The 144,179-nt window shown below is 42.7% G+C and overlaps 1 protein-coding gene across 2 annotated transcripts; it reads right to left on the bottom strand.

The window, feature by feature from the left end:
* Window positions 1-45,753: 45,753 nt before the first annotated feature.
* On the bottom strand, window positions 45,754-138,150 carry LOC147454982 (Transport protein particle (TRAPP) component). Of its 2 annotated transcripts, XR_015188722.1 has the most exons (9): window positions 137,909-138,150; window positions 50,358-50,446; window positions 49,719-49,782; window positions 49,558-49,635; window positions 49,406-49,482; window positions 48,632-48,698; window positions 48,434-48,541; window positions 46,588-47,046; window positions 45,754-46,490 (listed from the first exon to the last, which is right to left on the bottom strand). XR_015188722.1 is itself a non-coding variant. In XM_086516829.1 (8 exons), exons 1-8 carry the CDS (start codon window positions 137,972-137,974, stop codon window positions 46,461-46,463), a joined length of 579 nt encoding a protein of 192 aa, XP_086372955.1. In that variant the 5' UTR covers window positions 137,975-138,137; the 3' UTR covers window positions 45,754-46,460. The 2 variants fall into 2 exon arrangements, 1 of the variants encoding a protein (XP_086372955.1); XM_086516829.1 differs by lacking the exon at window positions 46,588-47,046 and having other exon boundaries at window positions 137,909-138,137.
* Between the last annotated feature and the right edge of the window lie 6,029 nt (window positions 138,151-144,179).

Raw genomic sequence — 144,179 nt, 5'->3', positions numbered from 1 at the left:
TTGTGTACAAGGGGTGATTTTGAGACCAAACCATAAGTTGACATCATATGCATGTTCTAAATGTTGTATTGAGTGTATGTGACAAGTTTCATCTTTGTTGGATGAGTAAAATTGAAGATTAAGCGGATTTTAGCATTTTGTACCAGACAAAGGCAAGAATAGCCAGCTTTGGGAGCTTTTGGCATCCAAACCCAAATCTGAGCATACCATTGGGTTGTTGGACACAAGGAGAGTCTTTGGTTCAAATTTGGGCCAATTCTGAGCAAAAAGACATCCTACCCGTAGGATGTCTCATGCATGATTTTGGACCCTAGACCAACATTTGACAATACCAAAGTGTTTCATAGCATCTTATAAGCCTGCCAGTCAATTTTGGTCCAATTTGAAGCTCATTTGACTTGAAAAATCATCTGATAGAGTCTAAACTGCATTTCACTATTTTGGCCATGACTTTCACAAACGGTATTGGATTGGAAAAGTTTTTATATCCAAACGTAGCCAGAGAGCGACACTACAGATCTTAGAGCAAAACTTGAACTAAATGTATGACTTTGGCAACCATTTAGGTCAACTTTGAAAAAAACGTCATTTAAGGCCTCAAAATGCATCCGGAAGTTAGGTGTGTCTAAAATCGACAGTTCGAAGGAATTGTGAGAAAACGGTCACGGTTTTCAACATAGTTTTGACTTTTCCCTAGGAGAGGGGCTAGTGAGCCATAAGCGAAGTCATCGGCTAGAGTCAACCCAGGCTCTGGAAAAGACCGCTCAAATCGACCTAGAGCGAACATGAGTACAGGCGGCCTTTGTATCATCAGGAGGTCAGAAATTTGAAACCAGATTTGGTCTCTAGGCCTTCTAATTGACCATTAAAGACTACTAAGTTAGCAGATTGAAATTATCTTTTGGGAAAACCATTGGTCACCCGCGGGAAGGTGTAAAAGTTAACTACGGCCTAGTGTAAAATTTGAGCGTCCGTACACAAATCTGGTAGCAGTAAGACCATACACAAGGACTCTTGATTTTGCAACAACAGTTGCAAGTTTTGGAGAACTTTAACATAAGATTTTTGCTAGCAAATCACTGCAACTTGTGCATAATTCTATTGTGCTGGCTTAAGTTTAGTTAAGCTAAAAGCAAACTTGAAAGTCACTTCCGAGCCCACGGAACAAGTGTGGCCATCAAAGGCACATCAAGAATTTTTTCATTCATTGTGAAAAAGTTTGCCAGCTAAATAGAATTTTGCAGATTGTGTGCTAAAGTGAACACAGGTTAGCTCGACTCAAGAATCGCTACGAAGGGAGCAGTCGTTGCAGTATAGTGGTAAGTTGCATAACGTATCACAGTGCTTCCAATAGATCGAGGCCTGCTAAAAAGCTCTAGTCAAAGTCACCAGCCAAACAAGTCAGTATCAACCTTGGAATTTTTTCATTCATTGTGAAAAAGTTTGCCAGCTAAATAGAATTTTGCAGATTGTGTGCTAAAGTGAACACAGGTTAGCTCGACTCAAGAATCGCTACGAAGGGAGCAGTCGTTGCAGTATAGTGGTAAGTTGCATAACTTATCACAGTGCTTCCAATAGATCGAGGCCTGCTAAAAAGCTCTAGTCAAAGTCACCAGCCAAACAAGTCAGTATCAACCTTGGCAATCAAGGGAGCTAAGAAGTTCAAGCAGTGCAAGCAAAGCCCAGTTCAGAAAACTCAGAGATTAAGGAATCCACAAAAGCTGAAGGACCTCAAGCGAAAAAGACCGACACAAGGGTGCTAATAATTTTTATTAGCATTGAGGCAAGCAATTAGAGCTAGCACTAAACAGGTATAACAAGGGAGTCAAGACAAAAGCAATGCCGTCTCAAAAGGAATCAGACCAGCCGAGACGAAGCTTCAAGTACATCCACAGAAATTACAAGAGAGCAAATTTGGATATATCTGATTGGCCACTACAAAGGACTGCCATGCTATGAGGATGTCAATCGGAATTTGTACATCAAGACAAAGAAAGATATAGAGGAAACTCAGACATCTCAATATGTGGAAGTTGAAACAGCGAAGAATGTACTACACCCACATCCAGATTTCATGGAAGACTGTCTGGGATCAATTTACATGAGGCACGGAAAATACATCAACAATGAGATAGAAATGTTGTACAAGGATCAACTTCCAGAACTCTGCGTATATCCTCCAGGTATTTTTCTGTACAAAGCTCAAGATGGGAAACGACAAATTGATACCCTCTATGTAGATGAGGACGGTCACTACTACAAAGCTGCCACAAATCATGAAGTTCCTCCAGAGAGTAACCAATATTTTGTAGCTAAAATATTTGGATCAAGAAGGGAAGACTACAAATCTGAAGATGGTAATGTTTATCATCTAGTCATGGCTTTACCTCTTGCTACGCAGCTAGAAGAGTTAACAACTACAACTGTCACTGCAGAAATGAGTGGCACAACACAAGGCACAACATGGAAAGACACGGCACAAGTCTCGTGCGCCGCACCAGCACAAGACAAAGCACAAAAACACCAAATTGCACAAACAGGGAATATGCCAGAAGTACCAGCTATGAAGATAGCACAACTTCAAAAAGACCTAGCTCGGTCTCAAGAGCTACTTAACAAAGCACAAGAAGTCATATCATCAGGCATTAAACAGATGCCAACATCAGATATGGAAACCTCTTGAATGGGGGGAGTTCAAACTCAACAAAGAGACCCTAACTCTTCAAGAGTGGGATTAAGAAGTCCAGTTTTACAAGAAGCAGTGTCCTTTTCAGGAGCCGAAGTGGAATTTCAAGAAGCATTGGAAGATGCTGAGCCGGAGGAGAGACCACTGGAAATTCACAATGCCAAATGTAGAAGGTCAGGTGAGCTATACATGGTTGACTTAGATCAAAAGGATGTGGGATTATACAAATTTTGGAATTCTGAGACTAAGTCTACCACATACTACATATGCTTAGATCCCAAACCTGGAGAATTAAGTAAAATGAAAAAGTTAAATTGGTTTAAATCTGTGAATCCAACAGGTCAAGATGTCATTGTGGTCGACAAATACGATAGGCACTATGAAATAGCCGATGTGAAAAATATGGATGAGTTTAGCATTTTTGGGCAACCTGTAAGTCACATACTTGGACCCTATCCAAAAGCACCATCCAGAGAAATGGAAAACAAAGATTCGGTTCGATCTTCACCCTCGGTACAAACCTCGCCAAAATCAACTCGGAAACATATCCCTAAGGCTATGCAGAAGGCCCACATCAAAGACCAGATGCTGATGGAAGAATTAGCATTACGACTGCTAGAAATCATGGATAGTGATTTGATCTTGTATGCAAGCAATAATGGAAGCTATTTTCAGCTTCTCAAGGACAAGACGATGGAGGATAAAGAGACGAAGCTAGTGGATACACCTAAGTCAGCCGTAATCTACAGGTTCATGCATGCAAAGAAGAGGTCATATATGTATCTAGATAGCACAAGAAACCATTATCAGCAGTATTATGGAGAGTTGCCTCGTCCAAAGGGTGCACATGTTGAGATAGCGACATATTGCAACCAATGTGCCATTGGTCATTTAGTGAAGGACTACCCAACAAAGCTCTACATGGAAAAGAAGAAGCAACAAGCCAAAAGCAAAGTTCAGGCAGTGACAACAAGGGAACAGAAGCAAGAATCCCCAACGAGATCTCCGGAAAAGAAGCAAATCTTGTCAAAGAGCACAAAAGATAGGCTCAAGACACAGTTGCTTGAAGTCAAGGGTGTCAATGACATTATCATAGAGAATCAGGATTTCAGAAAAGATCAATTGAAGCAGCTGATTCAAGATCGCTTAAAGAACCTCAGTGAGGACAAGTCAAATCATCCACAAGGTGATGAAGATGAAGCTCGTAGTTCAAGGTTTGAGAGCAAAAGAATCCAAGATTCTAAAGATGGTAAGCAAACCCAACAAGAGTTGGCAGAGGTAACAACAAAACTTAGTGTCACCTCACGAGACAAAGACATGCAAGTTGAATCAATGGATGAAGCTGAAATTCTACAAGAGAATTCCTCTACTGTAGACTCTACAAGGATGATTTAAAAAATCAAAGAGCAAAAGAAGCTAAAAGAAGATGTGGCTAAAGTTTTAGAACCCACAAAAGAAAGGGAAATGACCGACTCCAAAATTGACTACCAAGGACATATGAATGAATATTTTTGAGAAGAGACTCTACAAAAACCCATGGAACAATGGGAACCAAAGGCCACGGCGACCATTGCATCAGAAGAAGAGAGTCAACCTCAACATCCTGCTACACAAGCTTCAAAAGATTTCCAAGAAGAAAAGTCACCATTGAATGACCTTCAAGTGCTAGAAGAAGTAAATAGTGTCAGAGAGCTTTTGAAATCAAGAGTCAAGGCGTCACAGTCAGAAACTAGCAATGAAGACCAACAAGCAGCTCAGGCTATAGACCTTCCCCAAAGCTATAGATCAGAAGACAGTAAGCACTTGGTACATGCTACAACCAGTCAAATGACAAAGAAGTTCAACATACAAGAGGATGACAAAGCTTCCAAGGCTATAGACCTTCCCCAAAGCTATAGATCAAAAGATAGTAAGCACTTGGGACATGCTACAACCAGTCAAATGACAAAGAAGTTCAACATACAAGAGGATGACAAAGCTTCCAAGGCACAAAAGTCCAAGACAAGTACCAAAAGCAAAGAGGAAATCAGTTACTTGGCAGCCAACAAGAAGATTAAATTCTCGTTGGATGTGCATGAGAAGTTGAAATTCAATTTTACAGCAGAGATAGATTGCACTGCCATGACTAATGTCATGTCTTATGGTTTGTGGTTACTTCTAGATAAGCCAGAACTGTATGAAATTCAGGTACAGGTATCCCTATCAAATGGAGTTAACACTAGAATGGTAACGGGACACTTTTATGTCCTTGGACGCTTTTGTGTCCTGTTAAGTGACCATTTTGCTTGAATTATTTGAAGAGTATGAGAATGGATTTCTAGGTGCTATATATCCACAAAGTTGCCTTATGAGCTGAAAAAAACTTAGCTTTTTTTTTTGGAGTATCGATGTCACCATTAACCTTACTCTTGCACAACATTTTTGAACCTAAACTGTGTGAAAAAATGGGTCCTGATTTGGCTTTTTTTCAAATTTTGGTAACTATACCACTCTAAACTTCATGTTTGTGAGGTTTAGATGGCTAGAGGTTAGGCCTTCATAGTTCTCAACATGTTTTGATGCTTGTAGGGAGAGCTAAGTGTTAAAATTGAAAGTTATGACCAATTTACAAGAATTGCATAATCCTGTTTTTTGGCCAAAATTAGCTCTTTTGTGATTTTTTTGGGGGCTTTCTTGATATCCAAATTCAATTTGGATTGTGTAAGTGTAATATATAACATAAAGCTAATCTTCCTTGAGTTTTGGGGGACCTAATATGCTATATAGCATAGTATATGATGATGGTTGAGTTTTTTGATTGCTGAAGAATACAATACATTTTAGAGAAGCAAGTATAACTTTCTCAATATTGCTAGTTTCTTAGGCCAATTGTGTGTATTTTGTAGGTAGTAACCATATCTATTTATAGACTACATACAAACTTGGCTAGATATTGAGTAGTTTCTACGGGTTTCTAGAGGTCATAATGCTAAACCCAGTTTTTTCATGTTTGCTGTAGTTAGCACTTTATCATTGCCCCCAAGGTTCCAATTGTAAGAGATCCATTATCCTTTTGACATGCTCCATGGCTCCTTTTGAATCTGAAGGCCCAAAGGGAACTAAGAAAACATGTATATAGTATCTGTATTGAGCGTGACTATAGAAACTTTGATGATAGGTCCGCAGAATGGCAAAAATGCAACTTTTTTGTACCTATTTTTTTTGCCCAAATAAAAATTAGTGAGGTAAAAGCAACCATATGTTTTGATCACCAACCCATTGAAGTTAACGGGGCATTTTATCTCATGTCCTACAAAAATCCCCACTCTTATTTATATGCAATCAACCGTAAGAAATTGTTGTTTTGGGCAAAATGCACTGGTGCATCAACTTTGGAGGCTTGTAGTGACCAAGGGATGAGAAAAATTACAAGTTTCTCATTTTTTCCATATGTAGTAGTTATTGAACTATAAGCTCATGAAAGGATTTTTCAAAATGAGTGGATCTAATATGGTTTTGGAATTTTTTCCCAAAACCCTGAAAGGACACTTTTATGTCCTGTTAGGTTACCATTCTAGTGTTAAGGTCACACGTTTGGGGATTGCAGAAGCTACCCTTAAACTACGGTCAAAGATAGTTAAAGACAAATTCCTAGTAGTGGATTCTTCCAAAATGAATACACATTTGATTTTGTCCAAGCTATGGGCAAAAACACTTGAAGAAGAATCCGAATCTTCAATGATGGTCATCATGACTAGCTCTCAAGAAAGCCAGCCTACTACCACTCCAAGATTATCGGCTACTGACAAAGGCAAAGCCAAAATGAGCCCACAAATGTCCTACCAACAAAAGCAGCCCCTTAAATCAGAGTTTTCAATCCAACCCAAAAAAGTTCAAGATAGAGCTTCTATATCAACTGACCACATGCTTCCACATGAAAGGCAGACTCCAAAGAAAATCTTTCAACCAAAATACCCTACACTGCAAGATCACCGATGCCAAAGGTTTTCAAAGGTCTACATTAAAGCTGAAGAAATAAAGGTCAAGGACCCAATATGGGTAAATGATCCTAGCCAATTGACGAAAGGTAAACACATGGGATGGATAGCCTCCCACTACAGCTTAGCAGAGCAAGGCTATTATGAGGGTCAAAAGAACTTTGGTTACCGAAACCACAGACCTCGGTTTATGTGGTGGATAAAGGTTTCAAAAAGCATCCCCAAAAGCAACAAAGCTCATATTTATATCGCCAAAGGAGACCAACCAACAAGGCTCACCAAAGGTACGCAGGAAATTTCAAATCCAGCTGGCCTTCATACCAACATAGGACTTCATCGATAAAGAATCCCAAAAATGGCACTCTTGTACATCTCAATACGACATCAAAAACATCATGGGAAGTGCCAACTACAATTCTTCAAGCACAAGGTTACTATCAAGGAAATCGGAGAATCTGGCTACCAAAGATGCCAGGTAAACATTCTTCAATCAAACGACTTCAGCTTGAAAATAATCGCAATTTCACGGAAGGCAAAATCAAGGACAATGTCACAGTAAAGGCAAAGGATATCTACAAAGACAGGCTAATCACACGATGCAGATACAAATGGATGCCAAAAGAACAACACATACCAAAGAAGATTGAAGTCATCTCTAGCTCTCAATAAATGTCAAGACATGATAGACAAAGTGTTACAGAGAATGGAGCGAGCCAATCTTCTCAACCAAGGGACCAAAAACAACCAAAAGAAATTTTAACAACCAAGGTCACCCACGTATGGCAAAAGAAACCAATATCGCCAGTATGGTCCTTTACAAATCCTCTCTTTGAGGATGGGAGTTTTGAATTTCAAAACCTATTCTTGGTCGAAAGATCCCGAGAGTAAGTCAAGTCGCCATAAAAATCATGGCATAAGAGTCAAGAGTCAGGCAGCTGAGCCACTAAATGAGCAAGCGTCAGCCAAGCTTCATGTCTTAATATTTTTTGTGGTCTATGAGTCTAGATATTTAGATTATAGCTCAAGCTGGAAGAGTTGAGCATATTGTAAATTGAGTCGCTCATGTTGGATAGGTGAGCAGAAGAGTCAAAGTATAACAATTTTATTTTGGTGGAGAGGCGGAGTAATCCACAAAACACTCATGCACATGTACACAGTGAGGAGAGTAAAAAAACCTCGAGCATCAACAGCCCTTCTTGTGAGTAATGGCAGCTCTTGAAGTCAAATATATTTGTGCTTCTATAGCTACATTCACTCCTGGAAGCACCCATTCAAACTCTTCTCGCACAACATATTGTTTCCCATGCATCTATCTGTGCAAGCATATATAATGTTCCATCATTGGACATTTGCATTTGACACGATTTGTGTTCCACCCATGCACTTACACAACAAAATGACGATGATGAAGCGGTAACAGGTTTCATAAGCATTTTCTCAACAACCACGACTCTGACTTCAAGCTACTAACACTTATCCAATGTATATCCAATCAATAATAGTAGCCATTCAGCCATAAGTACTTTAACTCAACAAAACTCGGTTACATCAAAACATTAGTACATATAGCCTTACATTTAATTGTGACTAAAGGCATTTTTTCCCCACTAGGTTTTTCCCTTTAGTCCTATCCAGGTATCCAAGACCTTCATTTTGTAATATACGCCACATTTTATTATATTTTATTTTCTATATAAACACAAAAAAGCAGACCAACGACATCCCCAAACAACTACATGCCCATCAACTAGAAAATCAAAGGTGAGCGGCCCATAAAAAATTCAAAAAGGCTTCAAGTTTACAGGTACACATGCAGGATGACACCCAAAGAACAAACAATTCAGAGCTGCCAAGATAAAGACTTGTTGCAACAATAAACCTCACTCAACCTATTCACGATACAACAACCAATCGGAGGGGGAGAGCTATGGCTTCAACTACACTACACGTACAAGAAAAAGGTAACTCTACAACATACAAAGCATCTAGTAGAAGCAACTACAACAACAAAAGCTTCAACCAACACCAAAACATGAAGCACTCGTCAAGGCCATTGCAGACATAGGGTCTTGTCATGGACGACAAGAATTCGGAGGGGGAGAGTGTTGACAGGTCAACCTTTCAACAACGCTTCCACAAAGATTCCATGAAGATTGCTCAAAGATTCTCTAAAGATTCCATATGAAGATGTTGATGAAATGATGAAGATGAAGATGGATGCTGTAATGTGAAGATACAAGCTCATGGACATAATCGAATATCCCATTATTATTATTTTGAGCCATTATGGCCACTTTTGTAATGTTTACAGGAACTTCATATTTTAACTCGGCAATTGTATTTTGGCCCGCAGATGCTTGTTGGATGAGCAAAGCCAGCTCACGGTGTTGTAATTAAGCTCTATAGAAGCCTAGGGAAAAATCAGGTCATTTTGGCTGGACATTAGGTTTTCTAAGGCTTAGTATATAAACCAAAACCTAAAGCGTTGTAAAGGGGCTTCTAATAATGTTATCTTCTGTGTCAACTGGGAGACTACGAGAGAGTGAGAGAGTGTGTGTGTGTGCTACAAGAGCTACGGTGGTCAGAATCGCAAAGAGAGAGCAGTAGTGTGTTGCCCACGAGGAGAGCTACGCGTTGATGCTTACATCACGCGTGTTCGTCTATGTTTTGGCAGATTCACCCGCGAGCTACTTTTGGAGTTTCGGTGAGTAAACGTTGTTCATTTTTGCATTTCAGCATATCCACGCGATCAGAGCGAGTAGAGCTATGCATTAGGCATCTAATTTTTTGGAAATGTCTACCTGCAAAAACCTATCAGACATCCTACGTGATTCTGCACCGGGTGTTTTTGGGTCACGGACCTTCGGGAGAGTGGCCTATTGATGTTGATAGGATATCCCTCAAGTTTTGTAACGTTTTGAGAACGTCTAATGGGCTTTTGTCTTGTGGTAGCATCATAGGAGACTCTCACATTCACTGAACCGATGGCATGTAGATTTGATATCTCTGTAGGAAGTAGTCATTAGTCGGTCGAGTAGAGGTTGACACCCTTTGCTTGCTTCCACGCGCCTGCGGATTGAGCTCCATTCTCAGTTGACATTATATGTTAGGTGAGTTCTTGCTATGCTAACGTCCGTCACGAGGTATCCGACAACATGTATGGACTTTGTGGGTCCAATACAACCACCGGCATACAAAACTCAGGCACAATATATTATTGTGGCCACAAATTACTTGACCAAATGGGTGAAGGCACATGCCACTAGGAAGACTGACACTAGAACTACCATTGCATTCCTGTACGAATGCATATTTACAAGATACGGAGTTCCTAGTGAACTTGTAAGTGATCGTGGACTACATTTCCTCGATGAGGTGATAGAACACCTACTAGATGAGTTTATGGTAATCCATAATGCACCCTATCATCCTAACGCAAATGGTCAAGCAGAACATACAAACAAAATTATGAGCTCTGTACTAACCAAAATTGTTAGTTTACGTAGAACGGATTGGGAAATGCATCTTCATTTAGTGTTATGGGCTTGTCGAGTTTCATTTAAAATGGCCTTGAACACAACTCCTTTTTAGAATGGAAAGAAGCTCTTGGTGATTTCCAATCAAAGAGGCATGAGTCATCAGCCACAAAGACAACTACATCTTCACTAAGGACTTCTTTAAAAAAACCTATCATATAGGGAACCAAACAAATTTGGATACCCAAAAGTCAGCTCATCAACCAACATCATCAAATTTGGGTGCCTAAAACATTGTTATACACGGCCAACAAAACTAAGGTAAACCCATCGTATCTACATTCTCAAAGGAAATTGCCGTTACCAAAGATGAAATGGGTATGGCAACCAAAGAAGGAATATACAGCTAAGATCAGAAGGCCAAATGCCCAAAAGCAGATAAGTCAAAGTACGAGTACCAAAGACTCCACCACAACTAAAGTCAGCCTCAATGAAATACAAATGGGTACCAAAAGTCAAACCATCTGCCACAATTGTGATTACGGCTTTCAATCATCATACAACGGATAGTGCATATTGCACTATAAAAGAATGAGCTCAATTGCTACAGGATTACTCTTCAAGAGAGTTCAATCATAGAATACCTCACCATCTGAAACCCTTGAGTGCAATACTCAAGACCCACCTCTTGCAAAGCATAGTGTGTTTACATGCATTGACCTCAATAGCATTATAGGGTCAATCAGGGCCATGTATAGACATGACTTTCTAACCCATGCACTGTACAACCGAGATGGTACTTTTTTATCTCAGAGGACTTGAGCAAGGAGGGGGCCATGTATAGACACGACTTTCTAACCCATGCACTGTACAACCGAGATGGTACTTTTTTATCTCGGAGGACTTGAGCAAGGAGGGGGGAGACATTTTGAATGTGGAACCAAGCGTATAAGTCTAGAAGAGAAAAAGGGTAATGTTTTGAATTAATTGTGTGTTAACACATGAATTTTTTTGAAAAAATTAGATGATATGCCCTAATAACTAGATGAATGGGGAATGCAATATGATAGCCCCTAGGTGTTGGAATTAGGACTACAGGAAAATGCATACAGCTTGGAGAAGACGAAGGAAGCTCAAGGCACACAACAAAGAGCATATTACTTAGTGTGCAATGGAAAGATAGATAGCCCTAGAGTGATGGGCGTATATACAATGCACAGGGGAAAAAACCTCCTAAAGAGGGAAAAAATGCCATGGCGGTCCTAGTGTGTTCACACATATCACTACCACATGTATATGGTAACAAATACCCTCTAGGAGTGATGCAATGAACAAGGGATGGCACGAAGAGAAAAGGGAAGTGCCATGCCCTGAGGACAGGATCAGTCCACAAAGGGGAGAAAGCCCAAAGCTTTGTAGAAAGCTTCAAAATCTCCTAAGACAATGCCTTTGTGAAAAGGTATGCAAGGTTATCCTGTATTGGCACATAAGCCAAGCTAATCTCTCATGTTGAGATCCTCTCCCTAACATAGTGGTAATGCACCTCAATGTACTTTGTGCGAGCATGAAAAATAAGGTTCCTCGGAACTACCAATGCGCTCTGATTGTCAATATAGATGATGTTGGCAATGTCTTGTCCAACACCCAAATCATCCATAAGGTGTCTTAGCCACTCAATTGTAGCTATGAAGACTGCTTTGTACTCAGCCTCACAACTGGATGTAACATTTAATGGCCAAGTAACTTGTGTGTAGTGGAAAATAGCATGAACATAGTGAGCATTTCATTAGAATAGATTCCTATTGAGAATAACAAGAGTGCTTGGGTGGAGAGAGAAACAAAAAGTATAACACCTAGTTAGATAGCATGAACAATACTTCAAAAGAGAGAGAAATTAAGCAATTGACAACAGTTGAGGAGCGGATTTACATGGAGCCGGTCCCCCCTCCAAAAGGCTTTGTATTATGGTTTCTCCCATCAAGAGATACATTTTACAATACTATTCTTTGTGTTCCTTCAATACTAGCTAGTGCAATGAAGATGGAAACTTCAAGCACTAAGCAAGACACTTATCAAACACAACATCAATACCCTCACGGTCTCAGACCCAAGACCTCACACACCTTCGAAGATGGTGAGAGCTAGCGGGGTATGAGAGTAGATTGACATGAAGAAGGAGTAGTCTTATGAGAAAGATGTACATCTCCTCACATAATCACTCATATTAGCATAGCTTAGCTTAGTAATTAGCATGGTAGAGGAGATGAGCATGCATTGAAGCTTGGCTCTTGGTTGGATTTGCATCACAAAGCCAAGAGTTGTTGGTGTAGGCCCTCCTTCTCACAAGCTTGGAGTAGGTGATAAGCTTTCCATTAAAGCTTGAGAAGAGAGAGAGAGAGAGAGAGAGAGAGAGAGAGAGAGAGAGAGAGAGAGAGAGAGAGAGACTTATTACTCTACATATGAGCTTTTGTGTGTGTGTGTGTGTGTGTGTGTGTGGATAATTGCCTTTGAAAAATCAGCCCCCTCTCTCTCTTGGTCGACCCCTCTTGCTATTTTCTCTTGCTAGCACATCATTGGACCTCTCCCAGCTTAACCAATAGGATTTCAGGAGCATAAGTGATAGCCTTCTGACATGTGTCCCTCTTTCCCCTTTTGTGAGAGATTTAGGTAATTAATAAATGCAATTAAACTCTCATTGGACCCCTTTGCCTCTTGGCCAATAGGAATCAGGCAAGCCATTGGGCTGTTGAATGCTCATTGGACCCCTTGGGAGACTGTCCAATAGTCTCCTAGAGATCTTAATTCTTATTGGCTTTTTTATTAAGTGTTTTTAAATTAGTTAAACTAGATTTACTCTAGCCTAATTCTCATTGGTCCACCTCCAAGGCCATCCAATAGGATTTGAGTACACCTTGTGGGCATCTGGCCTAGGGAGCTGACATGTGTCCCCCTTTCCTCTTGTGTCCAAAGGAATCTTGTGAGTGAGTGTGTGTGTGTTTCTCTCTCATCCCCTACTTCTTGGGCTCGCCCCCTCCTATGTAGGAGTGTGTGAAGACTTTTTGGGACACACACAAAGCATCCAATTTCCTAAGCCTTTGACCATTGGACACAACCTTTGAATTTTGGAACCTTAGCATTTTGGAAGTCTTAATGGGCTGAACCCTAAGGTCTTTGGAGCCCATTGTTGCACATAGCTCTTTTGCAGATGCCCCCCTCTTTGGATCCCTATTTTCCTTCCTTTGGATTCCTACTGTGGCCGGCCTGTTAGCTTAACCAATATTCTATCTTTTTCTCCCCTGGCATTTTCCCATATTAAATGATCAGTTTAACATGAGAAAATCATTTAGGAGAATTAGATATAGTTATTATGACATTACCTCTCTCTTGAAATCATAGTCGTCCTCGACTATGGGGTAGAGAAGATAAAGCATATTCATTAGTCCTTTTTCTAGCGGGTAGAGGATCCCTATGTTATCCTATGACATCGTTCTAGAATGGATGACTAGTCCATTTGGCGCTTCAGAGCCTAAGAGGCATGCCACAAGCATGTCTGCACATTAGTCCTATCAATCTTCCATAGTGGAGTGACAAGCTCTACTTGGTGTTTGAGAGACGTCGTCTTCGCAAACTTGATCTAAGCATGAATACTACTTCACATTTGTGCACAATAAAGAAAAAGAGAGTCTTATAAGACAAAAAATTAAGCATTGTAAGCATTGACAAGGTTTAGGTTATCCTTTAATTCTATGCCCTGCATCCATCTAGCATCTTTGAAAAGATAATTCTTAAACTTAATAAGATATCATCGGATAGTCTTACCACCTCTTAGTACCTTGTCTTCATGTCGGAGGATGGACTCGGGCTGCAGCACCTCTTCTTGGTCCTCAATCTCCGATGGGTCTTCAATAGTTGGTTCTTGAGGTGGCTCTCCTTTGTAAGGCTTTAGTAGGCTCACATGAAAAGCATTGTGTATGAGCCAATGGCTGGGCAACTTGAGTTGATAGGCCATCTCATTGATTGGCCTAAGAATCTGGAAGGGACCATAGTACCTTTTTGCTAACTTGGCATAGTACTTTTGGTGTCCCGTAGGATTCTTCCCGTCGTGTGCCTTAATCGAGCCTTGGGAAATTTGAGTAAGACCCAATCGTTTTCTTTAAAGGCTTGGACTCTTCTGTGCTTGTCAGCATTAGCCTTTTGCCTTTGCTGTGAGATAGAGATAGCATCCTTAATCTTTTGGAAATATTCTTGTAGGTCTCGGCTATACTCATCTGCAGCAAAGATCTTCCAGTGTACCTTAAGTAGCAGGGGACTTTTTTAGCTTCCCTCAATTATCTCAAAAGGTTCTTTTCTCATGGAGCTATGTACAGTGTTATTGTAGGCATACTCCACTAAGGGTAAGTACTTCTCCCATTGGGATCTTTGATCTACTTCAATTATATAGGCTTTTAGTAGATCGAGAATTTTTAGGTTAGCTATTTCACTTTGGCCATCCGTTTGCGGGTGATAGGGTGAAGAGAAGTTCAGCCTTGTTCCTAAATTCTCAAAGAGACCCTTCTAGAAATTACTTGTCATTGTAGGATCTCTATCCGACGCTATGGACATTGGCAAGCCATGGTACTTAAAGATTTGTGAAATGAAGAGGGTTGCCATTTGATGGGCTTTGATAGTCTTTTTGACAGGTATACAATGAGCTTGTTTACTAAACCTGTCTACTATCGTCCATATTCCCGTATTCCCATGTATAGACTTAGGCAATCCAAAGATAAGATCCATGGATATGCTCTCCCATGGTGAATTAGGGATTGGCAAAGGTTGAAGCAATCCAGGTTGCTTCCCTCTATCAAACTTCATCTTTCGGCATACCACACATTTAGAAACATACTCTGGTGTGTTTTCTTTCATGGTAGGCCAATAGAAATATGTTTTAATACCCTTTAGGGTAGACTGAATCCCTCTATGCCCCGCATAAGGAGGAGCATGAGATTCATACATTACTTTATCTCGTAGTGGGCTAGTAACGCATAGTCTATTTCCAAAGAGAAGATAACCATCTTGTAAAGTAAATGGTTCCTCTTTCTTCCCTAATGCAAGGGCATCTCTAAAATCGGAATCAATAGCATACTCATCTATCATAGAAGATAGATCATTGTGAGTTGCTATGGAAACTGCATTCACTCTCGACCGTCTTGAGAGTGCATTGGCTACTTGATTATGCTTGCCAGCAATGTGAGCAATATGAAAATGAAATTGCCAAGATGCAAGCCAAGATGCCAAGATGCAAAGTGCCACTCAAGTAGTGAAAAATCATCTTGACTTCCTGCCAATGTTTAGACCCTGGGCTATGCATAAATCTGCTGACCTATGAGATTGAAAACCGAATATCCGACCTCGTGTTGCATACATAAATGAGGCAGCCAACCTGTTTCCATGGGAGTGGCAATAGGTTTGCAATCCTCAAGTCTAAACTTACATAGCAATGTCTATATGTAACTTTTCTGAAACAAGGCAATACCACCATCACACTGTTTAAATTGTATGCCCAAGTAATGGTGCAACAGCCCCAAACATTTCATCTTGAAGGAAGCATTCAAATCAGCCTTAAATTCAGCAATATGTGCCTCATTGGGACCAGTGATCAGCAAATCATCCACATAAAGAAAAACAATGAGTAGTACATCGCCCTCACACTTGACATACAATGTGCTTTCTGTTGGACTATTACAAAAGCCTCGTTTGACCAAATGAGTGTCATCTTTCTCATACCAAGCACAAGGAGATTGCTCCAACCCATACAAAGCCTTCTTACATCTGCACACTTTGTCCTCTTGTCCTTTCTTGACAAAACCGCGAGGCTGCGTTACATAGACTTACTAAAAAATGTCACCATTTAAGAAAGCAGTAACAATATCGCATTGATGTACATCCCAACAAAAATGAGTTGCCAATGCACATAGAAAATGAACAGTGGTCATATGACAAGTGGGAGTAAAAGTTTATTCATAATCTATGCCTTTCTGCTGTGCATAGCCTTTTGCAACAAGTCAAGCCTTATGGCGATCAACCTCACCATCTAGCTTGCATTTCAACTTGTAAACCCACTTTGTACCAATGGCCTTTTTTCCAGGAGGTAAATCACATAAATTCCATGTGTCATTTTCTATAAGTACATCATATTATGATTGCATGGCAACCATCCAATTTTTTGAATTTTGTGCTTCATCAAAAGATAGAGGTTCCTCTATATCACATAAGCTATACACAGCCAAATCATAACAATCTGATGCATAAGAGGCAGGGTGAGAACCTGAACGAGTACAAGTAGACAAAGGTGCATCCAATTTACTGTCACACAAAGTGTGCACTAGCCATTTTGGCATACCTCTAGCCTGCTCATTTTCAGCCCTTTCCTCATCCAAGTACATCATGTACGTCTGCATCAGTAATAGGCTGATTTGTAAAAATTTTAGAAACCCCAATAGGTTTTACATTTGCCTCATTTGAATTTAAATTTGAACTTCCACCACTAAAAAGAGGCAACAAAGTGTCATAAATGTTTTGTGAGCTTACGTTACTATCTCTATCACATGATAGCAAAGGCTGAACAAAATCTTCCACAAACACAACATCACGTGAGACCAAAATACGCTTTTTTTGCATATGGTACAACCTGTAACCTTTTCTTTCAGGAGTATAACCAAAAAAAATACATTTGACAGCCTTATCATCCAATTTTTTGTGTTGCGCTTGTGACACAGAACCATAAGCCAAACAGCCAAAAACACGCATGTGCTCAATAGATGGCTTTCTATCATGCCATGCTTCATATGGATTCATAGACTGCAACACTTTCATAAGACACCTATTAAGTACATAAGTGGCACACATGACAGCCTCAAGCCAAAACAAATGTGGTAAAGCTTGACTCTTGACCATACATTGTGCCATTTCCATAAGAGACCTGTTTTTCCTCTCAACGGCAATACTATTTTGTTGAGGCGTATACGACATTGTACATTGGTGTTTTATCCCACAACTAGCCAAAAATGCATTAAATTCATGAGACATATACTCTCCCCCTCGATTAGAACGGAGGGTGCCCATAGTACATTTCGAGACATTTTCAGCCATAGCAAGAAATTGCTTTAAGCACATAAACACTTCGGACTTAGCTTTCAATGGATATACCCATGCATTCCTGGAGTAGTCATCAATGAAAGTCACAAAGTACAAGTAATTTACCAAGGATGGAGTTTGCATAGGCCCACAAACATCACTATGCACAAGTTGCAATCTGCATGTAGCACTAACTGACCTATCCTTTGGAAACTTAGCACGCTGCATTTTACCCAAAATACAGCCTTCACAAACATGTTTGACAGGTGCTTCAAGAGGTGACAAAGAAGAAACCATATCAAATTTCTGCAAACGCAGTAAATTGGCAAAATTCAGATGCCAAAACGTGCATGCCACAGTTTTGCATCTGAAACAGCCCTTGAATCTGCAACTGCATTTGCAAAAAAAAATCCACACTTGTCATACAAAGTGAGCTTATATAGCCCACGTCACAAAAGGCCAGATGCAACAATTTCATCACCAAAATTGAGATCATGAACTGTACATCTGTCATCCATAAATTTGACTACAAGACCAAGTCTAGCAAATGCAGATATAGACAAAAGGTTCTTTTTTATCCCAAGTATATACAATGCATCAACAAGTGTGAAAGAACTGTCATTTGCAACAGTAAGCGCAATCTTTCCAACCCCTTGAATAGAATAAGAGGCATTGTCAGCACAAGTCCCCTCCTACTCCTGCCACATGCTCCTTATTAGGATCCAGATAAATTGGATCCCCATGCTTGTTGGTCTTGTAGAAGTTCAATATGTGTTTGAACTTGAGAGAGGTCTCGATATCTGAGCGAGTAGAGAACAAAGACGTCTCTGAACTAGAGTTGATGTAAGTGTGAGACACTTCTTCCACTATGGTTTCTAACCATCTCCCTTCGTTTATGCTCTCCTCAATAGATAATCTACACTTAGTAGCCCTATTATATCCCTACTTTTCTATGACACGACCTGATCTAGGGTACATAAAGACCCAAAATATTCAATGAAATTGAATACGTAGCCTTTAGAACCAATACCAACCTATTTCAAATGTTGCAATTCCACACTAGCTATTGACTCAAGCTTGATCTCCTCAATCACTCATATACAATCAATAGTATACAAGTCAGTCTAGTAACCTCCAAGTAAATGCAAGGACTCTTGGTCAAAATTTTCAACTTCAAATTTGCCAACATAGCCAAAGGACGAACTTAAAACCTCCAATTCTTAAAAACTCAATTTCTGGTAGCCAGCAGTGTCCAAATGACTTCAAATTTTTCAAGCTATCTCTATTATAGGTCTACTAACCTTGGCACTCAAAAATATAAAACAATGAGCTCTCTGGCTAGCAAGAGACAATGCGTGATTATTATCTACTCAATCAAAAAAGAAATATTTTTCACTTTTGTTGATCCCCACTAGTTGAGTTTATGTTCAATAAGCTCTAAAGGAGGGTTTTCAATTTTTGGGCAAGTATAGCTCATTCTCCCAACAATTCCTAAGTTTGCCAATTTCACATGTAATTCAAGTGGCTATGCAAACCAAAACTTTTCCAAATTACTTGAAATTTCACATGAGTACTCTATCACTAAGCTATATCCCTTTGAAAATTTTTCAACAAGCTGAAATTTTAGGGCAAGAGATAATAAGTGCACTTATTATATCTCAGGTCAAAATAAAGGGTGTTTTTCACTTTTTTAGCTTGCACAAGATGTTCACACTATAAATAAGTCATTCATCAAGTTTCATGGAGCTTGATTTAGTTTCTGAGTTTCTAGGCCAAATTTTCTGACTGCAATTAGATCAAGCAAAATCTAGGCCTAACTTTGACAACTTATAGCTCCAAATGATACCAAATTTGAATACACTATGTTCTAACCTATGGTGTTGTCAAATGGTGAAAATTTTGCATTTCCAAGTTCTAAGATAATAAGCGTGCTTTTTATTTAGGTGCCCAAATTTGCAACTTTTTTACTTTTTCAACTCACTTGGTTAAAATGAGGTATTTTAACATGTCAAGAGGTCTCAAGTTCTATTTTGTTTTGAGTATGCTTATGTGCAATTACTTGCTCGTCAAAGGTAGAAGTCGTTTCGACTTCTATTTTGTTTTGAGTATGCTTATGTGCAATTACTTGCTCGTCAAAGATAGAAGTCGTTTCGACTCAAATGAAATCAAAACTTTTAGAGCCTTCACAAAAGTGTTCACACTTCACCTAGACAAGATGTACTTGAGAAAAAAGTTCAATTTCACGCCAAAAAAATAAAGCATTTATTATCTACAGGCCAAAAATATATAGTTTTTTTTTATTTCTTTCACATCTTATATGGCCTATTGTCAGTACTTTAGGCAAGGAAATTTACATTTGTATGCATCTAACAAAAAAGAGATAATAATCTCTTTTTTAGCCAACTCTTGAAATTTTTCTCAAAAGCTGGTTTTTGACTTACCAATGCATTTCCACATATTTTCCAAGATCAATGTTGACTAGAAGTACTGTTTTTGGTCTCTCAACCTCAGCTCAGAGTCATGTACCTCAGCTCATGAGTCTTGTACTTGAAAACTCTAAATATTTGTAAAGCACTTCACTGATGACAATTCAGAGTGTGAGATAGTTTAGAAGTCCATCTCAAAATCTACTTATCCTACTTCTAGTCAAATCAATAAATGGTAGTGGAAAGTGTCCACTAACACAAGTTTTTCTTTTCTTTTAAAGTGAGTTCTTATTCTGAGACTTTGACATTGCCTAAGCCATCAACCACTCAATAACAATCTAATCTAATCCTAAAGATCCTTGGTGAGTACCACTACTCCCAAGACACCTCTACATAGCTGAAGCCGACACAATTCTAAATAGTTGAAGTCGACAAACCTCAATCGTGCGGTTTCTAAAAGATGCTTTTTGACTCTAGGTAAACCTAGAGGAAGTTTTAAACAAAATTAAATAAGCACTAAGGTTTTCTCTAGTATAGGTCACCTCGTCCCCATCAACGGCACCAAAATGTAACCCCCTTGGTTGCCACGCCTTACTATTTTATTGTGGAGATAGTGAGAACCACGTATATAAATGTCATACCATGAAACAAAGTTGACTCACCTAGTGCATGGAGGCTACAAGAGGTTGTCGAGCTCTTGGAAAATACACTCAATTTTTATCTACCCAAAGCTACATTTAACTGCATGTCAGGTACCAAAAACTCGAGACACCCGCAAGAAAATCTCATCCATTCACCAAGAAAACAAAGTCCAATTGCAACCATATTTGTAGGATGGATAGGATGTGACTAAAGACACATGCCTATGGCCTCAAATCCCCCTTCTAACCACTTACCAAAAACATACTTATTATCTATAGAGTAGATTTGACCTAACTATTTTCCATCCCAAATGCACTCTATAGCTTAGCAATGCTATCTTAATACCCTCCTTTTCTAAAATGCAATTTAGATGTGTAAAACTTGAGTGATCGGCAGATTTTAAAGAGGATTAGCTACAACAAAACCACAAATTTATCGCATGAAACTTACAATGCTAAGTAGAGCTTTCACTTGCGAATGCAATGGAACAAGCAGTGCTCCAAACAGACCATTCGTAGAGAGTTACAAGCTTAAGAAGCAAGAAGGAAAGTACACAGTGATCTGTACTCGCGCAGAATGCTTATTATCCAAAACAACTCCCCAATGTTTTACAAAAAATTGCTTTTATACCTTAGCCATAAGGTTTTAAGAACGTAAAATTGGCTCAATTTGGGTAAGTAGGGAGTACAGATGACATGGGAATAAGTACACTTTGGAAGCTCTTTGCCTCAACTACCAAAATCGTAATTAAAATTATATATTGAACATGATGGGTTTTTTATATAAAAAATGACAAAAATTACAAAAGTTGCCTCAAACATGTATTGTCGGGTTTACTTTCTTTTTCTAATAGCCGTCCCATGAAAACGTGTATGCATTTGAGCCCAACATCTTTCTATAGTCCCTGCTAATTGTACCTTTTTTCTATTAGTGAACTGATTAAATTATTTTATTTTTCTAATAGCTTCAGGAATTAACCAATACACCTTGCCAATTACAAATTCGTTGGTGTTGAAAATCCTTAGAAGCTCCACATAAGGCTTGCTAATACCACATATTTTCTTTGTATTATTCCAAAAAATTGGTTATAAGATCCCTGATTTTTGGGTCTCTTTTAAAATACAAAAAATACTCTCCTTCATGAAATTTTGGTTCAAAATGATTTCTTGAATGTGGATGCAATTTACAAACTTGTTGATTATGGTAGCTCATTGCCTTCCAATCCAACACCATCCTCTTGGCTCCCATATATACCATTTGAAATCCCTTCAGATTAGAGTACATAGTCTCATCATGCAAGAAATCGTGTATTTAGATTGCTTTTTGCTTTCTCAAGCCTTTATTGAGTGTTAGTAGATCAATGGAGTGTGTACGATCAGAATGAGAATCAACGTCAATGAAAATACGCATACCCTTGACATCTATCTAAGAACATTGAGCAATTTGTTGTCCAACAGCCTACTGTTGGTTGGTTGGGGATTTTGTTGTTGGGAGTCAACACCTTCAGATGGCTACTGATTCCCATTATTTCCATCTTTTTCATGATCTGAACTTTGGCCTCCAGTGGAAACTGAGCCTCCTGCAATTGAGCCTGGAGATGGAGAGCAAGTATCATCATCATCATCATCATTGTCTCCCTAGTGGTGATGGCCCATTGCTTCATCCTCTTACTCGTCCTTATTTTTATCATAATCTTCATCATCTTGTTTTTTAATATTGAGGTACTAAAAAGTAACCTCGTTCATTAGGGCAATAGTATAATACTTGGTTTTATCTTGTAGATCTGGTTGGATAGATTCAATGACAATTTCTAAATCATTCAAATTGAGAGTTAACATCCCATTTTCATTCACTATCTAGAACAAAGAGTGGTAAATGTACTTTTCAATGATGGCCTTTTTTAGCAAGTCATGGTGTTGATGAAGGCTCTGTAGTGAGGCCTTTTTGCGTTCAACATGGACTTAAGTGCTCAGGTGCCTCTTGAGAAATGTTCTTTTCTTCCTACATCACCTTATTTTCAGCCGTGAATTTGTCAATTTTCTTCTCTAGAGTTGATATTGTCCTTGCACTCTACTATTGTTCAACTGGTACCGAAGAATTTGTTTCACTCATTCAACTCTCTCTTTTCTTAGTTATTCTAAATGTGCTTGAGTATCGTATAGTTCCTCTTTCAAAGTGTCCAGTTTTGTGATGGAGACAGATGCCTGGGCCTCCATTATTTTCCCTATGGAGTTAATATTGTATTCTAGCCAGACTAAATGGTTGATGCACATCCTTGTGTGATGGTATTGGGGCATGTGTGTTTAATCTCATCTATGATCATTGAAATGCATAATGTAGTAGAGCTCTATCTCGCTTTTCATTACCAACCTCCCCTTTAGAGTTTGTCATTGGAGGTGTTGTAACCTATCCAATTTGACTAAGGATAGTTGTGTTTGGTCTATGTCTTGAGTTTGCTCTGTAGTTCTACTCAATGCCTAGTTTTTTCCATCATCTTGTTTGTCACTGGTCTGGGTAGGAACAACACTCGTTGTTTGATGTTTATCCATACCAGCTGCCTCCCTTGGGATCTACAAGTGTACTGGTTGGCAATGTCTATTGGAGAAGTAGATGTACTGGCTGGTTTCTATATACATGCCTGAAAATTTTCCAATAGAGTTGAGGTTTTTGACTTCTTAGCCACATAACCAGTATCTATTGTGGGTATTGATCTTTTGGTACTAGTTATGGCCTTTCCCTTCCCTTTACCTATTTCCTCTTTTTTTGTATCTTCAAAAGTTGATGATAAAGTTATCTTGTGTTGTTGATGACCCGTTACTTTAACCCAAGCAATGTGAACATTGGAGTGAGGTGGTGACAAGTATGCCCAATAAAGAAATTCCCATACATACCAAGTCTTGAACAAATTCTGAGATTTGGCCTTGGTCGTCTGCTGCATGACATTCACGTAGAGAACCTGATTGATAATGATGCTAGCCTCTGGGTCCAAAATCTTGGCTAACAACCTAGCAAAACAATTTTAAGAAATATACGATGGATTGTTTTTGATATTGATTGCCTCAATAATAAATCTATACATTGGTGTACATTCTAGTGCTGCTATGGATATTCCCTGTGCTCCAGTCTTCCTATTTTTTTGGCATGTGCATCTTCATTCAGATATCAGCAGTGGCTTGTGCAGGTTTGCTTGCATATGGTAACTTGACAGCATAAGCCAGCTCCCCTGTGGTAATTTCCAATGATACACCATTCACATGTGCCATCCCTTTATCTACATTGAAGGTGTTGAGACAAACAATCTTTTCCAAGCAGTTAGATTGTACAGGGTCTCTACCCTTACATGTCTACCATAAATCATCCAAATCACTTCATGATCTAATCCCAAAACCATAAACCATAATCCAATCACATCACACGGGTGAGAACTCCACCCAACTCGGGTGAGGCACAACCAATCTTGCATAACCACTTTAGAACATAATATGGTTGTAAAAATTTCGACAGTATAACCCTATCCAAAAAAAGAACCAAGAGCCACCCCGGCTTCCACCATTAAATCACAACCATAATCTATGAAAGATCTTAGCCTTTATCCACAAATTAGATTCTCATTGAACCAACTCCCGCACTTGGAGTTTGTCATATCCACTACAGTCAATCGGACATATCAATCGGAGTCCACGCACATGGCTCTTAAGATAGGAGCTTTTCATGCATAAAATAAGTCCGACCAACAACTAAACATGATATAAAAATCCAACAATGTCTAACCATGCAAAGTTAATGCATCATATCTACACTTCACCTCTCTAGCACATAGAGCTAGTAATGACCTAGAAAGGTGGAAAGCAATCATACCCATGCACATGAGGCATCCACATCTATCCATAAGGTTCCATACATCATATGATATCATTCCATCAGCATAAACATGATGCAAAACATCTCCAACCCTTAGGTCGACCATAAACCATAACTTCACACATATGCAAAAAACAACTTTTTTCCATTTTTGGGAGCATACATAACATGCAAATGAAAGTGTTTAACCTCAAACCAATGCATCAAGATCAGATCCATAATGTAGACTAAACACTCTATCACATCACTTTGCCCATTGATACTCACACAACAAACGGTAACGCAAAAAGAAAGCCACTTTATTCATATTTGCCTATGCCATTCGGGTTGAGTAATCAAAACCTCACATGAGTTTATGGACATCTAATACTTGAAATCAACTCACCAAAATAAACTATAAGTCATACATAAACGGCTTGGTTAACTCACGAGGTCATATGGTACTCCCCCTTGGTAGCACCCCTACACGCGTAGGTAAACCCGGTTATGGAAGGTTTGACAACTCGCATATCCAAGGTGATAAAGGAGACCGAAGTACATTTATCATCAAGTTTAATCAATATTTTCAATTGGCTAAGTGGGTTTTCCCATCCGGTGAATCTATATAGTGGTTCTCCAAAGAGCCAAGGTCCAAAATTTTAACTTGTACAGTGGGCAAAAAGTTGTTTTTTTGACCATATCTCTTAACTCATGCATGATTTTCACATGGAACCCAAGAGATAAAATGTTCTAAATGATGTGTTTTATCTCGGGGTTAAAGGGTTTGGACTGATTCATGACGGTTTGTGAGTTATGACCAAAACAGTGTTCCTACCGCTTCTATGACGTGAAACAAAAAGCGCTTTTCATGCGCGCACGTATCATAAACACATTGTGTGAATAAATAAGCATGTTAAACATGATAAAATAATCATGAGGCAGCTTCATACGTACTCTGAAAATCCATACATACACTCGTATATGAAAAATCAATCACTGAGAGGGTGTCGAGCTACTCAGAAAAACGACAAAGAGAGAGATGATGATGGCTATGGAGTTTAGAGCTTCTCACTGTGCTTTAGAATTGATTAGGGAATTTCAAAAGGCTTCTTGTTTTGCTACAACAGAGCGGTGATGAGAGCTACGTAGAGGTTTTCACCACGAGAGCTTTCGGAGAGCGCATACACCGTGAAACAAGAGAGGAGATAGTAAGCAAGTAGAGAGAGAGTATCCTTCTTCTTCTCGTAAACGAGAGAGAGGAGCTTATGGAGATAGTAAGCAAGTAGAGAGAGAGTATCCTTCTTCTTCTCGCAAACGAGAGAGAAGAGCTTATGGAGATGGTGATGAAGAGCTTGCACCACTTCGTATAACAGGTATGTATTGCCTTGCAGTAGTAGATGCAACAGACGGCACTGAAAACTGAGCACTGCAGATGAGTTTATAGGCACTGGGCAAGGCTGGAGTGAGCCCCAAGGCAAAAACTAGCGCTACCTTCCCAGCTAGGAATAGGTGCACAGCTTTTGGGACTTTTCTAAAAACAAGGCTTGCCTTTTGGTGGTCAACTCTCCCACTTACCATTCAATTTTTACAGTAAAACTGACCAATTGAACAGTATCCGGCCAACTAATGGAACCTTGACTAGACTATGCCGCATCGTGATGTCCCAACATAATTATGACTTTCTCTTCTTGCCTCGATGTATTTACGATACTGCTTTTTATAAAAATAATTCCCGTAAAAATCTCGTTTAATCCCATTTTTTCTTTCAGTGGTCATTTTTAAATGTGACGGAGACTAAAATTAATATTGTTATGCTTAGGTCATCCTTAAAAGCACATTGCTTTTTAAAAAGGCCGAAAGTACGAAGAGTTAAAAATAGCGTTTTTTTTTTTAAATCTAAAATTGAACCACAGGTTCCCCTTGTTCACTGGAAGAAGAGAACGGGCTCGCTTTTCACTAAAAAGCACTAAAAATCATGAAAAGCTAAAAATAACATTAAAAACACTCAGAAAGCATATTTTTACAAAATTGAGCCATAGCTTCTCGAAAACACGTAGGTTAAAGATCCGACCCTGCTTTTTGAAACCTAAAAGCATGAAAAAGCTAAAAATAGCAGATTTTATCAAAACTGAACCAAACGTCCGTCTGACATAACATGGAAACGACCTTGCTTTTTACTTTAGAACCTTACAATACTCTCAAGCAAGCATTCCAAACCGAAATTTGACGAAATAGATATTGAAAGCTAATTTTCTTATTTTTAAAAGAGAACCAAATTTGGGGATCTTACAGTTGTACTTGGGATAAGAAGGCATAGATTTTGTATACTTAATTGAAAAGATCTCAGTCACTATTTGAATGGTTTCATTGATGAAGTGTGTTCCTTGATCTGTGACAATCTTGATTGGACATCCATATTGCATATGATGTTCTCAGACAAGAATATAGTTGTTGATCTGGCAGTGTTGTCTGGTAAGGCTTCGGCTTCAACTCACTTGCTGACATAACATGTGGCCATAATAATATACTCATTCTTTCTGGGAGTGACCTTCTTGATTAGCCCCATATAATCCAAACCCTATTTCATGAATATTCCTAATGGATGTACTAGAATTAGTGGTGTCATACTAGCTGTTGTTGGCCTTTTCATTCTCTGAAAAATATCACAAGTTTTGTAGAATTCTGTGACATTTGACATTATTGTTTTCCACTAAAGGCCTACTTGGAGTATCATCTTATATGTAATATCAGTCAAGAAGTGTCCTCCTGCATCTCCATTGTGAGCTTCAGTAATGATTTGCATTCGTCCTTTCATTGGCACACACCTTTGAAGTACACCATCAATGCCTAATCTATACAAGGCTCCCCCAATGATGGTAAACTTCAAACTTTTTATGAGAAGTGTCTTTTTCTTGTTCTGGTACTAGTCCTCTGAAAATCCCCCCATCTAAAATAAATCGTAGACATCTTGCCATTTTGGATCCGGTCCATCATCCGTTTTGTTCTGGAAAATTTTAGCATCTACTGGCTCATCCCTTAGTGATGCTTCAAAATGACCTTCAATACTTCTGGAAAGGAAATCAGCACCACAATGTGTTTTGCTTGGTTTGTGAAAGATTTTGAATTCAAACTCCATCAACAACATCATCCATCTAATGAGCCTTTCATGAATGATCACTTTCTTAATTAGAGAGTTGCATCACTTTGCATCAAATTGTGAGGGGGGGGGGGGGGGGGGGGGGGGGAGGGGGGGGGGAGCAAACCACCTGAAAGAGACAGTCACGTGGTAAAGTGGAAACTTTGTACATGTCCTTTACATATGATTGTGGTTTGTGAGTGCACTTGGTTATCAGTTTGGTGTGGCAACTCTTAAGTATTGTACATATGCTTTTGTTTGAACATAAATGTGCAACAAGGGAGCTGGACAATGAGGATGCAACCAAAGTTTGTTAAGCCTAGAAGTGGTGCCAAGCAGTGCTGAGGCTGTAGATAGGTGCATGGCAAAGTGTTTAAGTGGGTACAAAGGTCTTGGACAAGCCAGTGACAACGGGAATGTATGCTTAAAGTCGTTTTTTAGGCCAAGGAGGCTCCAAAAGAGACCAATTGGGATGGGAAGTCAAGGTGCCCAAAGTGTTGTTGTTGTGCTTTTGAATGTAGTGGTTAAGATTCTCTAAAAGTTGGCCCAAAAAGCTCCTCAAACAGAGTCCTGGTGTGAAAGTTATGATTTTTTAAAGATGGAATGCTTTGCACATTCCCGACGGACAGGGCAAGTGGGGACAGGCAACCAAAGCTAGTGTAAGGGGATAGATGCAAAGTGCTCAAGTTGGGAGCATGCCGATATTTTGGATCATCAATTGGAGTCCGAAATTGAAACATATAGCCAGTTGAAAGTCTGTTGGGGGCCAGTTGTGTGCTCACTAGGTTGCATTGGTAGGCATGCTAACAAGGGGCTTTTTGAGCTTTCCAAGGTTATCAAAGGTTGCATGCAATGTGTGAAGTTGGTTGCAATTTATGGCTCGTCGATCGAAGTCATGGGCACTGAGATCCTCCCAATTTAAGCTAGCAGGTGAGAACGACAAAAAGGGACCGTCGGGTGCTTTCTCATTTTCTAGACATGTTGTTCAAGGCCATGGTGACGTTGGATGGTGGAGAAGTGTGGGGGGTTTAGAGTCAACAAAGCAAGGCTCCCATGTGGCGAGAAATTTATTTGGCAAGCCCGAGCACGTGGGAGCACCGATGGGGTCGTGGGGCATGTGCTAAAAAGCTCCTTGGTTGTAAATTCAAAAGGCAAAGGTTGGCTGGAGCTGGAAAAAAAATTAAAAAAAGGGAAGGGGGTGAACTTCAAAAGCAAAAGGAAAAAAGGTTTGAATGAGAGCTCAAAGGGTACTAGCGTCGGGCGCTATTGCTCAAGAAAGCTGAAAGAAGTGGAAAAGGAAGAAGGCAGCATTTTCAAGAGAGGATATATTTTTTCCTTGCAAAGGAGGAAAAGAATTGAAAAAAAAAAGGAAAGCTTTGTGCGCTTGGTGGTTGAAGTCGCACAAGGGAAGCTGCACAAGATGATGGAGTGCCATGTAGAAGGAAGAGGTAGGGCAAGACTGTTGCTAGGAAGGTGCTATAACTGTGATGAAGAGGGTCACTATGCTCCAGATTTCCCCCAACCACCGAGGGAAAGAGGAGGTATTTACCCACTATTTGGTAGAGGGAGAGGTCAAGGGAAATTCAATGGAAAAAGGGAGCATGCAGTCAAGAATCTAGTGCAGCCAACCCCACCTAATGTGATGAAGTCCCTAGGGTGAATATCATCAAGGTGGATAAGCAAGAAGTGGATGTTTTGGCCAATAAGAGGGTGTAAGCCAAAAAGGAGACAAAAATCGAGCAAGAAACAACAGCTCACAAGGGTAAAAGATAAGGTAGAGAACAGCCTGAAACTAGCAAGAGAAGGAAGCATCACAAGATCAAGAAGGCGGACTTTCAACTTGGGTGCGGGCATCCAGAATATGACTTGGTAAGTGACGTTCAAAGTCAAAAAGCCAATACCACCTTTGGAATTGTTGCCACTAAATCCATATCTAAGGCGATAATGGTCTACTAGCATTAGCACGAGGCTACCAAGGGCCAAAGTAAATGACATGCGGTGCGAACATGGCCTTGAGAGTGATAAGTCCTACGAATGTTCTTCTCTTGTGGAGGCAGTCATTGAAAAGAGAAGATATAGATGGAGGAGCCCAGGTTTGTGTTATGACAGAAGCCGCTATGAGAGAGGTAGATGTTAAAGTGGTGGCTAAGTCAAACGTGTGTATGAGGATGGCCAACCATGGCAAGGCAAGGTGTTTAGGTGTCGCTCATGACGTAAGGGTGAAGGTAATGGAGATAGAGTGTTTGATTGACTTTTTTATGATGAGGTAGGCAACAATGCTTGCCCTATCATCTTGAGGAGGCCATCGCTGTTGGCAATAGGGGCTAAGCAAGATTGGGAGAGCAGGGTATTTACCTTGCTCGATAAAGAGAAGAGGAGGCAGGTGGTGCTAGACCTAGATACTAAAGAAGGTTGGTGCCATTGTATGGCAACAAAAGATGAAGGGGATTTGATTAGTCTAGCAGAGGAGGAAGCATTGGCATGATAGTAAGATTAATGTTAGAGAGTTCAAGAAGGGTGATTTGGTACTACTTTACCCAGTCCAATTTGGAACCAAAGTAACCAAATTTGAAGATATCTTGGTCAGGACCCTATGAAGTATGTTGGGTATTCTCCAATGGTACAATAAGGCTCAGAGAATTGTCGGGATTACTATTGCCAAGATACAATGGGGCCAAGATCAAGCTATACTACACTAAGACATAACAAATTCAAGTAGAACCAATGCTAGAGGTACACCTTGAATCAAAAGATGAATCCTTGGACTTGTTTCATATCAGACCATTGGAGCCAATTAAGAACAAGTGCATATCCAACCTATAACCAATCAAAGAAAACACTCGGACCACATTTAGATCTGTGCCAAACCAGACAAGCTAGTTCGAAAACATTGGAAAAAATCAATCACATCACATAACGGTCATCATCAAAAAATAAATTCCACAATCATAAAAAGGATTTTGTCAGTAATAATATTACAATGTACCACTGTATGAGTGACACATTACAAATGGTACGCATAATTTTGAGACAACCAAGGAGTGGTGCATTCATGGCATGTGTGCATATAACTATGCAAGGGTGCACCCATCCACACTTTACTTGCAACCTCCTGTGCCACTTGCATCACAACCTGCAAAATATCCTCAAGCTTGCAACAGAATTCTTCTTTGCTACACACACCACTCCTTTGACAGTCGCAACAACTCTACCCAAAACCCCTCGGTGCTCTCTTTATGAGTCCGTTACTACTACAAGTGAATATTCTTCTTCTACACAAACTAGTTCACTTGAGTCGAGTATAGGTAGATAGAAAACGTTGGAAAGAATGCAAGCGACACTATATACCATGTCTGTGCAAACAAAGAATTCGAAGGCTTCAGTACCTAAAGCACTCAAAGTGGTTCAACATAGTAAGATAGCTAAGTATGTATTTCAAGAGAAGGAACAAGCTATGTTACAACAATGGTGATTAGAAGTTGTGGTGGAATCATCCATGATACCTTTTGATGCAGGTATCACATAGCAGGTATTATCTACATACCATGCAGATAAAGCAACAACAATAGTTAATTGCGAAACATTGGAAATAAGATTTGATGAATTGGCCTACATTCTTAAGATCCCAGATGTAGCAAAATCCACACCTGCTACTCCTGAGCATGTCATTAAATTTATGAAGGAAGATGAACATGCCAAAAAGAATTGTAAGGATGGAGCCCAAGGAATTCCAATAGTAGCACTAGAATGTACCATGGTATATAGGTTCCTTGCAAGAAACCATCATCTTAAAGAACAATCCGACTTATTATCTGAGAAGATATCTGCCATATTACTGGTGGCCAAAATTAAGGTTCCGGAGGCCAATATTAATATCATCAAATTTTTGTATACCAATGTATCGTACAAGATGGCCAAGGATAAATTTAGAAGTCTCTTTGATGCCTGGTATGTCTGTAAATTTTTGTATTGGGAAATTTGGCCCCAGTCCATGTCAATGTTAAGAATTCTTATTAGGATAAGGTGGAAAAGGAGAGGGTTCCCAAAAACACAGTATCCTCCTCTGAAGACACTCAAACTAGGGAGAATGGTAAGAACAGAGGAGAATAGACAAAGGACACTGCAACAAAGCAACCTGTTGAAGGCAAAGGAAAAGAGGTAATGCAAACTGAGATAAAGTGACCATCAACCTAGGTAGAGACCGGGCTATCTAGCAAAAGCAAAAAATAGTAGATCTATTGAAAGGATTTTAGGCTAGAACACAAAATCCAGTGAGCACAGTTGAGCCACCAGTGGACACAATGCAAGGATAGACCAATGGGCAGCAAGATCTGAATAATACTAACGATGAAGATATCAACACTCAATAGCCTCAAACTAGTTCTAGGTCTAAGAAACAAAGGAACCAAAAATCGGGCAGTGGCTCAAAACCCGCCCCAAACCATATGCTAATTATAAATTTGGGCAGGCTTTAGTGCCTTCCAAAACAATCTCTCAAAGGGAGACTGGTCAAGAAAAAAACCAAATCAAGATGCGCTACCTTATGCTTTTTCCATGAAGTATATGAGACGAATGAGATAGATCCAGAGGTCATTACAAAAGGGTGTGTTGCAGCTATCTCGTCTGCCTGGAATACAATTGTAAATTCAATAGGCAAAATGATGGAGGTGTAGATATCCATTTCTAGATCAGAAGTGGACATCTTGAAAGAAGATCTCTACGTGACTAAACATGAGCTATAAAGGACAAAGAAAGGACAAGCTGAGTGGACACAGCATGTTTTGTAATGGAAATGGCCTATGAACATTGAGAATAGCGGAATTAAGAAAACTATAATGAGCATTTTTATGAGACTACTTTGAGAAAATAGAGGGTGAACTTGATTAAAGTTAGCAACATAACCATTATACTTAATTAACTTGGCATGAACAATACTTTGCAAGAGAGAGAATTAGAGAACTTGACAACAATTGAGGACCGGATTTATGTGAAGCCAATCCCCCCTCCAAAAGGCTTTTGGATTATAGTTTCTTCCATAAAAAGAGATTTGGTACAATACAAGCTTTGTGTTCCTTGAAACCTTGATGGTGCAATGAAGACAGAGAACTTCATGCAAACAATTATGCCCGTAACTTAGCTAAATAAAAGCATTAACTTGTCCTCGACGTCAATCCCAAGACCTCAAACACCTTTGAAGGTGGAGAGAGCTAGCAGGGATTGAGGTTAGGGAAGAGGAAGAAGAAGCATTCTTACAAGAAAGAAATAGTTCCTCACTTATCATCACTGTGAACAATAGAAAAGCATACCTGTTGAATCTGGTGGGGTGTGGTAGCTCTGAGTGTCCACAACAGGTAGAAATACAGCAGTGCAGCTCTAGGTTTAAAAAGCTCTCTCTCTCTCTCTCTCTCTCTCTCTCTCTCTCTCTCTCTCTCTCTCTCTCTCTCTCTCTCTCTCTCTCTCTCTCTCTCTCTCTCTCTCTCTCTCTCTCTTTGACAACTGAAAATGAGCCTACTTTGCCCCATTTCGCCCAAATGTGTCCGAACTACCTGGAGTGACAAGTGCATACTTGCCTTGCTCGTCCCGATTTCTCATGGTATATCATATGTGGCTTAGAAGGCTCATCATTTGGATACTTGGTTGCTAATTTCCCTTGATTTTGCAATTTTGGTATGTCATAGGTTGGCCCAAAATTTGACTTGTGCCAAATTCTTCCAAGCTTGACATGCTTGAGGTTCTTGCTTTGTTGATCTAATGTTTGCTTTTAGAACTTGATTATGACTTTGTTGGATCACTTTATTAAATTTTTATCCTTTTTAGCTTAAAAGTTTAAAAAATTTACTCGCAATTGTTATTAATTGGCCAAAAATTAGCCAAACTTATTTCGTACACTCATACATATCTAGACATCTTGCTTATCAAAAAATTAGCAAAATGGCTCATTATTATGCCTGGTAAGAGATAATTCTTGATAAAAAGAAACTAAAAAGGAAAAATCAAAACAAAAAAGAATTTTTTGTACACTATATACATAATAAATTCTCAACATCTTGTATCTGAAGATCTTGCAATAGGCTGCCTGGGCTATTGTTACTCCCCCCTTCACATTCTAAGTCATCTCGGACGAAGTTTTGTGAAATGTTCCTGGGGGCGCAAACAATGTGTCTATACAAAGTCTTGGCCCTATAATGTGAATGGAAGATGTACATGGGGTAACAATATTTTGTGCAACATGCGGGTTCTGAAAAGGTTGTTCAGTGATTTTTGATGGCAATGCTCCATTTAGACTATGTTGTTTGAATGAAAGTGTTTGAAGATGTTGCACTCGTTCTTTGATTGGGGTGAGTACCGTTGGCTTGATGTCGTTGGTTGTGTGTTACTTTGGTACCCACTTGTACTTTGGCTGGGGAGATAGATGAATTGTTTGTTGTATCTTTGGCTTGGGTCTCCATTGCCAATGTGGTTTGTTGGCTTGCGGCTTGTTCTCTGGTTTGTGTTATGGAATCCATTCTTATTCACGTTGGCATGTTAAAGTTGGTGGTCCGAGGTTTGGGCTGTCATTTCCAAGTATAACTTGTTTGAGGGGTGTGAGATGTTTTCGATTTTTGTTTCTTTGTGATGGAAGGCACCTGTGGAGCTTTTGACTTTGGTAACCATATCTGGTTTGTCTTGTCCACCATGATTGACTTCTTTATCCATACTTTCCTGATTGGTTTTTTATTGGGTTGGTAATCTGATTTGGGCTGCAATTCAGGCTGTTGTTTGGTTTTAATGGGTTGTACATCCCAAATATGATCAGTTTGTGTCAAGGGAGTGACAAAGGTACCATTAAGATGAAACTTTAAGGTTTCCTCCTGTCAATGTGGAACTGCTTTGTATGTGTGCATCTATGAGACACCCAAGATGATTGTATCATTGACATCAGTATCCACCATTACATGGAACTAGTGGGCATTGATTTCTATCTATGTTTATTGACAAATTGGCTTGACCTAAGCTAACCATTGTCCCTTTGTTTGTTGCTTTGAGCTCGATCTAAATGGGTGTCAATTGTACATCTAAAATCTTTAGGTATATTAAATACTTTATGACATTTACTTGTGCACCAATATCAACAAGTGCTTGCTCATGAAATCCATTTGCCAACTATACAAATCCATACCTCCAAGACAATTTGGCTATGTTTGAATCGCTTCGATAGGAGGAGATGGCATTTCTTGTTGTTGAATTTGGTCTATAGTTTGTCGTTCCTTGCGCTTTAAAATTTGCAACTTTGCTTCCTCCTGAGCCTATGCTTGAATGGCTTGAGCATGTTGCTTCCATTCTGCTGTTTTATGAATCTTCTCCATCATTTTAGTGGTTAGTGGTAGATGATATTTCTTCTACCTGCAACCACTAATATAGTTGGACATTTGTCCTCCCTCTAATGTTGCAAGTTTGATGGCTCCATTGAATGATATTTCACTAATCACATATTTGGTGTCTTGTTGTTGATGAATCTGTCCACTAACATGCCAGAAAGTTTTTCAGAGAAATATATCAAATTATTATTGAGGTGTCCTCCCAACTTCCTCTTCTTTCTAGATTCAGGGGTTTCATTCAAAACTTTATCAATGGTGTTGGCACTACAAGGTTGAACCTTCTGGTCAAATGGTAATTTGAAAATGTGTGAAATTACAACAATAGTTAACTATAACATATTTTGACCATTAACCACTATTGTAGTTGTTTCAACATCAAAAGTCTCTACTACTTAATTGATGATAGTGACATTGATGGATAGTTTTGTTGCTTCCAGAATGACTACAATGTCCTAGTCCTAAAGCAACTCTCTCTCTCTCTCTCTCTCTCTCTCTCTCTCTCTCTCTCTCTCTCTCTCTCTCTCTCTCTCTCTCTCTCTCTCTCTCTCTCTTAATTGATGATAGTGACATTGATGGATAGTTTTGTTGCTTCCAGAATGACTACAATGTCCTAGTCCTAAAGCAACTCTCTCTCTCTCTCTCTCTCTCTCTCTCTCTCTCTATATATATATATATATATATATATATATATATATATATATATATCTATCTATCTATCTATCTATCTCTATCTACGCATTTACCTATGGATTGGTAAGAAATTGATATTTGTGGTTGTTCTTCTATTAATCTTTCAATTTTTTGGAGTGTTGTTTTAAGATGTAGACAAATACATATTCACCCTTTTTTAAACTCTTTGTTCATCACATGTTGATCATGTAATTCCTTCATGAGCCGTTTTTGCACGTAAATGATAGCGACCGCTTGTACACGTAGTTCGTCTAACTTTTCTAGCTCATTTATCATGTCTGACAGCTCATGTTTGGTTCACTCTAAGTTCTTGGCTACTCAAAGTAGGAATCAAGAAGTCCATGGGTAGTATGGCATTAAGCCCAAACACCATATTGAAAGGCGTAGTTCCTATTGCTATTTGGTAAGCAACTCGATATGCCCAAAGAGCCAAATGTAACTTTTGTTCCCAATCTACTCTTGATTCGTTCCACTATTTTTTTGAGCATTGTGCATAGAATTTTGTTTGTGCTCTCTGCTCGTCCATTTGCTTGAGAATGATACGGCAGTGATTTATGATGAATTACCATGAACTCTTTCAACAAAATTCATTTCATTTATGAAGTGAGTCCCTCTGTCACTCACGATTTTGATTCGTAGTCCATATCTTGTTTGTACAAGAACTATGTTGTTGTTCTCACATTATCTTTTTGCATCCCTTTGCTTAGATAATCTGTGGCCACAATGATATATTGAGTTTGTGTTCGATATGCAAGAGGTGTGATAGGTCCAACAAAGTCGATTCCCCATTCGGCAAAAGCCATTGCTCCCATCATAGGTCGTAACGGCATTTTGTTTCGCCTTATAGGTGCTTTGGTACGTTGATGTTCTTCACAACTCTTCACATATAGTTCCATATCCACGAACAAGGTTGATCAACAAATTCTTGCAACAAGGATTGCTTTCATAGTTTTTTATGTAGAAAATTATCCGCTTGCCTGTTCGGCATGAGGTTGCTCAAGAATTATATTCACTTTTCATGGCACACGTTCACAAATGGTTATCCTTTCCTTGCTTGTAGAGGTGGTCCTTGATTATCACATGGCTTTCTACTTTGGTCTAAATGTATTTCTTCATGAATTTACTAATCACCTCTTGCAAGACACCTTTGGTCAAGTAATCCACAATGTACGAACTCCACTTGGGTGCAACTGCTACTCGAAAAGTCTTGCATGTTCTACAAGTTCCTGATTTGCACAAGTTTTACATGAATTAATATAGTCATGTCATGAAATAATTTGCTGCATGTTAGGCCAATACACACCAAGTCGCATCACGCTTTGAAATTTTTGTGCTTTTCCATTATGAATTCCTATTGTTTGCACGTGAGCTTGGCTCCAGTACACATTTTTTTCTGTTGGCTCTATACATAGCCTCAATAGCCCATCGTTCCCTTTCTTATATAGCCTTCCAGCTATTAGCACAAGTGTTCGTATCTACTCAATAACTGATAGCTGTCTCTCAATCTACAACGAAGTAATGGTGAGCAAGGTATCACATGTTCACTCCACCTCAGGACCAGTTCAATATTGAATAGTCAGGCAAGTCATCATCAACTCCCTTTGATGCTTTTCCATGAGCTAATCTAGACAAATGGTCAGCTCTTTGATGTGTAGTCCCTTTTTTTACTACGACAATAAAAACCATGCGCCCTATATTGCATGGTTTTTTCACCAAGTATAATTGTGCTTGATGATCCACAAAGAACACAAATTAATTTGTGAGAAGGTAGTCTCTAAGTATTTTCACTACATAGACCATTATGAACCCTTCTCTTTCTGTGGTCGTGTAATTTTTTTTGCACTCTTAAGCCATCTACTCAAGTAACAGATGGAAAAATCCATGTTGTTCTCTCTAGGTTGTGCTAGGATGCATCCGATTGCATATGCTGCATCGAGATGGCCATAAAATATGTTAGTCCAATCATGAGCCTTCAAAATTAGCCAATAATTGCAGTCTATATTAGAATTCTGGGCATTGCCAAGAACTAGCCAGCTAGCCTTTGTCTACATTAGATTTGGCATCCCATTACACATTCCATAGATTTTTGGCATCACATCTTGGGGTTATTACTTGGTTGATGGCCCCATGATAAAGAAAAAGGCACAACTTTGTAAAAGTTTTTATTTTTAAGTGGGCATTAGCACTCTTGGGTTCTAGCAATTACTAGAATATGTAGCCAAATTTGTGATACTTTAGAAGTTGATCGTTTTCAATTTTACTCTAAGACATTCAAGAATAGGACATAGCCAAAAGAAATCATCATTCAAAATCGAGTATCAACAAGATTCAAATCACACTATCATGGAAAAGTTAGTAACAACTATGCACTACATCACTCTATTTTGATGTTATGTATGCCAATATTCTTGGCTTGGAAAATTTATATCACATTACACCGTTTGTGCACCAAAATAAAGGTATGAACCATTTTGTGATGTTTCTTTGTGTGTTACTTGTGAGAACATTAGACACTACCATCTATAAGACAGCAAGAACTTCCTCATTGACAATATCAATATGCACTCACATTATTATGTATGCCATTCCTATCATCAAGGCATCCACCCATTATGGTATGCCGCCATTAACTAGATATACAAAGACACCAACAAGAAACCAACAACAATTGAACAAAAACATGGAGAAAACAAGAACAAATTTAAAAAAACCTTGTGACGGAGAAATGCCTTCATTCTATAGCCAATAATAAACCATGTTTATGTAATCACTTTTTTTTACCACCCTCTTTGTTTGTAGGGGAGGATTTTGAGTCCCAGCACCTACTTGTCTGTTAGGGGAGGCTTGTGGCCTACACCGTTTGTGGTAGGGGATATTTGTGTGCACCTCATTCTTGTGTGTTTTGAGGGGAGTATCATGTAGCTCTTGGAGATTTTCCCAAGGATTTTCCTTCAAACTCTTAATCAACAACTCATGTTCCAACTTCTAATTTTCCATCTCCAATTCTTTGATCCTCTGCACCAACTCTACACTAGCTTCTATTTTGAATGTGACCTACATGTTTTCATATGGTTAAGAAAGTCAATCATTCATCCTATTAATCAAGCCATGCCACAACGGCTCATCATGCTTTCCCAAATTTTACTTCCTTACAACAATGTCCTCTTTAGAAACTACTACTCTTTGCATGTCCATTTTTTTTTCAAGCAATTGTTTCCCCATGACATTTAAATTCCACACCCTAATCTATATAGAACCATTTGTCATTTTTACTTCTCTAATCTGCATTGCTAGCATCTTCAATTTGTGGATTGTGATAGATAGACGTCATAATATTCTAGGATGTTAAATCCCAAATATTACTTCTAGTTGTGAGCGGCATACTTTTCAATTTGATTGTTTTCTTGACAAAATACATGAAATGTATTGCATGTATCAATAGTGAATCAAATACAAACAATGCTGTCAAAGAAGATAAATTTCAAGAGACCTAGATACCAAGAGTTTGTGCAATGTACAGTGAACTCTTAAACTTAGTGGTTCGCTTAAAAATTAAAATTGTGTCTGGTATAGGCCATTCCATTGGTATTGCGTAGATGTGGCTATAGAAAAATATTTACAATGCTACAGCTCTATGGATAAACAAACAGCATACAGTAGCTTACCAAGGTTTACATGGATGGCTTCAAAGGTGCCTATGAAGGATTATATTGGCTCCCACTCTATACAATCAAAGGAAACAAATATCCATCTCATCAATAAACACAATAGAGTAGGGGTATGTTACAAGCATTCTTTGAGGTGAAAATAGGGATTGGACAATCAAAAAGTAGGACAGGTACAATGTGCAAAAAACCTTGGTTGAGGCAAGAATGTGTCACACGTCAACTAAGATGCTATATACACATGTGGTACCTTCTCTACCCACTTTCTAACTTGGTTATTCTTGAACTCAATTAATCTCACCTTCTGATGGCGTTCCCAAGAAGTCATGTATCCATGTGTGTACCTCTTGAGCTTGGCTACATTATCACCCACAAGAGTTTTTTATGATTTATTGCAACCCAACACTCATTGTTGTCTTGCACGTTGCTACTAGATATTAATTCAATAAACTCTTAAGTCATAGAGCCCTTAGAGAAGCCATGAAAAGGAAGGTACACCAAGATGCACTTTTTAAAAAAAATTAGATTTATGTACATTATTAGTCTAATTTTCATAGCGAGAAAAGATCTATACAGATCTGGACAATGGCACCACTATGAAGCTCCACCTGTAGGTTGTTAACAAATAAGAAAAACGTACACATAGCATAGAGAGAATGAGAAGATTGGTAATGGGAATGAGTCTTAATGTTTTTACTAACCAATTTAGCAAAGAATATTGTTATCCACAAAGTGTGGTGTATGTGACCAGTGTACACAACAACTCCATAGGTTGAGAAGAGACATGATCTCCAAAGGTATGCCGTAGTGTGAGGGAAGATAACTAAAGAGCTAAATGGGGAAAGTGATTCCTCTCAAAAGAGAAACCCTAGAAGTAGCCTATGCTTCAGGAGGGAAGTGTAGTTTCAAACATCTATTGCAAGAACCATACTTGGAGGGAAACGTGAGGTTGAGGGAGGACTAGTTGGATTATAGAGAAAAGAGAGATGATAGATTGGAGAGAGGATAAAGGCTCAAAATTTTTTGTTCTAAAATTATCTTCTCATTACATTATTTGATATTTATTTGTCCCACATTCATACCTAAAGTTAGTCCATTATTTTTTAGGCACTACCACATCCCACACTTCCATCCACATGGTAGACAACCATTTTCTCATTCCTTAGTCTCATTTGTAATCCCATCAAATAAAGAGGAGGCCCTCCTAGACCCCATTCTTGCCTCATGGTTCAAGCCATCAAGGCTTGATAAGCAATTTCAAGATTACTTTTGTCCTTTGGATCCTCATGCATAGTTCAAATTCCAAGTATGATGTAATTAAGTGAGAGGCTCCTACTCATGCATAGTTCAAGAGGACTTCCATTGCAAGTATGATGTAATTAAGTAAGAGGCTTCCACTTTTCCCAAATCACCTTGTTTGGCACCCACTTGCGCTTGCAAAAATTCTATAGGACATCGTCGACCATAGTGTACGGCTTTGTAATCAAGTGTTGGTGTTTTATAACTACCAATCATTATCTTGCATGTTTTGTGTGACTTTTTTATTATAGCTTTTGTCAACAATATCTCACTAATGCTTGGAAATTATCGCCTTCTTTTTTTTTCTTAGACACTTAGACGGCACCCTCTATACAAAATTTTATAAAACTTTCCTAAATTTGACCACAAATATTGATGGGCTATTGTGATTCCTTTGACCACATTTGCTTGGAAATAATATTTTCATGAAAATTTTCCATCATGATTCCATATTTTTCAAGCTCAAGGTCCCCATTCCCCCTTATGCATATGCATCACTATGAACACATTAACTCATAGCATCTTCATCCACAAGATGACCATCTTGTTATACAATTATCACAAAATGTATGAGTCCAATCCTCCTTTAAAAAAATTGCTCACATGCGGCTTAGATACAAGGCACACTAATGAAATCATTTTAGGCACAAACTCTATGCATATATCCGAGTCCACTACTTTCAACATCTTGAATCATTATTGTTTCCACCCAACTCAAGACCTTGATAGGTCTTGTGAAGCCTAAATCCCTAATTTCTTGCTAAACCATTTTTTTGTTTCCAAGTAACCTTGCCAAAAGTCTTCCTTGTTACATTAACATATTCTTTCAACATGAAAATTTCAAAAATATTTCCAGTTTTCATTAATTCAACAAGATAAAGATAAGAGTGGTATAACCAAAACTTGTTTGCATGTTACAAATATTACAAGGTAATCGTTATTTTGGATCTCTTCCTTCAACAATATTATAGCACAACATGATTATTTGCTAAGGAATTCATATACCTAAACATTGCTTAATGACCACTAAGGAGTGGCTAACTAATGACCAATAAGGAGCCGCTAACTATGTAAGCTAGTTGTCGAAGCACACATTTACATTCATGGGATCATCAAGATTTAAGCAATATTTCTTGGCCACTCCTTGATACTAAACCTCATCCAAACTTTGGTCATTACCTGATGCATAATCTATACAAAAATAAACAAAGCATAGTATAAGATTTAGTTCACTTCAAAAACATGTTTAACAAGCAAAATAAGAAACTTCTAGAAATACGGATTAAAGAAGAATGAAAACCAAAATGTTTTCACTTGAAATGGTAACATGTGTTCTTGACAGTAGGTGTTGATGCATCATTCAAAATGTTCCTAAGGTTGAGAATGAACGCTAAAAGGAAATCTCGACATTATAGAAGCCACCAAAGCAAGCTTGCTCGTGCAAGATTGTGACCATGACGAAGGATCTTAGGGACAGTAACCTAAGTTTTCTTCTCTAGGGTCCCTCCCAAGGCTAACTTGCTTATTGAAAAGTTTTTGAAGCTCTCCTTGGTTGGAGCCATGAGGTCAACCTTGGCAAGTGAGGTTGCAAAATTATCCTGGACAAAGGTCTTATATGTTGATTCCATTCGGGGGGGGGAGGGGGATCCTTGACAACAAACATGGAGATCTTGGTGAGGGCTTAGGGCGTAAGAAAAGAGTGGAATAAGAAAAAATGGAGGAGAAGGTGGAGGACAAATGAACGTTATAGTATGGGAGCCATGACAAGTTTTTCATTGGCATGGAGTTAAATAGACAAATTAGACATGAGGTTAGCGAGAGGTTGATATTGGAAAGCTATCAAAGAGGAGGTTTTTGAAGTGAAAAATTAACCTTTGACGTTTAACATTTTTCAAATTTTCATTTTTTCACTGTTCTTGTGTATGTTGTTTTGTTTTTTAGTGGCATCCCTTTCTTTCAATGGTCCCTCCCCTTGCCAAACCCCCCCCGTTTGCCTTTCTCTTTTAAGGAAAAATACATAATGTGGGGGGCAAAGTAGGTCCCTTCCTACCCCTTCTTAGGCAATAGGGAGACCCATGCTAACATCAATTAATGTTTCAATCAGATTTTTGCACCTTGCTCGTAGCCTTAGGTTTTTTTGCACGAGAAGGGAATCATTTGCATTGATTGATTTCTTTTCTTTTTTTAAGTAGTGAGATTGAGTGATTATACCTGGGTGCCGAAAATGCATTTGTTTGCTTAGTGATATGACAAAGTACAAAAATGCTTTCCAAAAATTCTAGCAATTCTTTACTTTCTAGTGGTAGTTGGCACCGATTATACTTTGAAATTATCTATTAATTTTTTAATCTTTCTAAATGCTTCTATGTGAAATTTAATAAACCAATAGCATAAAGACAAAATTCTTTAGAAGGGAAGTGATCTTTGAAGTAAAGAGTGGGTCTTTTTTGCTTCTCTTGATGAGCATAATATTATATCATTCATATAATACTAAATTTTCATAAGCATATGGTTTTTGTAGTCTAATGTTTTTTGGCTATGTGAAACAAATAGAACAACTATTCTTAGAGATCTCCATTGAGAAGGTCACCTCTTGATACACAAAAAAAGTTTTGACAGAAATCTACAATGAGACTTGTACATAAATCATCAAAAGAATGTGACTTCACATTATCATGAGACTTGTATAAAAAACAGTTTGATATTTATGTTCAAAAGTTTAGCAAAAGATTAGTATAGTCGAAAATTTGAATGAGAAGTCCTTGCAAAAGCTACCATCAAGTCGAAGCCCTTGAGACGGTGATAAAGAACAAGGAGAGAGCACATGCATGACCATTTATATCCTAGCTCTCTAAAGAGAGGTGAAAAAGAACACTAAAGCTCCACCCAAACCAACTCCTTATGTATGGTAGACATGCCCCTTTCCTCTATGAGAAGATCTTGGTAGAGCCTCTCCTATCCCCATTCCCAAAGGTTCCTAGCATCTAGGCTCTTAGCCGTAGGACCTATGTCTTGACATTACTCCCCCCTTGAAGAAGAGTTTTTCCTCAAAAATAAAAGTGGAAACCTTCTCTTAAGAGCAATAAATGTTTCCTGCATGGAAGCTTTTCTAGGTCTATGCTTCCACTTGACTAAAGCTTCCTTACAAACACGGTTCCATGTTCACAAGTCATGATGGTCCAACATCATTTTTGGCTCATATGGTTAAGCTGGTCTAACTGTATAAATGACCATATCATCATCTAAGGCTAAAGGATAGCCGCACGTAGACATTCATATAGACAAGCAAGACCTATCATATTGATGACCATAAAGAAATGGATACACAAACATTCGCACGCGCGTGCGTGCGTGCGTGTGTGTGTGTGTGTGTGTGTGTGTGTGTGTGTGTGTGTGTGTGTGTGTGTGTGGCCACATATGGTTTTCGTTATAAATGACCATTCACATATATCTATAAGCTCAAAGAACTCTACCAACACAACCTTCCATACAACATTTGCTTACATTCCTAGCAACTTCCTCAAATGACTAGCATGAAAAATAAGATGAACATGAGACTAAGCAGGTACCTCTAACTAGAAGCTTGTTCATTGACCTTCTAATGTATCGTGAATGGTCCACAACGCCATGGTGAGACCTGAGGAGTATATATAGTCTTTTCTCATCCGCAAACTTAATATAGCGATCTCTAGCATGCCATGCAATTACGACAAGCAATACGTAGCACATCCACACATTCTTGGAAAAAAATCCTTTTGACAATTTGGCCTTTTATTAGCCAACCCCATATAATTAGTGACCTAGGTTGATACCCATACTTGAGCATAAAGGTAATAAATCTAGTAGAAACAGGTAGGCAATCCAACCAAGTAATTTGGTTTTTACTTGCAAAAGCTCTTAGCATACCTAATTAAGATGGTCAATTTGACCATCAATCTAAAGAAAATCACTCATACTCAGATTGAGGGCAATATCCAGCTTTTGTTATACTCCTCCGCCAAAATGGCCCAAATACAATTCTCTCTACATAGTTGAATTTTCCTTACATGTCAATGGATGCCATACGCGTATTCCAAGTAATACAATGGAATTTCAATGGAGTGTCCACAAATCCGAGTAGATAGTTTGGGAAATATGCCTCCTACACACGGACTATTTGTTTGCAATACATAGGCTCTGCCAACTAGTTTGCCAACATACCTAATTTGCGCCTATACATTCTCTTGCTATTTGCAATACATAGGTTCTGAGGGTATTTGGGATGGGAGGAATAGGATGCGAGTTTATCTTAGTATCTTCTCTAGAAGCAGGAGAGAAGACTTTGCCAGAGCTAGGTGGGGTCAACTAGTACTACGCTACATTGGTGGCAATTCACTATGTGATAGAAGGCATAGCAACTTAGACGGGATCTTTCATCCCTTAGATATCCCTAATGGCAAATGGAAAAGTATCTTTATCTTTATGGATTCTACAGACAATTTACCTTCTATAAAATAGGCACAAATACTTTTAGAGCATCAAATCAAAAATTAGTATAGGAAGTCCAAATCAGAGAAGATATAGAGGCAAAGATGTATAAGAGGATGCAAAATGTTTGAATGGGTAATCAGCCAAAGACTGCACTTAGATGTAGATTGAAGCTAAATTTGGCAATGAATCTACCTCTATTCTAGGAAAACAAGAGCAATTTTTGCATCAAATGGCATCTGAACTAGTGCAAGGTATGTGAAAGAAAAGGGTACAAAGTGACACTGCTGTTTGCTCGGGAAGAACTAGGAATGGCCATTTATGTAGATCCACTAGGAAATAAAGAGCTATCAAAATTGGACAATAATTTTCCAAGAGTGGATAAAATACTAGCAACACACCATAAAGATCCCTATTTTAGCCAGAATGGTGCCACCTACAAGTTCTTGCAAAACAAAAAGTGAAAGGATGAGGGCATGATCAGCCATCAATTGCAACCAACAACAATAATTCCACTCACAAATATTGAAAATTATCTGAAGGTGAGAAACGTACAAAATTCACAACAATTTGATGTAAAAACCTTCGAATATAATCAAATTACCTCTTAACATTTTCCATGTGTAGGTTTTCCCAGGTTTTCAGAATAAAGTTTATTTCAAGCACTGCTCAGAGGCCACCATCATTAGATCTTCCTATCCAAAATCACAACTATGCACTTCCCTTCGCCCTCGACACCAGCAAGCATGTTTTTCATTTACCCAACCCAACTGATTAGTTGCCTATCCCCATGAGGGTGGCATATTTACGATCAAGTCATCACTTACGATTACGCTTAAATAAGCACAAGACACAAGCTTGTCGTCCTGAATCACTTTAGTCATCACCTACCATATTTTCAACATTAGTTGGATTCTCTCCAAGTAATCACTCTTGCAAGCATGAAGCACATTTCTACACTTTTCTTCTTCATTAGTATCATTACTAAAGGTAGATCTTGAATTGTAAGAGAGAGTAACAAAACTATCTGGTCTGCAGCAAGGTGGCTTTTCCTTAGTTTCTGCAGGATAAAGCATGTCACAATCCAATGCTTAAAACAGGTTAAACAATGTATTGGGAGTCGGCCCAAACTGCTCAAAGAGAGTATTTTCCAATCATGGGATGAGTGAAACCCCACACAATCTCATCGCATCACACTCTGAAATAAAGAACCTGCAGGATAAGCTCTTAGAGAAGGCACCCTGCTTATTTCTGGAGTTACAGGTACTACAAATGAGAGCCCCTCCACTTATGTGTAATGCTGCTCGAATGCGTGCACCTTCCTGGAGAGAGAGAGAGAGAGAGAGAGAGAGAGAGAGAGAGAGAGAGAGAGAGAGAGACCCAAAAAAGCTTTTCTGCCTCCCACAAGTTTAAGAGGGTCAGTCCATTTGTCTTCCCGTGATCAGAGAGACTTTGTATTATCCAAAATCTTTACATTTCTTCATCATTGTTCACGTGCCTCTGCTTCACGAACAAGATCCATATTGCACATAAAAGTTGGCCTCTTACCTTAAGCTCTGTTATCCTGCCAGAGTTAATTTCATTGCAGACACCCTTCAATACAATGGCAAATAGGGGCAATAAAAGGAAAGGGGGAGGGGGCCAATGAAGAAAAGGAATAGGAGGGTGGTTAACCACAGCTCCTATTAGCTGAGACGGGCCTCTCTTTGCAAAACCTGCAAAGATAACGCAGCATTAGTACAAACTTTGCCTGGCAAAGATGTGTGCTAAAACGAGAACCACGTGCATGTATAATGTGAAACATGGCCACACCTTGTAAGAAGACAAGGCATTAACAAATAACTGGCAATCAAAGAAAGGCAGTGTCAAAAAGAAATCTTCTAGTTCGATTTCAAGGACAAAAACTATTCTCAAGGGGGAAAGAAGGAGAAGGGAGGATAATGTTACATAGCTGATAATGGCAATCCGAGGATGACCCGGCATCCAACCCGCACATCGGAGTGTGGTGGTGTGTAAGCCCGAGATTCCAGGGTGAGGTCGCCCGGCGACGAGATGCATTCATACCGTTCCCACTACGACTGGGCAGAGAGCCATGCCTCGATCCCCTCTCATGGGTTGCACCATCAGCCAATGCGGATTCGCCGGAGTGCTACAATGTGCCTAGGACTAGAGATGTTCATGTCACATGATGTTACTATTGTGGACACGTTCAGCAAGCAGCTTCACTTCCTCCCCGTCAGGAAAACCATCAAGGCTGATCACAAAGCTGAGCTGTTCATTGCAGGGATTTTTAGACATCATGAAATGAGATGCCTACATCTGTTGTTTCAGACAGAGATGCTCAAAATGACCAGCTTGTTTTAGCGATCTCTTTGTGAATATATCAGTACAACTCTCAAATTCTCTTCATCTTTCCATTTCCAAGCAGATGGTCAATCTGGGATCGCAAATTCAAAGGTGGATTTGTTGGAGTGTTGTGTTTTAGATCATACGTTCAGGTGGATTAGTGAGTGTAGCATTCACGGTGTGTGTGCACACGCATATGATCAAACAGAGAAAGAAAGCGACAAAATGTAGACTCACCCTAAAGAAACCCTTGATTATGCATTATAATATGAGATTACAAAGCCTTCATTTATTGGCATGGAGACATGGTTCTCAGCTCTTCTTTACACTCTCCATAGGTACTTGCCTTTGCAGTTGAGTTTGGCTATAACAATAGGATGCATGCATCTATAGAAAGGTCCCCCTTTGAAATTGTGTAAGGTGGCAAGGAGGTTCTACCAATCATGTATAGAGAGAGAAAGACTTTCCAGACAAATCACTTTTTAGAGGATTTGGCTATGTCGTTTGCCAAAGTGGAGGCTTTGCAAAGGTCTCCACAAAAGCACAAGAAGACCGTGGATAAGCATCACCACGATTTGCAGCTGAGAGAAGGTGGTTGGGTTCTGTGGTTGGATTTTTTGTAGGTTTGAGAAGGCCGTGCCCAGAGAGATGAAAGGAAAGGAGACTTTCTCCGGAAGCTTATAAATTTAGCATGGCAGCTAACTCTGAGCATCGTAACAAAAACTAACCTAAAAAATCAAGTTGTCCAGATGTCTCATGGAATTTCCTGACGTGGAAGAAGTTCCTTATGTTATGATTTTTGTTGAGGGAAGTTGGATGGAAAGCGTAGAAGGTGCAAGAGAGTAAATGCCCAAAAGTGAAGATCACAAGTAGCTGCAATTCAACCAGGAGATATAAAGCATAGTACCCATGCCAATATTTGGACTATCAGACATAAGCATTTCACTAGTATACAGGATTTGGCATCGCTTGGAGCTACATGTAATCAACCACCAAAGAATAAAATATCTAATAGCTTCAAACAATGCTGATGAGCTCATGAACTCATGATCCTCCTAGTCTTACCTCTACAAGTATGCCACCATGTCTCTTTTTTACAAGATAACTTCCTATCAAGAGCACTAAAGACCAGCTACTAAAAAACACAATCAGAGATCACCAAAGGGCAGTTGCTTGTCGCACAAAGTAATTTTCTTGTAAAATAGGTTGATCAGAACAGCAGTCATATCGAAGTCTTGAAACTTTCACTAGTCTCATTGCAAGAAAATACATGTAGTTCATCGTCCTTGCTATAGAGTGTTTAAAGAAAAACCTCTTCCGTAAACTTGATCAAAATCGTTGTCCTTGGCCGTGGTTGACCTTCTACAGGTACGAAGTGTGCTGTAACCCTTGCTGGGAAGCCCGAGCCATCAAGCACACCCTGTACATAAGTCATAAACAAGAAGTAGAGCTCAGCTTCTTAGGAGACGTGATGCCAATTGTCTGGAATGCCTCATTGATCTTGGCTTACCTTTACTATGCCTGCAACATATGCCCCACAATTAAAAGCTCCCATATCCTTGGGAACAGAAATAAACCTGGTCAAAATGCAAGATATGACTCACTATGACCACGATCCAAACTAGAAACATTTTCTTGTATAAAATGAAACGTGCCTTTACAGGAAAGTGCATAGTATAGACCAGTAGCCATCCACAATATAATAACCATCAGCTTCAATATGGATAGTATTCACTAGATACTACGACACTTCCGCTAACCTACCTCATCACTACTTAACAGTGGGTGTAGGAATTCAATATTAAGATAGGCTCCCCCACAAACAAGTAGACACTGACAAAGAGTTCTGCATACTAAGTTCTTTCCCTGGCTCCATAGATACAGGGTACAGCACTAAACAAAAATTGAAAGAATAGATGCTATAAATAGACTTTACTTATCATGCTCAAAAGCTTACCAAGTCGATCCTTGACTATTTTTCCCATTGCAAGCGGGTGTATAAGATAGTTTGTAAGTTAACTGTGATGTCACAAGAAAGACCTAAACAAAATGCACTCTAACAGGTCACAATAGAAACATACAGCAAAACTTGTGTGTAATGTCACATTATAAGGTACAGTCCCCATTTCACTATTTTTCGAGATTATTTCCATGCACGAGCCAGTGTACTTCTTGTGTAGATATGCTCCTTCTAAACGAGGAAGTTCACATTCTAGCACTAGCTAGAATTGAGCACAATCTCAAGTGGTAACAAAGGGCATGCAAATTATCAACACGATTCTACCTGTTAACAAGTAGCTCTTTTTCGCTGATCATGTACTCATCTTCATTTTCAGTTCCTTTTTCCAAAGAGTCTGCAACCTTTTTAAGTTAACTGAATTAGCCAGTGACTCCTTTAAAATGGCAAAAAACAAATGACCTGTCGCATTGATTTACCTTCCCGAAAAGAGACTTCCATAGGGTGCTGTGAACAAAAGATAGAATGCCAAGCAACCTTACCTCTCTTCTATTTCCCTGATACACATGTTTGGTTACTTCTTGCGGAGTTGTCTACAGTTGATGCCAAACCAAAGGTAGAGACAATGACCAAAGATTACCTTCTCTCTATGACAAAGCAACTCTAACATTCTGAGGCCAACACCATAACCCGCATCCTCAAGCCTGATTATCCCAATAACAAAACAAAAGAATAAAAGCATACCCTGGAGCTCATTTATAGGCTGCTGTACACATAAATGCATGCTTAGGCAAAGCACTATAAAATTGTAGTCTGGGAAACAAATAACTGTATTTCTGACAATGAAACAGCTTTCTCAAATATTTCCGAATATTCAACTTGTGCTGTTGATGCACCTTGAGCATTCACCTTGAAACCATTCCAAGGAAACAAGTACAGTCACAGTACGACAACCTGTCATTCTCAATATCATAAAATCTTGATATAATGTCCTGTATTTCCAAGCAATATAAAAGACCAAGAACATATTTGTTCAGCTGTGACAAACTAGAAAGCTGATCCCAAAAAAGAAAGAAAACTGCAAGTTTGGAGCAATCTTGATCACAAACGGACACGATCGAGTTAACCAACAAGCAATAAACAGGTATTTTGTACAAATTTCTTGCACAGGAATAAAAGAAATTCCAATTTTTCTGCATATAACTGCTTGAACACCAAGGCCTAGTTAAAGCATGATAAACATAGACGCTGAGAGAAATCTCATAGATTAGAGCCTTGCCTGTGCTCAAGTTCAGCAATGTTGTCTACACGAGTTTGATTGTACTGCACCATCTCTGAAAACAGAAATGCAAATGCATTTAAGCTAACCTGCAGAAAACAAAGAACAAGACCTTAGGATTTGCAGGATTGAAGAGCAGTTATGGATGACCATGGTTACAAAACAACGAGAATGTATTACACCAACCAAAAGGTAAATTGTCCAATTAAAGATTTATAACCGACACAAACATTACCAATGCATGCCCATTAGAGTGAACAACAAAGGAGCTTGCTAAAATGCATGGATTAAAGACATATTGATGAACTCGATAATGCAAAAGCCTTCCATTAATATGTAGTCAAGAAATCCAAATTGGAGGCAATGACCCGGAGAAATAATTGCCAATACAAATGAACAAGACTTGCACAAAGGTAGGTGGCTAATCAAATGGCACATAGACAGAAAATTGCTTGAACATTACCATTCAATAAATGTCAGATAATCACTAAAAAGTGCAACAATAGATAAACCATTAGTTGACTTGGCAAAAAATATAAACACGTCTATTCAACATTGTTATAAAAACATTTTGCTTGCTGATTTTTCTCAATTGAAACCAATTGGATTATCGACCAAAGTGCACATTCCAAAAAGCGAAACCAAACTAAGTTAATGATTTCAAGCAATTATATGACCTCCACTAGTAAAGTAGAGACATAAAGTCAACTTATCTGCAAAAACCATTTTCAGAAGATACTCGCAACTTGCAAGATACAGAAAAAGCCGAAGGAACCCCTTCTTGAAACTTTACATAAATCACGACTTACCAGTCGTAGATCTCTATGAAAGAAAATGCAACTCATATGGCCTCATACCAAGTACACTGAAGTCTGGCCAGTTAATTGTGGGTCATGCCATATCCAAATGATCTGGATCATGGCATACTTTGAACGTGCCCAAAGGGTCCCCAAGAAGTCGTCATGAAAAGAAGAAAATTTGTAGTATAATGTAGAAAGCAGCTATACCTATTTTGACAAGATGTTTTCAAGTACAGCAACAAAAGCAGTCTCTCACAAGGTTGCATTACAAACTCGTATTTATCATTTTTCCCATACGGTACGATAAATACGCATACTGGTATTAGTACTGCACGTACTGGTTATCACTTATACACACTCATCAGTACACATACATGCGTGGATGCATGCATGTATATTAGGTTGTAGACACATGTATGTATATATGCATACGTACACATGTATGTCGGTGTGTATGCATGCATGTTACATGTATGCAACCATGCCTAAGTAGACATGTACGTCTATTTGTAATCAGTACTTAGAGTATTTTTCGTACTGGTCTAATTAGCTCCCACTACAAGAGAAAGGGGTGAAGATAGTGCACTACAATATCTATAAATGAGGACATCAAAGCCACCGCAACGTTAACTTGATAGATTAACAATGAATGAGGTAGGTTAGAAAATCTTACACAGGAAGAAACACCCCTCCTGAGAAACAAACGGCGGCGTAAACTGCCACAGTCTGCACCCCTAGTTATTTTTTTATTTCAGACCACCACAATATGAGTTTACCAAGAAGGTTGATCCACTATGCACACTTATCCACTCCGCAATGACACGTCTTTTTATGGGCCCTTTGCTCACCCTCCAAAAACACACATGAAAAGGTAAAGCACAGAATCCAAAAGGACCCCAAGCAATTCAAAACCACTTTTCAAAAGACTTCTGTGAAAGTTGAAAGTGGGGACTGAGACCGGCAAGTCCCTTCACAAAGCAATAGAAACACTGCTGAAAACAAAAACCGAACTTGGAACAACAATGTAGACAAGAGAAACAAATATGTCAAGTCAAGTAGCTCACTAGCTAACTCGGCTTGAATCCATTACACACACCAACAGATGTATCGTGTCTAATTGTTAATCTCTACCTTGTCGAAAAGTCTTTTGCCAGTTGCAACTTTTCTATTCCAAGAGATTTTGTCAATCTCTCTGGCAGTCAATCTTGCAACTTGTCAAGAGATTCTCCCAATCCCTTTTTACCACATCTTCTGAGACACCGAAAAATCATTTGTGCCTTGGCTTTCTTTGCTTTTCTGTCCTCTGCTTCTTGTTTGCCCCCTTGGTCAGACACTGTGTAGGCCTAGTGATAGCCTTTGCTGAGTTTGGAACTCCTTTCTCCTCAATGTCCTCTTTCCCTTTGTCAATTTTTACCTTGATTGTCTAATAGAGTTTTCAAAAATCTGGCACGCTCAGCCTGTCCAAGTGGCAAACAGGGATTGGTGGTAGAAATTATGTTGTCTAAAAACAGAAGAGGTAAAGAAACATGCGCTAAAACAGTGCAAGAGAGCTACCGCGAATAAGGAATTTCTGCAGATGAAGTGATTTCTGCATGCATGCTTATGATTAGAGCTAAGGCTCCTGAGAGCTAGTCCTGAAGAGTTTTAGAGGAGGGACGGACTAGGCTTGTACTCCAACAGGTCTTGCTCAAGAGGTCGAGGGGCTGCATGCACTAAAAGCTCGACAGTGAACTCCCAGAGTTATTGCAAGGGCTACACAAAAACAACAGAGCAGGTTGCACTGCAACCCTTTTGCATGTGTATCTTGAATGCAGCTGGTGAGAAGAGCAGTTGATTAGGTAGGCAAATGGCATACTCTGCAGAAATACCACCACTTCATAGCAGTTACAGCATCACGAGGACTAAGCTCTCAAAGGGTTGTAGCCACTCAATGGGACCTGAGCGTTTTCAAAAAGCTTGCACGCTTAGGCTACCCAAGTGGAAGCCAAGGATTGGCGGGGAACACTCGAGATATTATGATGTCTAAAATTAAGGACGATCGTAAGCATTGGTGGAGAAAAATAGCACCGCACGCACAATGCTTGTTTCTGGGCCGAAGAAGGCAGAGGACGAGCAAAGTGGTGTTTTTGTCTCTGCGTGGCTCTACGCAAGATGCTGATATGGGCACAAAAATTCACAATGATATTGTTAATCAGAGGCTGTTGAGAAGAGATGTTGTGCTTGGCACTACCTTGGTCAATATATGTATGCCAAATGTGGTGCACTTCAGAAAGCACGAAAAGTGCTTGAGGAGCTTACTGTTTGGAATGGCGTCTCTTGGAATGCACTGATTTCGGGATACGCACAATAGGAACAGGGCCAGAAAGCTCTAGGCTGTTTTCAGCGGATGCAAAGTGATGAAATCACTTACGCGTGCAACTTTAAGGCATGTGGCTCTACGCAGGATGCTGATATGGGCTTAAAATTTCACTCTGATATTGTTAGTCAGGGGCTGTTGCAAAAAAATGTCGGATTGGCAGTGCCTTGGTCGATACATAAGCCAAATGTGGTGCACTTCAGAAAGCACAAAAAGTGCTTGAGGAGCTTCCTGTCTGCAACATCGTCTCTTGGAGTGCATTGATTGCAGGATACGCGAAACAAGAGCAAGGCCAAAAAGCTCTGGATGCAAAGCGAGAGCGTCTCTCCAGATGCAATCACATATGCGTGCATCTTGAAGGCATGTGGCTCTACGCAACATGCTGATATGGACATAAAAATTCACGATTATATTGTTAGTCAGGGGATGTTGAAAAAAGATCTCATGCTTGGCAATGCCTTCGTTAACATGTTTGCTAAATGGGGTGCACTTCAGAGAGCACAAAAAGTGCTCAAGGAGCTTCTTGTCCGGGGTGTGGACTCTTGGAATGCATTGATTGTAGGATTTGCCGCACAGGGGTAGGGCCAGAAAGCTCTAGTCTATTTTCAGCAGATGCGAAGCAAGGGCCTCTCTCCAAATGCGATCACCTATGCATGCATCTTGAAGGCATTTGGCTCTACACAAGATGCTGATATGGGCACAGAAAACCACAATTATTGATGTTGAAAAAAGAAGGTGCTTGGCACTGCCTTGGTCGATATGTATGCCAAACGTAGTGCGCTTGAGAAAGCACAAAAAGTGCTTGAGGGCACAAAAAGTACTTGAGGAGCTTCCTGTCTGAAATGTGTCTCTTGGAATGCAACAGGAGCAACACGAGCAGGGTCAGAAAGCTCTAGGCTGTTTTCAGCGGATGCAAAGTGAGTGCACCTCTCCAAATTCAGTCACCAATAAATTCGTCTTGAAGGCTATGCTTACATCTTGAAGGCATGTGGCATTACACAAGACGCTGACATTCATGATGAGATTCTTAGCCTAGCTTTCCGTCTTTGGGACACAATAGAAAAGGTAGAAAGATTCTTTTTTTGGCCTAAAATGCGAAAAGATGTGTTTAAGTATGTCACACAGTGTTCCATTTGTCAAAAAGTCAAAGCCCTTAGGGGTAAGTAGCAAGGCCTCTTGCTACCGCTGCCTATTCCCGAAGGCCCATTTCAAGACCTTTCCATGGATTTTGTGACTAACCTTCCACTTAGTTTGCATTCAAGGAACACTCAATGTCTAACCATCGTTGATCATTTCAGTAAGTTTTGCATGTTGATTCCTTGTAACTTTGTAAGGCCACAGTGACAGCACAAGATGTAGCACGTATGTTCATTAACCATTGGTATCCCCTTTGTGGTTTGCCAAAGTCGATTGTGTCAGATAGGAATGTCAAATTCACGTCACATTTTTGAAAAGCACTTTTTGAAAATTTTGGCACCAAGTTGAATTTTTCATCCACATTTCACCCCCAGTCCGATGGTCAAACTGAGATCTACAATCAGTTGGCTTTCGATGTTTTGAAGTCTTATGTGCATGATCAGAACGATCTCTAACCTCTTCAGTTCCAAGTAAGACCCCGTTCAAGGTTTACTTTGGTAGAAAGAGAGCGATGCATACATCCATGTACCGAAGGAGCAGAGGGGGAAGTTTGACCCCAAATCCAGAAGAATTTGGGATATACTCTTTGTCGGCTACAATACTCTTTCCGAAGGATATCGACTTTATGATCTAGTCAAGAAGGATGTTGTACTCAGCCATGATGATGTTTTCTTCGACGAGTTTCTTCCTTCAAAAAGGGCTTCTGCTTCCAAGTCTTCCATGACGACCCCAAATTTGCCGATACTTGGAGACCCAGATTATGATTTACCTCTTGAGCTTAATGAACCCTCTTCTCCTACTCCTGTCCCTCAGGCTACGGAGGAGGATGCACCCGTTGCAGATGACAATGCTTCTAACCAGATGTACCAGTAGCCTCTCCCCCATGGAGCAAGTCAGACAAGTTACCCATGTCACAAACTCGTGACGTGGCTAACCCCAAACACACACACAACCACTAAAATGCGCCGAAAAGGCTGACGTGGCAGCTGGATAGCAAGAAAAGCACCGGAAAACGCGCTAACATGCTGACGTGGTAGTGCACGGAAATCCGGAAATTGCGCTGGCTGATTTACGGCAGCTTTTGGGATTGGATGCTTTAATTTTTGAAAGCTTTTGAGATAATTGCTTTTGAGGTTATAAGCTTTTGAGTTTAACTGCTTTTGGGGCTCTACTTTTGGGCATCCCTTGTACCTTTAAATAAGTGGCAAAGCCTCACGTCTCAGGAGCATCTGGACGCAGAATCTGAGAGTGAGCACCTGCCCGCTCTCTTTGTACTTTGAACACAGAATAATACAGAAAGAAATACCGAAAGGGGCACTCGTCTTTGGGGACAATACCTCTTGGCATGGAACTACGTCGGGCCGTTTCGACCTGATTGTGAATTGTGAACTGTTTTGAAGTGAATCTCTGCTTTGTCGCAGTAGAATCTTGACTTGGGGTGTCCAAGTTTGTTACAGTGGTATCAGAGCACAAAAAGATTCTTCTTGTATGAAGGATCCGATCCTTTTTGCAACGCACACAACTATTGGGAAAGAATCTTCGTGCCCCGACCACAGACTTATTAGCCAATGCCACCCTTCATACGTCGCGCATCGGGCGCGCTCCCGTCTTCATCGCTCTGTCTTACTGGGCATAAAGCCATAAAGAATCCCAAATTACACATGGGTTCTCGTGAAGAATCTGACAGAGATGACACCTCTCAGTGGGAAGGCAAAGAAAAGTTTGAAATCCGACGCGGGAATTGAAGAAAAAAATGAAGATTTGGGCAAAAAAAAATTTCAGACAAGTTTGCCAGAAAAGAGTACAAACGTCAACTACAAATTGGGCATATGTGTGAATAGATTGATTAAGTAATCCAGGGACCCGAGATTGGCGAAACACCTGAAGGATTACCCAATTGATAAGATTTACTCGAGATGGCGTGTGGCCATCGCTTCTCCTCTTAGGTAGGGAGGAAAGCCGAAAAGACAGACGAGTGCAGAAAAGCGGAACCTGTACTCGCAGAAAGACATGAACAAGCACTCTTGAAAAGAAGCATTTTTACAAAGCCAACCAATATGACTTTCTCAAAGACAAAAGCAAGAAAGTGAAAGAATTCAAAGAAGGTGGACAATCGATTAAGTTTGAATCCTTTTCTGGGTTCCGAGATGCTCCGAGGGCTTTAGCCTTCATTCAGCAGTTTGACATAGATTTCTCTAGAGGGCATTACTTAGAGCACTCCAAGGAGGGCTACCTCTTTCTTCAAGGGAAATGCTCGAACATGGTGGTCCACTCTTCTTCTGAGGAAGGAAGCTCCAGTCAAATGGTTGAAATTTAAAAGGCTCTTTATTTCTTCTTGACTGACTCGAGAGTACGAACGAGATATACGAACCGCTTGGAATCATCTTCGGATGACCCAGGGAGATTCTTTGGACACTTATTGCGAGAGATTTTGGAACTCTTTTCTACCAACCTCTTCATTTAATTTTAAGGAACAGATTGAGAGGTTTTGTTGCGGACTTCCTACAGAGATCCGAGACTATTGCTGTCACAAGGCGGGCATCACGTGCCAATAGAAAAGAACAGACTGAACAGACTTTTAGCACTTCAATAACAACTGAACTGAGAGAGAGAGAGAGAGAGAGAGAGAGAGACGACACGTGACACGGAGTGGCGGAATTCCACCCCAGAGAGTATTGGCCCCAAACCTTGGCGCCCCTTTCGGTATTTCTTTGTATTGCATCAACACAGTACAAGCCAGTACTCCAGACTCTGCACCTTCTCCAAGAAGCATGCCAAAGAATGAGCCCTAGCCTCATATTTAAGGCCCTTGGCCTAAAAAAGCAATTACAGTAAAAAGCCTTTAAAATTCAAAAGCTTCTAGTCCAAAAGCAAAGCCAAAAAGTTGCCAACATAAATCACTGAAATCCGTACAGCTTGCAACGTCATCAGCCAGCGCAAAACGCGGAAATCCGTATAGCCTCCCACATCATCATGCCGATGCAATTTTCGGAAATCTGCCACGTTGCCCTTAGGGTTAGGGTTAGGGTTTCTGCAATTTTAGGGTTAGGTTTCTCAAAATTAGGGTTTGCAGGTTTTAGGGTTAGGGTTTCCAAAAAGGGTTATAGCAATTAGGGTTTCTGGCAAAAATTAGGGTCTTGCCACGTCAGCAGTTTGTTACATCTCCCCTTCTTGAAAGAGAGTAATCGTCCGCAATTACAGCATATCTGCAAAACAACTCAAGTTAGCTCAAAAAAAATTCCGAGGGACATTCTGAGGGACAATCAGTTTGCTCTTTTTATCAAGGAGTTAGCTTCTCCTTTCTGCTCTTTTGATCAAGGAGTTAGCTTCTCCTTTCGGCTGTTTTGATCAAGGAGTTAGCTTCTCCTTTCGTCCAGATTGGAACTCTTGATATTCCGGTGTAGTAAAATTAGCCATCACACCCAGACCGTACTGATCTTCCACGGGTGTCTTGATGCACTAAAATTACATATCCAGGCAATCTCATCCAATTAGGATAATTCAGTGGTTGGCACATCACAACGCAACACAAATACTCAAATATACATGTTACAAGACATAGAAACATAAAGCCACCGATGAACACTCCTCCCTCATAACCTAACAAGGTCCGGGCCGGGAGATATTCAACGACTCCCTCATCACTCCTCCCGCATAACCTAAAAAGGTCCGGGCCGGGAGATATAGAGGCCTTTTACAACCAAACGCCCCCCAGACCGCAACCTACGTCGTTTGGAGGTGCTGAGAGTAACCACTGCTCAGACTTCTTAATACTCCTCCCGCATAACCATCCAGGTCCGGGCCGAGAGTCACAACAACAATTATTTTACAAGCATACAACCAAAAGCTCCCCAGGCATCCGCCTACATCGTTTAGAGGTTTTCAAACATACAACGAAACGCTCCCCAAGCATCGGCTTGCGTCGTTCCGAGGTTCAAACAATACCAAAACAGTATTTCTCACTTCTCCACCCGGGAGTAAAATCACCAATCATTGAAACCAGTATCAAACCAGAGTCAAACAATTCAAATCTGCACCAAGACAGGTTCAAAATAGATACCATCCATTTCAAACAAAGTTTCAAACAATACTTTCTCAAACAAAGTTCAAAAGTATCTAACTATAAAACAACTAGAGAGTTCATTCAAGATTTTGTTCGGACAACCGAACTTTGAGGGCGACTAGCTTGCCCTTCTGCATCACGATGATGGTTCAGTTCCGAACTTGGAGAGTCGCATCATTCTTGTCATGCCAAGGCATGCCTAATAGAACGTCACAATTTCCCAACTTCATGATGTGGACATCAGCTTTTCCATGATAATCTTGAATAGTCACTGGAAGAGCACCAATGAGCAGTACTACTTTCTGAGTGTGCCCTGTGGCTAGCTCAACTTCAATTTCTCCACCCTCTGCATCATAATCAAAGTGCATCTGCTTTGAGAATTCTGGATGGATGAAGTTCTCTGTAGCTCCGAGGTCAAAGAAAATGAGAGCTTTGAAACCATTGACTTTGCCATATGCTCGACACACACAATTCATTTGTACTCTCAAGGCGTATGCCATAAATATCAGGAACTAGTCCAATAGCGGGTCTAGCTCTCTTAGCAGGAGGTGGCGCTGGGGTTCGGTCGACCATTGGTGCGGGCGTCGGCTCCTCTGGTCTATCAGTGCGTTTGGGACAATTAGAATGATTATGCCCTTTTTTAAGGATCCAAAGCATCGGCCTTCTTGTAGTAAGGTGTCTCATTGTTGAGGCATCAAACGAGGCCTTTGCGGTTGATTTTCACCAGACTCTCGAGAATTTGTTCGTTGTTGCCAAGAATTGTGGTTAGTAGCCGGAGATTCTTCTGTGGTAAACTCTAGCTTTCCCTTCATCAGTTTGTAGCCGACCGCGGCATGGTCCATAAGTTCTTGCATGGTAGAGACTTGCTTGGATAGACAATATTCCTGCAATGGTGATGGTAGTCCAATGGTGTATCGCTCGCATTGGGCCTCAAAGGGAACAGATCTAAAGAAGGACACCGGAAGGTACACGTCGAGAAACCTTTGGTTATATTCGTCCATGGTTCAATGGCAAGCATTTTCAAGTTGCCCCACTCTGCTAAAATCTGCACTTCAAACATAGAAATCATGTAACTACGTGCAAAAACTGTCTTGAAATCTTGCCATGTCCTTGGAGCATGCGGTTGTGTCGCGATTGAACTCCACCATTGCATAGCATTATCTTTAAGAAATCCCGCTGCTCGAGAAATCTTTGATTCTTCTGTATAGTTCCCTAAAGCATAGATATTGTCGAATTGCTGTTGGAACTACAATGCTTTCTTGCGATCTTTCACCCCGGAAAAAGTGAAAAATTTGACTGTCGTGCCACCATCTTTGAAATCTTTGGGTTGGTTTGGCGCATATCCCGAGTATGGATAATAAGGGTACCCATATGGGCTCCAACCATTGTAGCCTGGTGGCGGTGGTGGTGGAGGTGGGGGCAATAGCGGTGGCAAAGGCGGTTGCACTGGATCAACGTCAGATGGCTGCACCATATTCCTGAAGACTCCCCCGATTGTGACACACAGCTGAGAAGGTTGCTGATTGGAAGCTCTCGTACTTTCTAGTGTCGTAGGAGGAGGTACCACCTGGGGCATCAGAGGGGATAACATGTAGTTCAAAAAGTGTTGAAAACTTTGTAGCATCAAAAGATTTTGCTGAGGATGCCGCGAAAGAATGTCGTGAAGTTCATTGAGCAAAAACTGCAAATATTCTGCTGGATCCATGAATTCCAAGTATTGGGTTCTTAATTGGCTTATGCCCTGTAAGACACTGCGGTGAAGACGAGAGCGCGCCCGATGCGCGATGAAGTAAGGGTGGGAGTGGCTAATAGGTCCGGGTTGGAGGGCGAAGGTACCTCAAATAAAATTCCAAAACGCTCTGTCTGCTCTTTTGTCGGACCGGTGTGCGTTCAGAAAAGCACACACCTGATGCTCTGATACCCCTGTCACAAGGCGGGCACCACGTACCAATAGAAAAGAACAGACTGAACAGACTTTTAGCACTTCAGAACTGAGAGAGAGAGAGAGAGAGAGAGAGAGAGAGAGAGAGAGACGACACGGAGTGGCGGAATTCCACCCCAGAGAGTATTAGCCCCAAACCTTGGCGCCCCTTTCGGTATTTCTTTATATATTTAAAGGCCCTTGGCCTAAAAACCAATTATAGTAAAAAGCCTTTAAAATTCAAAAGCTTCTGGTCCAAAAGCAAAGCCAAAAAGCTGCCAACGTAAATCACAGAAATCCGTACAGCCTGCCACGTCATCAACCAACGCAAAACGCGAAAATCCGTACAGCTTGCCACATCATCATGCCAACGCAATTTTTGGAAATCTGCCACGCTGTCCTTAGGGTTAGGGTTAGGGTTTCTGCAGTTTTAGGGTTAAGGTTTCCAGAATTAGGGTTGACAGGTTTTAGGGTTAGGGTTTCCAGAATTAGGGTTTCAGCAGTTAGGGTTTCTAGCAGAAATTAGGGTTTTTCCACATCAGCAGTTTGTTACAACTGCCTAGAACCGAAGTCAAATTCCATTCAAGAATTGATGGGTCATGCGAAACGGGGTTTTGCGATACATTCGGGAAATTTGACTTACCTCACAGATGAGATCTTGACTCAGAGCACCCAACAGACCTCTCACAATGCAAGTAGAAAGAGAAAGAGTTCCCAGGACAAAGAAACGAAAGATACACCTCCCCGACAAACTCTTAGATAAAGGACTATCTGTCTCAAAGAGGGGAAGTGTTTTGGTTGCGGGGAATTTGGACACATCTCCGCAAAGTGCCCCCAAAAGGCACAACAAGAACAGACTAAAGACAGGCCAGAGAGTTCTAGAGCAGCAGAAGAATGTGGCAGAAAAGGCAGATGAAAGCAGAACTGGTACCACATTGCGTGGGGCCCGAACCGAATCAGACCAACAAAAGTACAAAACTTTGCCGCACTTATTGGCAAAGTGACAGATCAGGAAGCCCTCATTTTTTTATTTTGGAGGAGCCAAGTTGGAGGAGCCAAGGCCAACTTATTTTCACTTGAATTGGCGGCTCGATTTAGAATTACGCCTGACAGGCTGAGGCCACAAGGGCGGAAGCAGTTCTAGCAACACCCGGACAAGATGTTGCCATTACACCGATCATTGGCAAACTTCATTTCCAATGTCAGGGGTTTTTAGGGCACGAGGACTTCTACGTAATGCCCTTGGGAGGTTGTGACGTCCTCCTCGAAATCCCTTGATACCACAAGAACAACGCCGTGGTTGACTATCGGGAAGCGACTTTAACAAATGAAGGGAAAAAGAGATTGTACTTGATGAAACTCAGTTTCTTTACTCCATTTTCTGGTGAGAAATGAATGATGATTGAAGGTCGAATATGTTTTTGACCTTGATAAAGAACGCCAAGATTTTCTCCACACTCATGCCGATTGCTTTTCTGAGGGGCTGCCAAGCGAGTTGCCACCATCTCATCCTGAGGATCATACTATTAATCTGATACCTGGAAGCACACCACCGAACCGGTCACCTTACCGTGTGAGCCGAGCCCAGAATGAAGAGATTATGAACCAAGTGAAAGACCTCTTGGAAAAGGGTCTTATCCAGCCAAGTACTTCACCCTACTTCTCTCCGGTGTTGTTGGTTTTAAAGAAAGACGGATCTTGGACAATGTGCATTGATTATAGAGCTCTCAATAAAATCACCATCAAGAACAAATTTACGATTTTGAGGATCGATGATATTCTTGACAGATTACAAGGATCCTCTTGTTTCCGCAGGATCGATTTGAAAAGCGGATATCATCATATCCGAATCGCGCCGGGAGATGTCTACAAGACAGCTTTTCCCGTTTATATGAATTTTTGGTGATGCCTTTTGGCCTTACCAATGCTCCAACGACTTTGAGCCGAATGATGGACAGGATTTTCAGAGAGTACAGATCTTTTGTTGGCACTTTGTTTGATGACATTATAGTCTTCTCCAAGGATGAGGCAAAACATAGACAACATCTTTTACAACAGCAGGAGTACAGATGGACCCGGCCAAGATTGACACTCTACATAATTGGCCCGATTTGAAGAATGTCCATGAAGTTAGAAGCTTTTTGGGCTTATGTTCTTACTACCGTCGATTCATTAGAATATTTGTAGAGGTTGCTTCCCCTTTGCATATCTTGACACAAAAAGGAGTCCCTTTCTCATAAGGACCCACAGAGGTGACTGCCTTTCAGACTTTGAAAGAGAAATTGACTACAGGACCAGTTTTGACTTTGCCGGATTTGCAAAAGTCATTCCAAGTATATTGTGATCTTATGGTCGTAGTCTGGGTGCGGTTTTACTGCAAGAAGGCCATGTCATTGCCTATGAGAGCCGATTGTTTTCAAGGCCGGAATTGACAACACAGATTTATGAGAAAGAGCTTTTGGCGGTTATCCATGCTCTTACTCAGTGGCGATATTACCTACTCGGAGCCGATTTTACGGTCTTCACTGATCATCAGAGTTTACGCTACTTCTTGTCACAGACGCAGCTTTCGGAAAAGCAGATGCGGTGGGCTAACATCTTGTCACAGTTTCACTTCCAAATTGTCCATGTATAGGGACAAAAGAACTTGGTGGCAGATGCTTTGCCCCGGAAGCCATTAGTCTTCGCTATTTCCGCGATTCATCATAGAAGCTTCGAGGACATGGTCGATCAGTACGCCATAGATCCACATTTTTCAGATGTATTCAGTCGAATACAGAATGGGGAGGTAGTAGCGGGATATTCCATTCGGGATGGCTACTTGATGAAGAAAACGATATTGTGCGTTACACAGCCGTTGAGAGAAAAGGTTCTAACCAAATGCCACTGTCCACCTCCACCATTTACACGTCATCGCCGCATTGATACCACCTTGAAAGGTGTGGAGCATTACTTCTTCTGGCCGAGACTCAAGAAGGATGTGGACGATTTTGTACATAGTTGCTTGGTATGCGAGAAAGTCAAGTTTGATAGGCATAAAGCACAGGCATTGTTACAGCCTTTACCTATTCCCACCCGCCCCTCGGAAAGTATTGCTATGGATTGCATTTTTGATCTCCCAAAGACACACAATGGGCACGATGGTATTTGGATTGTTATTGACAGATTTAGCAAGCAGGCTCATTTCATTCCAATGAAGAAAACAGTCAAGCTGGATCATTTAGCAAGATTGTTCATTGCCCATATATTCAGATTACATGGCATGCCTGAGACAACAATCTCTGACAAAGATCCCCTAATCATGAGTTTGTTTTGAAAGGCTATTTGGGAGAACATTGGCACACGGTTGCAGTTCTCGTCATTTTTCCACCCGCAGACAGATGGGCAATCTGAGATTGCAACTTCAGTCGTACTGGATTTATTGAAGTCTTACATTTTTTATTAAAAGACTCAATGGGAAAAGTTTTTGCCCTTGGTGGAATTTGCCTACAATAACATGATCCACTCTTCGACGGGGAAGGCGCCATTTGAGATTGTTGAAGTTCTACAAAGGTTCCACTGTTCCTTAGCACGAAAGATAAGATTTTTGAAGCCGATTGTTAGGTGCAGCGGAATGAATGTTTGCGCTTTGCTCAAGATGAGTGCTCCGAACTGTGCTCAAGTTTCCTTTCGTTCTTATGGAAGGTAGAGCCTTCCGTTCTTAATGGAAAGTGCTATGATCACAAACAAAGCGAATGGACACTGTGCGTGCTAGTGTATGAGACTGAGAAATAGAGAGAGAAGAGAGATACGACACCAGAGACGTTGTAAAACCCTCCTCTGAAGGCCCCACTCTCGTCGGCGAGAGTGGTCTACTTATGATTGCACAATCTGGTACAAATGGTATGCATGAGACTCATGCAAGTCTAGGCTATGTCGACGACGACAACGGTGATGACGAAGTCGCCCTAAGGGCTGAAATCTGCAAATCTTTCTACTGTTGTCCAAAATCGCTATGGGCTGAAATCTGCTAATCTTCTATATGCTGAATTCTGACTCTATGTCGGTGACGATGTCGATGACGACGACGCGCTGAAAACGCAGATGCTGAAATCTGCGTTTTCTGGGCTGAAACTGTAAACCTTACGGAAACTGACCATTCGGCGAGAGGAACTGCTGCGGGAAAGTGAGATCTGCAAGGTTCGGGACTTGATCTGCGAAGTCTAACTGCTGAAAACTGAAAACGCTGGTCTTGGGGCTGATTCTGTCGCGATAGATCTGCAAAACGCTGAGGTTGCTGGCAGATGCAAAAACGCTAGGGCTGAAAATGGTGTTTCTGTCGCCGAGGTTCTCCAAATGCAAAAACGCTAGGCTGATCTGCTGTGGTCTTGTCGCCGTGGCTCTGCAAATGCAAAACGCTGGCTGATCTGTGGTGTCTTGTCCAAAAACACTAGAAGTCCTTGGGGTCCTGCTGAGAAGGTGCCTGCTGAGCATGTGCTCCTGCTGCCTCTTCTACCATTGAGTGCTAACTTGGGTTTGCTTATATATTAACTTAGCAAAATTGCCCTACCTACTTTTGTTGGAAAGTCACTTAAAAATAATAAGTGAAAATACCAAAAATAGGGAAAATAGGCTAAATGCACTGGAAAATTCCCCTAACTGAATCTGATGGATTCTGAAGGGAATACTGATGATCATGCTGTGTGCAGCCAGAGGATATGCATCTATGCTAAGTGACTGGGCATGCACGGTCTACGAATAGACTCACAAAAGTGCCAGATCACTTCTAATCTAGACTTGACTGGACTGACTGAACCCTGATCATACTGTAGCTTGTCCATGGACACATAGGGTTGGATGTGTCATGTGACACCGACCAGTACACAAAAGGACTTGGACACTGCTTTTGCCAAGGTCCGGGAGGCTTTAGCGAAATCTCAGGAAAGACACAAGAAGGCAGCAGATCGACACTGTCACGATTTGAAATTAATGATTGGGTGCTCTTACGTTTTGGGAAGGCACCCCTGAGAAAGAAGAAGGGAAAGGAGCGGTTGTCTCCAAAGCTTAACATGAGATACTATGGACCTTTCCAGATAAAAGAAAAGATAAATGATGTCTCCTTTGGACTGAAGTTGCCCGATACTTGCAGAATTCACAATGCTTTTCATGTGAGTCTCTTGAAGCCTTTTAAAGGCGATGTGCCCGATGATGGGGAGCCAGATGAGCAACCCGAAGTGGAGAAAAGCGAGGAGATACTCGTTCCAGAACAGATATTGGCACATAAAGATAGAAAGATTAAAGGTAAAAGTGATTAAGCGGTTCTTGGTTTAATTCAAGAACTATCATGCATTGGATGCGAAGTGGATGGAGGAGGAGGACCTAGCAGATACTCCTCAGATTGTGGAAATTTACCTTGAAGCATTCGGTTTAGCATAGTCTACTCCAATAGAACCCCGATTTCAGCATGGGTGAATCTAGTGCAGCGGGCTTGCACAAGAGGGGAGTCACTCTGCTCCTTTGTCAACAGATTACCCCAATTTTTGATATAGAGTCATTGATGTCCCTTTGGGTCTCAAGGATACTGCTAGGCTGACAGTATTCTGTGTATGACTTTATGAACTTGAATTCCCAAAAATGAAAATGATACTGATTGATTTGTACTTGACTTGTTTGAGTGTATAAGTTTTTGAGTTTAAGTGCTTTTGGGGCTTTACTTTTGGGCATCCCTTGTACCTTTAAATAAGTGGGCACAGAGTCTGAGAGTGAGCACCTGCCCGCTCTCTTTGTACTTTGAACGCAGATTAATTCAAAAAGAAATATCGAAAGGGGCGCCAGTCTTTGGGGCCAATACCTCTTGGCACAGAACTACGCCGGGCCGTGACCTAATTGTGAATTGTGAATTGTTTTGAAGTGAATCTCGGCTGTGTCGCGGTAGAATCTTGACTTGGGGTGTCCAAGTTTGCTACAACCGAAGTGGCTATTGGAGACCTTGCAAGATGCAGCAACTTCAGATTTTCCACCAGATTGGCGTGATGGCGGTACGACACGACGCTCTCAGTCGTGTCTCTCAGCAGTGACTTCGGTTTGCTCAAGTAGATGGGACTTTATTACATGTGAACTATGCTTTTATCTCGACAGTGATCAAGGACAGAGATTCTTTGATAGTTGAGGAGGCGCTTTCACAACCAAAGTGGAAGTTGGCCATGCAAAAAGAACTTGATTTCATCAAGAAGAATAACACTTGGGAGTTGGTTTCGCAGCCTGTCAAGCCGAAAGTGATTGGTATCAAATGGGTCTACAAGACCAAGTACAAATCTGATGGTTCTTTGGACAAGCACAAGGTAGGACTCGTTGCCAAGGGCTTCTCTCAGAGAGGTGTGGACTATGACGAGACCTTTGCACCGACTACGAGGATGGCGACCATTCGGACAGTTTTTGCCCTTGTTGCCTTTTCCAGGTGGCCAGTTTTTCAGACGGATGTAGTTTCGACTTTTCTCAACGGGGACTTAAAGGAGGAGGTGTATGTGAAGCATCCTCCAAGGTTCAAGGATCCAAGTTTCAGAGACATAATTTGTAGGTTGCTGAAAGCTCTCTATGGCTTGAAGCAAGCCCCTGGAGCGTGGTACCAAAAGATACACGCTTTCTTCCTACGACACTCCTTTTTACAGACCCAAATTTGTATATTTACACAGGGAGGATCGGTGCTCTTGTTATCCTCTATGTGGACGATCTCGTGATTACAGGTAGCCATGTTGAGCACATCAGCAATACTATGGAGACCTTGGTTAAGGAGTTTGAGATGACAAATCTCGGCTTGCTTCACTACTTTCTTGGATTGGAGATATGGCAGACAGAGAGAGGAATCTTTCTCTCTAAGGAGCGCTATATCTAAGAGTTGTTGGAAGCATTTGGTATGACTAAGTGTAAACCCATCTCAACCCCTATGGATCCCAATCAAAAGTTGTCACATTATGACCCCTGAAATGTAGCACATGCTACAAGTATCGAAAACTAGTCGAATCTCTTATTTGGGTTCTCAACACCCGATTTGATGTCAGTTTCCTAGTGGGACTTGTCAGTTCTTTCATGCAGTGATCCTCCAAGTCACATTTGGAGCAAGCTCTTCGGACTCTGCGTATTTAAAGGCGACCAAGTCATTAGGCATTCACTATGCAGCTGGAGGTACAAACTCCAAGATCCTTCTATGAGGATGGAGTGATTCAAATTGGGGTGGAGATTCACATTGACGAAAGTCGACTACAGGTTTCACCTTTTGTTTTGGCTCACGAGCAGTTTCATGGAGCACCAAGAAACAGCCGACAATTGCCTTATATTCCACAGAGGCCGAGTACAGGTCTGCTTGCAGTGCTACATGTGAGTCACTGGTTACGGAGGCTACTTTCGGAGATGGGATTTCCCTAGCAGACGACCATGACGTAGTCTAACAACCAGTGTTGAATAGCCATTGCGAGGAACCTTGCGTCTCATGCCCAGACCAAGCATATAGAGATACAATACCATTCTATTCGTGAGAAGACCAAGGATGGCTCTGATTGACTAGAGTATATACCTAGATGAATCCAGGATAAGCCCAGATTCACCCTTGAAGGAAAGTGCAAGGTATAGACCCATGGTAGTCACCCACAATACAATATAACCATCAACTCCATCATGCATAGTATTGACTAAATACCACGACATCCCCACTAACGTCGTCAGTGCCCAATAGTGGGTGTAGAACTAGGTACTAACATATGCTCCCCAACACAACACACACCACACGCACACACACACATGAGCATACATCAACACAACGTTCAGCGTGCTGAGTTTCTGTCATGACTCCGGAGATCAAGGGCAGACTCAGCCATAATGAAGCCTAGCACTAAAAGAAGCATTAAATCGGAAAAATTAGCACAAAAATGAGGTAGTTGATAGGGCATACGCACCACAAAAGATAGAAAGAATTAGAACAATATCAACTGGTCGTAACTCGGACGAAAACTTCACAATGTGAAGTCTGCATGTCCGCAATACGACTAAAAAATATACCTAGATGAATCCAGGATAAGCCCAGATTCATCCTTGAAGGAAAGTGCAAGGTATAGACCCATGGTAGTCACCCACAAGACAATATAACCATCAGCTCCATCATGCATAGTATTGACTAAATACCACGACATCCCCACTAACGTCGTCAGTGCCCAATCCAACACAACACACACCACACGCACACACACACACATGAGCATACATCAACACAAAGTTCAGCGTGCTGAGTTTCTGTCATGACTCCGGAGATCAAGGGCAGACTCAGCCATAATGAAGCCTAGCACTAAAAGAAGCATTAAATCGGAAAAATTAGCACAAAAATGAGGTAGTTGATAGGGCATACGCACCACAAAAGATAGAAAGAATTAGCACAATGTTGCTAATTGGACTATTTTCTTATTTTTAATGATTAATCTCTTTTTTAGGATATTTTATTGTGTGCACTAAGAACTGTTAAAAGATTGTAGCTACAGGAACTGCCATCAAGAACGGACAACTCTGATGTGTCATTTGATGGGTGACGGTAAACATCGAGAAGGAGTTTCCGTAAGTTCGGTGGAAAGGGCCGGGTTACGAGTGCCCCTGATGCGTCACATGATGGGTGACGGGTGCATCAGTAAGGGGGCATCCCGTAGGCTAAGGAGGAAATCCGAACTGAGTAAGAAAATACGCGTAAGAACGCAAGCACAAGAATAAAGATGGGTTCAATGAAGCTTTTTACGAAAAGCAGGAACAATCGCGGAAAGGGAGACGCTTTCCCGCGAGGAATCTATGTTTGCATTGCATTCGTGCATGTGGTTGCATCCAGGGACGCCTGGGAAGTGTTGTTAAATGCATTGGTTTTAACTTATAAGGTTTTATTGAGTTTTTGGGCAGGTTCAAACCAATTTTAAAATATGCCGGCCGCCCACTTAATAAGTGGGCAGCCACTTAGAAGATAAAGCAACAAAACCAGCCAACGAATTCTCTCTCCCTATTTCGGGTAGAACAGCGCAACAAAAAAAAAAAAAAAAACGGCCGCGATCTCTACGCGAGCAGTTATTCGTGCCGTGCCAGGGAGCTATAAAAGCACCACATGCCCTCACTCACGGGGGTACCAACATCAGCAAGAGAAGACTCTGCCGCAAGAGATCGCGAGACTACGAAGCACGGAAGTCGCTTTTCCCGCGCAAGAACGACAGCTATCTATTGTGGATTCGCCATACGAATTGTTGTCGCGTGTTTGGGTGGTTTGTTTTCCAAGAATCTCCCGTCTTACGGGAAGGCCCTTCACGGGAAGTATGGCTTCACGCCTAAGTCCCTTACGGGAAAGTACAGCTTCGCGCCTAAGTCCCTTACGGGAAGGAACGGCCTTGTGCCCAAGCCCTTTACGGGAAAGCACGACCTTCGGGTCTAAAATTACAGAACGGAGGGGTTTCCTCGGGTTCTCGTGCTTGTATACGAATTCTCCCTGAATAAAAGAATACTCTTAACGGGGGGCGACCAGCCCATCTTCTGGTCCCCAATACTATGTCGATCTTCTCCCTTCTCTCACATTTGCAAAGTATTTTAATTTTCAGATTTTCAAGTGCTCGTGTACACTCCCGTTTTGTGACAGTGGTATCAGAGCTCGGACTCCTCTCTTTCTCTGCAAAGAAGGACGATTCCGGAAAGAACGGGAAGAACCATGTCGAGCCAAGGGAGAAGCGTTGAAGAGGAGCTTCAACAAGTGTAAGCTCAGCTTGCAGAGTTGCAACAAATTTTACTGTTGCCAGACGTCCAAAAGCTTTTGGGCGGAATGAAGAAAACGAATGGAACTGATGCAGCCAAGCATCCAGACAACACTGTTGGCGTGAGACCACAGGAGGCAAGAGAAGAAGCACGTGCCGAGGTGCACAAAGGATCTTCGGATCGGAATGAACGGCCTACTTCAAGGAAACGCCAAGAAAAAGCGCTCTCTCTGCTAGACGAGAGCAAGGATATCTCTATCTCATCTCCATCTTACTCTCCTGATTATACTTCTACTTCTCGATCATTTCGTCAGAAGAAGGAAGCCGCTACTACTGCCACTACCCTACATCAACCTAAAGATAAACCTCGATTCAAGAAGCAAGGTCGCAAGTCTCAACATCGCATGAGAGTCTTCAAATCAGGCGACAAGGACATCAAGTTCGAAACCTACAACGGACGGAGAGACATCTCCAAAGCACTGTCCTTCATCAGACAGTTTGAAGTCGCCATTACCAATGGGCACTTCACAGAAAAATCCAAATTACGCCATGTGGGGATGCACCTCAAGGAAACGGCAAGTAATTGGTGGTTAGCCAAGATTCTGGAAGGTTCTTAGGCCAGAACTTGGGAGAGCTTTAAATCTGAATTTTATGAACAATTTCTTCCGCCTGACTTCGAGCAGGACATACGGAAGGAATGGGACTGGCTTGCCCAGAAGGAACATGAAAGAGTAACGACTTATGTGGACAAGTATTGGTCGGTTCTTCTGAAGGTCACTCCCTTCATGAAGATTGCCGACGAGGAAAAGAAACAAAAGTTCAAAGCGGGTCTCCAACCGCAGCTTCGAAAGAGTATGAAGGTGTATCCGCATGATACTCTTCAGAGGATGATGGAGTCAGCAATCATTGCTGAGGATTTGCACTCAACTGGGACGCCCAGAAAGATGGAGCATAGCACTTACCGTACAAGACAAAGAGGGGTCTACGATGACCAAGGGGGCCAAGGAAGAAAACGTCCTCCATCTAGAGACGATGATCATTCTAAGAAGCCAGAGCGCACTGGCAAGCGAACTAAGTACCTTTCTCCTACTCAACTTCAAACTTTCAAAGAGGAAGGAAGATGCTTCTACTGTGGCGAGAAAGGACATATGAAACCGGACTGCCTGCTAAAGCAGCAACAGCAAGAGCAAGCCTCTACGAGGCAAGAGAAAGCAAGGAAGGAACCCGCACCACCAAGCTCGAACTCCATTCCAGATGTTCAAGGAAACACAGAATCAGACAAAGGGAAGCACTTGGACTTAGTGTTTCAAGAATTGTGAAAGCATGAGTTGCATGTGAATGCAAAGAAGAGCGAGTTCTTTCTCTCAGAGATACACTATCTCGGCCATATAGTCTCTCACAATCAAGTGAGTATGGATCCTGCCAAGATCCGAGTGGTAGAAGATTGGCCTATTCCCACTACGGTACATGATGTACGTAGTTTCCTGGGATTATGTTCGTATTATCGAAGGTTTGTTCGAGGATTTGCTCATGTAGCGGGACCACTTTATGACTTGACAAAGAAGAAGATTCCTTTCAGATGGGGATCGAGACAACAAGGAGCTTTTGATCGGCTCAAGTACTTGCTCAAGTACTTGCTTCAGGCGATTGCATCGGAGCAGTGTTAAACCAAGAAGGCCATGCAGTGGCCTACGAAAGCAGACGGCTTAAGGATGCAGAGTTGCATGCATCAATCTACAAAAAGGAACTCACGGCTGTGATTCACGCCTTATCCAACTGGAAGCACTATCTTCTAGGAGCGGATTTTGTGATCAAGACTGATCACCAGAGTTTGCGGTATTTTCTTACGCAAAGGAAACTATCTGAGAAGCAAATGAGATGGGCAAACTTTTTGTCTATGTTTCACTTCCAGATCCTTCACACGGCTGGGAGTAAGAATGTGGTCGCGGACGCATTGTCTAGGCGGCCAAGGGTGAACGCTATCACTTCGGTGTATCATCAAGAATTAGAAGCACTACCGGATTTGTATCCGAATGATCCAGACTTCTCCACCGTTTGGGGAAAGCTACATCGTGGAGAGAATGAGTTTCCCTATTCCATTCGGGACGGTTATCTCTATCACCATCAGGCCATATGTGTGGCGGAACCATTAAGAAAGAAGATCATGGGTGAAGCACACGCTTCGCCTTATGCGGGTCATTGGGGTATTCTCCCTACGACCTTAGCAATGGAAAGATCTTTCTTTTGGCCTAGCCTTAAAGCAGACCTTGATAAGTATGTCAGGGAATGCTTGGTTTGCCAAAAAGTGAAGTATGATTGGCATAAGACGCCTGGGTTGCTACAACCTTTGCCTGTGCCTAATGAACCTTGGGAAAGTATTGCCATGGACTTCATCATGGACCTCCCTAGAACTCAGACTGGAAATGACGCGATCTGGACCATTGTGGACAGGTTTAGCAAGCAAGCACACTTTATACCAGTCAAGAAAACGATAAAAGCAGATCATATGGCTAGGGTCTTTCTGGCACAGATCTTTAAGCATCATGGAATGCCTAAGTCTATTGTGAGTGATCGAGATCCTCGCATGACACGAAATTTTTGGCGTGCCTTGATGGATAATCTTGGTACGAAGCTGAATTTTTCATCTACCTACCATCCTCAAACAGACGGGCAAAGTGAGATAGCCAATTCCACAGTATTGGATATGTTAAAAGCTTATGTGTCAGACCGGCAATCTGACTGGGAGAAATATTTGCCTCTTGTCGAGTATGCGTATAACAATACCATACACTCATCGACAGGGAAAGCACCTTTTGAGATTCTATATGGTAAGCCTTTGCTTCCACCCATCCTTTTAACTAAGGATAAGATCTTTGCAGCAGATGAATTTGTCCGAGACTTGGACACAGCCTACGAGCAAGTTAGGAGAGCTATTCTACGCTCTCAGGAAAAGCATAAGAAAGCTGCAGACAAGCACAAAAGGAATCTAGACTTAACAGTCGGACAGTTAGTCTTACTCAAGTTTGAGAAGGCAAGACTAAAGAAACAAGCGTCTCATAAGGGGAAGGTGGTAAAACTTTATACCCGTTATTATGGGCCGTTTAAGATCACTGAGCGAGTAAATGACGTCACGTTCCGATTAGCGCTACCGCCTAATTGGAAGATCCATAATGCTTTCCATGTCAGTTTACTCCGGCCGTATGTGGGACCGCCTCCAAGCTAGCCTAGTGCTCAGGAACCTCCTGAGGTTGAGGAAACGGAAGAAATACTCCAACCGGAGCAGATAGTAAGTCATCAGGAGCGGTCTCTCAAATCCGGAAAGATAACACGGAAGTATTTGGTTAAGTTTAAGAACTATTCGAATCTAGATGCTCAGTGGATGACGCAGGAAGAATTAGCAACTTATCCCGAGATACTGGAGGTATATGTCCAAGCACTACAGTTAAGGTCAACTGTTTAGAAGCCAGAGGGATGTTGCTAATTGGACTATTTTCTTATTTTTAATGATTAATCTCTTTTTTAGGATATTTTATTGTGTGCACTAAGAACTGTTAAAAGATTGTAGCTACAGGAACTGCCATCAACAACGGACAACTCTGATGTGTCATTTGATGGGTGACGGTAAACATCGCGAAGGAGTTTCCGTAAGTTCGGTGGAAAGGGCCGGGTTACAAGTGCCCCTGATGCGTCACATGATGGGTGACGGGTGCATCAGTAAGGGGGCATCCCGTAGGCTAAGGAGGAAATCCGAACTGAGTAAGAAAATACACGTAAGAACGCAAGCACAAGAATAAAGATGGGTTCAATGAAGCTTTTTACGAAAAGCAGGAACAATCGCGGGAAGGGAGACGCTTTCCCGCGAGGAATCTATGTTTGCATTGCATTCGTGCATGTGGTTGCATCCAGGGATGCCTGGGAAGTGTTGTTAAATGCATTGGTTTTAACTTATAAGGTTTTATTGAGTTTTTGGGCAGGTTCAGACCAATTTTAAAATATGCCGGCCGCCCACTTAATAAGTGGGCAGCCACTTAGAAGATAAAGCAACAAAACCAGCCAACGAATTCTCTCTCCCTATTTCGGGTAGAACAACGCAACAAAAAAAAAAAAAAACGGCCGCGATCTCTACGCGAGCAGTTATTCGTGCCGTGGCCAGGGAGCTATAAAAGCACCACATGCCCTCACTCACGGGGGGTACCAACGTCAGCAAGAGAAGACTCTGCCGCAAGAGATCGCGAGACTACGAAGCACGGAAGTCGCTTTTCCCGCGCAAGAACGACAACTATCTATTGTGGATTCGCCATACGAATTGTTGTCGCGTGTTTGTGTGGTTTGTTTTCCAGGAATCTCCCGTCTTACGGGAAGGCCCTTCACGGGAAGTACGGCTTCACGCCTAAGTCCCTTACGGGAAAGTACGGCTTCGCGCCTAAGTCCCTTACGGGAAGGAACGGCCTTGTGCCCAAGCCCTTTACGGGAAAGTACGACCTTCGGGTCTAAGATTACAGAACGGAGGGGTTTCCTCGGGTTCTCGTGCTTGTATACGAATTCTCCCTGAATAAAAGAAACTCTTAACGGGGGGGGGACCAGCCCATCTTCTGGTCCCCAATACTGTGTCAATCTTCTCCCTTCTCTCACATTTGCAAAGTATTTTAATTTTCAGATTTTCAAGTGCTCGTGTACGCTCCCGTTTTGTGACACACAATATCAACTGGTAGTAACTCGGACGAAAACTTCACAATGTGAATTCTGCATGTCCGCAATACGACTAAAAAATATACCTAGATGAATCCAGGATAAGCCCAGATTCACCCTTGAAGGAAAGTGCAAGGTATAGACCCATGGTAGTCACCCACAAGACAATTGACTAGAGTATATTTCAAAGTCAGATAACCCTAATGATATCTTCACCAAACCTTTTCCATAGGCGACATTATCCTCTCATGCCAACTCCCTTGGACTTGTTTCTCGTCCAAGAGCTGAGAGGGAGTGTAAACGTTCAGATTCCTGTCCAGTGGTTGCTCCAGTACCTCTCAGGAGCAGATTAGGGAGTGAGGGTTGTTTTGTGGTTGTGCCGCCCGACCGTATATGAGGTAGACGTATCTTTTCTTAACGATGCACTCCACGATGTTGTCCACCCAATACGTTGACATGAGGTGAGACCCCGTTCCTTGGGTTTTCTGGTACCAGAGTGTAATAAGACGGGGCACCACGTGCCAACGGAAAAGAACAGATAGAGCATTTTAAGCACTTCAAATAACAATTGAACAGAAAGAGATGCACGACACAAAACGGGAGTGGCGGAGTTCCACCCCAAGAGAGCATTGGCCCCAAACGTTGGCGCCCCTTTCAGTATTTCTTTATATTGCTTGAACTCAGTACATGTCCGCTACTCCAATCCCTGCACCTTCATGCAGAAGCATGCCAGAGAATGAGCCCTTGGCTCATATTTAAAGGCCCTTGGCCTATGAAAAGCAGTTACATGAAAAGCTTTAAACTCAAAAGCATATGGTCCCAAAAGCACTAGCGCCAAAAACTGCCAACGCATATTGCGGAAATCCGTACAAAAGCCACGTCAACATAATTAACGCAAAATGTAGAATTCCCTATTGGCTGCCACATTAGCAGTCCAACACAAAATCCGTACAACCTCTGCCATGTCATCTGCAATTTACGTTTTTTGTGTACGTGTGCGTGTGCGTATGTCGGTCCCACTTTATTTAATCTCTTTAGGTCACTTGGGCCCCATCAGATGCGGTCTAGTAAGTTGGTGGGAACTACTTTGCAAATTGGTACTTATTCTCTTGCTTCTTCTTCTTCTTTTGCTTCTAGGGTTTAGGCCCCTCGGCCAAGATGTGCAGGTTGGCTCCGTTCTTCAGTGGCTTGACACGTCAACAGTTTGTGACATCCCCCCTTCTTGAAAGAGAGTAATCGTCCACGATTAGCGTATATCTACAAAATAACTCAAGTTAGCTCAAAAAAAATTGAGGGGTCATTGAAACGAACGAGAAGATAGGATTTCCCGGCCACATAGGCCGCCTACAGATGCGCGTCGAACGAACCACCCGGCCGTAGCCACCATCCGGCAGCTCCCCCGTGCTGGGGCCAGCGTCCAAGGACGTAGGCGTGCACCTGTAAGACCGAGCGTCCCATACCACCCGGCCTCACCTCCTCGAGGTGACCTCGCGCACTCCTAGCCTCGCGGGCTAACCACTGGCACTCTGCTAGTGGGGGTCGATAACTGTAAATGAGGCCTTGGCCTCCCTTTTATAATAATGGCCGGGTTCGCACTACATCCGCCCGGACACTGGACACCCATCCCGACGGCATCTGGGCTAGGTCCCCTCTCCTGTGAGCGGGACATAACATACTTCCCCCCTTAAGAACCATTGATGTCCTCATCAATGAAGTGGGGATACTGAGCCTTCAAAGCTCTAACAGGTTCCCAAGTAGCAAACCTTTCAGATTGACCCTTCCATTTAATTAAGTACTCGTCATAAGCCTTTTGGCGTGAATGACGGGTACGATGATCTAAAACTGCCTCTAGTTCCCAAGGAATATACTCAGTTTGCATATCTTGCCACACATTTTCCTCGATAGGCACCACAACATCAGTTTCGCCCAATTTGACTTTAAGGCGGCTGACATGAAACACTGGATGTACAGTTACCATGAAACGAACGAGGAGATAGGATCTCCTGGCCACACAGACCGCCTACATATGCGCGTCGGACGAACCACCCGACCGTAGCCACCATCCGGCAGCTCCCCCGTGCTGGGGCCAGCGTCCGAGGACGTAGGCGTGCACCTGTAAGACCAAGCGTCCCATACCACCCGGCCTCAGCTCCTCGAGGTGACCTCGCGCACTCCTAGCCTCGCGGGCTAACCATTGGCACTCTGCCAGTGGGGGTCGATAACTGTAAATGAGGCCTTGGCCTCCCTTTTATAATAATGGCCGGCCACACTGGCCGGGTTCGCACTACGTCCGCCCGGACACTGGACACCCATCCCGACGACATCTGGGCTAGGTCCCCTCTCCTGTGAGCGGGACATAACAGTCATTTCGAGGAACATTCCAAGAAACAATCAGTTTTGTCATTCCAAATTGGAGCTCTTGATATCCTGGTTCGTTGGTTTCCCAAAAAAATCTCATCCAATAAGAAGTATTCAGTGGTTGGCATATCACAATGCAACACAAATGCTCACATATGTATATTACAAGACATAGAAACATAAAGTCGCCGATGAACACTCCCCCCGCAAATAACCATCCAAGTCCAGGTCATGAGCTCTTCAATGACTCCCTCGTCACCCCTCCCGCATAACCTTAAAAGGTCTGGGCCAGGAGATATAGAGGCCTTTGACAACCAAACGCCCCGTAGACCGCAACCTGCATCCTTTGGAGGTTCAAGCATACAACCAGACGCCTCCCAGACATCTCGTCTGCGTCGTTCAGAGGTATTCTAGCATACAACAAAACGCTCCCCAGACATTCCGTCGACGTCGTTTCGAGGTTCAGACAATACCAAAACAGCATTTCCCACTACTTCACTGGGAAGTAAATTACCAAGCATTGTAACCAGTATTAAAACCAGAGTCAAACAGTTCAAATCGGTACCAACACAGGTTTAAAACAGATACCATCCATTTCAAATAAATTCCAAACAGTACTTCCTCAAACAAAGTTCAAAAGTATAGATAATTCATTCAGATTTTCGTTCCATCAACAGAACTTTGAGGACGACTGGCTTGTCCTGCTGCATCACGGTAATTGTACGGTTCCGGATCTAAAGTGTCGCGTCATTCTTGTCATGCCAAGGCATGCCCAAGAGAACGTCACAGTTGCCCAATTTCATGATGTAAAAATCAGCTTTTCCGTGATATCCTTGGATGGTCACTGGAAGAGCACCAATGAGAGGTACCACCTTCTAGGTGTGACTGGTGGCTAGCTGGGCTTCGATTTTGACACCCTGCGGATCATAATCAAAGTCCATCTGCTTCAGAAATTTAAAATTTTGGATGGATGAAGTTTTCGGTACCTCTTGAGTCAAAGAAAATTAGGGCTTTGAAACCGTTGACTTTCCCATATGCTCGACACGATTCATTTGTACTTTCAAGGCGTATGTCGTAGATGTCATGTACAAGTCCACCGGCCGGTTTAGCTCGTTTGGCTAGAGATGGTCCTGGGGTTCTGTCGACCGTCGGCGCGTGCTTCGGCTCTGCTGGTCTATCAATGCAATGGGGACAACCAAAATGGTCATGCCCACCGCGGCATGGTCCACAAGCTATTGCATGGTTGAGACTTGCTTGGAGAGGCAATATTCATACTATGGTGATGGTAGTCCAGTGGTGTATCGCTTGCACTGGCCCTCCAAGGGAATGAACTTAAAGAAGGACACCGAAGGTATACGTCAAGAAACCTTTGGTGATAGTCATCCATGGTCTCTGTGGCAAGCATTTTCAAATTGCCCCATTCTACCAAGATCCGGACTTCAAAGAGAGAAGTAATAGAACTATGTGCAAATACTGTCTTGAAAGCTTGCCAGGTCCTTGGAGCATGCGGTTGTGTCGCGATTGATCCCATTGCTTGAGAAATCTTGCATATCACAGGAAAGCCAATTTTCACATTATGAATTTCAAAAATCTCGTTCCTCCAGAAATCTTGGATTCTTCTGTATAGTTCCCCAAAGCATAGATGTTGTCGAATTGCTACAGGAACTGCAATGCTTTCTTCTGATTTTTCACCCCGGAAAAAGTGAAAATTTGACTGTCGTGCCGCCATCCTTAAAATCGTTCAGTTGGTTAGGCACGTAACCCGGATACGAACAGTAAGGGTATCCATACGGGCTCCAACCATTGTAACCTGGTGGCGGTGGTGGTGGCAACGACGGTGCCAAAGGCAGTTGCACTGGATCAGGTCAGATGGTTGCACCATATTCCTGAAGACTCCCCCGATCGGAGCAGACTGTTGGGAAGGTTGTCGGTTGGAAGCTCTCGTACTTTCTAGTACCAAAGCAGGAGTTACCACCTGGGGCATCAGAGGGGATAACATTTAATTCAGAAACTGTTGAAAATTTTACAGGATCCAGAGATTCTGTTGAGGATGCCGCGAAAGAATATCGTGAAGCTCGTCGCGAAGAAACTGCAAGTATTCTGCTGAATCCATGAACGCCATGTCTTGGGTTCCTTATGGCTTATGCCCTGCAAGACAAAGCGATGAAGAAGGGAGCACGCCCGATGCGCGATGAAGTAAGGGTAAGAGTGGCTAATAAGTTTAGGGTCGGGACACAAAGATTCTTTAGTGAACTTCAAAAGCGCCAACTTGCTCTGATTGCTCTTTGGTGGGACCAGTATGCTTTTAGAAAAGCACACGCCTGAACTTTGAAGCTCTGATACCATTGTAACGAGACAGACACCACATGCCAATGGAAAAGAACAGATTGAGCAACTTTAAGCACACTTCAAATAACAACTGAACAGAAAGAGATGCACGACACAAGACGAGAGTGGCGGAGTTCCACCCCAAGAGAGCATTGGCCCCAAATGTTGGCGCCCCTTTCGGTATTTCTTTATATTGCTTGAACTCAATACAACGCCAGTACTCCAATCCCTGCACCTTCACGTAGAAGCATGCCAAAGAATGAGCCCTTGGCTTATTTTTAAAAGGCCCTTGGCCTATGAAAAGCAGTTACATGAAAAGCTTCAAACTCAAAAGCACTAGCGCCAAAAACTGCCAACACATTTTGCGAAAATTTGTACAGTTGCCACGTCAGCACAGTCAGCGCAAAACGCGGAATTCTGTAATGTCTGCCACGTCAGCAACCCAGTGCAAACTCCGCGTCTTCCGTACAGCCTCTGCCACGTCATCCACAATTTACTCTTTGTGCGTGTGTATGTGTATGTGTCAGTCCCGCTTTATTTAATCTGTTTAGGTCATTTAGGCCCCATCGGACAGGGTCCCGTAAGTTGGTGGGGACTCTTCTTTAAAAATAGGCCATTCGTCAAGACTTTACAAGTTGGTAAAACTTCTTCTCTTGCTTCTTCTTCTTCTTCTTTTGCTACTAGGGTTTATGCCCCTCAACCAGGATGTCGTTCTTCAATGGCTTGACACGTCAACAGTTTGTGACACAGTCTCGAATGTTTTGCAATTTTGCTACTAAATATATGTTCCACGTCACTTTAAGTGTGTTTATATATTTATTAGCATTTTTAGGCCATTTATCAGGATTGTGGGGTTTCAAGCTAGGTAGGGCAATTCTGGGAATTGTCTATATATGCAACCCTCCCTTGTACTTTTTGGCATGTTAATAGATGAAAAGTTCATACGTTTGGGCACGCGAGAGAGAGAGAGAGAGAGAGAGAGAGAGAGAGAGAGAGAGAGAGAGACAGTGCCAAAGACAGATTACAAATTTCTTCACACTAGATATGGGACAGCCAGAGGAGCAGCCATCACTATAGAGCTCGGCCCACACTCATTCGACCACTACCGGCACTCTCATCGATCGAGCACTGGAGCTACGGAGATCCAGACGGCCACGATTTAGGAGAGGGGCTACACAACATCGGCAGAGACTAAAGCAAAGGATTCGAGCCATATTCTCTCGACATCCAGAGTGCAGACGAGGATGGATTCTAGTAGTAGTATCTTTGTTCTAGTTCTTTTGTACCCAGACATGGTATTGGATTCACCATTTTGTAACAGATTGGTCTCATAGGTCATTTTGGCCTTTTGAAGACGTTAATATAACATTTCATTTCATTTATCTCTCTCTCTCTCTCGTTTTTCCACCATCAGCAATCTCTCTCGCGTTTTTGGCCTGCGATCTCACTTCCTCTCTCTAGCGCTCCCTCTCCCCGCTGTGTAGACACCCTACACTTGCCGTGTTTGCCTGCACGTGGTTGTCGTGCCTGTAGGGTGGTCGGTTCACGCTAGGAGCTTGTGTACGAGGAGATCTATTGCAACAGATCCAAGGTCCGTTGGCTGCCCAATCCTGAGAGAAGGGTTGCTCACAATTGCAAACGAGATCATCATCCAATTCACCTTGTTCCCTTGCACCTTTGACAAATAGTTCATCAGAGAGTTCCAACGATTCAAAATGATGTGCCGATGGAGAGCAGCAACCTACAGGTCCCAAAGCACAAGAAAAAGAACAGAAGGGTAAGCTAGGTCCACCGATAATTTGATCAAGAGCCCATAGTCACAAGGGACGCGTTTTGGGATGGGGAACGGGGGACAGGGGACGGGGCTCAAATGGATTTTTAGTGTAAGAAAGAGGGCGGGATGGCAAGTGGGGACGGGAAGCCCAAAAATGGGCGTCCCCTGCGACTATGCAAAAGCAAGCTTTTCCGGCCCTCGATGCAAAGTGGATGGAGGAGGCGAACTTCATAGATTCTCTTCAATTTTGAAATGTACCTTTTGTGAGAGTGCGTGTGTGGAAGCGTGAGAGAGAGAGAGAGAGAGAGAGAGAGAGAGAGAGAGAGAGACCACAAACGCCAGAGATGGTGAAGAGGGGGCGATCAGCCCCCCATGACTACCATGAGCAGAAGACCCAATACAATTAGATGTGTGATCTCTGTGAGATAAGAGATGTGGAAGTGGGTACCCCCTTGGCCCCATAAATAGGTACCCTCCCAAGGGGAGGTAGGGCAAGGCCTGATGAAAATCCCCACGACCCAGCAAAAAAATGATATATGGAAAATATGTGGCCGCCTATTTATGGGGCCGTACAAGTATTCCCTAGACCTGTGAGGCAGCAGAGTGGTGTAAATCTAACACCCCCTCTCAGCACCGGATGTTGAACAAACCGCATGAAGCCGAAGATGTGAGGCAAAGAATGAAGATGTCTGTTGTGATGTCTGGGGTGTCCCAACCTCCAAGAAATCTCCGTGGAAAGATGCCATCACAAGCAGTGTAGCAAGCTGCTGTACTCCTCCGATACATGGTGAAGATACTGCGTGAAGGTCCCGAACTGAGTGTGAAAACAACTCCTTGTCGTGAAAGAAGTGCCTATAGACCTGCAAGTGTCCTGCCCAATAGGATCTGTAGTGTCTGTAGTCAAACCGTCTGGAGAAAATGGAGAAGCCCAGGAGCCGTCGTGAGAATAACCGGCAGCCTGTCAATGCATGAACATGTAACCCAGTGTGGCCAGGTGGCTAAGCTGTGTAAAACTCCAGGAAGGTCAGATGTAGTAATCTACGCCGTACATGTCCTCCGAATCAAGGAAAGTCAGACTAAGCAGTCTGCACTGTGGAAGCTACCGTAAAGCTGCAGCAGTCGCCAAGAGACCGCACGGACCACCACCGAATGGTGTCTTGTCAATAGGTAGGGTAATCCAAGATGAGGGGAAAGCCAAACTAAGCAGTCTGCATTGTGAAGGGCCTCTGAGAAGCAAAAAGACTAGACCAATCTGTCTGCGCCGTCTTGCCTGTATCTCCTGCCTCCAATCCTCTGGTGTCAACCAAAACAGAATCCGCGCCAACAACGCCACCAAACCGCAACTCCGTGTGGCTCTCAATGTGAATGAGCTTGGAGTGGCCTACTGCCCAGGTCAAGGGATAAGTTTGTTGTAAGGTTACCGAGGGTGAGTGTAAGTAACTCTGAAGGTAGCAATCCGAATGATCAGGAGTGTAGAGAGCAACTGCACTACCATCCAAGCCAAGCTCCGGGTGACTCTGGATGTAGTCGCGTGATGATGCCTGATCTCCCGCATCTCGCGAGTAAACTCTCCAAGAGAGTTCAAAGCACTGAAGTCCCACTCCATGCTGTAGATCCAAGCAATGAACCTGTCCAAGAAGAGATCCAAGATGTAGATGCTCCTGTGTAAGCAAGTAATCTGACGTGTCGAGGTCAAGTGGTAAGTGTCTGTCCACCCAAGATGGTGGTTTCCTCTCTGGGAATGTCGTGATCCCATATGCCAGAGCATGGCCGGCCATATCTCGTGTGAACTCCGCTAATGAGTGCATAGGTGTGTCCATAGCAAACCACAAGTCACCACCCCCTCTAGAGTGCGCAACCGCCAAATGATGGCTGGAATGAATGGATCTACCAAGGATCGTACGCCCGTAATCTGTAGATGATCAAGCCGATGTCAATGATACCGTGTACTGCAGCAGTCACAGATAGACCGCACGGACCACCACTGGATGGTGTCCTGGCAAGAGGTAACTTCATCCTCTGTGAAAAACACAAGCCGTGTGGCTGCTGTCCACCCAAAAACGCAACTGCGAGGTGATGAAAACACTGCTGTCCAGCGATTTTCAGCGTGCTTGTACGCTCCGGCAAGGTCTGGAGCGGTGCAGAGGGTGTAGGAGGGGTGGTGAATCAATGTCACTGCCCCAGATGGGCTGAAAACAGTGGGCTGAAAACAGAGAAAACAGCAAGGGGTAACGGCTGAAATCTGTAGATTTGAAGAGGAACTTTGCCGGCAAGGCACTGGATGCCAAGGCCGGGTGGTGGCAAGATCCAGGGTCTAGAAGCTGAGCACTGCCCTCCTACTGCAAAAACACAGGTCAATTTGCAACCCACATTTACTGCACTTGTTGGCACCAAAAACCTTTTGTTTGCGAAAAAAACAAAGGCTTGATGGGTACCTTAGGTGCCCAACGACTTGTGGATTCTGGAAGGTTTCGACGACACAAAGTAGTGACCAATAAAACCGCTGAAAATGGGCTGAAAACCCAAAAACACAGATGAAGGTCAAAAACGCAAATGGATCTGGAGGGGTTTTCCACGACAAAGATGTCCAAAAATGGTAGCGCTAGCAAGGAAATCAGCAGATCTGATGTTTCTTGCAAAAAACGCAGGTTGAGGTGAGGTCCTCCGCGACAGAAATGGCTCCCATTTCTGCGCTTGCCTGGCTGATGTAAAAACGCTAGCAGATCTGGCTCCAGTTGCAAAAACGCTGGCTGATCCAGCCCTTGGGAGAAGAACCTGATGCGATGTAGCGCCTCAGAATAGGCGGAGCCTGAAGCTGCTAATACCATGTGAATTGGCTCTAATACCATGTGAGAGTGAGCAGCGGAAAGAGTGTGAGCCACGCGCGCCGAAAATGCTGGAGAGAGAGAGAGAGAGAGAGAGAGAGAGAGAGAGAGAGAGAGAGAGAGAGAGAGAGAAAACGCAAGTGCTCTGCAAATGATGCTCTCAATACACAATCTGTTGTGAGCCCTTGGGAGGAGAACCTCTGCTGAAATACGCCTTGGAACACGGCAAAGCCTGAAGCTGCTGATACCATGTGCCCTGGCGACTAATACCATGTGAGAGTGCGCGTCTATGAGAGAGAGAGAGAGAGAGAGAGAGAGAGAGAGAGAGAGAGAGAGAGTAGACCACAAACGCCAAAGATGGTGAAGAGGGGGTGATCAGTCCCCCCATGACTACCATGAGCAGAAGACCCAATACAATTAGATGTGTGATCTCTGTGAGATGAGAGACGTGGAAGTGGGTACCCCCTGGCCCCATAGATAGGTGCCCAAGGAGAGGTAGGGCAAGGCCTAATGAAAATCCCCACGACCCAACAGAAAAATGATATATGGAAATATATGTGGGCGCTCGGACAAAAGTGAGCGCGCGGCCCCAAACTCGGGCTGCCGGACCAGGTACAACCTAGACTATGGGTGGCCAGCCCGGAGACATACTAGCCGTACAAGTATGCCCTAGACCTGTGAAGCAGCAGAGTGGTGTAAATCTAACACCTTCAACCTTTTAGATTTTTAGCAATGTATGTTCCTTAAATGCACGTCGAATCAACCGGTTGAGTCTAGTGCACTGCGCGTACACCACAAGAGGGGAGACTACCCGCTCCCTTGTCATAGGTTGCCTAGAATTAATAAATAGAGGCCAAAAACAGAGATTGCAGCATGCAGTAATTTCTCGCCAGGTTTTGTGAAGTGCTACAAAGTGCGAGGAAAGTCACTATCTACGTGGGATTTTGTCCGTGGAGACTTCTACTATGGTTATGATGCCGAAATCACCGGGTTAGAGTAGGGGAATTTCAACCCGATAAAAGTGAGACAGCTTGTAAAAGTTTACAAGTTTTTCTCAATTGTAATAAGAAAAAAGAGATACCGAAAGGGGCGCCACTCTCTGGGGCCTACAGGGTCTCATTGTCTGCTTGGAAGTGCTCTAGCTACCAAGTCGTGTTTTGTTTAAAGTGTAATTTTCAGTCACAAGTTTATTTGTGAAGTAGGATTGTGTCATAAAGTTTAAAAGAGTAAAGAGTCGGGTGAGAGCTAAAGTCTACCGCCCTACGAGCCGGTTTCACGTGGCAACTGTACGAACGCCTGCAACTCGTGTCAATGACGTGGCAATTGTACGCTACTAACGTGGCAGGTCGTACGGATTTCTACAAATCACGCCAACAGCTTCTAGCGCTACCTTTTGGGCCCAGATGCTTTTAGACTTGAAGCCTTTCATGTACTTTGCTTTTGGAAGGCCTAGGGCCTATAAATTGATTGCCAGGGCTTCAATTTCAAGCAAATTAGCTTGGGAGCGCTACTGAGAAGAGGACCCTTGGACATTGTACTTTGTCAAGCATGAATAATAAAGAAATACCAAAAGGGGTGCGGGTGCCGGTCTTTGGGACCAGTCTCTCTGAGCGCGGAACTACGTTGTGTCGTGTTGTCTCTCTCTCAGTTTTGTTCAGTTCTTTCAGCTTTCTCACGTGTGTTGTGGTAGATTCTCGGCTTGATGTATCCAAGCCTGTTACGATGGTATCAGAGCTCATTTGATTTTTCTTCTACAAAGGATTCAATATCTTTACTCACAACACACATGGATTCAATCGACAAATCCAATCACGACGAACCTGTGGCACCCAATGTTGCTAAATTGGCTTTATTTGACACAAAAATAATTCTAAATGAATTATTGGATTTATAAGTGAGAGGGTTTCCTCGCTTGGAACACCAGGAAAAATAAATCTAAATGAACTATTGGAATTTTAAGTGAGAGGGTTTTTCTCACTTGACACATCCGAGTACAGAGTATTCCTACTGCATTATTCAGAGTCATGAAGGGAGCACTGTGAAAGGGAATATCTGTGAGGCCACCAGGAACGGGTACTTCTGATGCGTCACATCGGATGGGTGACAAGGAGCATCGGGAAGAAGTATTCGACCATCCAGGAACAGACATCTCTGATGCGTCATAGGATGGGTGACAGAGCATCCTGAAGGAGATTGTACGCTAAGTTCGGTAGGAAAAGACTAGGCGATGGGTATTCTTGATGCGTTACAAGGTGGGTGACGGGTGCATCGGAAAGGTAATATCCATAGTCAAGAGGAAATTCCGAACTGTGTTAGAATTGTGCACAAGGAAAAGCAAGCACTTGAATGAAGATGGTTTAAAGGAAACTTTGAGGAAAAAACGGATGCTTTCTAAGAAAGCGGGTTGCTTTTCGGGAAAGCAGATGCTTTCCCGCGAGGAAGTCTATGTCTGCATTGCAACTGTGCATGTGATTGCATCCAGGGATGCCTGGGAAGCGCTGTGAAAGTTTTGTTTTTAACTTATAAGGTATTATTGAGTTTTTGGATAGATTCATACCATTTTTAAAGGTGATTGGCCGCCCACTTAATAAGTAGGCAGCCTATGATTAAACAAAGCAGTAAAAACCAGCCAGCGATTTTTCTCTCTATTTCGAGCAGAAGAGATAAAAATTAAAAATTAAAAAAACGAAAAAACGGCCGCGATCTCTACGCGAGCAGCCAATGCTCTACTATCTTTGCCGTGGCCAGGTGGCTATAAAAGCATCACACGCCCTCTCCCAGAGGAAGGACCAGTTTTCGCAAGGAGGAGATGTTGCTGCAGATTTCAGCCGCAAAGAAGACGTTGCCAATGATGCCCATGGCTGCCCCAAGTGTACCAGATGTCGCAAGGACCCAATGCGCGAGTTCCCTCGGAAAGAAGTGCCTACTGAGCATGTTTCCATCGTTACAAGCTGCTGTTTTTCTCTGTTTTCAGCCCATACACGTCGTAGGTGGGGCTGATTTACGAGAAGGAACCCGAGAACACACCTCTTTTGTGTGTAGGATTGGAAGAGAGGATTTTCTATGTAGAGATCTCTTCCGAGGAATTGCTTTTCGAGAACTGAGTTGCATTTCAAGCGTAGAGACTTGTAAGGTAACGACTTTCATGTTATGATCTCTAAGTATTTGTTTGCAGGTGTACTTTCTCTTAGTGAGGGAGTAGGAGCAAAGCTTCGAAGGCATGAGCCTCTGCAGGAGAAAGCGCTCTGAGGAACTAGAGCCAGATCAGCCCAAGGGTTTCGCACCCGAGTTTGGGAAGTAGATCCACAGATCAGAGAGAGGTAGTCTCTCAAGTTGTGATCCAAAAGTTGGGATTCCCAAGGACTTCGTGTCCGGGAAAGCGGAGCTATTCTGCAAGAAGAGGACTCTAGAAACAGAGTCGGAAAAGAGTTGTAGGGATGACATGCAACGAGTCTGGAAGGTGAGCTCAATAAGGAACGGAAGTCCCTTGGAATAGGGTTTTTCCCTAGGAATAGGAAGTTGAGACTTCCAGGAACCATCAAGAGTTATTCTAGAACGAACGTGGCAACACGTTCAAGTGCTTGTATAGACTTCTCCTCAGTAATAAAGATACTATTACCGGGGGAGACCAACCCAGTACTGTGTCGATCTTCTCACTCTCTCTCTCTCTCTCTCTCTCTCTCTCTCTCTCTCTCTCTCTCTCTCTCTCTATTTCTCTTTATATCCTTTGGCTTCAGTAATTAAGTGATAAATTCTATTTATCCGAGTATATTCTATATTGCTATGCGCTCTCGTTTGTGACACCCGACCACTATGGTTCGGGAGAGAGTGATGAAAATTCCAATGAACATCATCCACCTTCAAAAGATTCGAATGAGTACGGGTCGTCTCCTGAACCGACTGTAGGGCGGTAGACTTTAGCTTTCACCCGAATCTTTACTTGATAAACTTTACTTGAACTTTACAACACAACAAACTTTCACAAAGAAACCTGTGATAGGAATTCAACACTTCAAACAAACCACGGCTTGACAGCTAGAGCGCTCTCAAGCAGACAACAACATCCTGTTGGCCCCAAAGACGGCCCCTTTCGGTATTTCTTTATTCTCATTACACTTGAGAAAACCTGTACACTTCTACAAGCTATCCCACTTTTATCGAGCTGAAATTCCCCTACTCTAGCCCGATTTCGGTAGCATAACCACAATAGAAGTCTCCATGGACAAAATCCCAAGTAAACAATGACTTTTCACACACTTCAGAGCACTTTACAAAACCTCGCGAGAAATTACAGCACGCTGATATCCTTGTTTTTTACCTCCAATTTGCACCAAAACACCTGTTCGGTGATTCCCTAGCTTCTCGAAGCTCCTAGGACTTGTAGGCATCAAAATTGGCCAAAACACTAAACCTGCAAAAAATTACAGCAAGCTATAATTCCTGTTTTGCGCTCCAATTCGCATGCCGATCACTCCTGTGGGTAGTTCTCAAAATCCTGCACCCGTAGGGTCACTTGCCCTTTGAATTAGACAAGATTCCTCGCTCGAAATCTCTCTAAATTGTCATGTACGAGCACTCAAGGCTTTCTCGAGGCTCCCCTGGCATTACCTTGCAGTTTAGGTGCGAAACCCTGAACCTACAGAAAAACACATCAGCCTGTAATTTTCTGTTTCGCATCATTTTGAGCGGAGCAAACACGTCTACGCATGTCTTAGAGGCGTTCCAACCAATCACAAGTGCAAGGAACGTCCCGAAACGGCAAGGTGTTCTGATAGACTGGCTGATACTGGAACAACAGCTAAGGAACAGACCAGAACGGCATGGAACGACCGGAACGACAGAAACGGTCACAAAAGACGGCAGTTCTCTGGCAGCCTCCAATGGTCAGAAAAGGACAAAAACGGGCAAATTTTGGGTGTGTTTTTTTTATGGCAGCCCTTATAAATTGCCACCCCTCACCCCTTTCCTTCACAAATACAACAAGCCTCAAGGCTCTCTCTCTCTCCCTTGCTCTCAAGATCTCTCTCCCTTGCTCTCAAGCTCTCAAGATCTCTCCCTTGGGCTTACCCTCAAGGCTTCAAGCTCTCTCCCTTGGTCTCAAGAAGAAGCCTCTCTCTCAAGCTCTCACGGAGTCAAGCCTCTCTCTCAAGCCCTCTCTCTCTCAAGCTCTCTCTCAAACCCTCAAGGATCTAGCTCTCTCTCTTTCTCGGATAATCCATGGCCCCTTCTTCTCGTACAACCCCCTCCGTTCATGTGGGCAACACTCAAAAGGCGAAGGAATGGTCATGGTGGGATGAAGTGACCTCGGACGGCACCTTGTCAACAGCGGGAGGTTCTCGTGCATGGGCATGCAAGCTATGCTCTTACACGTAGAAAGGGGGGCATGACAAAGTGAGGGCACACTTTCTTCGAGTGCCAGGACATGAGGTGAGATAAAAGGATCGGCAATTCAACCATAAAGCCAAGCCCACACGCACAGATATCGACCCAAAGACCCTCATTTTCCCTTCTTCTTCTCTACCCGGTGCCAATGGTGGTGGATCCTCATCGGGTCCGATTTGTCGCCAAAGGACCCTTGCCACCTCTTGGGACCCAAAGAAGAAGAAAGAGGTGGATGCCGCCGTGGCCCGATTCTTCTACCACAACCATATCCCATTTGTCGCAGCTCAGCAAGCTTTATCGATCTTCTCTCTCATTTCTTTTGTTATCGTTGTTTCCGCCACTATGATCTCTAAAGTTTATAGTTTAAACTATGAATAATCATACTAACCTCTTCTATGTGGGATCGAAATAGGTCGGAGAGTATTGGAAAGGTTATGGTGCAACGGATAGGAGAGTATGGCACCGGTTATGTGCCGCCATCTTCAGAGGCTCTCCAACGCACTTTGCTCGATCAAGAGAAGGCGATTGTGGAGCAAGCAACACTCTATATTCAACAGCTTTGGGCAAAACATGGCGTTTCCCTCATTGCCGACGGGTGGAGCGATAGAAGCGGTTACTACTAATTGGGAGGCTTCTCAGGCTAGTGGCTCTTGAGTCTTGACTCTTGAGTCTTGCGGGTCAAGACTTTAGGATTTCCATTATCCATACCTTTTTGTATTGTGGCTTGCCCCCTTTGTAGCATCTTTATGGTATTTGTCACCTTTGGTCTTTTGGTATTGTGGTTGCCCCCTTGTAGTCTCATTATGGTATATGTCACCTTTGGCTTTTTTGCACCGCCTTGGCGGGCCTTGTTAATTAAAATTAAGCGAAAAGTATATTTTGCTCAATTTTATGGCTCAACTTTCAAGTCTTATCTCTTAACTTCTACTCTTGCAATTATTTGAGAGCTCTAATCTGTAATTGATTATTGCATGTGTTATTGTGTATGGGCATTGTGTCTGTTGTGTATGTACTATGACCGCGGCGCCGCACATCACAATCAAGTCATATTTAGGTTGAATGGTCTTCAAATCATATTTTTTATGGGTATTAGAGTCAAAGGACTCTAGTACTACTTGTTTTCAAACACATAACGCTAAAAATGGCATTAATTGGGTTTTCTTTATGCCTCTCGTTCCGCGCCTTTCATGTTCCGGACCCCTTGCCATTCCTCCATTCCGCAAGGGGGCCCGTCGCCGTTCCACGTTCCGGCAACTCTCGCTCCCGCACGCAATGGGACAGTTCCCTTGTAAATCGGACAAGTTTTCACACGAAAAAACTCTCCATTTTCACATTCTTTCGTGATGGAACTATGCGTACCTGAAGGGGATTAGCAATTAGCTAATCCGGTTCTTGTACAGAAGGCTCTTGCCTTGGCAAATGCGCATAAAACCCCCAGAAGTGTACGTGGTCATCTGAGAAGCCTTACTAGTGGGGCATTATCATATGTGCAAAGGGGGGGGAGAGATGCAAGACAGCAAATCATCATGCTGCATGAGACAAGGGAGAAGGCAAGCTTTCCATTAAAGCTGTGAGCATCTGCATCCACTACTCACACACATTGTGTAGCACATTGAACTTCAAAACTCGGCTCCCTCTCTCAAAAATGGACGCCCCGGCCCCCCTCTTGAGAGAGACTTCTAGAACTGAGTGTTGACCTGCAAGTTTCTCTCCTACTGCCATGTGTCCAATTTGCTCCTTTTGGTTTAATTCCTAGTACCCACCAACTTATAAAGTCTTGCCGAGGGGCCTAAATGACTTTAACTGAGCCTAGCCACTTCTTTACTAGTCACATTCTAGTGTCGATCGGCCCAACCATCCCGTGGCTGCCTGGCCTTGACTCCTACGGGTGAGAGTCTCGACCAACGACCATTTCACACTGACCATGCAATGTCGAGGCATTTGTGATTTTAACAAGAGGGTCCCAAAAATTAAATTAAAATCAAGGGAAAGAAATCAGCAAATATATATAATGGTTGTCACAGTCTCGTGACAATCTCCACTTACTAAATAGTAAAGGATGGAGATGCAATGTCAACAGCACGTTGATGCTTGTGCCCAGCAGATGCTCCAAGTATGCGAAATTTTTAGTCAAGCACCCGCTTGACAAGATGCACTCCAGATGGCGTACCGCCATCCATTCACCTCTAAAGCTAGGAACATCTGCTCAAAACGTCTACTCAGTGGATATATTTGAAGAAGCAGTAGAACGGCGAGTCAACAGACTCGTGAAGACCAAGAAGCAGAGTCGAGCAGTAGACTATCCACGCTACTTGACACGAAGGTCTACTTTTGAGAATGCCAGGAAGGCAAAGAAGCGTGTGAGATTCGAGGATGTTTCCAGTTCATCCTCATCCTCTTCTGACAACTCCGACAGTTCTTCTACCATTGAGTCTAGTGACGAGGAAAGAAAGAGCAAGCAGAGGACAAAGACCCAGAGACATAGCGAAGGCAAGAAAAAGGCGAAGAAGAGCCTGTTGCTAGTTTAGCTTTATCTGACAGAAAAATAATTCTAAATGAATTATTGGATTTATAACTGAGAAGGTTTTCTCGCTTGGAACACCAAGGAAAAATATTCTAAATGAATTATTGGAATTTTAAGTGAGAGGGTTTTTCTCACTAGAGACATCTGAGTACAGAGTATTCCTAGTGTGTCATTCAAAGTAATGACGAGAGCACTGCGAACGGGAATATTTGTAAGGCCACCACGAACGGGTACTTCTGATGTGTCACATCGGATGGGTGACAGGGAGCATCAGGAAGAAGTATCCGACCATCCAGGAACAGACATCTCTGATGCGTCATAGAATGGGTGACATAGAGCATCGTGAAGGAGATTGTACCGTAAGTTCGGTAGGAAAGGACTAGGTGATGGGTATTCCTGGTGCGTCACAAGGTGGGTGACGAGTGTATCGGAAAGGGGATATCCATAGTCGAGAGGAAATCCGAACTGGAAAAGAGGAATACGCGTGAAGACGCAAGCACAAGAATAAAGATGGTTTCTGTGAAGCTTTTCTTAAAAAGGGAATATTTTAACGAGTTTTCCGGGAAGAGCAGACGCTTTCCCGCGAGGAATCTATGTTTGCATTGCATTTGTGCATGTGGTTGCATCCAGGGACGCCTGGGAAGTGTTGTGAAAAGCATTGTTTTAAACTTATAAGGTTTTATTGAGTTTTTGAGCAAGTTCAGATCAATTTTAAAATATGCCGGCCGTCCACTTAATAAGTGGGCAGCCACTTAGAAAATAAAGCAACAAAACTAGCCATCGAATTCTCTCTCCCTATTTCGGGTAGAGCAGCACAAAAACAAAAACGGCCGCGATCTCTACGCGAGCAGCTATTCGTGCCGTGGCGAAGGAGCTATAAAAGCACCACATGCCCTCATTGAAAGAGAGTTACCAACGTCAGCAAGAGAAGACTCTACCGCCACATAACGCAAAAGATCGCGAGACTACGAAGCACGGAAGTCGCTTTTCCCGCGCAAGAGCGGCAGGTTTCTATTGTGGATTCGCCATACGAATTGTTGTCGCGTGTTTACGTGTGTGTTTGCAGGTACTTCATCGCGAAGGAGAAGCGAGAAGGCTTCGGCCTACGCTTGGGAATTCCGGGAACGGAATTCGGAAATTGTCTGCGGAGTCTCGACTCCCAATACAGACGGAAAAAGGATTGAGAGCTCGTCTCTCGGATTTCCCTTACGGGAAGGAACAACCATCGAGTCAGAGAATTAGAACGGAGGGGTTTTCTTCGGTTCTTGTGCTTGTAAAAAGATTCTCCCTAATAAAGAATTCTCTTTAAGGGGGGGGGACCAGCCCATCTTCTGGTCCCCAGTACTGTGTCGATCTTCCCACTCTCTATCTCTCTCTCTATCTATTTCTCTCTATATCCTCTGGCTTCAATATTAAGTGATAAATTTTATTTATCCAAGTATATTTTATATTGTTATGCGCTCCTATTTGTGACAGTGGTATCAGAGCATGGTCTCCTCTCTTTTTTTGTAAAGGAGGACGACTCGAGGAAGATACGGGAAGAAGCAATGACAAGCCAAGAGAGAAGTAAGCAGGCAGGACCCTAAGCCTTGCAGGAAAAGCTTACAGAGTTGGGAAATTGTTTTTCTCTCTGCAAGAAGTCGACACAAGACTTGGGATTCTCTGAGAAGGCGACAAGAGCATGATGCTCAAGAACCTAGAGAATCCAAGGAGCGGAATGCTCGAGATCCTTCAGAATCTAGAAAATATCCATGAACATCAATCCAGAACCATAACCAAGAAATCCCATCATTCCGGGAAGGATATGAAGAAGGTCTTTAGACCTCAGAACACTCCGGTCAAGTTTGATACTTTTGACGGAAGGGAAGATGTCCCAAAAGCTACTGCTTTCATTCGACAGTTTGAAGTTGCCTTTGCAAACGGCAATTTTTGAGAAGCGTCGAAGGTGAGGCATGTGACCAAACACCTCAAGGGGGATTGCAAGTACTTGGTGGTATACCAAAGCTCTGCAAGGAACTTACAACAAGACCTGGATTCAATTCAAGGCTGAATTTTTCGACAAACTTTTTTCCTCTACGCTTTGAGGAAGGCATCCAAGAAGATTGGGATCGGATTGCCCAATAGGAACACGAGTGAGTCAAAGCAAGTAGTGGTTCACTCTTGCCAAGGTAGCTCCACTCTCGACCCTCTTTGAGCAACGAAAGATGAAGAAATTCAACAAAGGACTTTTGCCCGACTTTTGTCTCGAGTGTTTATGAGAGTAAGGTTGAAACTTGAGTCAGAACATTGTTTTATACGATGAACTGCTTTGCTTAACCATCCGGAAGGTCCATGGTTGATCTGGTATCCGGTAGTTCTCCAACAAATTACTTGCTATTGTGGGTAGGAAATTATGAAGGAACCATTCTGAGCTTTCCAGCAAAGAAAAGTTTTCATTAAGCTTGAATACTCTTAAAGCCCACACCCCCTACCCGGTAACGGAAGATATGGTAGTGCTTTTTGCACAAGTGAATGAACACTCTCTTTGCGAGGGAAGGAACAAGCGACGACTACGGCTTGTGCTTGAGGAATCCAAGGATTAAAATCCTAGATTATTTGATGAGCGGGTTTTGCTCTAAGATCAAGCCAAGGGATCATCGAGTTGAGCGTCTTCGCTCTAAGGATCTTACGAAGAGAAGGTAATTTCCCACGTTCACCGAAACTTTAACACAGCTTAAGAATTATGTACACTTTTGAGTACATGGATAACACACGAAGATGCAAACCTATGCCAAGGAACTGGGATGAGAGTTTGTTATACTCTCTTGAGCGTCTTTTTGCACGCAAGGATATTCCGACACAAGAATCTCTATTTGAGATGTGTTCGGTAGAAGGAATTTGAGTTTCTCTACGGAGAAGAGGTTTTCTGATGGTCGTTGATCATTGAATACGCTATGTGCTTTTACCATTACAGTAGCAACTTTTGGTTACAGTGTATGTTTCTCCATAAGCAGGTCAAGTAGCATTTACACGCTGCTGGAATAAATTCGAACTATTATGTTCATAAGAATACAGTTCGCCAACCGTTTCAAAATATAAGAATCAAAGAGGGTTCGCTCTATTGTGAACCGGGTTTGAACATACGTTCAGAAAATGCTATAGCTAGAATTCTATTTGCCTGAGATTTGGCAAGATGTCATTGATGCTCGCAAGGTGAATCATTTTTTTATGATTTTGTAAGGAAGAGACGCTAATGGGCATCGGGAAAACACTGCTGGTGGTAATAACTCGCAAGAGGAAAAAGATTGGAAGGAAGTGCCGCCGTCACAAAGAATCTTTGGATTGGAACCGTCCGCCTACGTTGAGCGACAGCCCAGAACACAGAACCTTCTTTGCGGTGATCGCAAACTTTGTTTGTGAAAGAAAGACATCGAGCTTAATGCTCTATGATTTGGACATTCCCTATGTGGGAGGACACAAGAGGTTTAATACCCTTTGGACTAACAGCGCAGGATTATACGCAAGGACAGATACCTAGATTGGTTTCTAGAAAGATTATTCTTCTCGAATTTGAGAGATGGAATCAAGTTAACAGAGTCTCAGATAAGGAAACTTTGGATCAGAACAATTGGCCTACCCAAAGAACAGGCTTCGGAATAAGAACTTACTTTGGTAAGATGGCACACTTTGTCTGCCACACAGGAAGATTCACATGAGCTTAATGCTCTCGACATGTCCTAAGCGGGAGGACAGAAGAGGTTTAATATCCTCAGGACTAATAGCACAAGGTTATGCACAAGGACATACACCTAAATTGATTTTTAGGAGGATTATTCTTCTCGGGATTGAGAAGGTGGAATTGAGTTAACAGATTCTCGGAAAGACGCGAATAACGAGTTCTTACATGGCTCGTAAGTTTGATGAATGGTGAAGGATATCCTCGAGTACTAGAGGAACGACATGAACCGGTAAGGTAAGTATTGAATTGTTGAATTTTTGTTTAATTTAATTTTTAAGTTCTCTTTTGAGAAAGGACTAGCTCAACTCACCATTGAGCAAGATTTGGAATCTTTCCGGTTTCTCCCCGGCAGTTCAGTTGGACCTCTACAGTTGAGGACAACTGTTTAGAAGTGAGAGGGATGTTGGTAAATTGGCTTTATCTGACAGAAAAATAATTCTAAATGAATTATTGGATCTATAAGTGAGAGTTTTCTCACTTTAAACACCAAGGAAAAATAATTCTAAATGAATTATTGGAATTTTAAGTGAGAGGGTTTTTCTCACTAGAGACATCCGAGTACAGAGTATTCCTAGTGCTTCATTCAAAGTAATGACGGGAGCATTGTGAACGGGAATATCTATAAGGCCACCAGGAACGGGTACTTCTGATGCGTCACATCGGATGGGTGACAGGGAGCATCGGGAAGAAGTATCCGACCATCCAGGAATGGACATCTCTGATGCGTCATAGGATGGGTGAAATAGAGCATCGTGAAGGAGATTGTACCATAAGTTCTGTAGGAAAGGACCACGTGATGGGTATTCCTGATGCGTCACAAAGTGGGTGACGGGTGTCACCAGCGTGTGACTACTATCTATCCTTTTTGTTGATTTCTTTCTTATTATCTATTTACTTTCACTTTTTGGAAACACCCCTCGGGAAATCTAACTGCCCTGCATTGCATAGCTAGTGTGGAACCGTTCAGAGGGAGTCCAGGCCTGAGGGCAAGAGAGCACTAAGTTTGGACAAGGACTATGGTTAGCCAAGTGGGGTCATTGACTAGCCAAAGTGGAATCCTTTGCTACAGAGGCTACATTTCAGTTCTGGATGTGCTGCAGTGTACAAAGAGGGTCGGATGACCTAGAAAGATACAATGGCAGCATCTCCTAAAATTTAGGGAACTGCTATTTTGGGACCTGAAAATGTGTTGACGTCATTATCTCCGGAATGACAAGGGGAACATTTTCTTACTCTGCCGTGAAGTCAACTGGGCAACCGGTTGGGATATTTTTAGACGGCAACCCCGAAACGGGAAAATGCTTATAAATGTGCCAAGTGGCACCTTCTGGTGCACTTTCCTCATGCAACAAGAAGTGGCGCTGAATTTGAAGGAGAGAGAGCTTCATTTTCAGTTTTGTCACAGGTTAAGAGCTATGGAGTGCTTGCTTTCCCTCTTATGCACAGTGCGGTGCCAGGAGTGATGCCCTGCACGCTACGCACTGCCCTCTCTCCCCCCTTTGGCAGTATGTTATGCCCCACTAGTGGGCTCTTCATTTGACCAATGTACAGTTGTGTGGGTTCATGCGCGATTGCCGAGGCAAGAGCCTCTTGCACAGGTACTGGATTAGCTAGCGGCTAATCTCCCCGCAGGTACAGGTGAATTCGGAGAGGTTTCACGCCAGAAATCTCGTCCGATTCAAAGGGCAAGTAGCCTTACAGGTGCAGGAGCTCGAGGACTTGCTAAGGATGCGACCGGCACGCGAAACGGAACCCGAAACAGTAAATTACAGCCTGCTGTGTAGTTTTGCAGGTTTAGGGTTTTGGCCCTAAACGGACCCTAATACCCCCAGGAGGTTCGGGGACGCAAGGGGACCGCTGTACAGGTGATCTGGCGCATTTTCAGGGCTGGAAACAGAGAATTCAGCATGCTGCAGATTCTCGCCAGGTTTTGCAAAGTGCCCGTATGCGTCGGGAAAGTCAGTCAATGCGTGGGAATACTGTCTGTGAACGGTCCTAGTACAGTTATGCTGCCGAAATCAGGCCGGAACAGTTGAAATTCAGCCAAGTTTGTGCGGGGCAGCTTGTAGGGATCCACAGCATTTATTCCCTCTTTTAAAGAATAAAGAAATACCGAAAGGGGCGCCTAAGTTAGGGGCCAATCTGGTGTCGGTCTTCTCATACAGGTGCATTCTAGCATCTGTATCCCATTCCCCTCTCTTGTGTCACTATAACGCAAATATAATAGACGACTAATAATGGGTGAAAGCTAAATCAAGGTTTGAAGTAAAGTCTACCGCCCTTTTTGGATTGAACAGGCCGGTTTCATGGTTCCATCGACGGGACTAAATCACTCTTTCCCATAGAAGTAAGCCTTGGTCAGTTTTGGGCTTGAAGACACAGGGGATCATAGACCAGACACAGGGAATTGCAATTATGGCTGACAGACCAGATGATGTGACTGAAGACGTTTCCTCTTCACAGGGTCAACCAACACATGAAGTGGGTGAGTCCTCAAGACCACCACAGACAGATGACTATATATTCAGGACCCAGTTGGCTACTGCTGTGGCTATGTTCACACAAGTAATGCAGAACCCGAGGTTTTTAGCCTTTCTGCAACCTCCTGTTCCGTCTCAGCAAGTTGGGTCACTGGATCATATTCAAAAGCCTGTTAAGGCTCGAGCACAGGTGATTCATACCGCACAATCAATGGAAACACCTGTACACTTGACGGAGAACATGCAGTCTCCACAACCTATGCCTAAGGTGCAAGAACAGGTGGCTGAGATGCCAGTCTTTCAAGCTATACCAGTTCAGCCCGCCACCTTTCAGCAGCCTATAGCTGGTTCTAATGGGTAGGGAAGCAACCTACACGCTATGCAACAGGTCTTCCCACCACCTTCAGTACACCCTGGCTATTTTGGAGGTGGATCGGTATTCCAGAGCATGGCTGGTCATGCACCTGGAAATCAGTTTTACACGCCAGGAACAGTGTTTGGGGGTGCTCAAACGATGATGCCTAACCCCATGTACGGTGTCACAGGCATGCTACCAGGGTCTCAGAGCACTCAGGGCCAATTTGGGATGCCACAGGCAAATTTTGGTATGGCTGGAATTACAAATCAGCAGCCAAATATGGCATTTCCAGATCAAGTTAATAGCGGCCAAGGAACACAGATGAACCCTAATAGTGTTCCCATGTTTCAGTCACTTCCATATGACAATTTAACACCGCTGGAGAGGGCAACTCCGTACAAAGAAGGTGGCAAAGGTGTGTCATTCACGACCTTTACAGGGTTTGATGACAGAAAGAAGGCTCTCTCATTCCTCCGGCAGTTTGACAAGGCCTATGCAGGGGGAAACTTTACAGAGGCTTCAAAGGTCCGCAAGGCAGCCACTTTCTTGACAGGGAATGCGGGACAATGGTGGACAACTTTATTGCTTCAAGGGCAAGCTCCGTCCACATGGATTTACTTCAAGCAGATTTTTGCAGCAGCATCGTCATCTGATGATTTCGAAGCAGATGTCATGACAGAGTGACACCCATCTCTTCAGGTCTGATTCCCAACTTTGAAGCCAATTCTGGGGAAATGAAGTTGGCTTTGGCACCTGGATCAAAGAAGATAAGCACTGTTTGATCCCTGACCTTTCCCCATGCTCTGCAAAGCTCACTTGCATCTGAATTTGGCTTGTCGCCCACCATATCTGGCACTAGACCAGCCATGGGCTTCTTTCCTTTCTTGTCTTCCTTGTCATCAGAATCAGCTGGCCTTTTCTTTGTAGGACAATTGTAAGCAATGTGGCCAGGCTGCTCACATATAAAGCATTTGTTCTCTGTCCTCAGGACCTTCTTTCTCTTCTGACTTGCGAGGAAAACGTCTTTTCCATTTCTTTGTGTCCTTTTTTTCCTTTTTCTTTTTCTGATTCAGCCGTAGCTTTATCTTTCCCTGCGTTGGCTGACTCCTGAGTCCCTTTAGGAGCCTCATTAGGAACGTGCTTCTTGGCTGAATTTTTCTTGCCTGATCCTGCCTTGACGCGAGTGTTAAATTCACAATCTTCTCCCTTGAGCAAACCATTCCCAGTGTTTGCTACCTGGATGAGCTGTGTCAAAGTAGTGACTTTTGTAGTCGTGCAGTATTTTCTCAATCCTTTGGGTACGCCACAACAATATTTTTCAATCTGTTCTGTCAATGGCACAAACCTATAGGAAGTTACTGGAAGTAGAGCTTTCCAAAACTTCCGATTGTAATCATCCAGATTTCTGCAAGTGGCTGCACTTAGCTGGTGCCATTCTGTCATGACATCTGCTTCCAAGTCATTAGATAACCATGCTGCTGCAAAAATCTGCTTGAAGTAAATCCATGTGGACGGAGCTTGCCCTTGAAGCAATAAAGTTGTCCACCATTGTCCCGCATTCCCTATCAAGAAAGTGGCTGCCTTGCGGACCTTTGAAGCCTCTGTAAAGTTTCCCCCTGCATAGGCCTTGTCAAACTGCTGGAGGAATGAGAGAGCCTTCTTCCTGTCATCAAACCCTGTAAAGGTCGTGAAAGACACACCTTTGCCACCTTCTTTGTACGGAGTTGGCCTCTCCAGCGGTGTTAAATTGTCATATGGAAGTGACTGAAACATGGGAACACTATTAGGGTTCATCTGTGTTCCTTGGCCGCTATTAACTTGATCTGGAAATGCCATATTTGGCTGCTGATTTGTAATTCCAGCCATACCAAAATTTGCCTGTGGCATCCCAAATTGGCCCTGAGTGCTCTGAAACCCTGGTTGGATACCCATGACACCCATCATTGGAAAGTTGCGTCTACATATCCAGTCCTATGTAGATGCTGAAGAATTTTACATCATGCCACTGGAGGGATGTGATGTGTTGCTAGGTATTCCTTGGTTGTTTCGTGTACAGGGAATCATGGATGCCTACAACAAAAAGATCACTGTACAGAGCAGGGGAAAGACTCACATTCTGGATGTAAAGCTTAAAGGGGAGTCTATTCCTACTGTGTCAGCTTCTGCTATTACTTCTGTAATGAAAAAGCATCTTTCTGCGTACTTGGTTTTTGCACGTGAAGTGTCAGATTGTGATGAATCAAATTTATCCGTGCTAGATAAAGAGAGGTCAATGTTTTCACAACAGTATAGTGACTGCTTTTCCGATTCATTACCCTCTCAATTACCGCCAGAGAGACCCGAGGACCATGCGATAGATTTGGTGCCAGGCAGTAGCCCACCAAATAAGCCTCCGTATAGAGTTAGTGCGGCTCAGCAGAAAGAGATAATGGGCCAAGTATAGGAGCTGTTAGAAAAGGGCTGATTCAGCCCAGTTCATCTCCATTCTGTTCTCCAGTGTTGTTGGTGCAGAAAAAGGATGGCTCATGGCGTATGTGCATCGACTACCGTGCACTGAACAAGAATACCATCAAGAATAGGTTCCCTATACCTAGAATTGATGATATTATGGACAAATTAGAAGGAGCAGCTATGTTTAGCAGGATAGATCTAAAGAGTGGGTACCATCAGATTCGCATTAGATCAGAGGATGTGCACAAGACTGCTTTTAGAACAACGTTTGGCCTTTACGAATTTTTAGTGATGCCCTTTGGTCTCACAAATGCTCCTGCTATGTTTAATAGGATGATGGACAGAATTTTCCGTCCACACCAGCAGTTTGTTGGTACATTCTTTGATGACATGATAGTCTACTCAAAGAATGAAGAGGAGCATAGGCATCACTTGGCCATTGTGTTCAAAGAGCTACGCAGTCATAGGTTGCTCATCAATGCAAAGAAAAGTGAGTTTTTTCTGGAAGAGATTCACTTTCTGGGACACATTGTCTCAAAGGATGGTGTCAGAATGGATCCTGCAAAAGTTGAAGCGATCAAGTCATGGCCAAATTTGAAGACGGTGCATGATGTCCGAAGCTTTTTGGGACTATGCTCCTATTACAGAAGGTTTATCCGAAATTTCGCTGAGATTGCTTCACCTTTACATGCTCTTCAAAAGAAGGCAGTCACTTTTAGATGGACACAGAAAGAGATTTCAGCTTTTAATCTCTTAAAGGAAAAGATGACTTCAGATCCAGTCATTGTGTTGCCAGATCTTAGGAAGTCATTTGTGGTCCAGTGTGACGCCTGCGGTAGTAGCATTGGTGCAGTGCTAATGCAAGATGGCAGGGTAGTAGCCTATGAGAGCAGAATTTTGCAAGGGCCAGAGATGACCATGCAGGTCTATGAGAAAGAGTTACTGGCTGTGATTCATGCGCTCTTAAGTTGGAAACACTACCTGCTAGGTGCAGATTGCGTTGTCCAAACGGATCATCAGACCTTGCGATACTTCTTGACACAAACAAAGTTATCTGAGAAGCATATGCGATGGGCAAATATCTTGTCCATGTTCCATTTTCAGATTGTGCATGTGGAAGGCAAGAAGAATGTTGTGGCTGATGCCTTGTCAAGGAAGCCACAAATTTCAGCTGTGTCAATTCCTTATCATCATGAACTTGATGATATGAGAGAACAGTATGCAAATGATGAAGATTTTGCAAGGGTCTTCGAGCAGCTAATGGATGGACAACGTCATGAACACTATCTTCTCAGAGATGGGTTCATGATGATGCATGGCAGATTGTGTGTCACAAAGCCATTGCGACGCAAAGTGATGGAAGAGAGTCATGTCCCACCGTATGCAGGGCATCGTGGTATCGATGCTACAGTTAAAGCGGTTGAGACATTCTTCTATTGGCCTACATTGAGAAGGGATGTGGATGCCTTTGTGCGAGAATGCCTAATATGCCAAAAGGTCAAGTTTGACAAACAAAAGGCACCAGGGTTATTGCAACCACTACCTATTCCAGATAAACCATGGGAAAGTATTGCTATGGATTTTATCTTTGATCTTCCGAGAACGCAGACAGGAAACGATGGTGTTTGGACCATTATTTGCAGATTCAGCAAACAGGCTCATTTTATTCCTGTCAGGAAGAAGATAAAGCCAGATCAGATGGCACGCTTGTTTATGAGCAATATTTTCAAGTATCATGGCATGCCACAGTCGATTGTTAGCGACCGTGATCCACGCATGACAAGTTTGTTCTGGAGAGGCTTGTTTGAGAATATGGGCACCACGCTCAAATTCTCTTCGTCATTTCATCCTCAAACAGATGGGCAGTCAGAAGAGGCAAATTCTATTGTCCTAGATCTGCTGAAGTGCTATGTGTCATAGCATAAAGGAAAGCGGGATCAGTATTTGCCATTGGTGGAGTATGCTCGAAAGTGTTACTGGATCCAACGTGTACTATAAGACAGTGGCAAAATGTGCAGCTACCATTTTGTCATTGGAAAGTTAGTGACTCAAAGCAATGACAGAGTGCGCAGCTACCACTATGTCATTGGGACAGGGTTCACACGCAGGCAATACATGAGTCGACGAGGTGTTGAATACACCAGGGTTGACAATGAGCATGTATGTGTCGTATATGTGTCGACAGGTGTTGAATACATCAGTGTTGACACTGAGCATGTACGACATAGATGCAAACGAGGACGTTTGAGATTTCAAGAGGGGGGTATGTCACCAGCGTGTGACAACTATCTATCCTTTTTGTTGATTTCTTTCTTATTATCTATTTACTTTCACTTTTTGGAAACACCCCTCGGGAAATCTAACTGCCCTGCATTGCATAGCTAGTGTGGAACCGTTCAGAGGGAGTCCAGGCCTGAGGGCAAGAGAGCACTAAGGTTGGACAAGGACTATGGTTAGCCAAGTGGGGTCATTGACTAGCCAAAGTGGAATCCTTTGCTACAGAGGCTACGTTTCAGTTCTGGATGTGCCGCAGTGTACAAAGAGGGTCGGATGACCTAGAAAGATACAATGGCAGCATCTCCTAAAATTTAGGGAACTGCTATTTTGGGACCTGAAAATGTGTTGAAGTCATTATCTCCGGAATGACAAGGGGAACATTTTCTTACTCTGCCGTGAAGTCAACTGGGCAACCGGTTGGGATATTTTTAGACGGCAACCCCGAAACGGGAAAATGCTTATAAATGTGCCAAGTGGCACCTTCTGGTGCACTTTCCTCATGCAACAAGAAGTGGCGCTGAATTTGAAGGAGAGAGAGCTTCATTTTCAGTTTTGTCACAGGTTAAGAGCTATGGAGTGCTTGCTTTCCCTCTTATGCACAGTGCGGTGCCAGGAGTGATGCCCTGCACGCTACGCACTGCCCTCTCTCTCCCCTTTGGCAGTATGTTATGCCCCACTAGTGGGTTCTTCATTTGACCAATGTACAGTTGTGTGGGTTCATGCGCGATTGCCGAGGCAAGAGCCTCTTGCACAGGTACTGGATTAGCTAGCGGCTAATCCCCCCGCAGGTACAGGTGAATTCGGAGAGGTTTCACGCTAGAAATCTCGTCCGATTCAAAGGGCAAGTAGCCTTACAAGTGCAGGAGCTTGAGGACTTGCTAAGGATGCGACCGGCACGCGAAACGGAGCCCGAAACAGTAAATTACAGCCTGCTGTGTATTTTTGCAGGTTTAGGGTTTTGGCCCTAAACGGACCCTAATACCCCCAGGAAGTTCGGGGACGCAAGGGGATCGCTGTACAGGTGATCTGGCGCATTTTCAGGGCTGAAAACAGAGAATTCAGCGTGCTGCAGATTCTCGTCAGGTTTTGCAAAGTGCCCGTCGGGAAAGTCAGTCAATGCGTGGGAATACTGTCTGTGAAGGGTCCTAGTACAGTTATGTTGCCGAAATCAGGCCGGAACAGTTGAAATTCAGCCAAGTTTGTGCGGGGCAGCTTGTAGGGATCCACAGCATTTATTCCCTCTTCTAAAGAATCAAGAAATACCGAAAGGGGCGCCTAAGTTAGGGGCCAATCTGGTGTCGGTCTTCTCATACAGGTGCATTCTAGCATCTGTATCCCATTCCCCTCTCTTGTGTCACTATAACGCAAATATAATAGACGACTAATAATGGGTGAAAGCTAAATCAAGGTTTGAAGTAAAGTCTACCGCCCTTTTTGGATTGAACAGGCCGGTTACAACGGGTGCATCGAAAAGGGGATGTCCATAGTCGAGAGGAAATCCGAACTGGAAAAGAGGAATACGCATAAGAATATAGATGGTTTCTGAGAAGCTTTTCTTAAAAAGCGGAATATTTTAACGAGTTTTCCGGGAAGAGCAGACGCTTTCCCGCGAGGAATCTATATTTGCATTGCATTTGTGCATGTGGTTGCATCGAGGGACGCCTGGAAAGTGTTGTGAAAAGCATTATTTTAAACTTATAAGGTTTTATTGAGTTTTTGGGCAGGTTCATATCAATTTTAAAATATGTCGGCCGTCCACTTAATAAGTGGACAACCACTTAGAAAATAAAGCAACAAAACTAGCCAGCGAATTCTCTCTCCCTATTTCGGGTAGAGCAACACAAAAAAAAACAAAAACAAAAAACGGCCGCGATCTCTACACGAGCAGCTATTCGTGCCGTGGCGAAGGAGCTATAAAAGCACCACATGCCCTCACTGAAAGGGAGTTACCAACGTCAGCAAGAGAAGACTCTGCCGCCGGATAACGCAAGAGATCGCGAGACTACGAAGCACGGAAGTCGCTTTTCCCACGCAAGAGCGACAGGTATTGTGGATTCGCCATACGAATTGTTGTCGCGTGTTTACGTGTGTGTTTGCAAGTACTTCATCGCGAAGGAGAAGCGAGAAGGCTTCGGCCTACGCTTGGGAATTCCGAGAACGGAAATCGGAAATTGTCTGCGGAGTCTCGACTCCCAGTACAGACGGAAAAAGGATTGAGAGCTCGTCTCTCGGATTTCCCTTACGGGAAGGAACGAACATTGAGTCAGAGAATTAGAACGGAGGGGTTTTCTCATGTTCTTGTGCTTGTAAAAAGATTCTTCCTAATAAAGAATACTCTTTAAGGGGGGGGACCAGCCCATCTTCTGGTCCCCAGTACTGTGTCGATCTTCTCACTCTCTATCTATTTCTCTCTATATCCTCTGGCTTCAATATTAAGTGATAAATTTTATTTATCCGAGTATATTTTATATTGTTATGCGCTCCCGTTTGTGACAGAGCCGATCCCACAAAAGATCTCAAAAGTATTTTGACGGTTAAGACGAGGATCTTCTTCCTCGGATAATTCGATTCTGATGAGCCGATGTTTTCAACAAAGAGAAGTACATTTATAGAGCCGACCAGTATGATTTTCTCAAAGACAAGGGCAAGAAGCCCAAGGATTTTAAGAAGGGTAGGCAGGCAATAAAGTTCGATATTTTTTCTCGCTTTAAAGATACCCACAAGGCCCTCGCTTTTATCCAACACTTTGACATAGCCTACTCCGGAGGCTGCTACCCAGAGCATTCCACCGTCCAGAGGGTGGCATCCTACCTCAAGGGGCATGCACAAACCTGGTGGTCTACCTTACTCTTACAGAGGGAGGCACCAACAAAGTGGCTTCAGTTCAAGCGAGTTTTTACTTCTTCATGGCTCACCCAGGAATACGAACAGGACGTGATCACAGCTTGGAATCATCTGAGGATGATCAAGGAAGACACTAGATACCTACTATGAGAGATTTTGGCCCTTGGGACACTTTCTTGCTGGCCTCTTCTTTCAAGAAAATCACGTTCAAGCAGTAGATTGAGCGATTTTGTTGTGGTCTTCCCAAAGAGACACGGAATTATTGTTTATTGCAGAAGTCTAAGTCCATGCAACAACTGATGGGACACGCAAAGCGAGGGTTTGCAATGCACGGGGGCACTCTTATGTACCCTACCGACAAGTTAGTCACAGTTCGGACCGAAAAAGAATCGAACAACAGTAACAAGAGGAAGGGAAAACAACAGAAAAAGAAGCCTTCAAGCCCTCGATTGTCAGTGGAGCAACACACCGAATACTTTAAAGAGGGTAAATGTTATAGTTGTGGGGAACAAGGCCATGTGTTTGCCATGTGCCCTAACAAAGCACCTAAAGAATAGTCAGAGGACAAGCCAGAGAGTTCAAAGCAACGGAGGAGCGAGCAAAGAAAGGGAACACAAAAGCAGTACTGGTAGCACATTTTGCAGGGACAAACCCTGAACAAATGGATGAAAGTAGAGCTCTGCAGAGCGTGGGGCAAAGTACGAGATCAAGAAGCCCTTATCTTCTTCGCCGAAGGAGCCAAGGCCAACTTCATTTCGATTGACTTGGCAGCTCGACTTGGAATTACGCCAAATGAAATGGACCATTGGCTGAGCTAATTCTAGCGGCACCACGACGGGATGTTGCCATTACACCTGTCATAGGCAAACTTCGGTTGCATTGTCGGGGGTATTTAGGGCACGAGGACTTCTACATCATGCCCTTGGAGGGGTATGACATCTTTTTGGGAATCCCTTTGTAACAAACTGCTAACGTGTCAAAGCCCTGAAGAAGGGAGCCAACTTGCAAATGTCGGCCGAGGGGCCTAAACCCTAAGAAGAACAAGTAACAGAAGAAGAAGTCCTACCAACTTATGGGGACCCCGTTCGATGGGGCCCAAGTGACAAAGGATTAAAATAAAGCAGGACCTGCACGCACGCACACAAATTGATGACGTGGCAGATTTTCGAAAATTGCCCTGACATGATGACGTGGCAGGCTGTACGGATTTTTGCGTTTTGCGCTGGCTGATGACGTGGCAAGCTATATGGATTTCAGTGATTTACACTGGCAGCTTTTTGGCTTTGCTTTTGGACCAAATGCTTTTGAGTTTTAAAGGCTTTTCACTATAACTGCTTTTCCGGCCAAGGGCCTTTAAATATGAGGTTAGGGCTCATTCTCTGGCACGCTTCCTGGAGAAGGTGCAGAGGGTGGAGTACCGGCTTGTACTGTGTTGATGCAATATAAAGAAATACCGAAAGGGGCGCCAAGGTTTGGGGCCAATACTCGTTGGGGTGGAATTCCGCCACTTCGTGTCGCGTGTCATCTCTCTCTCGGTTCAGTTGTTATTGAAGTGCTAAAAGTCTGTTTCAGTCTGTTCTTTTCTATTGGCACGTGATGCCCGTCTTGTGACACCTTGGTTCCATAAGAACAATGTGGTGGTTGACTACAGAGCGAGAAAAGCAACTTTGAAGAATGGAAAGGGTAGCGATATAATTCTTGATGTAAAATTTAAGGGCAAGTCCGTCCCATTTGTATCAGCTTCACCCATTTCCAAATTAATGAAATCTAGTCTGTTTGTTTACTCAATCTTCTTACATGAGATAGATGACAAGGAAATGTCACATTTGTCCGACCTCGAGAAGGAACGACAAGACTTTTTCAAGCTCAGGCTGATTGTTTCTCTGAAGGCTTCCCAGGAGAGCTACTCCTCAGCGTCTTGAAGATCACACCATTGATTTGATTCCTGACAGTACGCCACCGAACGGCCACCTTACAGAGTCAACAGAGCCCAAAAAGAGAAAATTATGAACCAAGCAAAAGAACTCTTACAAAAGGGTCTCATTACACCCAGGCACACCTTACTGTTCTCCAATGTTGTTGGTTTTAAAGAAAGATGGATCTTGGAGAATGTGCATTGACTACAAGGCTCTCAACAAAATCACCATCAAGAACAGGTTTCTAATACCCACAGTTGATGATATAGTGGACACGCTACAGAGTTCTACATGTTTCAGTAGAATCGACCTGAAAAGTGGCTATCATCAGATTAAGATTGCTCCTGGAGATGTATACAAGACCACGTTCAGGACATCCTCTGGATTATACAAGTATCTAGTGATGCCTTTCAGTCTCACAAATGCTCCTGCAACGTGGACACGATTTTTCGAGAGTATAGGTCATTTGTGGGCACCTGTTTCGACGACATTGTCGTATTCTCCAAGAATGAGGCAAAGCATCGACACCATCTATTACAGGTTTTTCAGGCACTGCGCCAACTTCGGTTGGTGGTTAATGGGAAGAAGAGTGAGTTTCTCTTACCCGAGATCGACTTTTTGGGACATCGTCTATGCGGAGGGTGTCAAAATGGACCCAGCCAAGTTGAGACCATTCGAGATTGACCAAATTTGAAGAATGTTCACGAGGTTCGAAGCTTTTTGGGTTTGTATTCTTACTATCAGCGGTTCATTTGAAAATTTGCGGGGATTGCTTCTCCTTTACATGTTTTGATGCCAAAAAGGGTTCCTTTCACATGGGGACCATCTGAGAGTGCAACCTTCAAGACTCTCAAAAAAAGTTGACAATTGGTCTAGTGTTTGTTTTGAGGTATAATGTGATGCCTGTGGTCGTAGTCTGGAATCGGTCTTAATGCAAGAGGACCATGTTATAGCTTATGAGAGCAAAATGTTTCCACGACCAGAACGGGTTGCACAGATTTATGAGAAAGAGCTTTGGCAGTCATCCACGCTCTTACGCAATGGCGACACTTTTTACTCGGAGCCGATTTCACAGTGTTCACTGATCATCAGAGTTTGCGATATTTCTTGTCTTAGAAAGAGCTTTCGGACAAGCAGATGCAATGGGGCAAACATTTTGTCACAATTTCATTTTCAGATTGTCCATGTTCAGGGACTGAAAAATGTGTGGCAGACCCATTGTCTTGCAAGCCACTGGTTTTGGCTATTTCGACGATTCATCACCACAGCTTCGATGATGGTAGACTGGTACGCCACGGATCCAGATTTTGCAGACACCGTTGACCGATTTCAGAGTGGGGAAGTAGTTGCACGCTATTCGCTCGAGGAAGGCTTTTTGATACGAAAACATATGTTGTGTGTTACACAAGCCTTGCGAAATAAGGTTTTGACAGAGTACCACTCTCGACCTTTTTCGGGCCATCACGGCATAGAAACCACATTGAAAGGTGTGGAACGGTTGTTTTATTGGCTGAGGCTCAAAAAGGATGTGGACGAGTTTGTTCACAGATGTTAATATTGCCAAAAGGTCAAGTTTGACACGCATAAGGCACCACGTCTTCTGCAACCTTAACCAATACCTAGCCGGCCTTGGGAAAGTAAAGCAATGGAATTCAGCTTTTATCTTCTCAAGACTCAGAGTGGGCATGATGGCATTTGGACCGTCATCAACAGATTTAGCAAAACAGACTCATTTTGTTCCAGTCAAGAAGACAGTTAAGCCCGATCATTTGGCTAAAGTGTTTCTCTCACAGATCTCTCGTCTACATGGCATGCCTCAGTCCACAGTTATAGATAGAGATCCCCGTTTTACCAGTTTGTTTTGGAGGGCGATCTGAGAATATTGGTACACGGTTACAATTCTCATCCTCTTTCCACCCACAGACAGATGGGCAATCGGAAATATCCAATTCAATGGTGTTGGACTTGTTCAAGTCATACATCTATGATCAGAAGGCTCAGTGAGAGAAATATTTGCCCTTGGTGGAATTTGCCTACAACAACACAATACATACGCCTACAGGGAAGGATCAGAAGGCTCAGTGAGAGAAATATTTGCCCTTGGTGGAATTTGCCTACAACAACACAATACATACGCCTACAGGGAAGGCGCCATTTGAAGTTGAGTATGCGGTACTATGACCCTTTCCACATTTAGGAGAAGATAGATAATGTATCCTTCAGACTGAAGTTACCAGATACTGGGAAGATTCACAATGGATTTCATGTGAGTCTATTGAGACCTTTCAAAGGTGAGGTGCCAGTGGACAAGGAGCCAGAGGAGCAACCTGAGGTGGAAGAGATAGAGGAGATTCTCATTCCAGATTAGATCTTGGCCCACAAGAAAAGGAAAGTGAAAGGTAAGTTGATACGATGGTATTTAGTCAAGTTTAAGAACTATCCGGCATTGGATGCGAAATGGGTGGAGGAGGACCTAGCTGGATTTTAGAGCTTTACCTTGAGGCTTTTGGTCTAGCTTTGACTATTTCAAGAGTTATCGATGATCACCAGGTTGAATTTGGTGCGGTGCAGACTGCACAAGAGAGGAGTTACTCCGCTCCTTTGTCACAAATTACCCAGATGGAATAAAGTCACAGATTTCTTTTGTGATTTCAAGGATACTAACAGACTGACAGCATTCTGTTGTATGACTTTATGAAAAGAAGTACTTTGAAATTGGAATTCCTAAAATGAATTTGTTGTATGTGCTGCTCTCTTATGTGTATAGTGTTTGAGTGCATGTTTGAAAGACGAAATGACTGCAGCATTTCGGTCTTGTTTCACCTAAGAGGTGATGTGGATATGATAGTAACAAGATTTAGATAATTAAGACATCCAAGCGAGATCAGTGCAGTCTGGATGTGATTGCCAAACACGTTACAGTGATCATGTTTGTGTGCATTTTGCTTCTTTCTCTCTTGAGTTCGATGCATGAATAATTGCGCATGAAGGGCCACACATAGCAGAAGATAAACTCTCCATTGTGAGAGCTTCCGACAAGCTTTTTGGAAGATAGACTCTCCTGGTGAGAGCTTCCAACAAAGCTTGCAGAAGAGGGGAAGTCCTCTTAGCAGAAAGAGAGTGGAAACGTTCTCTCAGTCAGTAGTCATAACAGAACAAAGAAAGAAATAGAGGACGGGCATTTGCCCCGTTCCTGTGCTTGTAAAGATTCTCCCTTAGTAATAAAGAGACCATCCCATCTTCTAGTCCCATGAATGATTGCGCATGAAGGGCCACACATAGCAAAAGATAGACTCTCCATTATGAGAGCTTCCGACAAGCTTTTTGGAAGATAGACTCTCCTAGTGAGAGCTTCCAACAAAGCTTGCAGAAGAGGGGAAGTCCTCTTAGCAGAAAGAGAGTGGAAACGTCCTCTCAGTCAGTAGTCATAACAGAACAAAGAAAGAAATAGAGGACGGGCGTTTGCCCCGTTCCTGTGCAAGCTTGCAGAAGAGGGGAAGTCCTCTTAGCAGAAAGAGAGTGGAAACGTCCTCTCAGTCAGTAGTCATAGCAGAACAAAGAAAGAAATAGAGGACGGGCGTTTGCACCGTTCCTGTGCTTGTAAAGATTCTCCCTTAATAATAAAGATATTCTCTTTATGAGGGGACCATCCCATCTTCTGGTCCCCAATGATGTGTCAAACTTTTCTCTCTCTCCCACAAATTCTCTCGAGTATATGAATTGCAGTTAACAGTTAGTTTACGCTTCCGTATTTTGTGACAACAATATTCACACTTCGACAAGGAAGACATCATTTGAGATTGTTGAGGGTGACAAAAAGGTTGCTCCTATTTTGTGCACCAAGCACAAGATTTTCCAAGAAAAATCATTTTGTTCGGGATCTGGAGATTGCTTGTGCGAAGGTAAGGAGGCTTTGCAAAAGTCTCAAGAACGGCACAAGAAGGCAGCAAACAAACACCAAGTGTTTTGCACTTGAAGGAAGGGGATAAGGTGCTTCTTCGGTTTGACAAAGCACACCTTAGAAAAATAAAGGGTAAGGAGAAGCTGTTTCCAAAGCCAAGTATGAGATACCATGGGTCCTTCCAAGTTTTTTAGAAAGATCAACGATGTAACCTTTCGACTCGAGTTGGTGGATACTTGGAGGATTCACAATGCAGTCCATGTGAGTCTATTCAAACTTTTCAAGGGTGAAGTGCCAGAGGACAAGGAGCCTAAGGAGCAACCGCAGGTACAAGAATCAAATGAGATTCTTACACCTAAGCAAGTCCTAGCACACAAGGAAAGGAAAGTGAAGGGTAAGTTGATCCCCAGGTATTTGATCAAGTTCAACAGCTCTTGATGCAAAGTGAATGGAGGAGGAGCTTGGAGATACTCCTCAGTTAACTAGAGATTTACCCTGAGGCTTTTGGCTTAGCTCAAACTATTCCAAGAGTGCACATCAAATCAAAACAGACTGAATCTGGTGCGGTGCGCACTGCACGAGAGGGAAGCCACTCCACTCCTTTGTCGCAGATTATCCACAAGAGAAATAGAGTCAACCAACTGATCTCTGATATTTTGTGGGCGTGATATGTCACAAACTGATCACGTGGCAGATTGTACGAGCTGATGACATGACTGAACTGTACGGTAGGACCGCATTTTGCGCTGACAATGTTAACATGGCAGCAATCTAGACTTCCACGATTTGCGTTGTGCAATGTGGCACGTTGTACAGGTTTCAGTGAATCACGTTGGTTGCTTTTGGGCCAGCAGCTTTTGAGTTAGAAGCTTTTCATGTAAAATTACTTTTGAGTTTGATGGCCAAGGGCCTTACCCTCTTTTCCTCAGTGTGCTGACGAGTAATTGAGCAGAGAGGGCCCATGGGAGTTGTAACTTTGCTCAAGCATTAATATAAAAATAAATACCAAAAGGGGCACCAAATTTTTGGGCACGACACTAAACCAGACCATCTCGACTCAAGTGAGTTGTGATTGCAATTGTGAAGTGTTTTTTAAGTGATTCTCTCGTGTGTCGTGCCAGATCCTCGACTTGGGATGTACAAGTCTATAACAGTGGTATCAAAGCTTGAGGCGTGTGCTTTTCTCAAAGCATATTGGTCCTCCAAAGTTTACTGGAAATTTTATCAAAGAATCTTCGTGCCCCGACCCCGGACTTATCAATCACTCCCACCCTTACTTCATCGCGCATCGAGCACGCTCCCGTCGTCATCGCTCTGTCTTTGAGGGCATAAGCCATAAAGAACCCCAGATTACACATGGATTCAAGTGGCGAATCCCACAAGAATCAGACAAACCCACCTGACAATTCCGGAAATCGGGTGAAAGTACGGGAAATTCAAATGGGCAATCGGAAGAAGACTACGGGTCTCCACCGCCTACGGAGTATGAACGAATGGAGATGCAACGTCAACAGCAGGTTGATGCTTGTGCTAAGCAAATGCTACAGCATTCGAAGGATCACTGTACGCGAAATTTTTGACCTGGCACCCGATTGATAAGATGCATTCCCGATGGCGTATGGCCATCAATTCATCATTAAAGTCCACATTGAAGAAACCACATGTCCTGAAGACCACGAAGCCTCCAAAGAGACGCAGCAAGGGAGCAAACTACCCTTGTTATTTGGGTCGACAGTCTTCGTTTGCAAGTGCACGAAAAGCCAAGAAGCATGTACACTTCGAGGGTGTGTCCAGTTCGTCCTCATCCTCTTCTAACAGTTCCAACAGCTCTTCCTCTTCCGATTCCAGTGATGAGGATAGAGAGGGCAAGAAACGACAGAAGAACCAAAGACATGGAAAGAACAAGAAGAAGGCCAAGAAAAGCAGATCCCATCGCATATCTCGGAAATTATCTGACAGTTTTGAGGAGGATTCATCCTCTTCTGAGAGTTCAAACTCTGATGACCAGATGTTTTATTCCAAGAGGAAGCACTTTTATAGAGCCAATCAATACGACTTTCTCGAAGATAAGAGCAAGAAGACCAAAGAATTCAAGGAGGGCGGACAAGTAATAAAATTTGAGCTTTCATTCAACAGTTTGACATAGCTTTTTTGGGAGGGCTCTATTCAGAGCACTCCAAGATTAGAAGGGCAGCATCCTATTTGAAAGGCAATGCATGGACATGGTGGTCCACACATCTGTTACGAAAAGAAGAACCAACCAAGTGGCTTAAGTTCAAGAGATTTTTTAATTCTTCGTGCCCCTCTCAAGAGTACGAATGAGACGTGATTACCGCTTGGAATCATCTTCGGATGGCCAAGGCAGATACTCTGGATACTTATTGCGAGAGATTTTAGAATCTTTTTCTACCAGCTTCATCCTTTAAGAAGATCAGTTTTACGCAGCAAATCGAGCAATTTTGTTGTGGACTGCCGAAAGAGATACGAGAATACTGCTTGTTACAAAAATCTGTGTCCATACAGCAGTTGATGGGACATGCTAAGCAAGGAGGGTTTGCTATGCATTCAGGTAACTTGGCTTATCGAACAGATCAACCTCGACAAGTGATGACAGAAGAAGAAGAGACAAAGATACACGTCCCCAACTGACAGAGGAACTGAAAAACAAATACCTCAAGATGGAGAAGTGTTTTGATTATGGGCAACAAGGACACATCTGCACGGTGCCCCAAAAAGGCACAAGAATGAGAACGACTGACAGATTGAAATAGAACTGGGCGAGGAAATACTCGCTCTAGAACAAATACTGGATAGAAAATTGAAAAAGATACTGATGAGCTGACAGTATTTTGTTTTATGACTTTATGAATGAACAATTTTAAAATAGGAAGTTTTGAAGATGACTTTGATTTATGTATGAAATTAATGTGTTTGGAAGATCTTGCTATTTGTGAACAGATAACAGGTGAAATCGAGAATAAGATCATGACGAAATTGCATTTGAATGCAATCTGGAGCAATGACACCTCCAGAATGAACCTGATAACGATAAGAATCAGAATTTTGAATGATAATAATGACTGATGATGAAGGATTGAACGAAACTGTGGTGAGCGCATCAAGAGTTCCCAAGGGATGAGATTGTTACACAGCGACATGATAACTAGAACTGAATGATATCTTAAAGAACTGGAATTCTCGGAAATGATTACTCACACATGTGATTGTGTTTGAGTGCAGGATTGAAAGATGGAATGATTGACGAAATGACTACAGCTTTTCAGTCTTGAGAAATCTATGGACATGATCGCAATTAGGATTAGTTAATCCGACATCAGTGAGGTCCGGTGTGGATCTAGATGCAATTGCTAAATACGTTGCCAGAAATCATGGTCCTAGATCTGAATGGATTCTATGTGATGACTTGAATGTGATGTGATGCGACTGTCATCTTTGTACAAGTGCTGAATTTGTGTCGTCTAGAGTGTCTACTGAACATGTTTATGGCGTATGTCTGATTTTGCAATCGAGGCGATTACAATTCTTTCAAGAGGGGGGTATGTCACAAAGCGATGACGTGGCAGACTGTACGAGCTGATGACGTGGTTGAACCGTACGACAGGCCCACATTTTGCGTTGACAATGCTGATGTGGTAGTAGTACGGACTTCTACGATTTGCGTTGTGCCATGTGGCAAGCTGTACGGATTTCCGTGAATCACGTTGGTTGCTTTTGGGCCAACAGCTTTTGAGTTAGAAGCTTTTCATGTATAATTTCTTTTGAGTTTGATGGCTAAGAGCCTTTCAGTAAGAACCCAAGGCCCCTCCTTTCCTCAGTGTGCAGACAAGCAATTGAGCAGAGAGGGCCCGCGGGAGTTGTAACTTTGCTCAAGCATTGATATAAAAGTAAATACCGAAAGGGGCACCAGATTTTGGGGCCAATTTCTCTGGGCGCGGAACTATGGCGGACCGTGTCGACTCAAGTGAATTGTAATTAAAGTTGTGAACTATTTTTAAGTGATTCTCTCGTGTGTCATGTCAAATCCTTGACTTGGGGTGTCCAAGTCTGTAACACAATAGGCTGACAATCCTCTACTAAGTGACTTTATGATATATACATAGACAGTTGCCATAAGTTGTGGGCTTGTGGTTGGAATTCCCAAATAACTGAATGAAACATGTACTCTTTCATTTGTTGTTTTGTCCAAGTATCTATTAAAGATGAAATGACTACAACAATTTGTCTAGTTGATGTGAATCTGAAGAGACGAGATTTAGTGCATCAAGACATCTGTAAATGCTCAATGCGGTCTAGATGTGATGGCTAAATCAGTCATAATAATCACGATTTGTCACAAACCAGTGACGTGGCAGCCAGTACACATCCACTCACACCCTGTGAAATGCTGACATGGCTGGCCTGGAAAATACGTTGAACGCTGACGTGGCACTGCCCTACAAATCTCCGCGATTCACGGCGCAAAAAGCAGGACACGCTGACATGGCACATTGCGTACGGAAAAGCAGCGTGCAGCTTTTTGGGCTATGCTCTACGCAAGAGAGAGAAAGCTTTATTTTACCATTGCTTTATTTTAGCAAGCCTTGTGAGAGGAAAGTTGCTTCATTTTTACAAGGCTTTTGATTTTCAGCTTTTGGGGCTCTGCTTTTGGCATCCCTTGTAAAACCTTTATAAGTGTGTGCAGGGCTCCCACTTCTCAGAGCGTCTGCACATAGAGTCTAAGAGTGAGACCCTCCCATTCCCTTGTACTTTGAGTTGCAGATTAATACAAAAAGAAATACCAAAAGGGGCACCACTCTTTGGGGCCAATATCTCTAGGCCGGGCTGCATCAAATCAATTGTGAACTGTGAACTATTTTGAAGTGAATTCCTGTCGTGTCGCGGTAGAATCTTGACTTGAAGTGTCCAAGTTTGCTACAGTGGTATCAGAGCACGGCCGATTTCTCTTCTACCGGGAAATCCGATCCTTTTTACGCGGCAATTATGGATTCAGACAGAGATCAATCGACTTCCTCTATATCCGAAGATGCGCAAAGAGATCACGAAGAAGATTCACGCGAGGAGTACGGCCGACCTCGGCCTACTCAGGTGGAGTGGAGCTTGAAGAGATGGAGCGTCGACGATTGATTGACGATGTAGCAAAGATGATGCTAAATTTTGCGAAGGACCCGAAATTTGCAAAATTTATGACCCAGACCCCCTTCGACGAGGTGCACTCACAATGGTGGCAAACCACAGAACCACCCCTCAAACCGGCACTCAAGAAACCTACTACTCCAAGGATGTTTACAGAGCAAGAATTAGAAGAGGTGGTTGATACACGGATTTCTCAGCTTTTTGACGGGCAGAACAAAGCCGAAAAGCACGACAGAAAGCAGAAGAAAGGCATTGACTTCCCGGGTTATTTGGGTCGTCAGTCTACAATTGCCTCGGCAAGAAAGCAGAAGAAGCAGATGCGATTTGAAGGAGTACCCAGTTCTTCTTCTTCTTCTTCTGATAATTCTTCTAGCTCTTCTGACTCGACGAAGAAGACAGAAAAGGGAAAAAGCGAAGCAAAAATCAAAGCTTCGAAAAGGGTAAGAAAAAGGCAAAGAAGTCTAAATCTCGCCCAGTTGTTGAAAGTTCTACAGAGGACTCGTCTTTGGATAGTTCGGACTCTGACGACAGCAGCTTTTATGCAAAGAAGAAGAATTTCTATAAAGCCAACCAGTATGACTTTCTGGAGGATAAAAGCAAGAAAGTCCGAGAGTTTAAAGAAGGTGGACAGTCAATTAAATTTGACACGTTTTCTAGATATCGAGATGCTTCAAAGACTTTGGCCTTCATAGAGCAGTTTGACATAGCTTTCTCTGGAGGGCATTACTCAGAGCACTCCAAGATTCGGAGGGCTACGTCTTACTTCAAGGGAAATGCTCGAACTTGGTGGTCCACACTTCTATTGAGCAAGACAGCGCCGGTTAAATGGCTGAAATTTAGAAGGCTTTTTATTTCTTCTTGGTTGACTCAGGAGTACGAACGCAACATACGAACTGCTTGGAACCATCTTCGGATGACCAAGAAGGATACATTGGACACATATTGCGAGAGATTTTGGAGCTCTTTTCTACCAGCCTCTTCATTTAAGAAGATCTCGTTCAAAGAACAGATTGAGCGGTTAACCTTGGGACTTCTGTAACCGGCCTGTTCAATCCAAAAAGGGCGGTAGACTTTACTTCAAACCTTGATTTAGCTTTCACCCATTATTAGTCGTCTATTTTACCTGTACTTTCAAGACACAACAAAGGGGAGAGGGATACAGGCTGCTAGATTGCACCTGTATGAGTAGACGGACACCAAATTGGCCCATAACTTAGGCGCCCCTTTCGGTATTTCTTTATTGATCAAAAGAGGGAATAAACGCTGAGGTTCCCTACAAGCTGCCCCGCACAACTCGGCTGAATTTCCAATGTTCCAGCCCGATTTCGGCAGCATAACTGTACTAGAACCCTTCACAGTCAATATTCCCATGCATTGGATGACTTTCCCGACGCATACGGCCACTTTGCAAAACCTGGCGAGAATCTGCAGCACGCTGAATTCTCTGTTTTCAGCCCCGAAAATGCGCCTGCGTGTGAACTCTGTCCCAATGACATAGTGGTAGCTGCGCACTCTGCCATTGCTTTGAGTCACTAACTTTCCAATGACAAAATGGTAGCTGCACATTTTGCCACTGTCTTATAGTACACGTTGGATCCAGTAACACTTTCGAGCATACTCCACCAATGGCAAATACTGCTCCCACTTTCCTTTATGTTCTGACACATAGCACTTCAGCAGATCTAGGACAGTAGAATTTGCCTCTTTTGACTGCCCATCTGTTTGAGGATGAAATGACGAAGAGAATTTGAGCGTGGTGCCCATATTCTCAAACAAGCCTCTCCAGAACAAACTTGTCATGCATGGATCACGGTCGCTAACAATCGACTGTGGCATGCCATGATACTTGAAAATATTGCTCATAAACAAGCGTGCCATCTGATCTGGCTTTATCTTCTTCCTGACAGGAATAAAATGAGCTTGTTTGCTGAATCTGCAAATAATGGTCCAAACACCATCGTTTCCTGTCTGCGTTCTCGGAAGATCAAAGATAAAATCCATAGCAATACTTTCCCATGGTTTATCTGGAATAGGTAGTGGTTGCAATAACCCTGGTGCCTTTTGCCTGTCAAACTTGACCTTTTGGCATATTAGGCATTCTCGCACAAAGGCATCCACATCCCTTCTCAATGTAGGCCAATAGAAGAATTTCTCAACCGCTTTAACTGTAGCATCGATACCACGATGCCCTGCATACGGTGGGACATGACTCTCTTCCATCACTTTGCGTCGCAATGGCTTTGTGACACACAATCTGCCATGCATCATCATGAACCCATCTCTGAGAAGATAGTGTTCATGACGTTGTCCATCCATTAGCTGCTCGAAGACCCTTGCAAAATCTTCATCATTTGCATACTGTTCTCTCATATCATCAAGTTCATGATGATAAGGAATTGACACAGCTGAAATTTGTGGCTTCCTTGACAAGGCATCAGCCACAACATTCTTCTTGCCTTCCACATGCACAATCTGAAAATGGAACATGGACAAGATATTTGCCCATCGCATATGCTTCTCAGATAACTTTGTTTGTGTCAAGAAGTATCGCAAGGTCTGATGATCCGTTTGGACAACGCAATCTGCACCTAGCAGGTAGTGTTTCCAACTTAAGAGCGCATGAATCACAGCCAGTAACTCTTTCTCATAGACCTGCATGGTCATCTCTGGCCCTTGCAAAATTCTGCTCTCATAGGCTACTACCCTGCCATCTTGCATTAGCACTGCACCAATGCTACTACCGCAGGCGTCACACTGGACCACAAATGACTTCCTAAGATCTGGCAACACAATGACTGGATCTGAAGTCATCTTTTCCTTTAAGAGATTAAAAGCTGAAATCTCTTTCTGTGTCCATCTAAAAGTGACTGCCTTCTTTTGAAGAGCATGTAAAGGTGAAGCAATCTCAGCGAAATTTCGGATAAACCTTCTGTAATAGGAGCATAGTCCCAAAAAGCTTCGGACATCATGCACCGTCTTCAAATTTGGCCATGACTTGATCGCTTCAACTTTTGCAGGATCCATTCTGACACCATCCTTTGAGACAATGTGTCCCAGAAAGTGAATCTCTTCCAGAAAAAACTCACTTTTCTTTGCATTGATAAGCAACCTATGACTGCGTAGCTCTTTGAACACAATGGCCAAGTGATGCCTATGCTCCTCTTCATTCTTTGAGTAGACTATCATGTCATCAAAGAATGTACCAACAAACTGCTGGTGTGGACGGAAAATTCTGTCCATCATCCTATTAAACATAGCAGGAGCATTTGTGAGACCAAAGGGCATCACTAAAAATTCGTAAAGGCCAAACGTTGTTCTAAAAGCAGTCTTGTGCACATCCTCTGATCTAATGCGAATCTGATGGTACCCACTCTTTAGATCTATCCTGCTAAACATAGCTGCTCCTTCTAATTTGTCCATAATATCATCAATTCTAGGTATAGGGAACCTATTCTTGATGGTATTCTTGTTCAGTGCACGGTAGTCGATGCACATACGCCATGAGCCATCCTTTTTCTGCACCAACAACACTGGAGAACAGAATGGAGATGAACTGGGCTGAATCAGCCCCTTTTCTAACAGCTCCTGTACTTGGCCAATTATCTCTTTCTGCTGAGCCGCACTAACCCTGTACGGAGGCTTATTTGGTGGGCTACTGCCTGGCACCAAATCTATCGCATGGTCCTCGGGTCTCTCTGGCGGTAATTGAGACGGTAATGAATCGGAAAAGCAGTCACTATACTGTTGTAAAAACATTGACCTCTCTTTATCTAGCACAGATAAATTTGATTCATCACAATCTGACACTTCACGTGCAAAAACCAAGTACGCAGAAAGATGCTTTTTCATTACAGAAGTAATAGCAGAAGCTGATACAGTAGGAATAGACTCCCCTTTAAGCTTTACATCCAGAATGTGAGTCTTTCCCCTGCTCTGTACAGTGATCTTTTTGTTGTAGGCATCCATGATTCCCTGTACACGAAACAACCAAGGAATACCTAGCAACATATCACATCCCTCCAGTGGCATGATGTAAAATTCTTCAGCATCTACATAGGACTGGATATGTAGACGCAACTTTCCAATGATGGGTGTCACAGCCTCTGTATGGCCAGGACATGCCAAACCTGCCTCTGTTGTATACCCCATCTCTTCAGGTCTGATTCCCAACTTTGAAGCCAATTCTGGGGAAATGAAGTTGGCTTTGGCACCTGGATGAAAGAAGATAAGCACTGTTTGATCCCTGACCTTTCCCCATGCTCTGCAAAGCTCACTTGCATCCTAATTTGGCTTGTCGCCCACCATATCTGGCACTAGACCAGCCATGGGCTTCTTTCCTTTCCTGTCCTCCTTGTCTTCAGAATCAGCTGGCCTTTTCTTTGTAGGACAGTTGTAAGCAATGTGGCCAGGCTGCTCACATATAAAGCATTTGTTCTCTGTCCTCAGGACCTTCTTTTGCTCTTCTGACTTGCGAGGAAAACGTCTTCTCCATTTCTTTGCTGGTCCCTTTTCTGATTCAGCCGTAGCTTTGTCTTTCCCAGCGTTGGCTGACTCCTGAGTCCCTTTAGGAGCCTCATTGGGAACGTGCTTCTTGGCTGAATTTTTCTTGCCTGATCCTGCCTTGACGCCAGTGTTAAATTCACAATCTTCTCCCTTGAGCAAACCATTCCCAGTGTTTGCTACCTCGATGAGCTGCGTCAAAGTAGTGACTTTTGTCTTCGTGCAATATTTTCTCAATCCTTTGGGTAGGCCAAAACAGTATTTTTCAATCTGTTCTGTCAATGGCACAAACCTATAGGAAGTTACTGGAAGTAGAGCTTTCCAAAACTTCCGATTGTAATCATCCAGATTTCTGCAAGTGGCTGCACTTAGCTGGTGCCATTCTGTCATGACATCTGCTTCCAAGTCATTAGATAACCATGCTGCTGCAAAAATCTGCTTGAAGTAAATCCATGTGGACGGAGCTTGCCCTTGAAGCAATAAAGTTGTCCACCATTGTCCCGCATTCCCTGTCAAGAAAGTGGCTGCCTTGCGGACCTTTGAAGCCTCTGTAAAGTTTCCCCCTGCATAGGCCTTGTCAAACTGCCGGAGGAATGAGAGAGCCTTCTTCCTGTCATCAAACCCTGTAAAGGTCGTGAATGACACACCTTTGCCACCTTCTTTGTACGGAGTTGGCCTCTCTAGCGGTGTTAAATTGTCATATGGAAGTGACTGAAACATGGGAACACTATTAGGGTTCATCTGTGTTCCTTGGCCGCTATTAACTTGATCTGGAAATGCCATATTTGGCTGCTGATTTGTAATTCCAGCCATACCAAAATTTGCCTGTGGCATCCCAAATTGGCCCTGAGTGCTCTGAAACCCTGGTAGCATGCCTGTGACACCGTACATGGGGTTAGGCATCATCGTTTGAGCACCCCCAAACACTGTTCCTTGCGTGTAAAACTGATTTCCAGGTGCATGACCAGCCATGCTCTGGAATACGGATCCACCTCCAAAATAGCTAGGGTGTACTGAAGGTGGTGGGAAGACCTGTTGCATAGCGTGTAGGTTGCTTCCCTGCCCATTAGAACCAGCTATAGGCTGCTGAAAGGTGGCGGGCTGAACTGGTTCAGCTTGAAAGACTGGCATCTCAGCCACCTGTTCTTGCATCTTAGGCATAGGTTGTGGAGACTGCATGTTCTCCGTCAAGTGTACAGGTGTTTCCATTGACTGTGCGGTATGAGTCACCTGTGCTCGAGCCTTAACAGGCTTTTGAATATGATCCAGTGACCCAACTTGCTGAGACGGAACAGGAGGTTGCAGAAAGGCTAAAAACCTCGGGTTCTGCATTACTTGTGTGAACATAGCCACAGCAGTAGCCAACTGGGTCCTGAATATATCATCATCTGTCTGTGGTGGTCTTGAGGACTCACCCACTTCATGTGTCTGTTGACCCTGTGAAGAGGAAACCTCTTCAGTCACATCATCTAGTCTGTCAGCCATAATTGCAATTCCCTGTGTCTGGTCTATGATCCCCTGTGTCTTCAAGCCCAAAACTGACCAAGGCTCACTTCTATGGGAAAAAGTGATTTAATCCTGTCGATGAAACCATGAAACCGGCCTGTTCAATCCAAAAAGGGCGGTAGACTTTACTTCAAACCTTGATTTAGCTTTCACCCATTATTAGTCGTCTATTTTACCTGTACTTTCAAGACACAACAAAGGGGAGAGGGATACAGACTGCTAGATTGCACCTGTATGAGTAGACGGACACCAGATTGGCCCCTAACTTAGGCGCCCCTTTCGGTATTTCTTTATTGTTCAAAAGAGGGAATAAACGCTGAGGTTCCCTACAAGCTGCCCCGCACAAACTCGGCTGAATTTCCACTGTTCCAGCCCGATTTCGGCAGCATAACTATATTAGAACCCTTCACAGTCAGTATTCCCACGCATTGGATGACTTTCCCGACGCATACGGGCACTTTGCAAAACCTGGCGAGAATCTGCAGCACGCTGAATTCTCTGTTTTCAGCCCCGAAAATGCGCCAAATCACCTGTACAGCGGTCCCCTTGCGTCCCCGAACCTCCTGGGGGTATTAGGGTCCGTTTAGGGCCAAAACCCTAAACCTGCAAAAATACACAGCAGGCTGTAATTTACTGTTTCGGGCTCCGTTTCGCGTGCCGGTCGCATCCGTAGCAAGTCCTCGAGCTCCCGCACCTGTAGGGCTACTTGCCCTTTGAATCGGACAAGATTTCTGGCGTGAAACCTCTCCGAATTCACATGTACCTGCGGGGGAATTAGCCGCTAGCTAATCCACTACCTGTGCAAGAGGCTCTTGCCTCGGCAATCGCGCATGAACTCACACAACTGTACATTGGTCAAATGAAGAGCCCACTAGAGGGGCATAACATACTGCCAAAGGGGAGCGAGAGGGCAGTGCGTAGCGTGCAGGGCATCACTCCTGGCACCGCACTGTGCATAAGAGGAAAAGCAAGCACTCCATAGCTCTTAACCTGTGACAAAACTCAAAATGAGCCTCTCCCAGCTTAAAATTCAGCGCCACTTCTTGTTGCATGAGGCAAGTGCACCAGAAGGTGCCACTTGGCACATTTATAAGCATTTTCCCGTTTCGGGGTTGCCGCCTAAAAATCTCCCTACCGGTTGCCCAGTTGACTTCACGGCAGAGTAAGAAAATGTTCCCCTTGTCATTCCGGAAGTAATGACGCCAACACATTTTCAAGTCCCAAAATAGCAATTCCCTAAATTTTAGGAGATGCTGCCATTGTATCTTTCTAGGTCATCCGACCCTCTTTGTACATTGTGGCCACATCCATAACTGAAATGTAGCCTCTGTAGCAAAGGATTCCACTTTGGCTAGTCAATGACCCCACTTGGCTAACCATAGTCCTTGTCCAACCTTAGTGCTCTCTTGCCCTCGGGCCTGGACTTCCTCTGGACAGTTCCACACTAGCTATGCAATGCAGGGCAGTTAGATTTCCCGAGGGGTGTTTCCAAAAAATGAAAGTAAATAGATAATAAGAAAGAAATCAACAAAAAGGATAGATAGTAGTCACACGCTGGAGACAACTTCCTATAGAGATACGAGATCACTGCTTGGAGCAAAAGTCAAATTCCATTCAGGAATTGATGAGTCATGCGAAATGGGGTTTTGCCAATCATTCAAGCAGTTTGACCTACCCCACAGATGAAATCGTGACGCAAAGGACCGAACAAACTTCGAACAATGAAAGTAAAAAGAAGAAGAGCAAACCAGAAAAGAAAGAAAAGGATGCACGACCTAAGCTCACTCTTTGAGAGAGAGCTCTCTACATCAAAGAGGGGAAGTACTTTGGATGCAGGGAAACGGGACACATCTCACCGAAAGAACAGAACGATAAGGATGAAGACAGGCCTGAGGGTTCAAAAGCAGCTGAGGAACGTGGACAAAAAGGCAAGATGAAAGAAGGACTAGTTCCAGATTGCATGGGTACTGACCCAAGCACGATTGACGAGAGTACAGAACTTTGCCGAGCTTGGGGCAAAGTAAAAGACCAAGAAGCCTTGATCTTCTTTGATGGAGGAGCCAAGGTCAACTTCATTTCACCTGAATTGGTGGCGCGGCTCGAGATCACACCCAATCGGATGGGACCACTAGCAGAGGCAGTTCTAGCGACACCCGACAGGGACGTAGCCATTACACCTGCCATTGGCAAACTTCAGTTGCATCGTCAGGGGTATTTGGGGCACGAGGACTTCTACATAATGCCCTTGGAAGGTTGTGATGTCCTCCTGGGAATTCCCTGGTACCATAAGAACAACGTCGTGGTCGACTATCGGGCGAGAAAAGCGACTTTGACTACAGAGAAGGGCCGAACCATTTTACTTGATGTGAAACTTAAGGGTGAGTCTGTCCCTATTGTATCGGCTTCCGCCATTTCCAAATTAATGAAATCCAATCTGTTTGTTTACTCGATCTTTTTGAAAGAGTTGAATGATGAGAATAGGACAAATATGTCTGAACTTGATAAAGAACGCCAAGATTTTCTCCACACTCATGCCGATTGCTTTTCAAAGGGCCTGCCAGGCAAGTTACCACCAGCTCGTCCTGAGGATCATACCATTGATCTGATACCTGGAAGCACACCACCGAACCGGCCACCTTACCGTGTGAGTCGAGCCAAGAACGAAGAAATTATGAACCAAGTGAAAGACCTCTTGGAAAAGGGTCTTGTCCAGCCTAGTACTTCACCGTATTGCTCTCCAGTGTTGTTGGTTTTGAAGAAAGACAGATCTTGGAGAATGTGCATCGATTATAGAGCTCTCAACAAAATCACCATCAAGAACAGATTTCCGATTCCTAGGATCGATGATATTTTTGACCGACTATAGGGATCCTCGTGTTTTAGCAGGATCGACTTGAAGAGTGGATATCATCATATCCGAATCGCGATGGGAGATGTCTACAAGACACCTTTTCGGACGACTTTTGGGTTATTTGAGTTTTTGGTGATGCCTTTTGGCCTAACCAATGCTCCTGCGACATTTAGCCGGATGATGGACAGGATTTTTCGAGAGTACAGATTATTTGTTGGCACTTTCTTTGATGACATCATTGTTTTCTCCAAGGATGAGGTAGAACATAGAGAACATCTGCTACAGGTCTTTCAGGCATTACGAGATCACAAGTTGGTGATTAATGCGAAGAGAAGTGATCAGCCAGCGTTTTGCAGTTGCGGATCAAGCCCGGCAGCAATACTCAACAGATACCTAGTGTTTTTGCAACAGGACAGATTCAGCCCCTAGCGTTTTTGCATCAGCATGTCAACCTAGCGTTTTGCAGTTTCCAATGACATTCAGCCCCTCTGCATCTGCGTTTTCAGTTTTCAGCATTCAAACACCGTACCGCAACCCCCAAACGTCGCAGATCTCACCTTCCCGTAGCATATCCTCGCCGCACAGTCAGATCCACCGAAGTTTGCAGATTCAGCCTAGAAACGCAGATTTAGCCCAGAAACGCAGATTTCAACACCTGCATTTTCAATGCGTCGTTGTCGCATCATCGTCGTCACCGACATAGAGTCAGAATTCAGCAGATAAACATTTACAGATTTCAGCCCTTAGCGTTTTCAGATTTCAGCCCATCTTCTCGTCACCGACATCGTCGGCAAGTCCAAAGCATTGTAGAGTTTTGTGCAATCAATAGTAGACCGCTCTCGCCATAGAGAGTGGGGCCTTCGGAGGAGGGTTTGACAACATTCTGGTGTCGTATTCTTCTCTCTCTATCTCTCAGTCTCAGCACCTTCATTCACAGTGTTTATCCACTTTGTTTGTGATTACTTGCACTCTCTCACTAAAGGAACGGAAGGCTCTCCCTTCCGTAAGTAAAAGGAACCTTGAGCACAATTCGGAGCACTCATCTTGAGCAAAGTTCAACATTCACTTCCGCTGCACCTTACATTGGTATCAGAGCTTTGGCAGTGTTCTGTATCAATCAAGGAAAGAACCACATAATTTTCTTTGCTTGTTGCGGTCGCACGTAACCCAAGTCCACTTGGGCATGTCGATTCCTAATCGTGTTTTTGAAGAGTGACAGGAAACCAAAGAAAGAAGGGCTTGTCCAACCTCCCCTTGTCTCTCTTTTCACTCATTGAGAGCGGACCGTGCACTTAGCGGCCGGCCAATCGACGTGAGGTGGGAAAAAGCAACCTTGGTGTGAGCGCAAGGCCGTCAAGGGGTGCGCCCACGGGAAAGAGAAGAGCTCGGGTAAAGAGAAGATCCTTCTCTAACACAGATTGCAAGCTAAAGAAGACCCTCAAGAACCTCAAGAATCAAAGTTCCTCGTGAACTTCAGAACCCAAGACTTCAAGTGTATGGTCATTACCTGAAGCGGAATGGATACTTCGCATGGAGGTGATGAGCATGGCAGTGGCAAAGAGGAATTTTCCCCACCAGGAGGTTTTTCTGACCCTCCATCTTTCCCATCTACGCCAAGGATTGCATTAAATCCTATGGAGGCTTTGGTCAAATCGATGATGGACATGATGCTACACCAAGAAGCGCGACGCCAACAAAGACAGGACTCCTTGAATCGCGAGCGTGAACAAGCGGGCTTGGCAGCCAAGGAACAAAAAGAAAGGAAAGCAGAAAGAAAAGAGGCGGCCGTAGAAAGACAGGCAGCCATTGAGCGTGAGCGTGAGCAAGCGTGCTTGGCGGCCGAAGCAAGAAAAGAGGCGGCCGAAGAAAGACAGGCAGCCATTGAGCGTGAGAGTGAGCAAGCACGCTTGGCGGCCGAAGCAAGAAAGGAGGCAGTCGAAGAAAGACGAGCGGCCTTGGAGGCAGAGCGTGAGGTACAGAGAGACCTACGCATGCAAGAGTTGGTCCGACAAGTACTCACCTCGAAGTCCGAGCTGGCCAAAGATGTTGGTAGTTCATCAAGTGGCGCAAGCCGAGATTCGGACTCCAACGACCCCGTCACAGAGAAGATCACGTTCAGTAAGTATGATGGTAAGATGGATGCTACAATTATTCATTCTTGGTTGCATCAATTTAATGCTTATTTTGCGACAACTAAGAAGACAGGAAATAACAAGGTTTTAACAACACCTATGTACCTTGCCAGTGATGCCATTAATTGGTACCACGCATGGCAAGAAGCACAGTTGACCGCGCACCTAGAGGAAGTCGAGGAAGGCACGCCCCTTTCCTTCAATTGGGCCCACTTCCAAGACAAGCTCAAGGTGAAACCGGCCTGTTCAATCCAAAAAGGGCGGTAGACTTTACTTCAAACCTTGATTTAGCTTTCACCCATTATTAGTCGTCTATTGTACCTGTACTTTCAAGACACAACAAAGGGGAGAGGGATACAGGCTGCTAGATTGCACCTGTATGAGTAGACGGACACCAGATTGGCCCCTAACTTAGGCGCCCCTCTCGGTATTTCTTTATTGTTCAAAAGAGGGAATAAACGTTGTGGTTCCCTACAAGCTGCCCCGCACAAACTCGGCTGAATTTCCAATGTTCCAGCCCGATTTCAGCAGCATAACTGTACTAGAACCCTTCACAGTCAGTATTCCCACGCATTGACTGACTTTCCCGACGCATACGGGCACTTCGCAAAACCTGGCGAGAATCTGCAGCACGCTGAATTCTCTGTTTTCAGCCCCGAAAATGCGCCAGATCACCTGTACAACGGTCCCCTTGCGTCCCCGAACTTCCTGGGGGTATTAGGGTCCGTTTAGGGCCAAAACCCTAAACCTGCAAAAATACATAGCAGGCTGTAATTCACTGTTTCGGGCTCCGTTTCGCGTGCCGGTCGCATCCGTAGCAAGTCCTCGAGCTCCCGCACCTGTAGGGCTACTTGCCCTCTGAATCGGACGAGATTTTTGGCGTGAAACCTCTCTGAATTCACCTGTACCTGCAGGGGGATTAGCCGCTAGCTAATCCAGTACCTGTGCAAGAGGCTCTTGCCTTGGCAATCGCGCATGAACCCACACAACTGTACATTGGTCAAATGAAGAGCCCACTAGAGGGGCATAACATACTACCAAAGGGGAGAGAGAGGGCAGTGCGTAGCGTGCAGGGCATCACTCCTGGCACCGCACTGTGCATAAGAGGGAAAGCAAGCACTCCATAGCTCTTTAACCTGTGACAAAAGCTGCAAATGAACCTCTCCCAGCTTAAAATTCAGCACCACTTCTTGTTGCATGAGGCAAGTGCACCAGAAGGTGCCACTTGGCACATTTATAAGCATTTTCCCGTTTCGGGGTTGCCGCCTAAAAATCTCCCTATCGGTTGCCCAGTTGACTTCACGGCAGAGTAAGAAAATGTTCCCCTTGTCATTCCGGAGGTAATGACGTCAACACATTTTCAGGTCCCAAAATAGCAATTCCCTAAATTTTAGGAGATGCTGCCATTGTATCTTTCTAGGTCATCCGACCCTCTTTATACACAGCGGCCACACCCAGAATTGAAATGTAGCCTCTGTAGCAAAGGATTCCACTTTGACTAGTCAATGACCCCACTTGGCTAACCATAGTCCTTGTCCAACCTTAGTGCTCTCTTGACCTCAGGCCTGGACTCCCTCTAGACAGTTCCACACTAGCTATGCAATGCAGGGCAGTTAGATTTCCCGAGGGGTGTTTCCAAAAAGTGAAAGTAAATAGATAATAAGATAGAAATCAACAAAAAGGATAGATAGTAGTCACATGCTGGTGACACAAGGCGCGGTTTATGCCACCACAGTACCTAGCACGGTTGAAGGAGGATTGGCGCGGTCTCAAGCAAAATGGTATGGCAGTTATGTCTTTCTCTGATCGTGTTTTGCAGCTAGGCACTCAATTACGCAAATCGGATGCAAAGCGCAAAGAGGCATTCCTTTATGGATTGGACGAGTATATCAAGTTTGATGTCAAAGTGCTCAATCCAATCGACCTCAACAAGGCGGTAATGATTGCTTTCGCACAAGAGATGAAGCACAACAAGGGAAAGCCTAAGAAAAACATGACTTCCACAAGTACCTCTCAGACTTCTAAGAACCCTCAAAACGGTAAGAATGGTAAGAACGGTAACTCTTCTAACCAATCTTCCAATAGTCTCTCAGAAAAGAACTCTCCAAATGAACCTAAGGGTAAAGCTAACACAATTGCTAAACCTAAGCTCACTCTAGATGAAAAGGCGTCGAAAGAACAAAGCATTTATCGTTGTTTTCATTGTCACATCAAAGGTCACATAAAAAGAACATGTCCTAAGCTTGAATCTAATGAATCTAAAGAACCCACAGAACCCACTTCTTCTGTCAATGCAATAAATGAGAACACGAGTGTGACCCAAGTCTCTCATGATCCTCCCATTGATGAGTCTCTCATTAAGTGCTATGGTCATGTGAAGGGTCAGGGTTTTGTCATATTGTTTGACCCAGGTGGTATGCATGATTTGATTAGTGACTCTCTTGTCGAACGAGCCCGCTTGGAGGTTAGCAAGACATCTCCTTTTGAGGTGTCAGGTTTCTCTCCCGGTATGGACTCTCTCATCACGCAAGAGTGCCTTGATGTTTTGTTCACTGTTCAACAAGCGTGCTTCCGTAGAAAATTTGTAGTCTCTCCTCTTTCAGGATGTGATATACTTTCGGGCATTCGATGGTTTCGTGAGCATAACCCTCTCACTGATTGGGCGGAAAATACGTTCACTTTCAATGCCAAAAGTGACTCTCCCATTGTCATTTGTGGAGAGCAAGTTGTTCATTCTTCATCTCTCATTTCTAATGTGCAGGCGAAGATTGAAAAGAATCCGACAAAGGAGACTCTCAGTCTCTTCTTTTCCAAAGCATGGCACAGTTGATTTGCATGATAATGATAAGCGAGATGAGCATGATGATTTGCAGGATAAAGATGTGATTACTCACAAGCATGATGATTTGCAGGATAAAGATGTGATTGTTCACAAGGATGATGGTTTAGTTGACACTTTTTCTAGTGAAGCTAACCTCATTGCAGATTCGATAGATCACAAAGAACCGATCTTGGCTCTCGAGTCGAGGTCCAAAGAACCCCCACAAGAAGTATTCTGTGTTCGAATGATTAGTCAACACGCATTGTTCGAGTGTTTCATTCGTGATGGTTTCCTGTATTTTAGTCACCGTCTTTATGTGATCCCTTTTCACAGGTATGACATATTGTACGCTGAACACGATTCACTCATGAATGAGCACGGATGTATGCGGATTACTTATGAAAAGATGAAATGTTTGCATTAAAAAAACTCACATTCCATGTCTCTTCCTTGGCATGACACAGTATACGAAAGAGCACAAGAAGGATTGAGCATCAAGCATCGGCATTTCCATTGTGACTTGCCACAGTTGATAGATTTAGATCAAAAAGACAAGTTTCAATTCCATTGTTTGCATGTTTTTGATGAACGGTTTGCCACTTCGTCATTTTGTTCATCTGCATTGCATGCACAGTCTTTAAAGAAGACTAGAATTTTTCCAATCACTTTACATGGAATGGGTTTGTTCATGTTTTTGTGTTGGAAGTGGTTTCAAGAATTTCCATCCTCCGAGATTCTTGAAGAAGGTAGACGCATGACTATCGACGAAGTTGAAGCATTGAAGGAGCCATAGATGACTTTGTGACGCTTTCGGTGCGGCCCAAAGAAGCAAGCGTTGCAGACCTTTATGAAGTTCAAGTATCACATGACCCACGCATCAGAGTGGGCCGGAGAAGAGTCCTTTCCAAGATTCCAGACGCTGTTGCCGATCTCCTTGACGCCATACAGTTCAGTACTAGTATCTCACTTTGAAAAGGAGGGGATGTCACGTGCACATCTAACCCTATGTGTACGTGGACAAGCTACTTCATGACAAGGGTTCAGTTCAATTCAGTTAGCTTAGATTAGGAAGTGATCTGGCACTTTTGTGAGTGTTCGCAGACCTTGCATGTTCAGACACTTAGATTAGATGCATATCCTCTGGTTGCACACAGCATGATCATCAGATTTACATCAAAACCCATCAAGAGCATTTTCACAGTGCATAGATCTATTTTCCCTATTTTAGCCATTTTTCACTTATTATTTTTAAGTGACTTTTGTTGAGAAACTGGGTAGGGTAAATTAGCAAGTCAAGTATATAAGAAACCCTAGTGCTAGCACTTTCTGGCAGAAGAGGCAGCAAGAACCGCGTGTTTTGACAGTGCACCTTCTCAGCAAGACCCCCCCTGCAAGAGACATAGCGTTTTCAGCCGTACAGAAGGCCTAGCGTTTTCAGCATTTGCAGATCAGCCAGTGTTTTGCAGTTGCGGATCAAGCCCGGCAGCAGTACTCAACAGATACCTAGCGTTTTTGCAACAGGACAGATTCAGCCCCTAGCGTCTTTGCATCAGCATGCCAACCTAGCATTTTGCAGTTTCCGGTGACTTTCAGCCCCTCTGCATCAACGTTTTCAGTTTTCAGCATTCAAACACTGTACCGCAACCCCCAAACCTCGCAGATCTCACCTTCCCGCAGCAGATCCTCACCGCATGGTCAGATCCACCGAAGTTTGCAGATTCAGCCCAGAAAGGCAGATTTCAGCATCTGCGTTTTCAGTGGGTCGTCGTCGCATCATCTTCATCGCCGTCGTCGCCGACATAGAGTCAAAATTCAGCAGATAAACATTTGCAGATTTCAGCCCTTAGCGTTTTTAGATTTCAGCCCGTCTCGTCGTCGTCCTCATCGTTGTCGACATCGTCGGCAAGTCCAAAGCATTGTAGAGTTTTGTGCAATCAATAGTAAACCGCTCTCGCCATAGAGAGTGGGGCCTTCGGAGGAGGGTTTGACAGCATTCTGGTGTCGTATTCTTCTCTCTCTATCTCTCAGTCTCAGCACCTTCATTCACCGTGTTTATCCACTTTGTTTGTGATCACTTGCACTCTCTCACTAAAGAAACGGAAGGCTCTCCCTTCCGTAAGTAAAAGGAACCTTGAGCACAATTCGGAGCACTCATCTTGAGCAAAGTTCAACATTCACTTCCGCTGCGCCTTACAAGATTGCCTCAATTTTTGATACTAAAGTCACTGATGTCTCTTTGAGTTTCAGGGATACTGTGAGCTGACAGCAATCTGCTGTATGACTTTATGAACTGGAATTCCCGATAATATGATATTAATTTGTTCTTGACTTGTTCTGAGTGCAGGAACTGAAAGACGAAATGATTGCAACATTTCGGTCTGAACGATCTCGATAGACATGGTTGCAAAAAGGATTAGTCAATCGGGCATTTGTGAGGTCATGGGTGGATCTACATGCGATTGCTAAATACGTTGCCGAATAATCATGGTCTGAGATCCGAATGAATTTTGAATGTGATTTGTCATGTGATGTCAAGTGATGTCATGTGATGTCGTGTGATGTGACTCGATTGGTACATGTGCTAGATGTGTGTTCCTAGTGCGTCGGTACTAACAGTCAGTGTCTGCTAAGATAGTTTATGGCCTCTGTCTGTTTTGCAGGCGTAATCGAGGGCAATTACAATACTTTCAAGAGGGGGGTGTGTCACAAACCAGTGACGTGGCAACCAGTACACATCCACTCACACCCTGTGAAATGCTGACATGGCTAGCTCGGAAAATCCGTTGAATGCTGACATGGCACTGCCGTACAGATCTCCGTGATTCACGACGCAAAAAGCGGGACATGCTGACATGGCAGATTGCGTACGAAAAAGCAACGTGCAGCTTTTTGGGCTACGCTCTACGCGAGAGAGAGAGAGAGAGAGAGAGAGAGAGAGAGAGAGAGAGAGAGAGAGAGAGAGCTTTATTTTACCATGCTTTATTTTAGCAAGCCTTGTGAGAGAAAAGTTGCTTTATTTTTACAAGGCTTTTGCTTTTCAGCTTTTGGGGCTCTGCTTTTGGCATCCCTTGTAAAACCTTTATAAGTGTGGGCAAGGCTCCCACTTCTCAGAGCATCTGGACGCAGAGTCTGAGAGTGAGACCCTCCCATTCCCTTGTACTTTGAGTTGCAGACTAATACAAAAAGAAATACCGAAAGAGGCGCCACTGTTTGGGGCCAATATCTCTAGGCACGGAACTCCGCCTGGCCATCGAATCAATTGTGAACTATGAACTGTTTTGAAGTGAATTCCTGTCGTGTCGCAGTAGAATCTTGACTTGGAGTGTCCAAGTTTGTTACATGTTCATGTCTAAGATCCCAATGGGAATAGTGATGTGAATGTGATTGTGATTGTTCAATGACTTGTGCCTTTGTGGCAGTGCATGATTTGAAGTGGTCAAATACATGTAAGTATTGAGTCAGTGTCTATTGAGCTATTGTCTATCATTTGTCTGTTTTTCACGTGTAATCGAGAGCAGTTACTCTTCTTTTGAAGGGGGTTGTGTCACAAATTTGATGACGTGGCATATTGATGGCCGAACAAAGTGCTAACGTGGAAAAATTGTTGTACGTGCTAACGTGACATTCCGCAAAACACGACACGATTTATGTTGGCTGTTTCTTGAGCAGCTTTTTGACACCTTTTGGAGGGATATGTTTGTAGTTTTTGGAGGTGCCATGTTTTTAGGGTCCCCTGCTTTTGTACCAGTGCCTATTTAAGTGCACCTAGAGGAGCACTATGTAGATCGATGTATAGTTACACACGCCAAGTGACTCCTCCGACACTTGTACTCTAAGATTATCAATACAAAAGGGCGCTAGACTTTAGGGCTAGTGCATTTAGAAGAGGAGCTCTGCCACTTCGTGTCTTGCCTACTTTGAGGTTTGAGGTACAAGTATTGAATTTCTAATATGTTTGTGTGTTGCTAAGGATTTGCCGTCTTGTCGGTGCCAAACCGATTTCATGGGGCATAATTAGATAGCATTGTAGCACACCAAATCGTAACTGTCCCACCAAGAGATGCTGCCAAGAGCCAATATAAAGTCTACCTAACTGCCTTCTCAAACCCTATAACAACTACAAGAACTGTCATAGTGTGAGTCAAGGATGGAACATGCCAAGCATCTGTACCAGAAACTGCAAAAAGGAATCTATAACAAGCATCTCTCTCAAGTGGCAATAGATGGCAAAGTAGGCAAAAGAGCTTCCCACCAATTCTCAAGTCTCTACATTATTCAAATCTCCCCCAACAATCCACAAATCCACGAACCCCAAGTAACAGCTTGCCGCATCTACAATAGTTGTCCATGCATAGCTTGTGTTACTGGACAAGAAGTAAATCCACATCTCGATCTACATGAGAACACAAGTCTCGAACCATTCATGCTAATGTGATGCAATCCATTGACGTTCCAAGTAACGATATGTAAATTTATGTGACAAGTAAAGATGAACCTAAAACCTCAAAGACATACATCAACCGTAGCAACTAAAAATATCAACATCCAGTCCTTTTGATCCCTAGCCGAGGCCATGGAGAAGAGCTAAAAGAAGAGCATCCTCGTCATGCGGTAGAGATCAAAGAAGCTGTCCTTGAACAAAAGAGCGAGCAATTGTTTGGAGAGCAGCGCAATGTGCTAACTCTGACCGTACTCGCATGGTGCGACTCGCGAGGGGTCCTTGATGTATGCTCCACAGACAATACCATCAGCTAACTCTCCTCTCAGTGTAGCCACTAAATGGCTCCCATACTCTGTGCAAGGCAGTCAATGGCAAGGCATGGAGAATAGCAACCACCCAAGCCTACATAGCCTACAAAGTATGGTTAATAACAAACTCCATGACTGAGGTCTCTGTCCAAGTCTCTGTGCTTGTAAAAGGTAGAGAGAGAGATAGCATCAGACTCGGCATGCTATCTAGGGAAGAGCACGCCTTCTGTGCACGCCGCAAAGTATTATTTTTCAATAGGTGTAGCTGCCCTTGGAAGGGATTTTAGAGATCCCTTTTCACAGGAGGTTGCTTGCAACCTTCGACCCTAGTTTCCACCTATCTACGGTGGATATTCTCTCGTGACTTGACATTGACTTGATACTTGTTACCACACCTTCCGTTGCACTTTGACAAACTCCACAACTACCATCTTAAATGGTTTGGGGCCTCGAAACATGGGTGGAAAATAACACAGAACGTAACCCAAATACATGGGATAAGGCTCAGGCATAGGAGGATAAAAGGGTACAAATGCTAGTGGCGGTGGTGGTGGCAAAGAAGGAGAAACTGCAAAGGTAAGAGGAATTTGTAAAACAGACTATCCATTGGCCATGATGCCGAAAACACCACTCATCAAAGAAACTACGAAGAAAGATCAAGAGTAGAAACTGGAGGAACAAAATCCGGAACTAAGGAGAAACGGCATATGAGGAGTCAAAGATCCCATAGACATCGGTAAAACATGGGAAATGGGTGGAACACATGCCACATCAGAAGATTGAGGTTGAGAAGAAGGTACCCACCGAGGTAAAGTACATCCCAAAATCTCATAAAGATTCTAGAAATCTTCTCCTTCCATGTAACGTGCACACTGGTCCGGAGTAGTAGCCACCTGCAAGTCTCAAACAAGGTCTACCAAATATTTGCGATCAAAAGAAACTATCGCGGGGGTCTTGAAAACAAGAGGGTTCTGTGAAGTTCCATCGGTTGCCTCTACCGAAGTTGGAGTTGCCTCCATTGAAAAGGATCATTTCTCTTGTGAGAACAAGAAGAAGACCGATCTCTGATACCTTTTTTTGTAATCGCCCACCAGACGGATGACACACCCAAACGCAACTTAAGCATAACGGAAAAGATCACACTTGGAGTTTGTAGATGACACGAGAGAGTCATAGTTCCCCTCTAGAGAGTGTTGGCCCTCTAGTCGAGGGCTCTTGGCGATATTTTTTCTTTATTATCAAAGAGAATTTTACAACTGTGTGCGACCATGCACTGGGGATCTAAGTTAGAATGGCTCTTACTTATAGGCACTTGGCCTTTATAGATTTAATTTACAAGCTGCTCAACTCAAATTATGGCCCTTCCACTAATGTTTCATGTTATCCCTTCCATTTATGCTAATGCTTCATTTTTCCATTTCGATCAGCTGGCACCCTCTACTGGCCCTTTATCCCACAGCCCCTCTACTCTACCAATTGCTTGTCTGATGCTCCAATTTCTGCACCTTTTGCCAAATGACATGACAGCAAGCTTGTCATACCTTTTGATCACTCGTGTACTTTCCTCTTGAAAGTCTTGAGTTCAAGACTCGTCCTATAGATCTTTAAGGTCTCTTGAGATTGTTCCTACAACGTTGAAACTTCTCTTTTTTTTTTTAACGTCTCTTTTTCTTCTTCTTCTTCTGGAATTCTAATTGACGGTGAGCGCTCGGGGGCTCACCGTATGCCATGTATTCCTCTCTCTCGGAGGACGGGTCACGCACTCGTCTAGAGGAAATCTGCAAGTCATAAGCGCAAACTCTTGATGCAAATTAATCGGAAAGACCCCTCTCTCTCTCTCTCTCTCTCTCTCTCTCTCGGATCATAAGGATGCCGCGAGCAAACACTATTGAGTTATTGCATGTTAATCGGAGTGTAGTTTACTGTCTGTGTGTGTGTGTGTGTGTGTGTGTGTGTGTGTGTGTGAGAGAGAGAGAGAGACTGTAGACTGGCATACCTCAAGCTTGCCCTTGCCAAGGGGCTTGTCCACAACATTAACGTACTGCTTGCTTCGTCCTATCATGCCTGCCGATTGGATCTGAGTGCTTCTTGTAAGAGTGCTCTCTTGTTACCGATGAGCAAGCAAAATATATCAAAAAAATTCAGGAAGCTAAAAGGAGGGCTTTTATAAATCCGAGTACTTCGGCGGCCTCTCTCTCTCTCTCTCTCTCTCTCTTCCATCTCACTTGGTGTTTAGCCTTCATCTTGCAGAAAGAGACAAGTGAAAGGTTATGTACTCCGCCATATTATGTTAGTAGATTAACTTTCTTTGATTCATCTCATCGAATTTTGCAAGAATGTTCTGTGTGTTTTAATCAACATCAGCCATCATGACCAATGAAATGTTCTCGGATAAAACCTTTGTAAGAGCATCTCCACACGGTGGGTTTCAAAACTCACATATCCCAAACAAAGAGAGAATTTAGAAAGGAGTGGGTGGGTGCGCTATTTTCCAAATATGCAAAAGTTTGCATAGTTTGAAAACATGAAGGCTTTTCTATAGTCTCAAAAAGAACTGAACTCTCTTTACCTTATTATACTCCTCCAAGTGAAAACGCAACATCAAAACATTTTAGCGAGTTTGATAATTCAGCGTGTGGAAGTCTTCTAAAGGATCTTGGTTTTTGGACTACATCGTTCTTTCACACTATTGTATGTTGGGATGTCATATTCCTTTTTGATATTAGATTAAGCTTCAAGTTCCCATGCATCTCTTCATTTAGCTTTTTTTAGCTTGCTCCAAAATTAGAGCAACTATAAAATATGATTGAGTGGCATTCTACAATTACTTAGCTCAAGCAAGAGCGTGTTTTGTTAGGTTTAGAAAATTTTAACACAACGAACCACGGCCCTGATGGTTTTAATAAGTTGTTTTGCTTTTAATATTGTACTGTAAATCTGCATGGTTTCTTCAAAGAAAAACTAAAAATACTCTTACTTTATGATGTCAATGGTGATGTTTTACTTTCAAGAATGCAATAAGTATTTAAACATATATTGATCATGTTTAAGATGAAGGTTAGGCAATGCTTTGTACATCATAATTCCCCAGCACAAACGAACCATACTTGAAAATGATGATTTTGTGATCATCATTTTAAGAACAAGCATTCTGTTATGAAATTGAAAATTGTGCTCGCCTTCCTGGATAGTCATTATTGTTCCCACTTCTCAAAATGTGAAGATGGTTCGCAAGTATGATCCTTATTTTACGTAACAGTACTTTTTTATAATTGCGGTACAAAATGTCTTCATGAGCCTCTCCCTTGTGGTGTGTTGATAATCACACACGTGTTGGCCCGCTCCTTACTATGCTAAATAAGCAAGACCTTTTTGGAATCAAGAAAAGGACTTTGTGAGACCCAATGAAATCCTAGGGAATGTCCATGTTGGATTGATTTGAGTTCAAAATCATCTTAAAGCTCACATAGATGTATGAGTGGGGGATGCCTATCCTAGCATGCCCAACAAAAGAACTATGATCATTCCCACTTGCATTAGCTTAGTTTAGTAGCCACATCTTTTGCATTGCAACATTTTTTATCATGTTGCTTGAAGTAGCAAGGGATGGGAGGATCTCCTTGGTAGCCTATGTAAAAATTTGGTAGGGAGGCAAAGTAGAGGCATTTACTTTGTTTTGTCAGGCGATTAGGAATTGCTTTGTGAACACACAAATCAGCACGCCAAGAAAAGAGAGACTAAGAGAGAAAGGTGTTAACATTCAATTACCCAAGCTAACAAGACACCAAAGGAAAATTGCATGCATGTTGCTCCAATCACCAACTAAGATAGATAGTTGTCGCAAATGCTCTTTGCTTCCCTAGTAGTAGCTACTGCCACCACTCATTTGCTAAGAGAAGAGAGATTGGGGCTCGATGGGCAAGCTCTGAGGCCACGTGGAAGCAAGAGGATGACAGTTGAAGGCATTGGGGATGCAAGAGCAAGAGCGATGGGGAGGGTTGCAAGTCATCAAGGCTTTAAAAATCAACTTGTTTGGATCTTGGTGGGGACCCAAAGTTTAGGCAAGTCTCTCATAGGTGGAGGCAATCCAAGCCTACACTACAACATAGACAAGAATCATATGTGAGGGGTGAAGCACCTAGAGCATACAAAAAGCAGCCATATCTAGGTATATACTAGGTGTTTTACTTTTTGAACGTTTTAAAAAAAGTTTTTTGCTGAGAAGGAAACCAATGTGGTACTTTCGAGTGGATGTGTTTAGAGAGAAAAAATCAAATGAGCAATTAGTGCCAACAAACTCCTAAAGTTGTTTCCAAGGAGGCATTTAGAGAGCTACAATCCAAATGAGCTTACTTCTGACAAAAGGATAAAGAACCACTCCTCTAGCACTTTGAAAAACATTCCAATGCTAGTTGTGGAAAGCCTTTATTTTTTGAGAGCCTCTACAAAACTCCCTTTAAAATGGTTATGAGGTTTTTATTTTATTTCAAGTCCTTAAAAGAAGGCATCATTCTAAAAAAGGGACACCCAAAAACTAGACTTAGTATGTGAAGAAGTGTAGAGCGCAGTGCAAGCCCTCTCTCAGAGGCATTTGTGAATCTATTTATGCTTGTTAATTACATTATATTAAAGTCTTAAATCAATCACTTAATTAGTTCAATTGCCGCAAACTCTAGTTTATCTATGCAGCTTCCTCAATTAGTATTAGAGTCATTAATATTCATTTGCATCATAAATTAATGATGAAGAGGAAGATTAGTGGACAACTCCACTACAGCCTCAGTTTACTCAAGGATTTCAAAATCTTGTTTTTTTGATATGGTTCCTTTTTTGAGGAATCAATGTGCGTCCAGCTTATTTGAGTGCATGCAGAGCGTGTGTGTAGTGAGTGCGGGAAGGACAAGACATACACAGCATGTGGTGGAGCATAGAATGAGAAGAATACTCATCCACTCCTTATTGTTCTATTAAACCAACAAGTGAACTATGTTAGTGTAACCCAAACAATCTCCAATTTGAAGGCCAGTGTGCCCTAAGTGGCCTATATATGCACAAACATGTACATTGGTATGTGGCTTTACCCCACACCCATCATCTCAATGCAATGAGCAAACCGCGCTGAGGCTAAGCTCTTTGTAAGAGCATTCATAGGGTTGTCATATGCATGGTCTTTAACAAGTTTGATGTGTTTGCTAACCGTTCACATGATACCTAACCTTTATGTGTTTTGACTTTGAGTGAAACACGAGGTTCTTAGCCAATGTTATAGCACTCTAACTATCATAATACAGCACTTGAGTATGATGAATGCAAAGATCTCCCATTAGAAAAGCTAACCATACAACTTCCTTACTAGCACTAAAAACTGCAACATACTTTGCCTTTGTGGTGGAAGATGAAGTGCAATCCCAGATACATGACCTCCATACAATGGCTACTCCAACAAACAAGAATACATAGCAATATAAGAATTTAGATATATTCTCCCCCATTGTAAGTGCGCAAAGTGTTAAGCTTCTTGCTTGACTAGTTCTCACAACCAATGCAAGGAATTTTTAGAATGTAGCAAAGACTTCATATTTCCTCTTCAAGAGGTAGATCCACACCTTCCTAGTAGAGTTATCTATGAACATTATGAAATATCGTGTCCCCCTTGAAGACATGTGGCAAAGGCTCCCATAAATCCCTCTCATTGGTCTTGTCCATAATAGTAAGGAATATTCACCAAGGTGCAAGCGAATAGTTGCTCTAGCATGAGCATCAAGCTCCTTCCACTAATCATCAGTGTATGCATTCTCTTTGTGCTCTTTTGACTATGCTGCAAGACCCTTATTGATCAACACGTCTAACATACACTATTTCCAAATCATGAAGTTTGTGCCATCAAACTTCTTGATTTTATATTCATCTTTCTCAGGAGAACCAGTCGTAGCTGCCAAGGGAAAATACAAGAGACTAACAAGTGACTACCAACATGACATCAAAGCACCTATACCCCTCTATACATACCCTATGGTGAGGATACCAAAATAGAGAAGTCTAGCAACCTGTATCACTAAAGGCATCTCAATATTCACAAATACCCCAACTCAAATAACCTCACGCAGGACCCTCCAAAAGGCTCAGCAAACACACACACACACACACACACACACACACACACACACACACACACAGAATAGACTTGATAGTGAAAGCTTGTAAGAGAAGGAGATGTAGACATAATTTCTACACACACAGCTTAACATAAGAGTTGAGAGGATAATCTTGCACAACCCCTTTATAGGGTGGGTTCTCACTAGATATATACAAATGGAACCATATTGGCTTATTAGCAAAAATAACTACAACACTGTGCAAATAAAAATAGCCGAGAGATATTATTTGGTGCCTTCTCCTCAGTTCGCACAGTTCTAATCTACAACACATCAACTCACTATGTGTAGGTAGTGTTGAAGGCATTGTGCCTTTGCTCGAGGGTCGGATGTTCGGTGTCCGACCACCCATTGACTCAATAACTTAATCACTTATTCTTTATACATAGAAGAATAACAAGTGAGTGTTGCTTCTTGCTACTCTGCTCCACCCCACACATTGTGTTCCTTTGTGTGTGTGTGTGTGTGTGTGTGTGTGTGTGTGTGTGTGTGTGTGTGTGTGTGTGTGTGTGTGTGTGTATGCACGCACTTCATACGCACACTTCAACAATTATCAGAGCGTATGGCAATTGCGGAGAGCTTTCACAGCTTGTTTGGACCTCAAAAGTGGCACCATATAGATAGTGTGGCCACTTTTGAAGTGGATGTACTATCACTAGTATCTCTCGGTCATAAGTCGAGTAGTTACACTAAGCATGATCCAAGTTTTTACTCTCAAATGAAATTGGGTATACCCTTTGCATAAGTATAGCCCTAATGGCCTCATTACTTGTGATTGTTTTTTTGTTGGGCTTCCCCCCAACTTATATTTTACTTTTTGGTCGCAATTGGTCAGCCACCAACAGGACTGGATCTTTGCATGGTCCTTCACATATTGTTGGTAGAACCCCGATATACCAAGAAAATTCTCCAATTCCTTGATAGTTTTTTGTGCCAGCCATTTGATTTGAGAATAGCTTCCACTTTTCAAGGCTCCATGTGTGTACCCTCAATGGATATAATGTGACCAAGGTAGTGATTTTTTTCCAAAAAAATCACAATTTCTTTCCTTTGCAAATAACTTGTGCTTACTCAACAAGTCAAACACTAGTTGCAAATGTTCTAAATGTTCTTTCGTGTTTTACTATACATGAGAATTTCTTTTAGGAAAACTACTACAAATTTCCCTAAATTTCCCATAAGTGTCATTGGAGTGTTGGTTAGCCCAAATTGCATAACCAAAAACTCAAAATGCACGAAACAAGGTCTAAATGCTCTCTTTGCAACATCTTCTAATCTATTTCTAGCTTGATGATAAGCAGATCTCTTGTCTATTTTTTAAAAATACTTTGACCCAAAGAGTTGATCAAACAACTTATCCATACGCGACATTGGATACTTTGTTTCAAATTGTAATCTAGTTAAGAGCTCTATAATCTATGCACATCCACATAGATCCATCCTTCATTTTTACTAGAAGAATAGGCGATGCTCACAGACTAGAAGTAGGCTTAATGAAGCCTGTGTTCAAGTACTCCGTTAATTGTTTTCCACCTCCTATGCGTTGGAGTGGCTTAATCTACAAGCATGCCTACTTATAGGTCTGGTACAACATCGATGCCATTGGTCTACTTCATGAGATGGTAACAAGCCATTCAATAAATTATCAGAAAATACATCTTGAAATTCCTCTAATAAGTTTTTTAATGCATCTACATACTTTTTCTTAAGGGTCTCTTGCCTTGGATCTTTTTGTTATAGAATTGCATGAATGCCAAACACGGTCTAGAAATAGTGGGTCTCATCTAAGGATATATTTTTTATCATGTTTGTCTACACAAACATTACACGTTCACATATGGAAACATTGGCTGAAGGGGCTTGACGTACTCAAGATAATCATATGTGAGACCTCACTTGAATCCCCGGTGTATACAATTCCCTTTAACTTGAGTATTATCTCCTTATAGTCCAAGATGTAGTAAGTTAGGGACTTGTTCAACATTAAGTACTTGTCCCATAGCTCCCAACTCCTCTCCTCTCATTGTCGGGTAAAAATTATTTTCAAAACATCGTTTCAAACTCCATCCAAGTGGTAGGATGAGTGGTCAAACTCATCCACGACTTGTACAC

This window comes from Adiantum capillus-veneris, chromosome 7 (assembly GCF_014529385.1).
Source record: "Adiantum capillus-veneris isolate H3 chromosome 7, ASM1452938v2, whole genome shotgun sequence".
NCBI classification, from domain to species: Eukaryota; Viridiplantae; Streptophyta; class Polypodiopsida; order Polypodiales; family Pteridaceae; genus Adiantum; species Adiantum capillus-veneris.
Note: the sequence above shows the minus strand (reverse complement) of the source record. Positions and strands in the feature narration are given on the sequence as shown.

What these genes read in the sequence shown, in the direction of transcription:
- LOC147454982 (XM_086516829.1), bottom strand. Translation starts at nt 137,974, where the DNA reads ATGATAGGACGAAGCAAGCAGTACGTTAATGTTGTGGACAAGCCCCTT. An exon ending in AAAGAGCTACTTGTTAACAG is followed by an intron (nt 48,699 to 49,405) that starts GTAGAATCGTGT and finishes CATTTTGACCAG; the next exon opens with GTTTATTTCTGTTCCCAAGG. An exon ending in TGATCAAGTTTACGGAAGAG is followed by an intron (nt 46,491 to 48,433) that starts GTTTTTCTTTAA and finishes TTATCTTTGCAG; the next exon opens with GTTTTGCAAAGAGAGGCCCG.